Here is a 141962-nt window from a genome sequence, read left to right on the forward strand (position 1 = left end):
AATACTACAAGATTCATTCAGGAATAGTAAAGTCACCTTATGTATGCAACTTCATGACAAATGACAGTGAGGGTATGTCAATGACAAGAATGGCGAATGACTTGAAGGGAACTTAAGATGACCATTTCCCCAGGGACACACCCTTCTCAGCGGCAGTAAAAGCAACTGAAACTAAAATTCCGATGAATGATTGCATCGCAACCCGTTAATTTAACATGCTTATACAACCACCATGACAACCACTTAACACAGATGATAATTAGTCTGGTATGCATAATGAATCAAATGTCAAAACTCATTAATTGAAAAGAAAAATCTGCCCCCGAAACATGCTGCTCTTTCCTGTCAACGAGGACAGAAAATCATGTGGAAAAAAACTACTCTCATTTCCTAAACATCAAAACTTCCACTCAAAAATATTGTGACAAAAAGCATCATCAATGTTTTGTCATCCCTACCGTTCAAAAACAAACTAAAGCCCTTCAGCTGCTAGGCAAGCCTGCCCGAGTCAATCCTTAATCTCTCTGTTGGGGTGGCCACAAGATACCCTTGAAGATGCCTGGTCTTGCGTTAACAGTACAAACGTGGGATTGGGCAGAGGTACCATCCCACGTGGTGCAGGTGCACTCACAGTACTGTTAACAGGGGGAGTTCCAGGAGCTTGACCCAGCCGCAGTGAAGGAATGGCAACATGTTTCCAACTGGTTTCAAGAGGGAGATATGCATAGTTGGGATAAAAAAGGGGAAATGGGGAACAGATGGGAAGGTGGATTTGACATCGGGGAAAGATCATCCATGATCTGATTGAATGGCGGAGTAGGATCGAAGGGCTGAATTTGCCTGCCTTTGTTCCTCATTCCTCTGTTCCCAAGTCAAGATGGCGAGTGGCATGGAGGGAAGCAATTCTCCATTTTCCTTTCATAGGATCATAGAAATCCTACAGTGCGGAAAGAGGCAAGTCTGCACCGATCACAATCCCACCCAGGCTCTATCCCCATATCCCCACACATTTTAGCCGCTAATGCCTCTAATCTATGCATCTCAGGACACTAACGGGCAATTTTAGCATGGCCAACTTGACCCGCACATCTTTGGACTGTGGGAGGAAACCGGAGCACCCGGAGGAAATCCATGCAGACACGAGGAGAATGTGCAAACTCCGCACAGTTTGTGTCAACTATTTTCATGACAGCTCACTGGTATCCTACACGCAGCTAAAAGATACTAAAGTTGTCCAGACTCCAGACCTACTTTCCATAAAAGGGGCAGATTAATAATTCTAAGTCATCCGAATATGCCCACACAAAAACATCTTGCTTTTTTACCAGCAATCTCCCATATCAAAAAATCAAATGCCTCTCATTCTCTCAATCCACAACACATTCCGCATCACTATAAATAAGAAAATATGTTCAGGGAAACTGCGTGAGCAGCCTTCCCTGTCATTAATGGTAACTCACCTCATGCTATGAGTAAGCAGATAATGTGAGAACTCTCAACCACCAGAATGTAGAACACGCAGAAGGAAGAGAGGTGATAGTCTCTTGTCCCACATAGCTAATTTTCGCTTTGCAGCCCTTGAGAAACCCAGGTGTTAAAGTTGGACTCTGGCACACTGTCAATGTATGAACACTTACATTCAACCCTTATTTTTGAACTGAGAGTCTGATTCCCCAAGGAAGGATTGCACGGGCAATATTAAATTTGAACCACTTAATTACATCTCTTATTGTCAGCAACCAGTCCACACCTACGCCCCCTAACTAAAATATTAAGCAAGTGTCCAATGGTATCAGGACGGCAATGGTTAGCACTGCTGCCTCACAGTGCCAGGTTTAATTCCGGCCTCAGGTGATGGTGTGGAGTTTGGACATTTTCCTTATGTCTACATAGGTTTCATAGAATCAAAGGAGGCCATTCGGCCCATCGAGACTGCACCGACAAAATTTCGTCCCAAGCCCTATTCCTGTAACCCCACATATTTATCCTGCTAATCCCCCTGACACTAAGGGACAATGTAGCATGGCCAATCAACCTAACCTGCACATTTTGGGCTGTGGGAGGAAGCCAAAGCACTTGGAGGAAACCCACGCAGAGAGGGGGAAGAACGTGCAAACTCCACACAGGCAGTCACCCAAGGCCGGAATGGGTGCACCAGTTTCCTCCCACACTCCAAAGATGTGAGGGTTAGATAGATTGGCCATGCTAAATTGCCCAAAGTGTGTGGGTTCATGGGAATGAATGGGGTAAACATGCGGTGTTACAAGGCTAGGGCCTAGATAAAGTGATCTATCAGAGAGTCAGGGCACATTTGATGGGCTGAATGGCCTCCTACTGCACTGTACGATTCTATGATGTGTGTCCACACTACGTCATGGTCTTCTGAGTGTGACGCTCGCCCTCACAGCTGTTGTGAAATTCTACCCTTAAACCAACAAGAGAAATGAAGCAATAAATGTAGAAGGAAATGTACAAGGAAACTCAGAGAAAAAAAATCTGCCTTCAAAATTCTTCAAGATTTCACGATTTTTGAGATGCCCTGAATTGCCTTAGAGTATAGCGAAGATGGGGTGTGCATTCGTACTGTGGTCACTCTGTGCATAGCAGAAATCCCAAACAGATAACTCGATGAAGAGCCATTTAATCCATGGGTTTTGGTTAAGAGAATATTGTAGGTCGCTGCATCAGGAAAACTCCAGAATATTTCTGGATTTTTGCCACCAAACCTTCAATGGCCATTTCCACAATCAGACAGGCCTTAGTTCCGCGCCTCATCTGAAAGCCAGAATAATTTTCACCACGTTCACACCACATTCAACGGCAAGCTTGAACTATGTACTCAAGTACACATAGAACATAGAACACTACAGCACAAACAGGCCCACAAGTTGCACCGATCATATCCATACCTACTAGGCCTATCTATAACTCTCAATCCCATTAAATCCCATGTACATTTTCCAAAGCAGCAAGATCTGGCAATATCCAGGTTTGGGCCGACACGTGGCAATTAATATTCGCGGCACACAACTGCCAGACAATGACCATCACACACTGGGCGGGATTTTACAGCCTTGTTTGTTGCGAAATCGTAAAATCCCGCTTGAGGTCAACAAACTTTTCCATGGTCCGATCCATTCCTGCTCCAATTCCCATGGCATGGCCAGCCTCTAAGTTTAAGTTTAGGATTATTTATTAGTGTCACATTTAGGTTTATATTAACACCGCAATGAAGTTACTGTGAAAATCGCCGAGTCACCACGCTCTGGCATTTGTTCGGGTACAGCGAGGGAGACTTTAGCATGGCCGATGCGCCTAGCTAGCACGTCTTTCAGACTGTGGGAGGAAACCTGAGTACCTGGAGGAAACCCACAGAGACAGGGGAGGACGTGAAGGCTCCACATAGACAGTGACCCAAGCTGAAAATTGAAACCAGGTCCCTGGTGCTGTGAGGCAGCAGTGCTAACCACCCTGCCACTATGCCATAACCACCTTTGACAACCAATGATGTAACCTTCACTGAATCCCCTACTATCAACATCCTTGTGGTTACCATTGACCAGAAACTCAACTGGACTTGCCACATAAACACAGTGGCTACAGGAACACGCCCGAGGCTAGGAATACTGTGGCAACTAACTCATCCAGACTCCCCAAAGCCTGTCCTCCATGTACAAGGCACAAATCAGGAGTGTGATGGAATACTCCCCTCTACCTGGATGAGAGCAGCTCCAAAAACACTCAAGAAGCTTGACACCAGCCAAGATAAAGCAGCCCGCTTGATTGGCACCACATCTACAAACATTCAATCCTTCCACCATCAACACTCAGTAGCAGCAGTGTGAACTATCTACAAGACACACTGCAGCAATTCACCAAAGATCCTTAGACAGCACTTTCCAAACCCACAACCACTTCCATCTAGAAGGACAAGAGCAGCAGATAAATGAGAACCTCACTACCTGCAAGTTCCTCTCCAAGCCACCCACCATCCTGACTTGTAAATATATCACTGATCCTTCACAGTCACTGGGTCAAAATCTTGAAACTCCCTCCCTAACGGCATTGTGGGTCAACCCACAGTACGTGGACTGCAGCGATTCAAGAAGGCAGCTCACCACCACCTTCTCAAGGACAACTAGAGATGGGCAATAAATACTGGCCAGCCAGCGACACCCATGTCCCACAAATGAATAAAGAAAATGTAAATGTTCCTTCTAATTTATGACCAATTTCTCTCGTACATCTTGTTTTTATACAGTGCACAATGTTTTTATATCCTGCTTTGGACAACATGAGTCCATTTTTGTCAGGACAGCAGGAAATTCTGGATAAATTCTGGCAGCACTTGTAGTGAGAGAAACAAAGTTAACAGTTCAAGTCCATAAGTGTCTTCTTCAGAGCTAAAGAGAGGGCAAAATGTGATGGATTATATCGAGGGAAGGAACAAGTGAAGCAAAATAGGATGTCAGGGATGGGTGGCAGCTCAGAAGAGATTTGACAAAGATTCCATGAGCGCCGAATAAGGAGACTGTTAATTGTAGTGTTAAAGGCTAAAAAAGGGACTAATAGTGCCAAATGCTAAGACAGAAGAATGTGTTAACAGCAGCACCATCATGGGTGGCACAGTGGTACAGTGGTTAGCACTGCTGCCTCACAGCACCAGGGACCCGGATTCAATTTCGGCCACGGGTGACTGTCTGCTTGGAGTTTGCATGTTCTCCCCGTGTCTGCGTGGGTGCTCCGGTTTCCTCCCCCACTGCAAAGATATGCAGGTTAGGCTGATTGGCCATGATAAATTGCTCCTTATTGTCAGGGTGGGACTGTGGTTGGTGCAGATACGATGGGCTGAATGGCCTTCTTCAGCACTGTAGTGGTTCTGTGATTCAGCGGGGATTGTATGAGAACAGTAAAATCAAAACTGAAGATTACTGCATGCGGATAAAAACAGGTTTTAAAAAAGATTGAAATGGAGGAGTGAGTTCACAGTCTGTAGTTGTTGGACTCACTAAGTCCAGAAGGATGTAAAGTGCTGAATCAGAAGGTGAGGTGCTGCTCCTTCAGTTTATGTTGGACTTCTCTGGAGCATCCTAGCAGGTTCAAGATGGACATGCGGGGATGAGAGCAAGATGTTGACCTGACATGGGTAGCAACAGGAAGGTCAGGGCCCTGGACTCTGCAAGGATGTTCCACAAAGTGGTCAATCAATCTGCACTTAGTATTTCCAGTGTAGAGGATATTGTATTGTGAACAGCGAATACAGCAGGCCAAATTGACAGAGGTGCAAGTGAAACACTGCTTCACCTGAAAGGAGTGTTTGGAACCTTGGATGGTGAGGAGAGAGAGGAAAAAATGGCTGATGTTAGACTGACAGCGATTGCACGGGAAAGTGTTATGGGAATGGGATAAAAGGTTAGGCGTGATGGAGGAGTGGACCAGGATGTCACAAAGGGAACAGTTTCTGCAAAATGTTGATGGGGATGTGAGGGAAGTTGTGTTCAGTGGTGGTATCTTACTGGAGTTGGCAGAAATAGTGGAGGAGGATCCGTTGAATGTGAAAGCTGGTGTGGTTAAAGAGAGAGGGCAAGATAGACCCTGTCATGGTTCTGGGACAGAGGGGAAGGGATGAGGGCAGAGATGTAGGAGATGGATCAGACACATTGAGGGCCCTGTCAACCACAGTATCCTGGGAGTGGGGAGTTAGTGGTGGGAACTTGGCTTTGGAAGGATAGTGGTGGGAACTTGGCTTCGGAAAAAGGAAGACAAAGCAGAAGCTTTGTTTTGGAATGTAGCATCATTAGAAGAGATGAGATGGAGCTGGAGTGAGCTGGGAGAATGGAAAGCAACCCTTACAGAAAGTAGGGTCTGAGGGGCTGCAGATGAAGTAGCTATGGGAATCGGTAATTGTAATTTTTGTAATTTTACAGAGCTTTACATGCTGTTGCACATTTTGTCAGGCCCATGTTGGTTCAGCACTCACACATTCTTCAGGATCAAGCAGGGGTGGTGAGGGAGGGTGATGAGAGGTCAGTTGGATATGGATGGGCAGGGATTCTGCCTATCTTGCCCAGCGATTTCAGTGGGTTGAATCACACTCCCAGTGTCGGAATAGGTCTTTGTTGCATTCCTATTTTGAACAAGAGGTCTTGTAATGTAGACTTCCACGGGAGGAATGTTTGATATTTGTCTTAATGCTAGGTGACGGCTGCACAATCACTTCACTTGGCAAATACCCCAGCTATGTGGAACCCATCCTTTACTGGGAGGTGAGGATGTAGTGCGTTATGGCCAGGTTATTGTTGACACACATCGGCCTTTTCTATGTCTAATATGCTCAACCGTTTCTTGACAGAATGTGATGCAAGTTAATTTGGCTCAAGAACATAGAAGCACAGGAACAGGCTCTGCAACCCACAATGTTGTACTGAACATGATGTCTAAGCCCTTCTGCCTGCCCCTGGTCCATACCCCTCTGTTTCTTGCATATTTATGTGCTATTCTAAAAGCCCCTTAAACACCCTTATCGCATCTGCCTACACCACCACCCCTAGCAGCACGTTCCAGACACCTACCTCTCCCTGTGTAAAAAACCTGCCCTTCACTCTTCCTTTGAACTTTCCCGCTCTCAACTTAAGTGTATGTCCCCTAGGATTTGACACTTCAACTCTGGGAAAAAGATTCTCGGTGGGATTTTCCAGCGGCAGTCACCCCAAAACCGGAAATTCCCACCCGAGGTCAACATGTCCACCCCTCGCCCGCAATAATTCCCATAATGGGCATGTTAGGAAAACTTCTCCCTCTGACTTTCAACCCTATCTATGCCTCCCCTAATATTATAGACTTCTATCAGGTCTCCCCTCAGCCTTTACCACTCAAGAGACAACAACCCTAGTCTGTCCAGCATCTCCTTATAGCTTGTTGTGGGGCAATGGCAGGGATCATATCTTTTATATTTTAATTTACATACCTATTCACATTTTATTTAATTTCAGTATAACATATGCAGGGCTACATAGAGCAAGCCCAGAGAGTCAGATCTCACCAGAGGGAAGGAAAGGGTTAATGCGGGCAACTGGAGGCCCGTTCTGCCGACAGATAATGTTTAAAGCATGCTATCAACTTCTGATGTGCAGGAGATCGTTCGGAATTATCACAACAATAGGAGAAGCGGCATTAAGATAGCCAGGGCCCAGATACTGTGGGGAGGGCATAGTATTCAGTAAAATATGATCATCTAGCAGCGAGGGATAACTATTAACACATCAGTGTAAATCGGTCAGGTAAGTGCAACGCTTTCACATTATAATCAGGTGAACAGAATTGTCCAAGAAACTGATTAACAAAGTTGTACTGAACAATGCATAACGAGATTAGAAGAGCCATCTTGTATCTAACTCGAGGAATTAATATGTTAATGTAAACGTTTGTGACTCAAAAAAGGATAATACCCTGAACCAATCTAACAGAGGCAGAGACAGCTGGCAGGCAACCTGAGATTTCAGGCCAGAGTCCAGCTGCACATGGAATAAAAACTTTTCTTGAAGTTGGATGTGGTCTCCAAGGCTTGACTCATTTTATTTCCCTCCTACATAGCTCATACCCTCTAATCCAGGCAGCATCCTGGTAAACATCTTCTGTACCCTCTCTAAAGCCTCCACATCCTTCCTGTAATATGGCAACCAGAATTCAACGCTAGCCAAAGTTTTATAAAGCTGCAACATGACGTTCTGACTCTTGCAATGGAATTCGACCGCTTTACCCGACACGGCATTGGAGTGGGCGAGAGGCAGACAACGAAAATGTCTATCGACCTCAGGCGGGAATTTCTGGTCTTGCTCAAGTAAGGCCATAAAGTACCACCCTTGTACTCAATACCCCGACTGAATAAAGGCAAACATGCCATATATGTCTTCTTTACCACGCTACCTACTTGACTGGCTTCGGTGATGGTAGGGACCAGAGAAGAAGCTGAAATGGATCCTTTGCTCGGCACTTCTGACTGAAGACGGTGATAAACAACTCAGCCTTCGCCATTCATATTCACATACTGGGAGACTGACATTACTGAGAATGAGGATGTTCCAATTTGCAATTATTTAGTCATCAGTGACCATCCCCATTTCTGACCTTATGCTGGACAGCTGAAAATGGTTGGGTCTGGGGTACTATCATAGAATCCCTACAGTGCAGGAAGATGCCATTCACTCCGTTGATTTTGATTTGATTTGATTTGATTTATAGTTGTCACATGTATAACCATATAGTAAAAATTATTGTTTCTTGTGGACTTTGCAGAAAAAGCATACCGTTCATAGAGAAGGAAACCAGCAAATGGAGACTGTAGTGTTACAGTCATAGCCAAGGTGTAGAAAAAGATCAACTTAATTCAAGGTAGGTCCATTCAAAAATCTGACAGCATTCAGCTTGCACCGACAGCGATCCCACCCAGGCCCTATCTCCCGAACCCTCTGTATTTACCCTGCTAATCCTCCTGACACTAAGGAACAATTTAGCATGGCCAATCAATCTAACCTCCACATCTTTGGAGTGTAGGAGAAACATAAGAACATAAGAACTAGGAGCAGGAGTAGGCCATCTGGCCCCTCAAGCCTGCTCCGCCATTCAATAAGATCATGACTGATCTTTTCATGGAGTCAGCTCTGCTTACCTGCCTGCTCACCATAACCCTTAATTCCTTTACTGTTCAAAATTTATCTATCCTTGCCTTAAAAACAGGAAACCGAAGCACCCGAAGGAAACCAACGCCGACTAGAGAAGAACATGCAAATCTAGGATGATGCCGGAGTTGAGGGGGTTGAGCTATGAGGAGAGGCTGAATAAACTAGGCTTGTACTCGTTAGAGTTTAGAAGAATGAGGGGAGATCTCATTGAGACGTATAAGATGATGAATGGGATGGATAGGATAGAGGTGGAGAGACTCTTCCCGCTCAGAAAGGACAGTAGGACTAGGGGGCACAGCCTCAAGATAAAGGGGAGGCGGTTTAGAACGGAGTTGAGGAGGAACTTCTTCACTCAAAGGGTGGTGAATCTCTGGAATTCTCTGCCCTTTGAAGTGGTGGAGGCTGCCTCGCTAAATATTTTTAAGACGCGGGTTGATGGGTTTTTGATAAGAGAGGGGATTAAGGGTTATGGGGAGAGGGCGGGAATGTGGAACTGAGCCACGACAGATCAACCATGATCTTATTGAATGGCGGGGCAGGCTCGAAGGGCCAGATGGCCTACTCCTGCTCCTATTTCTTATGTTCTAGACAGTCACTCAAGGCTGGAATTGAACCCAAGTCCCTGACTCTGTGAGGCAGCAGTGCCACTGGGCTGTTCCTGAGGCTTAATGGTAAAAACTGGTGGCATGGACTAGTTGGACCAAAGGGCCTGTTTCCATGCTGTAAACCTCTATGACTCTATGACATGGGTGTTGCCGGCTGGCCAGCATTTAGTGCCAATCTCTAGTTGCCCTTGAGAAGGTGGTGGTGAGCTGCCTTTTTGAATTGCTGCAGTCCACGTACTGTGGGTTCACCCACAATGCCGTGAGGGAGGGAATTCCAGGATATTGATCTGTGACAGTGAAGGAACAGTGATATATTTCCAAGTCAGGACAGTGGATGGCTTGGGGGGGAACTTGCAGGTGGTGGTGTTCCCAGCTATCTGCTGCCCTTGTTCTTCTAGGTGGAAGTGGTGGTGGGTTTGGAAGGTGCTGTCTAAGGATCTTTAGTGAATTGCTGCAGTGCATCTTGTAGATGGTACACACTGCTGCTACTGAGCGTCTGTGGTGGAGGGAGTGGATGTTTGTGGATGTGGCGGAAAAATAAACCCCGATGTGCTAAAAATCTTGGTCTAGGTCTCAGCGATATTTCAGCTATCCTGGCCATCTGGTTACCACAGTAAAAAGTCTGACAACACCAGGTTTTAGTCCAACCTATTTATTTGATAATATACTCACAAGCTTTCGGGGTTAGTCCCTTCGTCAGGTGAATGGAGAGTTCTGGCCTCAGACAGAGCATATAAAGCACAGACAGTTTAGAGATTACTGATTAGAATGCGAGGCCAGAACTCTCCATTCACCTGACGAAGGGACTAACCCCGAAAGCTTGTGAGTATATTATCAAATAAATAGGTTGGACTAAAACCTGGTGTTGTCAGACTTTTTACTGTGTTTACGCCAGTCCAACGCCGGCATACCCACATCATGACTACCATCTGGTTACCAACATTTTATCAATGAAACATACCAGAATAACTGCTCTGATCCCATTCCCAATGTTCCACTGTAATCTTACTTGTTTTCTATTTTTAAATACTTCATTTAGTCCTGTGCGTTCTGCCCACAGGCTGATCCTTGGATCTTTGTGAGCTGATGTTTCATCCTAAGCTGTTTTCCTTGCCGGTTCTTACTGTCAGTGGTGGTTTGCCATTGTTTGCCACCCTTATGGGAAGGGCAAGGAGTCAGGCCCTAAGTCTACCTCTGCCCTGGAATTGAACCTACGCTACTGGTACAACCCATCTCTAATTATCCTTGAACTGAGTGGCTTGTTTAGCTATTTCAGTGGGCTCTCAAGTATCAACCACATTGCTATGGCTCTGGAGTCACATATAGGCCAGACTAGGTAAGGACAGCAGATTTCCTCCCCTAAAGGACATTAGTGAACCAGATGGGTTTTTGCAACAACTAACCCATAATTTCATGGTCACCATTACTGAGACTTGCTTTCAATTCCAGACATTTTTTTTATTGAATTTAAATTCCATGAGCAGTTTTCAAGAATAAGAAATTTTACAGAGCAGGCAACACTCAATGAATCAAGTTATGCAATGTAAGAACCAATTTCAGAACCATTGGTATGTGCACAACATTGGGCAAGATCTAAGACTGGAGATGATTGGATTTTTTTCACAGTTGGTTGGGCATGTGGAATGCTGAGAGAAACTGGTTTGCTCCCTAATGTTGCATAACGTGCCCTCTGCTGAAGCTAAACACTGTGAAAAATCAGAAGTTAATGGGTGTCAGGGGGATTAGCTAGGGTAAATGCATGGGGTTGTGGGGACAGTGCTTGGGTGGGATTGTGGTCAGTGCAGACTCAATGGGCCAAATGGCCTCCCTCTGCACTGTAGGGATTCTATGGGATTCAATGAGTTGAATTTTACCCTCTCCTGAGGTGGGTAAAACTGAGCATAACGTCAGACACTCCAGTTTTTGTTTCAGCAATGACAAAGGCTACACTCCAGGGATCACCTGCACCCCCATTTTATGCACCTGAGGATGTGTTACTCAGCCCGCAGGCCGATAAGCTAATTGTAGCCCTTAAGTGGCCAGTTAGTGGCCACACAGGGCCTCCACCTGCTCTCAGTGCAATTTCTTCCTGCAGCAGCTGGACACCCGTGCCAGTTGTGAAGCTGGGTAACTTCCACAGCTCAGCCTGATGGCAATGGGTAAAGTGAGGGCTTTTCCACCCCCCAAGATTCATTGGTGCCCCTCCATAAGATCTGTGACCCCTCTGTTTCTCTTACTCCCCTCCCGCCCTATCCCACAATCTTCCACCCCTAGCCTCCATCCCCCTCACCGGGCATTCCCAGCTTGCCCAACCCATCATTAACCCCCATTTACTTCGGTGTTCAGCTCTCAGGTTGATCTGCATTGGGTCTGAATGCATTCCGGACACCGGCCACTGCTCCTGGAAACACCACTTGCTCTTTCACCAGGGAGCTGCCGGTTATTTGGTTCCCTGGCAGATCTCCAAGGCTCTCACCACAAGAGACTTAACTTCCTACTGAATGTGAAATGGCGACAAGGGAACATTTTGCTCCTGGTGGACTCGCCTGTCATCTTTACACTGGAGAATGGGGACCGGGGGTGCAGGTGGTGGCCTTTGGTGAGTTAATGCAGTACATTTTGTAGATGGTACGCATTGCTGCCACTATAGAGCGGGAGTGGAGGGATGGAGGGATTGATTATTTGTGGAAGGGATGCCAATCCAATGGGCTGCTTTGTTTTGGATGGTGTCAAGGCACTTGAGTATTTTTGAAGCTTCATCCATTCAGACAGAGGGAGAATATTCCATCATGTTCATGGCTTAGTTCTTGCAGGTAGTGGACAGGCCCTGGGGAGCTAGTGTTTATTGCCCATCCCTAGTTGCCCGAGGGCATTTGAGAGTCAACCACATTGCTGTGGCTCTGGAATCACATGTAGGCCAGACCAGGTAAGGATGGCAGATTTCCTTCCCTAAAGGACATTAGTGAACTAGATGTGTTTTTCTGACAATTGACAATGGCTTCATGGTCATCTGTAGATTCTTAATTCCACATAGTTCCTTTTTTATTGAGTTCAAAGTCCACTATCTGCTGTGGTGAGATTTGAACCTGAGTCCCCAGAACATGAGCTGACTTTCTGGATTAATAGTCTAGCAATAATCCCAAGAGGCCTTCGCCTCTCCTTCTAGCCTCGGACCTGCTCTTCTAGTTACAAGTCCAGCTGAGTTTCTGGTCAATGGTAACTCCTTGGATATTGGTAACCAACAATATAATAACCAATATAAGAGAATTAGTCAAGTTTCATTTATGTTTTACTAGAAACATCACAAATTCATAGAATGAATCATAGAAACCCTACAGCACAGAAAGAGGCCACTTGGCCCATTGAGTCTGCAACGATCACAATCCTATGCAGGCCCTACCCCTGTATCCCTACATATTTTACTGCTAATCCCTCTAACCTATGCATCTCAGGACACTAAGGGGTAATTTTAGCATGGCCAATCAACCTAACCCACGCATCTTTGGGCTTAAATTAATTGGACTTAAATTAATATGCAAGAATCCATTCCCTTCAAACCAAAGGGATATTATAAACCCTTGCACATTTTTAATAAAGTATCCAGGGTTTAAGGTGCCTCCAGTTCCCCATTGCTTTCTCCAGAGAAAGATATTGGTTAGTCAGGGTTGACTTGCTACCCAGTCAGCACCTTTTTCCCTGTAGTATAAAGTGTTGTGATTGTTTGAAACTTGACATTCTTGCATTTGTCTCTGATGAGTGCAAGATGAAAAGTTTCAGCAACATGTCTCCCTTTTCAACAATCACCAATCATTTTGTTATTTCAACCCCATTCCCAAACAACATTACGAGATCTAAGGTGTTAAAAATTGTACGCACGCACGCTCGCACATACACGCTCACGCACACATGCTGGTAAGGTGCATTGGCCATGCTAAATTCTCCCTCAGTGTACCTGAACAGCCACTGGAGTGTGGCGACTAGGGGGCTTCCACAATAACTTCATTGCAGTGTTAATGTAAGCCTACTTGTGACATTAATAAAATTTAAACCTTTAAACGTTAAACACACACACCTCTCCTCCACCCCCCTTCCCCATCCTCATGTTGTTCTTTTGACTTTTGCAAAGAATTTCTCAAAAGCAAGTTTCAAATTTTACAAGAAAAATATATGTATTTATTGACTACAATGATGCAATAATTTAGAAAATGCCCAGAAAAATAAGAAATATACAATTTCTTTCAACATCAGAAGACTTAATCAAAGTATAAAGAATAATCATGCAATCACCTGTCCATAAAGTCCTGCTACAACGGATTTGTGGCCATTGATATGTTCACCCTTTGTGTCGTCCTTTCCTTGCATTTTTTTTCCACTGTTCTCCAGAGTTTATGGGGCATCATCCAAATGGCCATCCTTCACAAACATAGGGGCAGCATGGTGGCACAGTGGTTAACACTGCTGCCTCACAGTGCCAGGGACCTGGGTTTGATTCCAGCCTCAGGTGACTGTCCGTCTGTGTGGAGTTTGCACATTCTCTCCGTGTTTCCTCCAGGTGCTCCGATTTTCTCTCACAGTCCGAGAGGTGTGCAGGTTAGGTGGATTGGCCTTGTTAAATTGCCCTTTAGTGTCCCAAGATGTGAAGGTTAGGAGGATTAGAAGGGGAAATGCGTGGGGTGGCAGAGATAGCGGCCTGGCTAAGACGCTCTGTCAGAGAGTGCAGACAAGATGGGCCGAATGGCCTTCTTCTGCACTGTCGGGATTCCATGATTTTATAGAGTCAGTGGTACATTAAGCAGGGATACCAGGCTAATCCATAATAAGATGCATCAGTAAAGCCCAATCCTGCCTCACCCTCCCAAGCCCAGGAGAAAAGTGCTGCTGTTGACACCATGCCAAATGAGATCAGTGAGCTCACTGCACATCAGGATCAAGCCTGGATTCTGGCTAAGGTTTGCTGCTTCAGGGCTAAATGAGGCAATGTGCCCACTGACTACAACTTCGAGGGGAGGCAATGCTTATACCTTATGCATCAGTTTCTGCACATTGTAAGTCACAAATTCCATTTGGAAACAAGACAACTGAGAACCATACACACGCAGGGCTATGAGGTACTATTAATGATTAGTTAACTCAACATCATTCGATACATTCTGCGACCATTTACAGATTATACACAATAAAGTGGAAGCAATGAGCGCTGTTAAACACCCTTTGACTTTTTTTACATTAATATAAGTGCAATTTTTGCAGCATTACTTATTCTGCAACAGATTAGAGTTTTCCAGAAGGTTATGATATATTATAAATATTGCATCCAACTCTTGAGATAACTGGTAAAGTTGTCTACATTTCTACATTGAGGTTTATCAAAAGTATACAAACATATAAACAAGGAACAAGAGTAAGCCATGGATATATATGTATAAATAGCTATCCGGTTACAGATTTGAATAGCTGATTTGTTTTACAATGTCAGATGTATCTATGCTGTACTTCCTGGATTTTTTCTTTGTATGAATCATTGCCACAATTACTACCAGGGTTGTTAGCAGTGTCACACCTATTATAACACCCAAAACAATCACAGCCACTCTCCAGCCAGAGTTCTCGGTTACAAGGTTAGACTGCATGGTGGGAGCAGTCTGTGGGTGGATCGTCGCAAGCTGTGTTGTACCTGAAACAGATCGTGTGACACTATTAAAACAAAATCTATCATAATTTTAGACAGCGCAGTGAAAGAGTTGGCGTTACAAAGAATAAAGGAAAAACTATTATTTGTGGTTGGTTTCCAAGCAACGTAACCCGATATAAGTCAAAATTCATAGAATCCCTACAATATAGGAGGCCATTCAGCCAATTGAGCCAACATCGACAGCAATCCCACCCAGGCCCGATTCCCATAACCCCACAGATTTACCCTGCTAATTGTCCAGACTCCAAGGCAATTCAGCATGGCCAACCAACCTTTGGAGTGTGGGAGGAAACAGGAGCACCCAGAGGAAACCCACGCAGATACAGGGAGAATGTGATCTATGATCATGGGTTACAGAAAATGCTTCACCATTCATATGTTTCACTGTTTGAAAAAGGAGGTAGACAAAAGGCAGGTAACTATAGGCCGGTTAGCTTAACTTCTATAGTAGGGAAAATGCTTGAATCTATCGTCAAGGAAGAAATAGAGAGACATCTCGATATAAGTTGTCCCATTGGTAAGATGCAGCATGGGTTTATGAAGGGCAAGTCACTTGGTGGAATTCTTTGAGAACATTGTGCAGTGGACAATGGGGAAACATGTGGATGTGGTGTATTTGGATTTCCAGAAGGCATCTGACTAGGTGCTGCACCAAGGACTGCTACATAAGATAAAGGTGCACAGTGTTACGGATAATGTATTAGCATAGATAGAGGATTGGTTAACTAACAGAAAACAAAGAGCGGGGGTAAATGAGGGATTTTCTGGTTGACGATCAGTGACTAGTGGTGTGCCTCAGGGATCAGTGTTAGGACCACAATTGTTTACGATTTACATGAATGATTTGGAATAGGGGACCAAATTGGCAGATGACACTAAGATAGTGGCAGAGCAAAGTGTGCAGAGCATGCTGAAAATCTGCAAAGGGATATAAATAGTCTAAGAGAGTGGGCGAGGGTCTGGCAGATGGTGTACAATTTTGGTAAATGTGAGGTCATCCATTTTGGTAGGAATATTAGCAAAATGGACAATTATTTAAATGGTAAAAAAATTGCAGCATGCTGCTGTGCAGAGGGACCTGGGTGTCCTTGTGCAGGAATCACAAGGACTTGGTTTGTAGGTGCAGCAGGTAATTAAGAAGGCAAATGAAATTTTGTCCTTCACTGCTACAAGAGTGGAGTTTAAAAATAGTGAGGTTATGTTGCAGCTGTATGAGGCCACGCCTGGAGTACTAGATACAGTTTTAGAACATAAGAACATAAGAAATAGGAGCAGGAGTAGGCCATCTAGCCCTTCGAGCCTGCCCCGCCATTCAATAAGATCATGGCTGATCTGTTGTGGCTCAGTTCCACTTTCCCGCCCTCTCCCCATAACCCTTAATCCCCTCTCTTATCAAGAACCCATCAACCCGCTTCTTAAAAATATTTAGCGCGGCAGCCTCCACCACTTCAACGGGCAGAGAATTCCAGAGATTCACCACCCTTTGAGTGAAGAAGTTCCTCCTCAACTCCGTTCTAAACCGCCTCCCCTTTATCTTGAGGCTGTGCCCCCTAGTCCTACTGTCTTTTTTGAGCGGGAAGAGTCTCTCCACCTCTATCCTATCCATCCCATTCATCATCTTATACGTCTCAATGAGATCTCCCCTCATTCTTCTAAACTCTAACGAGTACAAGCCTAGTTTATTCAGCCTCTCCTCATAGCTCAATCCCCTCAACTCCGGTATCAGCCTAGTAAACCTCCTCTGCACTCCCTCCAGGGCCAAAATATCCTTGCGCAGGTGCGGCGCCCAAAACTGCACACAGTACTCCAGCTGCGGCCTCACCAATGCCCTATACAGCTGCAGCAAGACCTCCCTACTTTTGCTCTCCTTACTTGAGAAAGGATATACTGGCACTGGAGGGGGTGCAGAGGAGATTCACTAGGTTGATTCCGGACTTGAGGGGGTTGGCTTATGAGGAGAAACTGAGTAGGCTGGAGCTACACTCATTGGAATTCAGAAGAATAAGGGGAGATCTTATAGAAGCATATAAGACTATGAAGGGAATAGATAAGGTAGAAGCAGGGAAGTTGTTTCCACTGGCGGGTGAAACTAAAACTACAGGCATGTCCCAAAATAAAGGGAAGCAGATATAGGACTGAGTTGAGGAGGAACTTTTTCACACAAAGGGTTGTGAATCTGTGGAATTCCCTGCCCAGTGGAGCAGTTGAGGCTACCTTATTGAACATTTTTAAGGCAAGGATAGATAAATTTTTGAACAGCGAAGGAAATAAGGGTTATGGTGAGCGGGCAGATAAGTGGAGCTGAGTCCATGAAAAGATCAGCCATGATCTTTTTAATGGCGGAGCAGGCTCGAGAGACCAGATGGCCTACTCCTGCTCCTAGTTCTTATATATCAGTACAACTGATTTGATTAAAAAATAAGTGGCATGGTGGCTCAGTGGTTTAGCACCGGTGCCTCACTGCTCCAAGGATCTGGATTCAATTCCCGGCTTGGATCTGTGTGTGGGTTTTTCATATTCTCCCTGTGTCTGCATGGGTTTCCTCTGGGTGCTCAGGTTTCCTCCCACAGTCCAAAGATGTGCAAGTTAGGTTGATTAGCCATGCTAAATTGCCCCTTAGTGTCCAAGGATGCACAGGGGAGAGGGATTAGCGGGGTAAATATGTGGGGTTACGGTGATAGGGCCTGGGTGGGATTGTTGTTGGTGCAGACTCGATGGGCCGAGTGGCCTCCTTCTGCACTGTAGGGATTCTATGATTCATATTCTTCTATGAATGTGTAATCTCCACGCAGACAGTCACCTAAGGCTGGATTTGAACCCGGGTCCCTGGCACTGAGAAGCAGCAATGCCAACCGCTGTGCCACCATGCTGCCCTCTACTAGATTGTCTACTAGAAGATCAACAAAGACTAGCCAGGATGATACTCCACCCTCCCATCCTGCCTCCTCTCCAGCTGACCAGGCTGGGATCTGACAAACAATGCTTAACAGAAAAATAATACCCACTCCACCATGTGCCACCATCACAACTAGCTCAGGTCTCACCAAGTAAAGTCGTTAAGAAGGTCGATTTCTTCAGATTGCTCTATCCTGCCTATGACGGCGCCCACTATTGGTGGGGCTGGAAAATCCCACCCATGGTCTCAATGTTCTGGCGAGGAATGGGTCACGGAGGGGGGGGGGATTGGATCGTGATTTCAACACATATTCAACGTGGATGAGAAATGAATGGAACAATTTTAGCTCATAAAGAAGAAATAAAGGAGGCAGTCCGTGGAAGCTTGACCACAGAAGGTTTACCAGGCTGATTCCGAGCATGGGGGGACTGATGTATAAGGAGAGATTGACTAGATTAGGATTGTTTTCGTGGAATTCAGACGAATGAGGGAGGGGGGATCTCGTAGAGATTTATAAAATTCTACCAGGACTAGAACAGGGTAGATGCAGGGAGAATATCCCCGATATTCTGGGGGAGTCCAGAACCAGGGGTCACAGTCTGAGGATTCGGGGTAGACAATTTAGGATGGAGGTGAGGAGACATTTCTTCACCCAAAGAGTGGTGAGTGGAATTCATTACCACAGGACGTAGCTCAAGCCAAAACATTGAATGTATTCAAGAGACAGCTAGATACAGCACTTGGGGTGAATGGGATCAAAGATTATGGGGGGGAAAGCAGGATTAGGCTGTTCAGTCGGATAATTAGCCATGATCGCAATGAATGGTGGAGCAGGCTCGAAGGGCCAACTGGCCTCCTCCTGCTCCTATCTTCTATGTTTCTATAAGTAAATTCTTATAATACTTGCCTGTTACGAAGACGGAGCTGTTCCTATCAAGTGTTTTTATTGCAGCAACAACAGCTTTTAGCAGGCTGCTGCTGCTGACATTTGAGGTGCTGTTCAAGAAAGCCAGGAAATGCACCACCACACTTCCATTTTGAAAACCGACGATGGAGATATTGAAACTATTATCGTTGAGATTGGTTTGTGTAGTTGGTACAACCTGAAAGCAGAAAGCAAACATTATGTATTTGACACCAAGGCACACTTCCAAGTTCCATTCATCGCATCCTTCACCCATCCTCTCAGCCCTCCAGTTAGGATTCCATCTATCTATCCACCTACTCATCCATCTATCTACCGACCATCCATCCACCCATTTCTCATCAACCATCTATCAACCAAAGCATCCAATACTCATCCAATTCAACCAGAAACCCATTCATCAATCTATCTATTCACAAGTCTATTCTTCCAAATGATCCCTCAATCAACCTACCCTTCCACTCAGCCATCCAAACACCTGCACATAGGATAAGTTGGAAAGGCAGGACACAGAGTATCTGGTGAGTCAGTGCAATCTGTATTGAGTGTGAGAACATGTTTAATGCTCCTTAACTTGTAGAAGGATTGGCCTGCTAACTCATTGGGTATAACAATGGGGATTGTTGCTTTTTTTTAACGAAAGGAAGCAAAGAAATGTGAGATTATCCAATCTGGCAGCAACAGTGGGAAGGCACATTTCTATCTGAATGGCCATAATTAAGGAGGTCTGAAAGTGCAACGAGATCTGGGTGTCATCGTACACCAGTCACTGAAGGCAAACATGCAAGTGCAGCAGACGGGGAAAAAGGCGAATGGTATGTTGCCCTTCATAGTGAGAGGATTCAAGTACAGGAGCAGAAATCTGTTGATGCAATTATACAGGGCCTTGGTGAGGCCACACCAGGAGTATTATGTGCAGTTTCGCTCTCTTTATTTGATGAAGAATGTTCTTGCTATGGAGGGAGTGCAGTGGAGGTTTACCAGACTGATTCGTGGGATGGCAGGACTGACGGATGAGGAGGGATTAAGGTTTTCACCGGTGTTCAGAAGAATAAAGTAAAGTTTATTTATTCATGTCACAAGTAAGGCTTACATTAGCACTGCAATAAAGTTATTTTGAAATTCCCCAGTCGACACACTCCAGTGCCTGTTCAGGTCAATGCACCTAACCAGCAAGTCTTTGAAGAGCGATGGGGAATGATGGTCATAGAAACCTAAAAAATTCGAACAGGAATATATGCAGGAAGGATGTTCTTGATGATGGGGGTACCCAGAACCAGGGGTCACAGTCTGGGGATACAGGGTAGACCACTTAGGACAGAGATGAGGAGAAATTTCCTCACCCAGACAGTGGTCAGCCTGTGGAATTCTCTACCACAGAAAGTAGCACAAGCCTAAACATTGAATGTTTTCAAGAAAAAGTTAGATATAGCTCTTGAGGCAAAGGGGTCAAGAGATATGGGGGGGAAAGCAGGGTCAGGCTATTGAGTTGAATGATCAGCCATGATCAGAATGAATGGCGGAGCAGGTCAAAGGGCCGAATGGCCTCCTTCTGCTCTGATTTTCTATGTTTTCTATTTTTATTATGAAATGCAATGTAACTTACTGTGTTTCTAAAATTGTCAGATAAGTTCCTGTAGGCTTCACTTGCCGGATTTTTCAGATCACTGGAGAACTGTGTGGATCTCAATGTCGCTTCCATTCGGAATGCGGTTTTGCCTGTACAAACAGTGACAAACCATTAGCTATTTCAGGGCAATGTATGTTGGATCTGCATTGGAATCAGATTGTCAAACAACAGAGCAAATCATCCTAACTTTACAAGGCATAAATAACTCCACAGCACAGTGAGATGCTATTCACATGCCAAAGGTTCCAGTACACCGAGGATAACATTGTCTTAAAATCGTTCCAATTACAATTCTCTTCCCAAATTATCCTAAATTGTGCCAGTGTCTTAATCTGTTTGTGCTTAAATTTCACTTATTCAAATGAAAGGGCTAGTTGGTGCAGCTAGAGGAACGTTCTATGTTAGACCAGACGTATAACAAATAAGTAATGATGCTGAAACTCTTTAACAATGGGGCTGAAAATGAAGTGCCGATCGAGAAAAGGCATTGGGTTAGCAAGCTCAAACTAGGGACAGCACAGTGGTTAGCACTACTGCCTCACAGTGCCAGGGACCCCAGTTCAATTCCCAGCTGGTGATCAATGAGTAAATGACAGTTCTTTCTTCCACATTGGTGTCATCAGTGTTTGTTAAATTCTTTGGCGAAAGCAAAATACTGTGGATGCTGGAATCTGGAACAAAAAGGGAAAATCTCAGCAGATCTGACAGCATCTGTGGAGAGAGAATAGAGCCAACATTTTGAGTATGGGTGACACTTCGTCAAAGCTGTTTTTTTTCTAGCAAAGTGTCATCCAGTCTCAAAACATTGGCTCTATTCTCTCTCCACAAATGCTGTCAGACCTGCTGAGATTTTCCAGCATTTTCTGTTTTTGTTGCTTTCTTAAATTCTTTACTACTGAGGGGTATCAACAAGAACTCACTCCACAGACAGGCTCCAGGGAACATAGGGATCTATTGCAGCTCTTACCCACTCCACATTCCAAACAACAGCTGTCCTCTCGGGGCGGTGCCCGAGCAGATCACCCCACACCCTGGGTCACCTGACCCATTCCCTTAAAGGAGCTATGCCCCAACAAACGTAACACACTTGGGCAGACGGTGACATAGTGGTTAGCACTGCTGCCTCACAGTGCCGGAGACCCAGGTTCAATTCTAGCCTTGGGTCACTGTCTTTGTGGAGTTTGCACGTTCTCTCTGCATTTGTGTGGGTTTCCTCTGGGGGTCAGTTTCCCCCCACAGTCCAAAGGTGTACGAGTTAGGTTGATTGGCCATGCTGAATTGACCATAGTGTCAGGTGGATTAGCAGGATAAATATGTGGAGTTACGGGAATAGGGCCAGGGCAGGGTTGAGTTCGGTGCAGACTCGATGGGCCGAATGGCCTCCTTCAGCACTGTAGGGATTCTAAGAGCAGTTGTAATCAACAGTCTGAGGGTCCACATTAACCGATGGTCCACTTCCCCTGATTAGAGCACCCCCTGGTCTGTAATAATATTGAAACCTCTCATGGAGGAGCGAGTTTTAATTGCCACTGTTGCTTAAGTGATTGTGTAATGGTCACGTGAAACATTTAGCATTGTAGAGACAATGAGAGTGGAAGCTGAAAAGCACCTGGATTGCATAACATATCAGCAAAGATAAAATCCACTTACTGTTGCAACTACTGACTGTCGATATCATGCAGTCAGACAAACCACAAATATTCCCAGTATTGCTGAAACAAGTAACAGGATCTGCAGGTAAATAAAAACAAGCATTTTAGTCAATACTGAACAAGAATTCTGCCCAAGAATCAGTTGATTACAGAATATTAACACTTCTGCACAAAAAACACATATTATATAGTCATAGAAATTTACAGCATGGAAACAGGTCCCTTGGCACATGCCGCCCTTTTATTAATTAATATATATTAATTAATAGTTTAATATATATTTCTGTGCTGAAGGATTGAGTGAAGAGAACAGAATCATAGAATCCCGATAGTGTAGAAAAAGGCCCATCGAGAATACACTGACGACAATCCTACCCAACCCCTATCCCCGTAACCCCACGTATTTATCCAACTAATTGCCCTGACACTAAGGGGCAATTTAGTATGACCAATCCACCTAACCCACACATATTTGGGCTGCGGGAAGAAACCAGAGCACCCAGAGGAAACCCATGCAGACACAGGTAGAATGTGCAAACTCCCACAGACAGTCATCCGAGACCAGAATTGAACTCAGGTCCCTGACGTTGTGAAGCAGCAGTGCTAACCACTGTGCCACCGTGCTGTTCCAGAGCAAATCTTGACTTAGCACTTGAGAAGAATTGAACAATGGAAGACTATATTAGATACGTTAAAAGCAGAAAAAGGAATTGCTGGTCACTGTTTCACACTCAGCTTTCATTGGATGATGCAGGAATATAGGTTTACACAGAGAAATGTCAAGTTGCAGGCTGGTCTCAGAACGTACTCTCTCACACTGGGAGGCTGATTAACACTCAGAATGAGAGTCCAGGGAGCAAGGTGGTGGAAAAAATTAAACCTGAGGCAGTTTGGTGCCATGACTGCAGATTATTATGACAAGGTGAACTTGACGGACTTTCTGAATTCCCTCCTCCGCAAACTCTCCCATCAAAATGTAAACTCGTGGCTCAGTCAGAATGTATTGGTTTCGCTCCCATGCCAGGAATTCATGGCCATGGAAGGACTGTGCACAATGCAGCTCAACAAGTTGACAATCAGTTGCCTAACACCTCCTGCACCTGTTACCCAAGGGTAAAGGGAGCATGTGTGTGTGTGTGTGTGTGTGTGTGTGTGTGTGTGTGTGTGAAGCTATGAGGCAAATGACCCTTATGGTAATTTGAAGTTAATCAGTTGGTCAGTGTTTCATTCTAAGGCATTAATTATCTCACGCATGTGTGGTAATTACTATCCATGCACATTGCATCACTGGGCCACTTTGATAAACAGGGGATGAAGCCGAGCCCAGCAGCTTGAGGAGATTCTCAGGCCCCTTTGTACACAGAACAGCCAGTCACTCAGGCAAACTCACTGGTAGCAGTGTGTACACTCCACTCATCTCAGCCTTTTAGCACTTCATTATTGCTTTAAATTTCTCTCGTGTGCTGGTCTAAATTTATTTTGAAAGCATCCAATTCGTTTGCCTCAACTACTGGCTGTGGTAGCTAATTCCACACTTTAACTCTCTCTGAGAAAACAAATTGCTCCTTATTTGGCTCCTGGATTTATTAAACAAATTTTTGTGCCCCCGCCCATGCCCCCCCTCCCCCCCCCCCCCCCCCCCCCCACCATTCCCTTGTAATTTTATATCAAACTTATATTTTAGAATTCCAGTCTTAGGTATAAAGGGAACCCAATAAACTCCTAAAAGCTTGTTACTTTTTTTTTAATTAATTCGTGGGACATGGGCATCACTGGCTGGCCAGCATTTATTGTAAGAAGGTGAACTTCACCTGACGAAGGGGCAAACCCCGAAAGCTTGTGAGTTTACTATCAAATAAATTGGTTGGACTTAAACCTGGTGTTGTCAGACTTCTTACTGTGTTTACCCCAGTCCAACGCCGGCATCTCCACATCAGCATTTATTGCCCATTCCTAGTTGCCTCAGGGTAGTTCAGAGTCAATTTCCTTGGCTGGGATTTTTAAATTCGTTTCTGGGACATGGGCGTCGCTGGTTGGCCAGCATTTATTGCCCATCAGTAGTCGCCTTTGAAACTGAGTGGTTTGCTAGGCCATTTCAGAGGGCAGTTGAGAGTCAACTACATTGCTGTGGCTCGAGAGTCATGTGTCGGCCAGACCCGATAAGGATGGCAGATTTCCTTCTCTAAAAGACATCAGTGAACCAGATGGGTTTTTAAGAACATAAGAACATAAGAAATAGGAGCAGGAGTAGGCCATCTAGCCCTTCGAGCCTGCCCCGCCATTCAATAAGATCATGGCTGATCTGTTGTGGCTCAGTTCCACTTTCCCGCCCTCTCCCCATAACCCTTAATCCCCTCTCTTATCAAGAACCCATCAACCCGCTTCTTAAAAATATTTAGCGAGGCAGCCTCCACCACTTCAACGGGCAGAGAATTCCAGAGATTCACCACCCTTTGAGTGAAGAAGTTCCTCCTCAACTCCGTTCTAAACCGCCTCCCCTTTATCTTGAGGCTGTGCCCCCTAGTCCTACTGTCTTTTTTGAGCGGGAAGAGTCTCTCCACCTCGTTCCTATCCATCCCATTCATCATCTTATACGTCTCAATGAGATCTCCCCTCATTCTTCTAAACTCTAACGAGTACAAGCCTAGTTTATTCAGCGACAATCAACAACAGTTTCATGGTCATCTGTAAATTCTTAATTCCAGATACTTTTTTATTGAATTCACCTGCCATAGGCGTATTCACACCCAGGTCCCCAGAACATTAGCTGAGTTCTGGATTAATAGTCTAGCAATAATAGCACTAGGGCATCGCCTTTCTTTGAGAGTGCAGAGTTCTCAGAATCCCCAATGAGGAAGCCGTCATGTACTCAGAATGAATCTGGTTATATGGGCAAAAACCAATATTTGACCACATGATTCCACTGGCACAATCAGATCAAACATCAACCTTCAAGTGGCCTACTGAGCTGAAAATAATGGAGCGAGTGCAAGCAAAGTTCGAAGACCTTGACCCCAGCTCTGTAACAGGTAGAGGAGCCAAGATTCTCCGATACCACTGCGGACAGTGAGAACGGAGACTTTGGCCAAAACTCCATTCGCTGCAGCAGGACTGGAGGATCCCAGACGCGGGTGAGTTCGAAGAATTCCGGCCAGGAAGAAAACTATCATAGTAAGCAAAGAAGTACTTGCAAGGCTCATTAAAAAATGAGGGTTAATCTTCTGACTAAATGTCAGGGAGATTTATGTGGGGGGCCGTTTGAGAAATTTGGGCGTATGCATGCAAGTAATTTTTAGACAATTATAAATCAAGAGTCAGAAAATCAGCTGTTTAATATGAACCCTTCATAGGCACATGAACAAAGTGATCCAAGTAGAATATTAGATTCATAGAATCCCTATAATGGAGAAGGCAAGTCAGCCCATTGAGCCTGCACTGACAACAACCCCACCCAGGCCCTATTCCTGTAACCCCACATATTTAATGCCCTGGAACTAAAGGACAACTTAGCATGGCCAATCAAACTAATCTGCACATCTTTGGTTGGAACGTTTTGTACTTCTGTGGGACAACGAACATTGGAAATCAAGGCTGAGAACCTCACTCCATAAATCTGGAGCGATGGGAGCTAGGGCACTCTGCCGCTGCCAGAAATAGGCCTTTAATTATCTCAAGTGGCTGTCCATCTCCTTTTGGTGGGCAGTTGACCTGCCTCCATCTCTGGGCAACTTCCCCAGCATCAGAGGCCATCCAACATATCTCCCCTCTATTATCCTAAACTGTGGCCTCCCAGATCCTCACCGTGGGACCGGGAAAATCCTGCCCTTTGAGTATTCCTGCACTAATATCCCAAGCCATCAATCCCTGCTAACCTTAGTGTAACCAGTAGCGGAATGCTAGACACATACCTATAGGAGAATATGGCTGATTTTACATTTACCCAAGCGTCATATGTTTGTGAAAATGATGAAGGAAGAAGGGAAGGCAGAACTCAGTCCACTAACATGCTTCGTTTGATAAATTTGGACATTAAACTTCAAACATTAACCTGGCAGGTTAAGCAAGTAATGGTTGAGGTAAAGAACAATAATCAGAATGCTGCATCAGGTTCTTTGTTTCTACAACATGCTAACGAATCCATGGTAAAGGAAGGACATGCTAAAACAATTAATCGAATTATTAAAGACAAGGCAGTTGAAAATGGGAAACAGCAGAATAGAACCTTATGCAGAGCTTATGGGAATTGAATGATAGAGCAATTGAGGGAGAATGTAGAACAGGCGAATCAGATGAAAATCCCATCTTGAATTAGTAATGTACAATTAGATTATCTACATCGTGGATAAAGACATCCTAATGTGTTTCAATGTCAGCTCTGATGATTGACTAAGGTTTGCTTTGAGAATAATTGTGGTGAAATGTAATATAAGGCTTTAGGATGAGCAGTAGGGATTCCAATGATTCCAATGGATGCAGTGGAATGGAAAGTATCAGAGGTTCAAGCCATTGGTATGGATGGTTAATGGATAGGATGTGATATTTTAACCAATGTTGTAGGAAGCGAGGAAAATTTGGTGGGGACTACTTTAAGGGAATGCCAACAATCAGAAAGGATAATTGTCTATATTCAATATATTCAAATAAACAGGCTTCTTGTGGTTTTAAAGTTGATGACAATTTAATGAAGAAGTTTAGTTAAGCTATAGTTAAGAAAGCCCACCAACACCTCTACTTCGTCAGGAGCTCATTTAGCATGTCCGCTACGATTCTCACCAATGTTAAAAAGATGCACCAAAGAAACCATTCTTTCTGGTTGTATCACAGCTTGGTATGGCTCCTGCTCTGTCCAAGAGCACAAAAAGCTATAGAGGGTTCATCACGCAAACCATACCGCTATCCATTGTCTTTCTTGATTTTCAGAAGGCGTTTGACAAAGTACCTCACAAGAGGTTATTGCAGAAGGTCAGGGGGCATGGAGTTGGGGGTAGGGTGTTAGCGTGGATAGAGGACTGATTGTCAAATAGGAGGCAGAGAGTGGGGGTCAATGGGTGCTATTCGGATTGGCGGATGGTGACTAGTGGAGTGCCTCAGGGGTCGGTGCTGGGGCCTCAGCTATTTACCATTTATATAGATGATCTGGAGGAGGGAACTGAGTGTATGGTGTCAAAATTTGCTGATGACACCAAGATTGGTGGAAAGGCAAATTGTGCGGAGGGTGTGGAGAGTCTGCAGAAGGATCTAGATAGGCTGGGCGAATGGGCCAGGAACTGGCAAATGGAATTTAATGTTGGCAAGTGTGAGGTGGTCCACTTTGGTAGGAATAATGGTAGGAAGGATTATTACTTACGCGGAGAAAAACTGCAGCAGGCGACGGTGCAGAGGGACCTCGGGGACCTTGTGCATGAGTCGCAAAAACCCAGCTTGCAGGTGCAGCAGGTGGTCAGGAAGGCGAATGGGATGCTGGCCTTCATAGCGAGGGGGATTGAATATAAAAGTAGGGAGGTCTTGCTGCGGCTGTATAGGGCATTGGTAAGGCTGCAGCTGGAGTACTGTGTGCAGTTTTGGGCGCCGTACTTACGCAAGGATATTTTGGCCTTGGAGGGAGTGCAAAGGAGGTTTACTAGGCTGATGCCGGAGTTGAGGGGGTTGAGCTATGAGGAGAGGCTGAATAAACTAGGCTTGTACTCGTTAGAGTTTAGAAGAATGAGGGGAGATCTCATTGAGACATATAAGATGATGAATGGGATGGATAGGATAGAGGTGGAGAGACTCTTCCCGCTCAGAAAGGACAGTAGGACTAGGGGGCACAGCCTCAAAATAAAGGGGGGGCGTTTTAGAACGGAGTTGAGGAGGAACTTCTTCACTCAAAGGGTGGTGAATCTCTGGAATTCTCTGCCCGTTGAGGTGGTGGAGGCTACGTTGCTAAATGTTTTTAAGATGCGGGTTGATGGGTTTTTGATAAGAGAGGGGATTAAGGGTTATGGGGAGAGGGCGGGAATGTGGAACTGAGACACGACAGATCAGCCATGATCTTATTGAATGGCGGGGCAGGCTCAAGGGGCCAGATGGCCTACTCCTGCTCCTATTTCTTATGTTCTTATGTTCTCTATCTACATTTCCCGCTGCCTCAGAAAAGCAGCCAGCATAATTAAGAAGCCCACGCACCCCAGACATACTGGGCCTGATAATACCACCAAGTTTCTCTGCGGGTGCGATCCATGCCTGCCTCCACTCCGGTTCCTCCTTCACCAACGCCCAAAAACGGCTGCGAACAGGACCATGCCCAAAACGGGCACGACTGCCAATCTGAAACACTCCCAGTTTCAAGTCCGCCTAGCACTTGGAATCAAAATGATGCAATAGGGCCCACTGTCTTCCGCCATCTTCCATTGGGAAAAAGATATAAAAATCTGAGGTCACGTACCAACCGACTCAAGAACGGCTTCTCTGCTGTCATCAGACTTTTGAATGGCCCTCCCTCGCATTAAGTTGATCTTTCTCTGCAAACTAGCTATGACTGTAACACTACATTATACACTGTCTCCTTTCCTTCTTTATGAACGGTGCACTTTGTTTGTATAGTGAGCAAGAAACAATACTTTTCACTTCAAAATGCTTCAAAACCATTCTTCTGACCCTCAGGGCAGATTTTCACAACAGCTAATTCACTTGCCATTCATTAATATTTTCCTTCACATGTTGGGGCCTTTCACAAGGCCCAGAGCAGGAGCTATCTGGTTGGTATTTCGAGAATGTCAAAATGGCATGGAAGATTTTCAGATTTGGGGTTGGTCTCAAGATGCAATCCAAAGAAAAAAACCCTCCCCCACCCAAATTCCCAAGACCCCACAGCCAGAAAACCCACTTCCTCTCATTTTCCATGCTGTACAATCATTCCTGCTTTGAACCACTTAGACCTTTACCTCTGCACTGTGTTCCTGGCTTTTCCGGTTTGGCATCTATAATTCCCTGGAAACATCTACACGAGAAAGCTCCTAGAGTGTTCGTACAGACGGATAAATCAGAGCACGTGTTGTTCCCAGTCTGACACTCGTCAATGTCTGAAACAAGAATTAGATCAGAATTGTCATTTGGAATAAAAGTTTTTGACCCAATAATTTTAAGTCCTGTTAAAAGTAAGCCATGTCCTATTTTCACAAATATCTCCAGGCAAGGCTTTAATCTCCGAACCTCGCATTATCCTGACAGGTGTATGTTTCATTCAACGCTATATTGGTTGCTTTGCCTAAATGACCCTGTGTCTGTTCATCACCACCCTGCTATAGTAAGCAATTTATTAACTAATATGTACACTTTTTTTAACATAAGTACACTGAGGAAACCATTGACAATCTTTCATAGGTTTAATATAGTGCAGTGAGAAGGGCTTCATTGATAATCTTGTTGTGTGCAATCTCATAGAATCATAGAATTCCTTCAGTGAAGAAGGAGGCCATTCTGCCCATCAAGTCTGCATGGCCTCTCTGAATGATTGTCTTACCCAGGCTCTTTCCCCCACCCTATCATCATAAATCCCACATTCACCATGGCAAATGTATCCAACCTACACATCTCAGGACACTAAGAGGCAATTTAGCATGGCCAATCCACCTAACCGGCACATCTTTGAACTGTGGGAAGAAACAGGAGCAACCCGGAGGAAACTCACGCAGACACTGTGAGGACAGGCAAACTCTACATGGAGAGTCACCCGAGGCCAGGATTGAACCTGGGTCCCTGGCGCTGTGAGGCAGTACTGCTAACCACTGTGCTACCGTGCCGTCCAAGCAGCTTTCCTTTTGTAATGAACATTCATCTTTGATTTTCAGAAAATCTCCTCATAATATACAAATTGCAAACCCATTCTGGCAACTGTTTTAAGTTTGCCTATGAGATTTGGGCAGCTCAAACTTTACTATCTGTTATGGTGTATCAATCAGCAAGATTCATTTTAGAACATTTTCACATTCCATTAACCACTCCTGGTTTAATCAGTTCAGATCTTTACCTGTGCACTGTGTTCCTGGCTTTCCAGGATTAACATCTGTAGTTCCTTCTAAACAACGACACGAGAAACTTCCTGGAGTGTTCATGCAGACAGCTAAATCAGAGCATGTGTTGTTTCTAGTTTGACACTCATCAATGTCTGAAAAAAGAATTAGATCTTGTTTTAGAATTAGGTAAAACTGTCACTTGGAATAAAAGTTACTTTACCCAATGATTAAAAATCATGTTCTGTAGAGGAGTGATTTCCAATTTGAGCAGAATTCTCCAGCTGTTCATGCCCTAAACTCAGCGAGTGAGAACAGAGAATGTGGTGCTCAGCGAAATCTCAATTCAATGCAGCAGGACTGGATAATCCCAGTAGCAGGCGAGATCGGAGCATCTGACCATTAGTTCTGGCCAGAATACTCCAAATTGGCCAGAATTCTCCAGAGCTGGAACTTTCTGGTCTCACTGCAGGGAATGAAGATTTGGCTGAGCGCCAAATTCCCTGTCCTCACTGACAGTGATAGCGGGGCATGCGAGATCAGAGAATTCCGGCCTCTGTTTCTCTTTCCACAGATGCTGCCAAACATATTGAGATTTTGTACATATTTCTATTTCAGACCTTCAGCATCTGCGGGATTTTGCTTTAATTTTAGAGTAATAGCAACTCGATGCTGCTCAAGCTCGACTCTATCAGGGGCAATCGAGACCTCACGACAGCTTTGGTCCAAACTTGGACATGTTAAGAAACATGAACATACTCAGTGCAACACCAAGGTTGAGAATTCCAAATTCAGCGACCCATAACTTCCTAGTTTCGCAGTGTCACTGGGGTGGGTGGGACACCAGTGATGGGCTGGGCATCACTTTAGGATGTTCCCATGTAAGGGTTTGCTCAGCAATTGTCCAGAAGTGCTAACCTCTTCTGGACAATTACACTGGGCTGGGAACCATCTGACCAGAGTGATATAAATTGCTAATTCTAGGTGGTTCTGCCAGTTTTACCCTGATCATTACTCTGAAAAAGTTAGAAGGAAAACTGTCAATTCCACCTATTTAAACACCCCAACCAATCTCACACAGGACACACTGCACACACACACACAAACCCCCTAGCGGACTCCCTCACCACCCCTTCCTACACACGGACCTCCCCCTCTGGTCCGGTCTGCCCGAACCCCCTTACTGCCCAAACTGACCTGGCACGCCCACCAATTTTCCTGACCCCATCCACTCACACTCCCGCCCACTCCTGATTCCCTCCTAGACTCCTCCTTCAGCTTACCCCCGCGCCCCCCCCCCCCACCCCACAACCGACTACAGGGAACAGTAAGCTCGGCAGAAGACCTGGAGGTCCAAGAAGGCAGCCGATGGTTGGCGATTCTGCAATGTGGGCTACTGGGGAATTGGTATCCCTTTGGAGCAGCAGTGCTCCGCTTGGCATGGCCAAAGGGCTGGAATTGTACTTGTCAAGATGATGTTTGAGTGTACCCTGGAATGAAATGGCAGGATGCGAGGCTCGAACCAGGAGCAAATTTTGGGGACAATTCCAAGGGGAGAATTCCAAGGTGAGATCTTTGAAAGTGAAGGTTGGAAACGCTTGTGAGTGAAACAGAGGGCCTTTAGGGGAGATGATGGACTAGTGGTATTATCGCTAGCTTATTAACCCAGAAACTCAGCTAGTGTTCTGGGAACCCGGCTTCGAATCCCGCCAGGGCAGCTGGTAGAATTTGAATTGAATGAAAGAAATCTGAAATTAAGAACCTACTGATGGCCATGAAACCATCGCTGATTGTCAGGAAAACCCATCTGGTTCACTAATGTCCTTTAGGGAAAGAAATCTGCCATCCTTACCTGGTCTGGCCTACATGTGACTTCAGAGCCATAGTAACGTGCTTGACTCTCAACTGCCCTCGGGCAACTAGGAATGGCCAGCCAGCGATGCCCATACGCCACAAATGAATTTTAAAAAATTCTCCGACCTCGCCTGCAGCCGGGATTCTACCATCTCACTGGAGATTTGGCTGAGCACCAAATTCTCCATTCTCACTGGCTCTGACTGGCAGCGGTGGCAGGCATGAGCAGCTGGGGAATTACAACCAGAGATGGAGGTACTCTGATTGACTCACAACGTGGCTAATGTCTATGTGGGTAGTTAAAACAATCCATGGAATCTGTGCTGGTCACATTTGTTATTTATTCTGAAGTATGATGTGTCCACCCACAGTTTTCCTGTTACCTCACATCTCATTGCTGTTTTACGAAGCGTTTCGAAGAATGAGGGGGAGTACTAATTGAGGTGCATAAGACGATAAAGGAGATTGACAGGAAGACATAGAGAGGATGTTTCCTCTTGTGGAACAATCAAGAACAAGAGCTCATAGTTTTAGGATAAGGAGTAGCAGATTTAAAATAGAGATGAAGAGAGATTACTTCTCTCAAAGGATTGTGAATCTGTGGAATTTGCTACATCAGAGCGTGGTGGATGACGGGAGATTGAATACATTTAAGGAGGGGGTGGACAGGTTTTTAATTAGTAATAGATTGAAGGGTTAAGGAGAACAGGCTTAAATTAAATCTTTGATGCTTCCGGCAGAGGGTGGATTGAATAACAACACGGAACCAGTCAGCCCTCCTCATTCGGGTCTGTGACAATTAGTATATCCCAAACAGATGTGACAAATCAAGGGATCTTGCCCAGATTGATAACTTTTGGGGAACCCCACCCAGGGCTGCTCATAATAGTTTGTAAAACCAGTTTTAATTGTGTGACGATAACCCTGTGTGCTTGAGCCTTCTTTCTTTCGTGTAGTAGCTTGGCTCTACCAGTTACGGACAAATTATAGACATTCATTAATGAATAGCAACTAAGTACAGGATGATGCAGATTCAATGCCTCCAAAAATGACTCTAGGGTCTAACTACTGGGCCAAGTCCAGACAAGTTGGAGTGAAGCCTCAACTCAGTTCCCAATTGCTCAGCATGGATCATGTCAAAGGGACCAGACACCGCATCAACATTTAATTATTAAAATCCCATGAGCTTTGCTGGACTTCTTGATGCTGAAATCAATACATTTTCCTCTCACTTTCAGAATACAAAGAAAAGGTCATGTCTTAAAAGTCAAGTTTCCCTGTAGCATTTAATTTGCTCAGCAATTAATGTCTGCTATGGACATGACAGCAGCAAGACCTGGACAATGTTTAGACTTGGGCTAGTAAATGGGAAATAACATTTATGCCACACGAGCACCAGGCAGTGACCAGCTCCAAGAAGGGAGAATTTAACCATCGCTGTGTGATGTTCAACTGCATTACCATGGCTGAATTCGCAATCAACAACATCCTGGGGGTCACCATTCACCAGACACCTCACTGGACCATGGAAACAAGAGCAGGTCAGAGGCTGGGAATTCTGCGACAGGCAACTGACCTCCTGAGTTTCTGAATCCTGCCCATCTTGTACAAGGCACAAGTCAGGAATGTAACGGAATATTGCACATTTGCCAATAAGTGCACCTCCAACACTGAAAAAGTTTGCCAGTATCCAAGAGAAAGCAGCCTAGTTGAATGACATCTCATCTATTTCATTATACAATCACTGACTCCACCATTGGGGAACAGTAATAGCAGTGTTCTCTACTAGATGCATTGCAGCAATATGCCAATATTCTTTCAACAGCCCCTGCCAAACCTGCAACCTCTACTACCTAGAAGGACAAGGGCAGCGGAGACAAAGAAATACAACCATTTGAAAGTTCCTACAAGTCATATGCCATCTTAGAAATCCTGCTGTGCAGAAGGAGGCCACTCGGCCAATCAAGTCTGACCACAATCCAATCCAGCTCCTATCCCCATGACCCCATTCATTTACCTTAGATAGTGCCCCTGACATTAAGAGGCAATTTAGCATGGCCAATCCACCTAAATTGCACTTCGGATAGTGGGAGGAAACCAGAGCACCTGGAGAAAACTCATGCAGACACAGGGAGAACGTGCAAACTCCACACAGGCAGTGACCCAAGGCTGGGAATCGACCTGGGTTCTTGGCTCTGTGAGGCAGCAGTGCTAACCACTGTGCCACCCTGATTTGACTTAGTACTATATCAATAATTCGTTCACAGACATTGGGCAGAATTTTCCCAAAATTTCTCTGAGTGTCAGATCCAAGCTGAAAACCATTGCGTCTCTTTCCAGAAACGCAGCCGAGTTTTCACTCCAAATTTCCTGGCATTTGGTGTGCAGAGAATCTGGGGGCATGGTTTGCGCCAAGGCCAGGTTGACAGAGATCAGGATGTTATCTTTAAAGGGCACTCCAATCTCTGCTGTAATTAATGCCTCTCCCACCCCCACCCCACCCCCCAAAACCCCACGGACATGGAAGAGCCCTTACCCCTCTCCACAAGCATTGTGGGGCAATGCCACATCCACCACCACCACGTAGGCATCAAGGCATTTTCCCCATCCCATGGAGCGAGCACTGAGAATTTCCCACGCAGGCATTACCCTACCCATCAAATCCCCCCACCCCCCACACCCCACCACCACCCCCACACCCCAACCCCCACCCCACCCCACCCCACACCCCAACCCCCCCAACACCCCCCCACCCCAAACCCCCCACACCCCCCCATCCCCAACCCCCACACCCCCCCACCCCAAACCCCCCACACCCCCCCATCCCCAACCCCCACACCCAACACCCCCACACCCCCCACCCCCACACCCCCACCCCCCCATCCACCCCCCCACCTTCCCACCCACCCCCCACCCCGTCCCCCACCCCCCCATCTCCCCCACCCCCCCGCACCCACCCCCACCTCCCCCCCAACCCCACTCCCCACCCCAACCCCCCGCCCCCTCCACCCCCCACCCACCCCCCACCTCCCCCCCAACCCCACCCACCCCACCCCCCCAGCCCCAACCCCCACCCCCTCCCACCCCCCCAACCCCACCCACCCCAACCCCCACCCCCTCAGCCCCCAACCCCCACCCCCTCCCACCCCCCCAACCCCCCACCCCCTCCCACCCCCCCCAACCCCCCACCCCCTCCCACCCCCCCCAACCCCCCACCCCCTCCCACCCCCCCAACCCCCCACCCCCTCCCACCCCCCCCCAACCCCCACCCCCTCCCACCCCCCCCAACCCCCCACCCCCTCCCACCCCCCCCAACCCCCACCCCCTCCCACCCCCCCCAACCCCCACCCCCTCCCACCCCCCCCAACCCCCCACCCCCTCCCACCCCCCCAACCCCCCACCCCCTCCCACCCCCCCACCCCCTCCCACCCCCCCAACCCCCCACCCCAACCCCCACTCCCTCCCACCCCCCCACCCCCCCACCCCCTCCCACCCACCCCCCCACCCCCCACTCCCTCCCACCCCCCACCCCCCCACCCCCCACCCCCACTCCCTCCCACCCCCACCCCCTCCACCCCCCACCCCCTCCCGCCCCCCCACCCCCTCCCACCCCCCAACTCCCACCCCCTCCCGCCCCCCAACCCCCACCCACCCCCCCCACCCAACCCCCCACCCCCACCTCTTACAACCCCACCCCACCTCCAAAAACACCCACCCCCCACCCCACCTCCAAAAACACCCACCCCCCACCCCCCCACAACCCCCACCCCACCACCCACCCAGAACCCCCACCCCTCCCCCACTCCCCCCAACCAACCCCCCCACCTCCCCACCCCCCCACCCACCCCACAGCCACCCCCCCCACAATGCGCCCACCCTCCACAAGCCCCCCCACCCCCCATAACCCCCCCACAACCACCCCTCCAGCCCCCCCCACAACCCCCCCACAACCCTCCCCACAAACCCCCCACCTCCCCATAACCCCCACCCATCCACCTATCCACAACCCCCACCCCCCAACTCCAACCTCCTCTTCATTTTCCCTCTTCCCTAAGGCATCACCACCCCCAAGTCTCACAGGTCTTGCCTTCCCCCTTCTTATGCATCAGCCCTCCCCTCTCCCACCAGCCCCACTACAAATGAGACTCCCCAAAGGGACCATCGCTGGCTTCGCGAACCTTGATTTGATTTGATTTGATTTATTGTTGTCACATGAATTCGTATACAGTGAAAAGTATTGCTTCTTGTACCGTTCATAGAGAAGAAAATGAGAGAGTGCAGAATGCAGTGTTACAGGGCATAGCTAGGGTGTAGAGAAAGATCAACTTAATGCGAGACAGACTCAACGGATGGGAGGCTGGTTTGAGGGATGGATTGGGTTACATTCATGACTTTTTGTAGTTCCTTGCAGTCTTGGGCAGAGCAGGAGCCATACCAAGCTGTGATATAATCAGAAAGAATGCTTTCTGTGATGCATCTATAAAAGTAGGTGAGAGTCATAGCAGACATGCCAAATTTCCTTAGTCTTCTGAGAACGTAGAGGCTTTCTTAACTATAGTGTTGGCATGGGGGGGAACCAGGACAGGTTGTTGGTGAACTGGACACCTAAAAACCTGAAGCTCTCGATCCTTTCTACTTCATCCCCGTCGATATAAACAGGGTCATGTTCTCCTTTAAGCTTCCTGAACTCGATGATATGTTCTTATGTTACAATCTCCTTCATTTTGTTGATTATTGTTGCCATACCAGTTCACCAGATTCTCTATCTCATTCCTGTGCTCTGTCCCGTCATTGATCGAGATCCGACCCAGCATGGTGGTATCATCAGCAAACTTGAAAATCGAATTGGAGGGGAATTTGGCCACACAGTCATAGGTGTATAAGGAGTAAAGTAAGAGGCTGAGAACACAGCCTTGTGGGGCACTGGCGTTGAGGATGATCGTGGAAGAGGTTTTGCTGCCTATCCTTACTGATTGTGGTCTGTGAGTCAGGAAGTTCAGGATCCAGTCACAGAGGGAGATGCTGAGGCCCAGGCCACGGAGTTTGGAGATGAGTTTCACAGGAATGTTGAAGTCCTGGCAGTGCCACCTAGGTTGCACACTTGCTAGTAAGTGCAGCACCAACAATTCCGAGAAAGCTCACCAGTATCAACAGAGGAAGGCTGATAGCTTGAACGATACCTCGGCCAGAATTTTACCATCCTGGCCATCACGGGAATCGGGGCTGGCGAGGGGCGGACAATGGAAAGGGCCTGTGACCTCAGGCAGGATTTTATGGTTTCAGGACAAGCGAGGCTCATTATACATCCAGGATGGCGGGGGCACTGCCCAGTCATGTCCCTCACCACCCAGGAGCTATACTTAGCAGTGCAATCATCACGACTAGTTTTCCGCGTTTGAAAACCAGTACTGATTCATGCTGACGTGACTCACACCGCTGTGTGGGACAATACGGTGAGGGTGAAGTAGCACCGTTAAGCCCTATAAATAAATGCAAATTTATTTGAAAATATGCTGATGAGGCTAGCATCCTTTCTGGATGTGAACCTGATAACATCATTGGAGGGAGGTGGGGAAGATACCAAACCCATAGTGTAGCCCAGCGTACCCCAATCCATCACACAAATCAGCCTGCCATCCATTGACTCTGTCTATACTTCCTGCTGCCTCGGCAAAGCAGCCAGCATAATTAAGGACCCCACGCATCCCGGACACTCTCTCTTCCATCTTCTTCCATCGGGAAAAAGATACAAAAGTCTGAGGTCACATTCTAACCGACTCAAGAACAGCTTCTTCCCTGTTGCTGTCAGACTTTTCAATGGACCTACCTCACATTAAGTTGATCTTTCTCTACACCCTAACTATGACTGTAATACTACTTTCTGCACTCTTTCATTTTCTTCTCTATGAATGGTATGCTTTATTTGTACAGCACGCAAGAAACAATACTTTTCACTGCATGTAAATACATGTGACAATAACAAATCAAATCAAATCAAGTCAAAAACCTAAATCACATCAATGCAAATCCTCTTTTGTTCGACTTCTCTAGATTTAAAGGCCATTACACGGGATTGGGGCTCTCTGCTAGCATGGCCACAAAATCACCTTTCCAGAACTCCATCCTGAGTAGCACTTTGGATGCACCTTCACCACGTTCACTGCAATGGTTCAGGAAAGCAACTCTCCACCACATTCACAGGGGCAATAAATGCTGGCCCAGCCAGTGATGTATCATCTCCTGAAAAAGTATTTTCAAAGCCAGAAAATAGCTTTATAATAGTGGGCGACACAGTGGCACAGTGGTTAGCACTGCTGCCTTCCAGCGCCAGAGACCTGGGTTTGATTCCCAGCTTGGCTCACTGTCTGTGTGGAGTTTGCACATTCTCCCCGTGTCTACATGGGTTTCCACTGGGCGCTCTGGTTTCTTCCCACAGTCCAAAGATGTGCAGATTGGGTGGATTGGCCATGTTAAATTGCCCCTTAGTGTCAGGGGGACTAGCTCGGGTAAATGCATGGGTTTGTAGGGATAGGACCTGGGTGGGATTGTGGTCGGTGCAGACTCGATGGGCTGAATGGCATCCTTCTGCACTGTAGAATCCTATGATTCTATAATCAAGCAGGAAAATATTTCAGGCTGTGGGAATAGGGACTGGCACTAATTCGAGAATCTTTCATAGAGCCATTTATGGTTGAATGGCCATGACTTTATAATATTCATCTTGATATTCCTCTGTTAGTTTTAGCAAAGCACTTAGCTGAAACAGGAGCTTTAAAATGGCGCTGAGATCAATCTAAGTTAAACACGTTTTTACACACCCACATCACCAATGCTCATGTCGAAACATTTCCACCTTCCTTACTTTCTCACCACACCTGCATTAAACAGTTCAGCTCTTTACCTGTGCACTGTGTTCCTGGCTTTGCCAGATTAATATCTGTAGTTCCTTCCAAACAACGACAGGAGAAACTTCCTGGAGTGTTTGTGCAGACAGCTAAATCAGGGCATGAGTTCCTAGCCTGACACTCATCAATGTCTGAAACAAGAATTAGATCACAGCTATCAGGGTAAATGTAAATTTAATCCAATAATTTAAAGCAATATCAAACTCAAACAATGTCCTACCTTCACATATCCTCCCAGGTACACTGGGGCTTGTGTCGTTGAACCCATCATTACACTTACAGGTGTACGTTGCGTTCAGTCTGATACAAGTTGCATTAACTGAACAGTCATTCTGCCCTGGCTGGCAGCTGTCTTTGTCTGTGATGAAAAGGAAAGATCTGTGTTAGAAAACAAATTCCTTTGGAAATAATTGACTTAAAATGATTTTAAAGATTAATGCATTTCAGTAAGGGGCACATGCCCCAGAATTAGCCCAGGCCACAACCGTGTTGTTCCAGTTCAGCTACAACACTGGCATCAACCTGACACTGTGCAACATTGCCGGATGGGCACTGTTTGCACAGTGTCAGCGACTGCTGCCTCACGGCTCCAGGGACGGGGTCTCAGTTCCCAGCTTCGGTCACTGTCTGTGTGGGGTTTGCACATTCTCCTCGTGGGTTTCCTCCCGGTGCTCCAGTTTCCTCCCACAGTCCAGAGATGTGCGGGTTAGGTGCATTGGCCATACTAAATTGCCCCGTTGTGTCCCAGGATGTGTAGGTTAGAGGGATTAGTGGAGTAAATACGTGGGGTTATGGGGATAGAGGCTGGATGTGATTGTTGTCAGTGCAGTCTCAATGGGACGAATGGCCTCCTTCTGCACTGTAAGGATTCTATGATCTTGTATGTAGGAATTCTATGAAGTCTGCCCAGTCTCAAACCAGTACAGACACGTAGCACCATCCTTATTCAGAATACAAGAGAAAGCATATCATCTGATTGTTCAATCATCTCCATCTTATCACTGGCTAGCTCTCTATTTATCTCGCTGTTGCAGTTTCCGATGATTGATCAACTAATTGCAGGAATAGTTGTCACAAAATATCCCAATTCTCAGGGGTGGTGGAACCTAGTAGCCAGAATTTTGCCATCCTGCCCGCAAGGGGAATTGGAGTGGGCAAGGGGCGGAGCATGGGAAGGCCCGTTGACCTCGGGCTGGATTTGGGACGAGCGAGGCTGAAAAATCCTGCCCAGCATGTCAGGACAAAAGACAAAGCTGAAACACTTGCAACCATCTTCAATCAAAAATAGCAAGTGGATAATCCATGTCAGCCTTCTCCTGAGATCCTGATTGTCGTAAATGCCAGACTTCAGTCAATTCCATCCACTCAAGAAAGAGTTGAAGGTACTGGATGCTGCAAAGGCTTTGGGCCTGACAATATTCCTGCAGTACATAATATTGAAGACTTATTGCCCCAGAACTAGCCCAGGCCACAGCCATTTTGTTCCGGTTCAGCTACAACACTGGCATCTACTTGATAACGTCCAACATTGCCCAGGGGTGGCACGGTGGTTAGCACTGCTGCCTCATAGCGCCAGGGACTCAGCTTCGATTCCCAGCTTGTGTTACTGTCTGTGCAGAGTCTGCAAACTCTCCCCTGTGTCTGCAGGGGTTTCCTCCAGGTGCTCCGGTTTTCTCCCACAGTCAAAAAGACATGCTGGTTAGGTGCACTGGCCATGCTAAATTCTCCCTCAGTGTACCCGTCGGAGTATGGCAGCTAGGGGATTTCCACAGTAATTTCACCGCAGTGTTAATGTAAGCCTACTTGTGACACTAATAATTACACTTGAAAGGTATGCCCTGTTCCAAAAAAAGCTGGACAAATTCAATCCAGGCAACGACCACCCAATCAGTCTGCTCTCAATCATCAGCAAAGTGATGGAGGGCACTGCGAACACTGCCATCTAGTGGCACCCACTCAGCAATATGTTCTCACTGACACTCAATTTGGGTTCCCCCAGGGACACTCAGCTTCAGAACAAACCTAGACATTGAACTGATTTCCAGAGCTGACATAAGATGATATCAAGGCAGCTTTTTGACTCAGTGTGCCATCGTGGAGACTTGGCAAAATTGGCTCACTCGGAATCGGGGAGTCATGCCTAACACAGAGGAGGATCATAGGATATAATCCATACAATACAGAAGGAGGCCATTTAGCCATCGAGCCTGAACCAACCACAATCCCACCAGGCCCTATTCCTGTAGCCTCATACATTTACCCTGCTAATGCCCCTGACAACGAGGTCAGTTTAGCATGGCCAACCCACCTAACCTGTACATCTTTGGACTGTGGGAGGAATCCGGAGCACCTGGAGGAAACCCACGCAGATGCAGGGAGAACGTGCAAACAAGCACAGACAGTGACCCGAGGCCGGAATTGAACATGGGTCCCTGGTGCTGCGAGGCAGCAGTGCTAACCTGTGCCATCGTGCTGCCCAGGATGGTTGTGCTTGTTGGACATCAATCATCTCAGTCACAGGGAGTCACTGCAGGAGTTCCTCAGGGTGGTATCTGGGGCCCAACCATCTTTGACTGCTTCATCAAAGACCTTACCTTCATTATGTGGTCAAAATTGCAGATGTTCAGTATCATTCACTAAGCTTCTGATTCTGAAGCAGTCCATGCTCAGACACAGCAAGACATGGACAACATTCAGGCTTGTGCTGATAAGGGACAAGTAAGTCTTTTAACCACACAAACGCCAGACAGTGACCATCTCTACCTGATGTTCAATGGCATTGCAGTTGATGAATTCCTCCTCATCAATAGCCATGGGGTTACGATTAATCAGAAATTTAACTGGGCCAGTCGTATAAATACTACAGCTTAGAAGCTTAAATGCTGCCAATTCTGTGTGAGTAACTTGTCTCCAGACTCCCTAAAGCCTGTCCATCTTCTACAAGGCACAAGCCAGGAATGTGGTGAAATGCTCTCCATTTTCTGAGATGAGTGCAGCTCCAAAAACTCTCAAGAAGTTCAGCTTCATCCAGGGCAAAGCTCAATCAGCACTTTCATCCACCTCCAAGGCATTTCATGGACATACAATCAGACAAGATTGGATACCAAGGCAAAGAGGGCAATGTTAAGTGGAGTGATAAAAATGCTGTCGGAGTTGGGTTTAATGGACAATGGTAAATAACATGAACAAGTGGATGGGATGGGGAAATTTAGGTGGAAATTCCAAAGTGGGACACTTGAATAGATGATGGTACAGCAACTAATGATGGGGACAACAGGAAGGGTTAGCCAAAAGGTAAAGACAGTAAGAAGTCTCACAACACCTGGTTATAGTCCAACAGGTTTATTTGATAGTAATCCCACAAGCTTTTGGAAACAGTGTTCCTTCAAGGAAGTCAAGGTTGAAGGAACACCATTTCCGAAAGCTTGCAGGATTACTGTCAAATAAACCTATTGGACTTTAACCTGGTGTTGTGAGACTTCTTACTGTGTTTACCCCAGTCCAATGCCGGCATCTCTATATCAAAAGGTAAAGAAGCAGAGAGACATGTTTTATTGTACCACTTGGATATACCTGCGAACATTTTACACTGGTTGAAAGATCTGTTGTCAAATACCTTACCTGTTATAGTAGTGTTTTCAAGATCAATGTCAAACTCTTCACTCTTGTTTAAGGAATCAGCAAATGCTTCTTTGGCTTCACTCAAAGTGACATTTTCCGCCGTTGACAACACAATGTCAAAATCTACACGCACACTCCCTGGCGTGATGCTATTTATGACAATTCTCAATCTTCCGTTGTTGAACAAATTTATGAGTCTTTGGGCTAATCTGCTTAGCAGCTGAAATGAAACACAATTATTCAGTGACTCGAGACTTTCCTCGGCTAATCTGCCCCTTCCCAATTGCCGTTGGTAATGCCTTTCCCCACCCATCATCTTTTTTCACGTGTTCATGAGATGCGAGCCGGGCCAGGCCAAGATTTGTTGCCCACCTCTGAGGGCATTCAAGAGTCAACCATATTGCTGTGAGTCTGGAGTCTCATGTCAGCCAGATTTCCTTCCTTATGGGGCATTAGTGAACCACGCTGGGACTTTATGATGATGATTTCATGATCATCATTAATTTGGACTTTTAATTCCAGGTTTTTATTGAATTCAAATTTCACCATCTGCAGCACTGGGTTTCGAACCCAGAGCAATACCCTGGCATCTATAGATTACTAGTCCAGCCACAATACCACTACGTCACTGCTTCCCCTCGTGAGGTGCATTGTAGATCCATGGACAGCATGGTGGCACAGTGGTTAGCATGCTGCTTCACAGCACCAGGGACCAAGGTTCAATTCCCTGCTTGGGTCACTGTCTGTGCAGAGTCAGCACATTCTCCCTGCCCCTGCATGGGTTTCCTCCGATAGTCTGAAAGACATGCTGGTTAGGTGCATTGGCCATGCTAAGTTCTCACTCAGTGTGCCCGAAGTGTGGCAACCAGGGGATTTTCACGGTTAGTTCATTGTAACCTTAATGTAAGCCTACTTGTGACACTAATAAATAAAAATAAAATAAGCCTTCAGTGCCCATTAACATGGGAGGAGAGAGCAACCAGTGTGTTTAAATAATCTGAGTATTCATCATAACTTCATCAGGACTGCGCAAACAATGGCTCTTTAACATCCACAAGAACAAATCAGATGCTTTGCTTTTATTAGCTAATCATTGCGCCATTTTTATTCCACATACAGGAGCTAATGATGACAAAAGACTTACATCTTTAATGAAATTTTCCACAAATGTTTTGTACGGTAGACTATCTTTGTCTCTGAAATCTGGTAAGAAAGTCTTGTTTCGAATCCTTGTTCTTGCTTTCAACACTTTGGCAACTTTGGACAGTGAAAAGAAAACATGTTGAGTAAAATGCAAAGTGTACATACACAATACTCCTGTTATCGATCAGCTGTGTGTGAACACGGCGATCGCGATAGTGCACCATGGCTTCCTAGGGTCGGAGTGAAGGAAAATGGAAAAATCCATTTTCGGGGGGGGTGCTTGATGAAAGGAAGGTGTTAATCCCAGTGAAGGCAGTCCTTTGAACCGGAGCTGTAAACTCTACTGTTGGAGATCAGATTTTGCAGTACTCAGGTGGCATGTGTTCTCCAGATATCTCAAGGGAAGGGAAAATGGATGCATTTTCCTGGATTTCCAAGGGCGTACTCCACCCATGTATGGAACAAGGAACAGAGAAAATTACAGCACAGGGACAGGTCCTTTGGTCGTCCAAGCCTGCACCGACCAAGCTGCCTGACTGAACTAAAACCCCCTACCCTTCCTGTGATCATATCCCTCCCTTCCTATGTCACCACGTCTTATCTGAGATTTGAACCGGGGCCTTCAAATTATGAGACTAATGCACAGCCTATTATGCTAAGAAAACATCTAACACATGAACAAAGAAAGTTAGCATGCTTTTGGCTTTTGTGCGCGAGTTCTCATCTTCTCTCCACACCTCTGACTGCCAACAAAGCACATAAGAGAGTCTGTTCCTGCCAGTCCACAACCTCGCCATCAGCGGCAAGGTAGCACGGTGGTTAGCAGTGCTGCCTCACAGTGCCAGGGACCCAAGTTCGATTCCCAGCTTGGGTCACTGTCTGTGTGGAGTCTGCACATTCTTCCCATGTCTGCGTGTTTTTCCTCCGGGTATTCTGGTTTCCTCCCACATTCCAAAGATGTGTAGATTAGGTGGATTGGGCTGCTAAATTGCCTCTTAGTGATCAAAGGTATGTGGGTTAGGGGGATTAGCGGGGTAAATGTGTGGGGGTTACAGGCATAGAACATGGGCAAGATGCCTTGTCAGAGAGTTGGTGCAGACTCAAAGGGCCGTATGGTCTTCTACACTGTAGGATTCTATGATCTATCAGCCAGTCCTCGGCTGCATATCCTCACAGCAACGCACAGAAATTGGTACACCAGGCTAAAGCTGCAGAGGAACTCAGAGGAGGTTCAGCCCCCAGGCAATGTGAGTTACTGGTAGATGGACACACCCTGGTACCCATAAACCAAACTCCCAGCTACGGGCGAATGGCTATTGTGGCTATCTCAGGAGGGATGAGGGCTAAGAGAGCAGATCTGGAGTGGAGGCCTGAGCTGGATCCAAGTCGAAATGTGTTCTCCTTCTATTAATCCCTGCAGCCAAGTCCATGCCAAACATGGTTCATTGCTAGGGGTGAGAGACCTGAGTCACACTAGGCAATGCTTAATGCAGTGTTGACTACCATGGTACAAACTATCAGCCCAGCTGCCACAACATACATGTGTTGGCAGCGTTGTGTCTGCACAACAGAATTTCAGTTTTGGTGGGATTGGAATTCTAGAAAGATCAGTTAACTTACTCTGATGCACCAAAATTGCTCTATGTTCTAAGGAACATGAAAACTACCATCTTCAACCCCACTACAAGCGGCTTACCTTTGCCACTGCTTACATATGAACATATAGAAACAGGCAAACTAGCCGCTGGAGTACGCCATTTGGCCTTCCGAGCTCGCTCTGCCTTTCAATAAGATCCTGACCAAACTGACTGTTACTTCAACTCCACATTCTGCCTACACTCCGATAGATTCTTGACTAACAAGGGAGTCAGAGATTATCAACCTCTACAATAAAAAATATTCAATAACCCTGCCTTCACCAGTCTCTGGAGAACAGCATTCCAAAGACTCAACACCCTCTGAGAGGAAACGCTTCTTCTCATCTCCATCTTCAATTGGCGACTCCTTATTTTTCAGCTGTGCTCCAGTCTCTCCCACAAGAGGAAACAACCTCACAGAATCTACCTTGTCAGGAGCTTCTGCTTTTCGATTGATGAGATCAAAGAACAAAGAATAAAAAACAAAGAAAATTACAGCACAGGAACAGGCCCTTCGGCCTGCAATCCTGCACTGACCATACTGCCCAACTGAACTGAAACCCACTACCCTTCCAGGGAACATATCCCCCATTCTCATTCTTTTCATGTATTTGTCAAGGCACCCCTTAAAAGTCACTATCGTATCTGCTTCCACGACATCTCCCACCAGCAAGTTCCAGGCCTGTTCCTGTGCTTTACCCTCTGTGTAAAAAAATTTGCCTCGTCCATCTCCTTTAAACCTTGCCCCTCGCACCTTAAACCTACGCCCTCTAGTAATTGACTCTTCCGCCCTGGAAAGAAACTTCTGACTATCCACTCAGTCCATCCCCATTATAATCTTGTAGACTTCTATCAGGTCGCCCCTCAATCTCTGTCGTTCCAGTGAGAACAAACCAAGTTTCTCCAACCTCTCTTCATAGCTAATGCTTTCCATACCAGACAACATCCTGGGTAAATCTTTTCTGTGCCCTCTCCAAAGCCCCCACCTCTCAATCTTTTAGATTCCAATGGATCCAGGCCCAACCTGTCCAACCTTCCCTCTTAAGGTAACGCCCTCACCCTCCCAGACATTGGCTGAGTTTTGACTTTGCATTTTCATTCTTGATTTCCATTCCTCTTAACCTTCCCTTCTTTCTGCATTGACCTTCGCCTCAAAAATCCCTTTCAAGTTCAAAGCTACAAATTTTGGTTCATAAAGTTTCCACAAGTGTTATAAACAGGACCAGTTGCAGACAGCAACCAGATCAGACAAGTATCTTCCTCTTGGAAGAGGGCCCAAACCAGTTTGTAACATCCCACTCTGCAGTCTGACTGGGGAGGTACTGTCACATTTCGTGGGATTGGAATGACTGCGATCCAACTTCTTATCCATTAAAGCTTCTTGACATTGTGGAGTTTTATATTATCTGGATCTCATAAGGGATGGAGTGCCCCTGTATTGTACAGTGTGATTGTATACCCCACCTTGTCCCTGGATATTCACTGTCCCACCCAGCAGAAAATGGCCTCAGCTATTTCTCAAAACACACACAAGAAGCAAAGTCTGAATGAATTTGAAAGGTTGATTCAAATGGCAGGGAATCAAGCCTCCTGATATGGACCATCAGCAATCGTTCAAACTACGAAGAGGCAAATGAAGAGGGAACACATGGGTGCCACTCAACTTGGGATATGAAAGCTTGAAAACTGTGGAGTGAAACATGGTCAATGTTATATATAGAAAGACCACATCATTGAAATTTTATAAAGGAATCTTAGGCCAAGGAAGGTCCCATCAGCATTATTTTACATAGGAACATGCCAACCTTGGATCCCCCGCTGGCACTCAGCTCTCACTCGTAGTTCCTCGTAGCTGTTTGCATGTGACAGCAGCCACACCTGGAGCAATGGCTTCGGCAAGCCAGCTAAATCAGGTGAGGGTAGCTGACAGGTCTCAACCCTCGGTGAGATAGGGAGACATCTATCCCAGCATGTGCAGACAGACTCCGGCGGATTGAGCGGACGAGGCCAATGGAAGGTCCAACGGTCAAGAAGGTGGTCTCTGCAAGCATGCGAAGAGCAGGACTAGACACAGAAGACGTCCTAGTCATCCACTATGCCTAGTCCCATCTCCAGCCGCCTCGATTTTTGTCTTGCCACTGGATCCAGATGGGAATTGGGAAGACAGAGTGAGGCTGACACTGTGCAATTCTCCCTCACTTTAATCCAAATCAAGCACTTCTCTCGATACCATATGATGTTGAGGTCCTCATCGACGACGATGGACGAACAACAACAACATAGGAGCATAGGAATTAGGAGTGAGAGTTGGCAATTCAACACTTTGAACTCGCTCTGCCTTTCTATAAGATCATGGCTGATTTTCATCTCATCCTGACCCCAATTCCCTGCCTTTTCTCCATAGCTCTTTATCCTGCTTTTGATCAAATATTTATCTATTTCTCTCTTGAATCCACTGATCAATTCTGCATCCACTGCATTCTGGGGCAGTGAGTTCCATAAATTAACAGACCTCTGTGAGATGGAGCTGCTCCTTATCTCTTGAACCTCCCCCCTCTTGATCTACAACCATGACCTCTTGTCCCAGACTGTTCTAGAAGGAGAAACATTTGGTTAACAGTTACTTTATCAATCCCATTGAATATTTTATATATCTCAATCAAGTGCCCCTTAATTTTTCTGTACTCCAGCGAGTACAAGCCCAAGCTACTCAACCATTCCTCAAACAACAGCCCCTTCAAACCTAGAATCAATCTAGTGAACAGCTTCTGAACTGCCTCCAGTGCCACCACATCCTTCCTCAAAGAAGGTGACCAAAATTGAACACAATATACTCCAAGTGTAGTTTCACCAATGCCTTATACAATTGTAACAGCACTTCTCTACTTTTATACACGAGACATTTTGCAATAAATGGCAAGATTCCATTTGCCTTCCTTACAACATTCTGCATCTGCATATCCACTTACTGAGACTCACGCACAATGACAGCCAGATCCCTCTGCACAAATGCCTTTTGAATCTGTTTCCCATTTAAATAGTAATTTGCCCTTTTGTTTTTCCAGTCAAAATGGATAACCTCTCAATTATCCACACTAAATGCCATCTGCCAGATTCTAGCCCATTCCCCTAGCCTGTCAATATCCATTTGTAAACATTTTATTTCCTCATCACAGCCTGCTTTCTCACCTGTTTCCATGTCATCAGCAAATTTCGCTATGTTATACTCTGTCCCTGCTTGCAGATCATTGATATCAATTGTAAATGGTTGAGGCTCGAGAACAAAATCCTGCGGGACACCACTAGTTACAGATTACCAACTGGAGAGGGACTCATTTATCCCAACTCTCTGCTTTCTATCAGTCAGCCTTCTCGATTAGTCTCTTCTGTGACACTTTATCAAATGCCTTCTGGAAGTCCACATAGATCACACCCAGAGGATCCCCATTATCTAACTTGCTGGTTACATCTTCAAAGAGCTCTACCAGGTTTGTCAAACAAGACTTGCCCTTCACAAAGCTGTGCTGACATTGGTAAATTGAGTTTTGCTTTTCCAGATACTCAGTCACCTCCTCTTCCTTAATGATTGACTCCAGCAACTTTCCCACCACAGAGGTCAAGCTGATTAATCTACAGTTTCTTACTTTTTGCCTTCCTCCTTTTTTGAATAAGGGTGTCACATTAGCGTATTTCCAGTCCATTGGTGTCTTCCCAGAATCCAAGGGGTTTTCGAATATCATAACTAATGCATCCACTGCTGTCACGTCCTTTAACACCCTAGGGTCGAGGCCAAGTCCCATGAACTTACCTGCATTTAAACCCTTCAGTTTACTGAGTACTTTCTCCCTTTCTCTTTGCCTCCTCTTTCCAATAGAATGAACCCCCAGAGGATGAACAGTTTGGAGAACCATTGGTTTGTAGGGTATGAGGTCAGTCAGAGGAAAGCTCAGATTACCATGACATCACTGACAAGAAACATCACAACATATAAGCAGGAGGAGGCCTTTTGGCCCTTCGAGCCTGCTCTGGCAATTATCTTAGAACCCGACAGTGCAGAAAGAGGGCCTTTGGCCCATTGAGTCTGCACCAGCCACAATCCCACCCAGGCCCTACTCCCATATCCCTACATATTGTTACCTGCTAATCCCTCTAACCTACGCATCTTAGGGCACTAAGGGGCAATTTTAACATGGCCAATCAACCTAACCCACACATCTTTGGACTGTGGGAGGAAACCAGAGCACCCAGAGGAAACCCACGCAGACACGAGGAGAATATGCAGACTCCACACAGACAGTGACCCGAGCCGGGAATTGAACCCAGGTCCCTGGAGCTGTGAAGCAGCAGTGCTAACCACTGTGCTACCCTGGAACCCATGGCCTGATCATGGCTGATTTTCAAATTCAGTATCCTGATCCCTCTTTCCCCTCATATCCCTTGATCCCTTTAGCCCCAAGAGCTATATCTAATTCCTTCTTGAAATCACACAATGTTTTGGCCTCAACTACTTTCTGTGGCAGTGAATCCCGAAGCCTTCACCGCTCTCTAGGTGAAGAATTTTCTCCTCAACTCAGCCCTAAAATGTTTATCCCCTTATCCTCAAACTACGATCCCTAATTCAGGGCTCCCCCACCAGTGGGAACATTCTTTCTGAACCTACCCTGCCTAACCCTGTTAGAATTTTATAAGTTTCTAAGAGATCCCATCTCACTCTTCCAAACTCCAGTGAACACAATCCTGCCCAATCTAGTCTCTCCTCATATGACAGACCTGCCATCCCAGCAATCAACCTTTGCTGAACTCCCTCCATAGCAAGGACATCCTTCCTCAGAAAAAAGGGGCAAAAACGGCTGGGATTAGCTGATGGAGTGAGTGGCAAATCCTTTTTTTTTCGCATTTTGTAAGGATAAGCCAGGTATAAATCAGGAAAGCGAGTCACGTTTTGTTATTCAGATCCTAATTCCGAAGACTTACTTGTCCGGATTTTTCTCACTATTGTCTGTTCTTGTTTGCAAGTTTTCACCGATACAACAACTCGATATTCGACATCAGGAAGAAGGTGCCTGAATACTGCCTTTTTTGCGACAGTTGTAAAGGTCATCTCTTTAACGTTAGCACGGAAGAGGGTGACTTCATAACGAGATAAGCTCAATTCCCCATTCACGTTCCAGGAAATTGAAATTTCTTCACTCCTCACACGAATCAAATTAATACGAACGAACCTGATTGGAACTGAGAAGCATAAACATTTATTTACGAATGAGCATTTGTTGACTTCTTACTTTGAAAAGAAAGATTTCGATTCACTTGTTAGCTTAAAACATTCCTGCAAATGATCTAAATTGCTTCACACGATTTTTCATTGTCGTGCCTAGAGCAATGGAGGTAAATCATAGCGACCCCACAGTGCAGAAGGAAGCCATCTGGCCCATCAAGTCTGCACCGACAGCTATCCCACCCAGGCCCTATCCTCGTAACCTCACACCTCTCCCCCAACCCCTCTAATCCCTCTTAACCCACCCATCCCAGGGCACAAAGGGTGTGTGAGCAGCACAGTGGTCAGCACTGCTGCCTCACAACGCCAGGGACCCAGGTTCGATTCCCGGCTTGGGTCATTGTCTGTGTGGAGTCTGCACATTCTCCCCATGTCTGGTTTCCTCTGGTTTCTTACCACAGTCCAAAGACGTGCTTGTTAGGTAAATTGGCCATGCTAAATTCTCCCTCAGTGTACCCAAACAGACACCAGAGTGTGGCGAGTTGGGGATTTTGCCAGTAATTTCATCGCAGTGTGTATGCAAGCCTACTTGCGACTAATAAATAAACTTTAAACTTTGCATGGCCAATGCATCTCACCTGCACTTCTTTGGACTGTGGAAGGAAACTAGAGCACCAGGAGGAAACCCACGCAGACATGGGGAGAATGTGCAAACTCCACGCAGACAGTGACCCAAGCTGGGCATCGAACCCAGGTCCCTGGAACTGTGAGGCAGCAGTGCTAACCATGGTGCCACTGTGATGGATGTATTGGGCAGAGCAAGATTCCATGTAAAGAATGGGAAATGAATATGATTTTCTCGTTGAGGAGAAAATACTGGCAAGGACATAGGGGAGCTTTAAGTTAAAGTTTATTTAGTAGTCACACACAGGCTCTCTTAAGACTTATATTAACTGGAGCACGCCCCCAGTCCAAAAGACATCTGGTTAGTTGAATTGGCCATGCTAAATTCTCCCTCAGTGTACCCGAACAGGCGCCGGAGTGTGGCGACTAGGGGATTTTTACAGTAAATTCATTGCAGTGTTAACGTAAGCCTACTTATGACATTAATAAATAAACTTCAACTTTAAACTTAACTTGGCTGGAATTTTCTGGCTGTTCATGCCTGCAGAATCCTTCAGTCCCGCTGCGGTGAACAGAGATATGGCTGAGCACCAAAAGTTCCATCCTCGCTGGCAGCTGTGGCAGTGCACGAACGGCCAGAAAAGTCCGAACTTTAATTCATATGAACGTCCTTAGAATATTGACGCTTCCCCCCCCCGCCACTGGGGCACAGGCATTAATATCACAGCGAGAAAACCTCTTCTTGCAAACAATGAAAAGAAATGATACATTGACTGTGCTAGCAGTTATGTCACTTACCACAGGCAGCCAAAGAAGTCGCGGTAGTTTTGGTCGTGGTAATAGTGGAAGATGCAGTTGTAGGCGGCATGGTGGTTAATGTTGTAGTTTCTGGTGTGGTGTTTAGTGTTGTAGCTTCTGGGATGGAAGTTAGTGTTGTAGTTCCTGGTGTGGTGGACAGTGTTGTAGATTTTGGTGCGGAGGTTAGTGCTGTAGTTTCTGGTGTGGAGGTTAGTGTTGTGGTTTCTGGTGCAGTAGTTAGTGCTGTAGTTTTTGGTGTGGATTTTAGTTTTGGAGTTTCTGGTGTGGAGGTTAGTGCTGTAGTTTTTGGTGTGGATTTTAGTTTTGGAGTTTCTGGTGTGGAGGTTAGTGTTGTAGTTTTTGGTGTGGATTTTAGTTTTGTAGTTTCTGGTGTGGAGGTTAGTGTTGTAGTTTTTGGTGTGGATTTTAGTTTTGTAGTTTCTGGTGTGGAGGTTAGTGCTGTAGTTTCTGGTGTGGATTTTAGTTTTGTAGTTTCTGGTGTGGAGGTTAGTGTTGTAGTTTTTGGTGTGGATTTTAGTTTTGTAGTTTCTGGTGTGGAGGTTAGTGTTGGAGTTTCAGGTGTCATGATTCGTGTGGTAATTTTTGGTGTGGTGTTTAGTGTTGTAGTTTCTGGTGTGGAGGTTAGTGTTGTAGCTTCCAGAGTAGAGGTTAGTGCTGTAGATTCTGGAGTGGTGGTTAGTGTTGTGGTTTCTGGTGCAGTAGTTAGAGCTGTAGTTTCTGGTGTGGATTTTAGTTTTGTAGTTTCTGGTGTGGAGGTTAGTGTTGTAGTTTTTGGTGTGGAGGTTAGTGTTGTAGTTTCTGGTGCAGTGGTTAGTGTTGTACTTTCTGTTGTGGTGTTTAGTGTTGTTATTTCTGGTGTGGAGGTTAGTGTTGTAGTTTCTGGTGTGGAGGTTAGTGTTGTAGTTTCTGGTGTGGAGGTTAGTGTTGTAGTTTCTGGTGTGGAGGTTAGTGTTGTAGTTTCTGGTGTGGAGGTTAGTGTTGCAGTGTCTGGTGTGGTGCTTAGTGTTGTAGTTTCTGTTGTGTTTTTTAGTGTTGTTATTTCTTGTGTGGAGGTTAGTGTTGTCGTGTCTGGTGCAGTGGTTAGTGTTGTAGTTTCTGTTGTGGTGTTCAGTGTTGTAGTTTCTAATGTGGAGGTTAGTGTTGTATTTTCTGGTGTGGACGTTAATGCTGTAGTTTCTGGTGTGGAAGTTAGTGTTGTAGTGTCTGGTGTGGAGGTTAGTGTTGTAGTGTCTGGTGTGGTGCTTCGTGTTGTAGTTTCTCCTGTGGAGATTAGTGTTGTAGTTTTTGGTGTGGAGGTTAGTGTTGTTGTTTCTCCTGTGGAGGTTAATGTTGTACTTTCTGTTGTGGTGTTTCGTGTTGTAGTTTCTGTTGTGGTGTTTAGTGTTGTTTTTTCCCGTGTGGAGGTTAGTGTTGTAGTTTCTGTTGTGGAGGTTAGTGTTGTAGTGTCTGGTGTGGAGGTTACTGTTGTAGTGTCTGGTGTGGTGCTTAGTGTTGTACTTTCTGTTGTGGTGTTTAGTGTTGTAGTTTCTCCTGTGGAGGTTAGTGTTGTAGTTTCTGGTGCAGTGGTTAGTGTTGTAGTTTCTGGTGAGGAGGTTAGTGTTGCAGTGTCTGGTGTGGTGCTTAGTGATGTACTATCTGTTGTGGTGTTTCGTGTTGTCGTTTCTCGTGTGGAGGTTAGTGTTTTCGTTTCTGGTGTGGAGGTTAGTGTTGTAGTTTCTGGTGCAGTGGTTAGTGTTGTAGTTTCTGTTGTGGTGTTTAGTGTTGTAGTTTCTTGTGTGGAGGTTAGTGTTGTAGTTTCTGGTGTGGAGGTTAGTGTTTTCGTTTCCGGTGTGGAGGTTAGTGTTATAGTTTCTGGTGCAGTGGTTAGTGTTGTAGTTTCTGTTGTGGTGTTTAGTGTTGTAGTTTCTTGTGTGGAGGTTAGTGTTGTAGTTTCTGGTGCAGTGGTTAGTGTTGTAGTTTCTGTTGTGGTGTTTAGTGTTGTAGTTTCTTGTGTGGAGGTTAGTGTTGTAGTTTCTGGTGCAGTGGTTAGTGTTGTAGTTTCTGTTGTGGTGTTTAGTGTTGTAGTGTCTGGTGTGGAGTTTATTGTTGTTTGTCGTGTGGAGGTTAGTGTTGTAGTTTCTGGTGTGGAGGTTAACGTTGTAGTTTCTGGTGTGGAGGTTAGTGTTGTAGTTTCTGGTGCAGTGGTTAGTGTTGTAGTTTCTGGTGCGGAGGTTAGTGTTGCAGTGTCTGGTGTGGTGCTTAGTGTTGTACTTTCTGTTGTGGTGTTTCGTGCTGTACTTTCACGTGTGGAGGTTAGTGTTGTAGTTTCTCGTGTGGAGGTTAGTGTTGTAGTTTTTGGTGTGGAGGTTAGTGTTGTAGTTTCTGGTGTGGAGGTTAGTGTTGTAGATTCTGGTGTGGAGGTTAGTGTCGTATTTTCTGGTGCGGAGGTTAGTGTTGTTGTTTCTCCTGTGAAGGTTAGTGTTGTATTTTCTGGTGTGGTGCTTAGTGTTGTATTTTCTGTTGTGGTGTTTAGTGTTGTATTTTCTGGTGTGGAGGTTAGTGTTGTAGTGTCTGGTGTGGTGGTTAGTGTTGTAGCTTCTGTTGTGGTGTTTAGTGTTGTTGTTTCCCGTGTGGAGGTTAGTATTGTAGTTTCTGTTGTGGTGTTTAGTGTTGTCGTTTCTGGTGTGGAGGTTAGTGTTGTCTTTTCTGGTGTGGAGGTTAGTGTTGTCTTTTCTGGTGTGGAGGTTAGTGTTGTCGTTTCTGGTGTGGAGGTTAGTGTTGTCGTTTCTGGTGTGGTGTTTAGTGTTGTAGTTTCTGGTGCAGTGGTTAGTGTTGTAGTTTCTGTTGTGGTGTTTAGTGTTGTCGTTTCTGGTGTGGAGGTTAGTGTTGTCGTTTCTGGTGTGGAGGTTCGTGTTGTAGTTTCTGGTGTGGAGGTTCGTGTTGTAGTTTCTGTTGTGGTGTTTAGTTGTGTAGTTTCTGGTGTGGAGGTTAGTGTTGCAGTTTCTGGTGTGGAGGTTAGTGTTGCAGTTTCTGGTGTGGAGGTTAGTGTTGTCGTGTCTGGTGTGGTGCTTAGTGTTGTAGTTTCTGTTGTGGTGTTTAGTGTTGTAGTTTCTGGTGCAGTGGTTAGTGTTGTAGTTTCTGTTGTGGTGTTTAGTGTTGTAGTTTCTGGTGCAGTGGTTAGTGTTGTAGTTTCTGGTGTGGAGGTTAGTGTTGTAGTGTCTGGTGTGGTGCTTAGTGTTGTAGTTTCTGGTGTGGAGGTTAGTGTTGCAGTTTCTGGTGTGGAGGTTAGTGTTGCAGTTTCTGGTGTGGAGGTTAGTGTTGTCGTTTCTGGTGTGGAGGTTAGTGTTGTAGTTTCTGGTGTGATGCTTAGTGTTGTACCTTCTGTTGTGGTGTTTAGTGTTGTTGTTTCTGGTGTGGAGGTTAGTGTTGTATTTTCTGGTGTGGTGCTTAGTGTTGTACTTTCTGGTGTGGAGGTTAGTGTTGTAGTTTCTGGTGTGGAGGTTAGTGTTGTAGTTTCTGGTGTGGAGGTTAGTGTTGGAGTTTCTGGTGTGGTGTTTAGTGTTGTCGTTTCTGGTGTGGAGGTTAGTGTTGTACTTTCTGTTGTGGAGGTTAGTGTTGTAGTGTCTGTTGTGGTGTTTAGTGTTGTTGTTTCTTTTGTGGAGGTTAGTGTTGTTGTTTCTGGTGTGGAGGTTAGTGTTGCAGTGTCTGGTGTGGTGCTTAGTGTTGTACTTTCTGTTGTGGTGTTTAGTGTTGTAGTTTCTGGTGCAGTGGTTAGTGTTGTGTTTTCTGGTGTGGAGGTTAGTGTTGTAGTTTCTGGTGTGGAGGTTAGTGTTGTAGTTTCTGTTGTGGTGTTTAGTGTTGTAGTTTCTGGTGCAGTGGTTAGTGTTGTAGTTTCTGTTGTGGTGTTCAGTGTTGTAGTTTCTGATGTGGAGGTTAGTGTTGTAGTGTCTGGTGTGGTGCTTAGTGTTGTACTTTCTGTTGTGGTGTTTCGTGTAGTACTTTCACGTGTGGAGGTTAGTGTTATAGTTTCTCGTGTGGATGTTAGTGTTGTAGTTTTTGGTGTGGATGTTAGTGTTGTTGTTTCTCCTGTGGAGGTTCGTGTTGTAGTGTCTGGTGTGGTGCTTAGTGTTGTAGTTTCTGTTGTGGTGTTTAGTGTTGTAGTTTCTGGTGCAGTGGTTAGTGTTGTAGTTTCTGGTGAGGAGGTTACTGTTGCAGTGTCTGGTGTGGTGCTTAGTGTTGTACTATCTGTTGTGGTGTTTCGTGTTGTCGTTTCTCGTGTGGAGGTTAGTGTTTTCGTTTCCGGTGTGGAGGTTAGTGTTGTAGTTTCTGGTGCAGTGTTTAGTGTTGTAGTGTCTGGTGCAGTGTTTAGTGTTGTAGTTTCTGGTGCAGTGGTTAGTGTTGTAGTTTCTGGTGCAGTGGTTAGTGTTGTAGTTTCTGGTGCAGTGGTTAGTGTTGTAGTTTCTGTTGTGGTGTTCAGTGTTGCAGTTTCTCCTGTGGAGGTTAGTGTTGTTTTTTCTGGTGTGGTGCGTAGTGTTGTAGTTTGTGTTGTGGTGTTTCGTGTTGTAGTTTCAGTTGTGGTGTTTAGTGTTGTTGTTTCCCGTGTGGAGGTTAGTGTTGCAGATTCTGGTGTGGAGGTTAGTATTGTAGTTTCTGTTGTGGAGTTTAGTGTTGTATTTTCTGGTGTGGAGGTTAGTGTTGTCGTGTCTGGTGTGGTGCTTAGTGTTGTAGTTTCTGTTGTGGTGTTTAGTGTTGTAGTTTCTGGTGCAGTGGTTAGTGTTGTAGTTTCTGGTGTGGAGGTTAGTGTTGTCGTGTCTGGTGTGGTGCTTAGTGTTGTAGTTTCTGTTGTGGTGTTTAGTGTTGTAGTTTCTGGTGCAGTGGTTAGTGTTGTAGTTTCTGGTGTGGTGCTTAGTGTTGTAGTTTCTGTTGTGGTGTTCAGTGTTGTAGTTTCTGATGTGGAGGTTAGTGTTGTAGTGTCTGGTGTGGTATTTAGTGTTGTTTTTTGTCGTGTGGAGGTTAGTGTTGTAGTTTCTGGTGTGGAGGTTAGTATTGTATTTTCTGGTGTGGACGTTAATGCTGTAGTGTCTGGTGTGGTGCTTCGTGTTGTAGTTTCTGGTGTGGAGGTTAGTGTTGTATTTTCTGGTGTGGAGGTTAGTGTTGTAGTTTCTGGTGCAGTGGTTAGTGTTGTAGTTTCTGGTGCGGAGGTTAGTGTTGCAGTGTCTGTTGTGGTGCTTACCGTTGTTGTTTCCCGTGTGGAGGTTAGTGTTGTAGTTTCTGGTGTGGAGGTTAGTGTTGTAGTTTCTGTTGTGGTGCTTAGTGTTGTAGTTTCTGGTGTGGAGGTTAGTGTTGTAGTTTCTGGTGTGGAGGTTAGTGTTGTAGTTTCTGGTGTGGAGGTTAGTGTTGTAGTTTCTGTTGTGGTGCTTAGTGTTGTAGTTTCTGGTGTGGAGGTTAGTGTTGTACTTTCTGGTGTGGAGGTTAGTGTTGTAGTTTCTGGTGTGGAGGTTAGTGTTGTAGTTTCTGGTGTGGAGGTTAGTGTTGTAGTTTCTGGTGTGGAGGTTAGTGTTGTAGTTTCTGGTGTGGAGGTTAGTGTTGTAGTTTCTGGTGTGGAGGTTAGTGTTGTAGTTTCTGGTGCAGTGGTTAGTGTTGTAGTTTCTGGTGCAGTGGTTAGTGTTGTAGTTTCTGGTGCAGTGGTTAGTGTTGTAGTTTCTGGTGCAGTGCTTCGAGTTGTAGTTTCTGGTGCAGTGGTTAGTGTTGTAGTTTCTGGTGCAGTGGTTAGTGTTGTAGTTTCTGGTGCAGTGGTTAGTGTTGTAGTTTCTGGTGCAGTGGTTAGTGTTGTAGTTTCTGGTGTGGTGCTTAGTGTTGTAGTGTCTGGTGTGGTGCTTAGTGTTGTAGTGTCTGGTGTGGAGTTTATTGTTGTTGTTTGTCGTGTGGAAGTTAGTGTTGTAGTTTCTGGTGTGGAGGTTATCGTTGTAGTTTCTGGTGTAGAGGTTAGTGTTGTAGTGTCAGGTGTGGTGCTTCGTGTTGTAGTTTGTCCTGTGGAGGTTAGTATTGTGTTTGCTGGTGTGGAGGTTAGTGTTGTAATTTCTGGTGCGGAGGTTAGTGTTGTAGTTTCTGTTGTGGTGTTTCGTGTTGTTCTTTCACGTGTGGAGGTTAGAGTTGTCGTTTCTGGCGTGGAGGTTAGTGTTGAAGTTTCTGGTGTGGAGGTTAGTGTTGTAGTTTCTGACGTGGAGGTTAGTGTTGTAGTTTCTGGTGTGGAGGTTAGTGTTGTAGTGTCTGGTGCAGTGTTTAGTGTTGTAGTTTCTGGTGTGGAGGTTAGTGTTGTAGTTTCTGGTGTGGAGGTTAGTGTTGTAGTGTCTGGTGCAGTGTTTAGTGTTGTAGTTTCTGGTGTGGAGGTTAGTGTTGTAGTTTCTGGTGTGGAGGTTAGTGTTGTAGTTTCTGGTGCAGTGGTGAGTGTTGTAATTTCTGTTGTGGTGTTTCGTGTTGTAGTTTCTGTTGTGGTGTTTATTGTTGTTGTTTCCCGTGTGGAGGTTAGTGTTGTAGTTTCTGGTGTGGAGGTTAGTGTTGTAGTTTCTGGTGTGGATATTCGTGTTGTAGTGTCTGGTGTGGTGCTTAGTGTTGTAGTTTCTAGTGCAGTGGTTACTGTTGTAGTTTCTGGTGCAGTGGTTAGTGTTGTAGTTTCTGGTGAAGTGGTTAGTGTTGTAGTTTCTGGTGCAGTGCTTAGCGTTGTAGTTTCTGGTGCAGTGGTTAGTGTTGTAGTTTCTGGTGTGGTGCTTAGTGTTGTAGTTTCTGTTGTGGTGTTTAGTGTTGTAGTTTCTGTTGTGGTGTTTAGTGTTGTAGTTTCTGTTGTGGTGTTTAGTGTTGTAGTTTCTGTTGTGGTGTTTAGTGTTGTAGTTTCTCCTGTGGAGGTTAGTGTTGTAGTTTCTGGTGCAGTGCTTAGTGTTGTAGTTTCTGGTGTGGAGGTTAGTGTTGTAGTTTCTGGTGCGGAGGTTAGTGTTGCAGTGTCTGGTGTGGTGCTTAGTGTTGTACTTTCTGTTCTGGTGTTTCGTGTTGTCGTTTCTCGTGTGGAGGTTAGTGTTTTCGTTTCCGGTGTGGAGGTTAGTGTTGTAGTTTCTGGTGCAGTGTTTAGTGTTGTAGTTTCTGGTGCAGTGGTTAGTGTTGTAGTTTCTGGTGCAGTGGTTAGTGTTGTAGTTTCTGTTGTGGTGTTCAGTGTTGCAGTTTCTCCTGTGGAGGTTAGTGTTGTTTTTTCTGGTGTGGTGCTTAGTGTTGTAGTTTGTGTTGTGGTGTTTCGTGTTGTAGTTTCTGTTGTGGTGTTTAGTGTTGTATTTTCTGGTGTGGAGGTTAGTGTTGTAGTGTCTGGTGTGGTGCTTAGTGTTGTAGTGTCTGGTGTGGTGCTTAGTGTTGTAGTGTCTGGTGTGGAGTTTATTGTTGTTGTTTGTCGTGTGGAAGTTAGTGTTGTAGTTTCTGGTGTAGAGGTTAGTGTTGTAGTGTCAGGTGTGGTGCTTCGTGTTGTAGTTTGTCCTGTGGAGGTTAGTATTGTGTTTGCTGGTGTGGAGGTTAGTGTTGTAATTTCTGGTGCGGAGGTTAGTGTTGTAGTTTCTGTTGTGGTGTTTCGTGTTGTTCTTTCACGTGTGGAGGTTAGAGTTGTCGTTTCTGGCGTGGAGGTTAGTGTTGTCGTTTCTGGTGCAGTGGTTAGTGTTGTAGTTTCTGGTGCAGTGGTTAGTGTTGTAGTTTCTGACGTGGAGGTTAGTGTTGTAGTTTCTGGTGTGGAGGTTAGTGTTGTAGTTTCTGGTGTGGAGGTTAGTGTTGTAGTGTCTGGTGCAGTGTTTAGTGTTGTAGTTTCTGGTGTGGAGGTTAGTGTTGTAGTTTCTGGTGCAGTGGTTAGTGTTGTAGTTTCTGGTGCAGTGGTTAGTGTTGTAATTTCTGTTGTGGTGTTTCGTGTTGTAGTTTCTGTTGTGGTGTTTATTGTTGTTGTTTCCCGTGTGGAGGTTAGTGTTGTAGTTTCTGGTGTGGAGGTTAGTGTTGTAGTTTCTGGTGTGGATATTCGTGTTGTAGTGTCTGGTGTGGTGCTTAGTGTTGTAGTTTCTAGTGCAGTGGTTACTGTTGTAGTTTCTGGTGCAGTGGTTAGTGTTGTAGTTTCTGGTGCAGTGGTTAGTGTTGTAGTTTCTGGTGCAGTGCTTAGCGTTGTAGTTTCTGGTGCGGTGGTTAGTGTTGTAGATTCTGGTGTGGTGCTTAGTGTTGTAGTTTCTGTTGTGGTGTTTAGCGTTGTAGTTTCTGTTGTGGTGTTTAGTGTTGTAGTTTCTGTTGTGGTGTTTAGTGTTGTAGTTTCTGTTGTGGTGTTTAGTGTTGTAGTTTCTCCTGTGGAGGTTAGTGTTGTAGTTTCTGGTGCAGTGCTTAGTGTTGTAGTTTCTGGTGTGGAGGTTAGTGTTGTAGTTTCTGGTGCGGAGGTTAGTGTTGCAGTGTCTGGTGTGGTGCTTAGTGTTGTACTATCTGTTGTGGTGTTTCGTGTTGTCGTTTCTCGTGTGGAGGTTAGTGTTTTCGTTTCCGGTGTGGAGGTTAGTGTTGTAGTTTCTGGTGCAGTGTTTAGTGTTGTAGTTTCTGGTGCAGTGGTTAGAGTTGTAGTTTCTGTAGTGGTGTTCAGTGTTGCAGTTTCTCCTGTGGAGGTTAGTGTTGTTTTTTCTGGTGTGGTGCGTTGTGTTGTAGTTTCTGTTGTGGAGGTTAGTGTTGTAGTTTCTGGTGTGGTGCTTAGTGTTGTAGTTTGTGTTGTGGTGTTTCGTGTTGTAGTGTTTCGTGTTGTAGTTTCTGTTGTGGTGTTTAGTGTTGTATTTTCTGGTGTGGAGGTTAGTGTTGTAGTGTCTGGTGTGGAGGTTAGTGTTGCAGTTTCTGGTGCAGTGGTTAGTGTTGTAGTTTCTGGTGTGGTGCTTCGTGTTGTAGTTTCCGGTGTGGAGGTTAGTGTTGTAGTTTCTGGTGTGGAGGTTAGTGTTGCAGTTTCTGGTGCAGTGGTTAGTGTTGTAGTTTCTGGTGTGGAGGTTAGTGTTGTCGTGTCTGGTGTGGTGCTTAGTGTTGTAGTTTCTGTTGTGGTGTTTAGTGTTGTAGTTTCTGGTGCAGTGGTTAGTGTTGTAGTTTCTGGTGTGGTGCTTAGTGTTGTAGTTTCTGTTGTGGTGTTCAGTGTTGTAGTTTCTGATGTGGAGGTTAGTGTTGTAGTTTCTGGTGTGGAGGTTAGTATTGTATTTTCTGGTGTGGACGTTAATGCTGTAGTTTCTGGTGCGGAGGTTAGTGTTGCAGTGTCTGGTGTGGTGCTTAGTGTTGTAGTTTCTGGTGTGGAGGTTAGTGTTGTAGTTTCTGGTGTGGCGGTTAGTGTTGTAGTTTCTGGTGCAGTGGTTAGTGTTGTAGTTTCTGGTGCGGAGGTTAGTGTTGTAGTTTCTGGTGCAGTGGTTAGTGTTGTAGTTTCTGGTGCGGAGGTTAGTGTTGCAGTGTCTGGTGTGGTGCTTAGTGTTGTACTATCTTTTGTGGTGTTTCGTGGTGTCGTTTCTCGTGTGGAGGTTAGTGTTTTCGTTTCCGGTGTGGAGGTTAGTGTTGTAGTTTCTGGTGCAGTGGTTAGTGTTGTAGCTTCTGTTGTGGTGTTTACCGTTGTTGTTTCCCGTGTGGAGGTTAGTGTTGTAGTTTCTGGTGCGGAGGTTAGTGTTGTAGTTTCTGGTGCAGTGGTTATTGTTGTAGTTTCTGGTGCAGTGGTTAGTGTTGTAGTTTCTGGTGTGGAGGTTAGTGTTGTAGTTTCTGGTGCAGTGGTTAGTATTGTGGTTTCTGGTGTGGAGGTTAGTGTTGTCGTGTCTGGTGTGGTGCTTAGCGTTGTAGTTTCTGTTGTGGTGTTTAGTGTTGTAGTTTCTGGTGCAGTGGTTAGTGTTGTAGTTTCTGGTGTGGTGTTTAGTGTTGTAGTTTCTGATGTGGAGGTTAGTGTTGTAGTGTCTGGTGTGGTATTTAGTGTTGTTTTTTGTCGTGTGGAGGTTAGTGTTGTAGTTTCTGGTGCAGTGGTTAGTGTTGTAGCTTCTGTTGTGGTGTTTACCGTTGTTGTTTCCCGTGTGGAGGTTAGTGTTGTATTTTCTGGTGTGGTGGTTAGTGTTGTAGTTTCTGGTGCGGTGCTTAGTGTTGTAGTTTCTGGTGCAGTGCTTAGTGTTGTAGTTTCTGGTGCAGTGCTTAGTGTTGTAGTTTCTGGTGCAGTGCTTAGTGTTGTAGTTTCTGGTGCAGTGCTTAGTGTTGTAGTTTCTGGTGCAGTGGTTAGTGTTGTAGTTTCTGGTGCAGTGGTTAGTGTTGTAGTTTCTGGTGCAGTGGTTAGTGTTGTAGTTTCTGGTGCAGTGCTTAGTGTTGTAGTTTCTGGTGCAGTGGTTAGTGTTGTAGTTTCTGGTGCAGTGCTTAGTGTTGTAGTTTCTGGTGCAGTGCTTAGTGTTGTAGTTTCTGGTGCAGTGCTTAGTGTTGTAGTTTCTGGTGCAGTGGTTAGTGTTGTAGTTTCTGGTGCAGTGGTTAGTGTTGTAGTTTCTGGTGCAGTGGTTAGTGTTGTAGTTTCTGGTGCAGTGCTTAGTGTTGTAGTTTCTGGTGCAGTGGTTAGTGTTGTAGTTTCTGGTGCAGTGGTTAGTGTTGTAGTTTCTGGTGCAGTGCTTAGTGTTGTAGTTTCTGGTGCAGTGGTTAGTGTTGTAGTTTCTGGTGCAGTGGTTAGTGTTGTAGTTTCTGGTGCAGTGCTTAGTGTTGTAGTTTCTGGTGCAGTGCTTAGTGTTGTAGTTTCTGGTGCAGTGCTTAGTGTTGTAGTTTCTGGTGCAGTGCTTAGTGTTGTAGTTTCTGGTGCAGTGCTTAGTGTTGTAGTTTCTGGTGCAGTGCTTAGTGTTGTAGTTTCTGGTGCAGTGCTTAGTGTTGTAGTTTCTGGTGCAGTGCTTAGTGTTGTAGTTTCTGTTGCAGTGTTTAGTGTTGTAGTTTCTGTTGCAGTGGTTAGTGTTGTAGTTTCTGGTGCAGTGCTTAGTGTTGTAGTTTCTGGTGCAGTGCTTAGTGTTGTAGTTTCTGGTGCAGTGCTTAGTGTTGTAGTTTCTGGGGCAGTGCTTAGTGTTGTAGTTTCTGGTGCAGTGCTTAGTGTTGTAGTTTCTGTTGCAGTGTTTAGTGTTGTAGTTTCTGTTGCAGTGGTTAGTGTTGTAGTTTCTGGTGCAGTGGTTAGTGCTGTAGTTTCTGGTGCAGTGGTTAGTGTTGTAGTTTCTGGTGCAGTGGTTAGTGTTGTAGTTTCTGGTGCAGTGGTTAGTGCTGTAGTTTCTGGTGCAGTGGTTAGTGTTGTAGTTTCTGGTGCAGTGCTTAGTGTTGTAGTTTCTGGTGCAGTGGTTAGTGTTGTAGTTTCTGGTGCAGTGGTTAGTGTTGTAGTTTCTGGTGCAGTGGTTAGTGTTGTAGTTTCTGGTGTGGAGGTTAGTGTTGTCGTGTCTGGTGTGGTGCTTAGCGTTGTAGTTTCTGTTGTGGTGTTTAGTGTTGTAGTTTCTGGTGTGGAGGTTAGTGTTGTAGTTTCTGGTGCAGTGGTTAGTGTTGTGGTTTCTGGTGTGGAGGTTAGTGTTGTCGTGTCTGGTGTGGTGCTTAGCGTTGTAGTTTCTGTTGTGGTGTTTAGTGTTGTAGTTTCTGGTGCAGTGGTTAGTGTTGTAGTTTCTGGTGCAGTGGTGAGTGTTGTACTTTCTGTTGTGGTGTTTAGTGTTGTAGTTTCTGGTGTGGAGGTTAGTGTTGTAGTTTCTGATGTGGAGGTTAGTGTTGTAGTGTCTGGTGTGGTATTTAGTTTTGTTTTTTGTCGTGGGGAGGTTAGTGTTGTAGTGTCTGGTGCAGTGGTTAGTGTTGTAGTTTCTGGTGCAGTGCTTAGTGTTGCAGTTTCTGTTGTGGTGTTTAGTGTTGTAGTTTCTGGTGTGGAGGTTAGTGTTGTAGTTTCTGTTGTGGTGTTTAGTGTTGTAGTTTCTGGTGCAGTGGTTAGTGTTGTAGTTACTGGTGTGGTGCTTAGTGTTGTAGTTTCTGGTGTGGAGGTTAGTGTTGTTGTTCCTGGTGTGGTGTTTCGTGTTGTAGTTTCTGTTGTGGTGTTTATTGTTGTTGTTTCCCGTGTGGAGGTTAGTGTTGTAGTTTCTGGTGTGGAGGTTAGTGTTGTAGTTTCTGGTGTGGATATTCGTGTTGTAGTGTCTGGTGCGGTGCTTAGTGTTGTAGTTTCTGGTGCAGTGCTTAGCGTTGTAGTTTCTGGTGCAGTGCTTAGTGTTGTAGTTTCTGGTGCAGTGCTTAGTGTTGTAGTTTCTGGTGCAGTGCTTAGTGTTGTAGTTTCTGGTGCAGTGCTTAGTGTTGTAGTTTCTGGTGCAGTGGTTAGTGTTGTAGTTTCTGGTGCAGTGCTTAGTGTTGTAGTTTCTGGTGCAGTGCTTAGCGTTGTAGTTTCTGGTGCAGTGGTTAGTGTTGTAGTTTCTGGTGCAGTGCTTAGTGTTGTAGTTTCTGGTGCAGTGCTTAGCGTTGTAGTTTCTGGTGCAGTGGTTAGTGTTGTAGTTTCTGGTGCAGTGCTTAGTGTTGTAGTTTCTGGTGCAGTGGTTAGTGTTGTAGTTTCTGGTGCAGTGGTTAGTGTTGTAGTTTCTGGTGCAGTGGTTAGTGTTGTAGTTTCTGGTGCAGTGCTTAGTGTTGTAGTTTCTGGTACAGTGGTTAGTGTTGTAGTTTCTGGTGCAGTGGTTAGTGTTGTAGTGTCTGGTGTGGTGCTTAGTGTTGTAGTGTCTGGTGTGGAGTTTATTGTTGTTGTTTGTCGTGTGGAGGTTAGTGTTGTAGTTTCTGGTGTGGAGGTTAACGTTGTAGTTTCTGGTGTGGAGGTTCGTGTTGTAGTGTCTGGTGTGGTGCTTCGTGTTGTAGTTTCTCCTGTGGAGGTTAGTGTTGTAGTTTCTGGTGTGGAGGTTAGTGTTGCAGTGTCTGGTGTGGTGCTTAGTGTTGTACTTTCTGTTGTGGTGTTTCGTGCTGTACTTTCACGTGTGGAGGTTAGTGTTGTAGTTTTTGGTCTGGAGGTTAGTGTTGTAGTTTTTGGTGTGGAGGTTAGTGTCGTATTTTCTGGTGCGGAGGTTAGTGTTGTAGTTTCTGGTGTGGAAGTTAGTGTTGTAGTTTCTGGTGCAGTGGTTAGTGTTCTGGTTTCTGGTGTGGAGGTTAGTGTTGTAGTTTCTGGTGCAGTGGTTAGTGTTGTGGTTTCTGGTGTGGAGGTTAGTGTTGTCGTGTCTGGTGTGGTGCTTAGCGTTGTATTTTCTGTTGTGGTGTTTAGTGTTGTAGTTTCTGGTGTGGTGCTTCGTGTTGTATTTTCTGTTGTGGTGTTTAGTGTTGTAGTTTCTGGTGCAGTGGTTAGTGTTGTAGTTTCTGGTGTGGAGGTTATTGTTGTAGTTTCTGGTGCAGTGGTTAGTGTTGTAGTTTCTGTTGTGGTGTTCAGTGTTGTAGTTTCTCCTGTGGAGGTTAGTGTTGTAGTTTCTGCTGTGGTGTTTATTGTTGTAGTTTCTGGTGTGGAGGTTAGTGTTGTAGTTTCTGGTGCAGTGGTTAGTGTTGTAGTTTCTGGTGTGGAGATTAGTGTTGCAGTGTCTGGTGTGGTGCTTAGTGTTGTAGTTTGTGTTGTGGTGTTTCGTGTTGTAGTGTTTCGTGTTGTAGTTTCTGTTGTGGTGTTTAGTGTTGTATTTTCTGGTGTGGGGGTTAGTGTTGTAGTGTCTGGTGTGGTGCTTCGTGTTGTAGTTTCTGGTGTGGAGGTTAGTGTTGCAGTTTCTGGTGTGGAGGTTAGTGTTATTGTTTCTGGTGCAGTGGTTAGTGTTGTAGTTTCTGGTGTGGAGGTTAGTGTTGTAGTGTCTGGTGTGGTGCTTATTGTTGTAGTATCCGTTGTGGTGTTTAGTGTTGTTGTTTCTCGTGTGGATGTTAGTGTTGTAGTTTCTGGTGTGGAGGTTAGTGTTGTAGTTTCTGGTGCAGTGGTTAGTGTTGTAGTTTCTGGTGTGGAGATTAGTATTGTAGTGTCTGGTGTGGTGCTTAGTGTTGTAGTTTGTGTTGTGGTGTTTCGTGTTGTAGTGTTTCGTGTTGTAGTGTTTCGTGTTGTAGTGTTTCGTGTTGTAGTGTTTCGTGTTGTAGTGTTTCGTGTTGTAGTGTTTCGTGTTGTAGTGTTTCGTGTTGTAGTGTTTCGTGTTGTAGTGTTTCGTGTTGTAGTGTTTCGTGTTGTAGTGTTTCGTGTTGTAGTGTTTCGTGTTGTAGTTTCTGTTGTGGTGTTTAGTGTTGCAGTTTCTGGTGTGGAGGTTAGTGTTGTGGTGTCTGGTGTGGAGGTTAGTGTTGTAGTTTCTGGTGTGGAGGTTAGTGTTCTAGTTTCTGGTGCAGTGGTTAGTATTGTAGTTTCTGGTGTGGAGTTTAGTGTTGTCGTGTCTAGTGTGGTGCTTAGTGTTGTCGTGTCTGGTGTGGTGTTTAGTGTTGTACTTTCTCCTGTGGAGGTTAGTCTTGTAGTTTCAGGTGTGGAGGTGAGTGTTGTCGTGTCTGGTGTGGTGCTTAGTGTTGTAGTGTCTGGTGCAGTGGTTAGTGTTGTAGTTACTGGTGCAGTGGTTAGTGTTGTAGTTTCTGGTGTGGTGTTTAGTGTTGTAGTTTCTGGTGCAGTGGTTAGTGTTGTAGTTTCTGTTGTGGTGTTTATTGTTGTTGTTTCCCGTGTGGAGGTTAGTGTTGTAGTTTCTGGTGTGGAGGTTAGTGTTGTAGTTTCTGGTGCAGTGCTTAGTGTTGTAGCTTCTGATGTGGTGCTTAGTGTTGTAGTTTCTGGTGTGGAGGTTAGTGTTGTAGTTTCTGGTGCAGTGCTTAGTGTTGTAGCTTCTGATGTGGTGCTTAGTGTTGTAGTTTCTGGTGCAGTGGTTAGTGTTGTAGTTTCTGGTGCAGTGCTTAGTGTTGTAGTTTCTGGTGCAGTGCTTAGTGTTGTAGTTTCTGGTGCAGTGCTTAGTGTTGTAGTTTCTGGTGCAGTGGTTAGTGTTGTAGTTTCTGGTGCAGTGGTTAGTGTTGTAGTTTCTGGTGAAGTGCTTAGTGTTGTAGTTTCTGGTGCAGTGCTTAGTGTTGTAGTTTCTGGTGCAGTGGTTAGTGTTGTAGTTTCTGGTGCAGTGGTTAGTGTTGTAGTTTCTGGTGCAGTGGTTAGTGTTGTAGTTTCTGGTGCAGTGGTTAGTGTTGTAGAGTCTGGTGTGGTACTTGGTGTTGTAGTTTCTGGTACAGTGGTTAGTGTTGTAGAGTCTGGTGTGGTACTTGGTGTTGTAGTTACTGGTGCAGTGGTTAGTGTTGTAGAGTCTGGTGTGGTACTTGGTGTTGTAGTTTCTGGTGCAGTGGTTAGTGTTGTAGTTTCTGGTGTGGAGGTTACTGTTGTCGTGTCTGGTGTGGTGCTTAGTGTTGTAGTGTCTGGTGCAGTGGTTAGTGTTGTAGTTACTGGTGCAGTGGTTAGTGTTGTAGTTTCTGTTGCGGTGTTTAGTGTTGTAGTTTCTGGTGCAGTGGTTAGTGTTGTAGTTTCTGTTGTGGTGTTTATTGTTGTTGTTTCCCGTGTGGAGGTTAGTGTTGTAGTTTCTGGTGCAGTGCTTAGTGTTGTAGCTTCTGGTGTGGTGCTTAGCGTTGTAGTTTCTCGTGTGGAGGTTAGTGTTGTATTTTCTGGTGTGGTGTTTACTGTTGTTGTTTCCCGTGTGGAGGTTAGTGTTGTAGTTTCTGGTGTGGAGGTTAGTGTTGTATTTTCTGGTGTGGAGGTTAGTGTTGTAGAGTCTGGTGTGGTACTTGGTGTTGTAGTGTCTGGTGTGGTGCTTAGTGTTGTAGTTTCTGGTGTGGTGGTTAGTGTTGTAGTTTCTGGTGCAGTGCTTAGTGTTGTAGTTTCTGTTGTGGTGTTTACTGTTGTAGTTTCTGGTGTGGAGGTTAGTGTTGTAGTTTCTGGTGTGGAGGTTAGTGTTGTATTTTCTGGTGTGGAGGTTAGTGTTGTAGTGTCTGGTGTGGTGCTTAGTGTTGTAGTTTCTGGTGTGGTGCTTAGTGTTGGAGTTTCTTTTGTGGTGTTTAGTGTTGTAGTTTCTGGTGCTGTGGTTAGTGTTGTAGTTTCTGGTTTGGAGGTTAGTGTTGTAGTGTCTGGTGTGGTGCTTAGTGTTGGAGTTTCTTTTGTGGTGTTTAGTGTTGTAGTTTCTCGTGTGGAGGGTAGTGTTGTATTTTCTGGTGTGGAGGTTAGTGTTGTAGTGTCTGGTGTGGTGCTTAGTGTTGTAGTTTCTGTTGTGGTGTTTAGTCTTGTAGTTTCTGGTGTGGAGGTTAGTGTTGTACTTTCTGGTGTGGAGGTTAGTGTTGTAGTTTCTGGTGTGGAGGTTAGTGTTGTCGTTTCTGGTGTGGAGGTTAGTGTTGCAGTTTGTGGTGTGGAGGTTAGCGTTGCAGTTTCTGGTGTGGAGGTTAGTGTTGTCGTTTCTGGTGTGGAGGTTAGTGTTGTAGTTTCTGGTGTTGTGGAGGTTAGTGTTGTAGTTTCTGGTGTGGAGGTTAGTGTTGTAGTTTCTGGTGTGGTGTTTAGTGTTGTAGTTTCTGGTGTGGTGTTTAGTGTTGTAGTTTCTGTTGTGGTGTTCAGTGTTGTAGTTTCTCCTGTGGAGGTTAGTGTTGTATTTTCTGGTGTGGAGGTTAGTGTTGTAGTTTCTGGTGTGGAGGTTAGTGTTGTAGTTTCTGTTGTGGTGTTTAGTGTTGTAGTTTCTGGTGTGGAGGTTAGTGTTGTAGTTTCTGTTGTGGTGTTTAGTGTTGTAGTTTCTGGTGTGGAGGTTAGTGTTGTAGTTTCTGGTGTGGTGTTTAGTGTTGTAGTTTCTGTTGTGGTGTTTAGTGTTGTAGTTTCTGGTGTGGTGTATAGTGTTGTAGTTTCTGTTGTGGTGTTCAGTGTTGTAGTTTCTCCTGTGGAGGTTAGTGTTGTATTTTCTGGTGTGGTGCTTAGTGTTGTAGTTTCTGTTGTGGTGTTCAGTTCTGTAGTTTCTCCTGTGGAGGTTAGTGTTGTATTTTCTGGTATGGTGCGTAGTGTTGTAGTTTCTGTTGTGGTGTTTAGTGTTGTAGTTTCTGTTGTGGTGTTTAGTGTTGTAGTTTCTGTTGTGGTGTTCAGTGTTGTAGTTTCTCCTGTGGAGGTTAGTGTTGTATTTTCTGGTATGGTGCGTAGTGTTGTAGTTTCTGTTGTGGTGTTTAGTGTTGTAGTTTCTGGTGCAGTGGTTAGTGTTGTAGTTTCTGGTGCAGTGGTTAGTGTTGTAGTTTCTGGTGCAGTGGTTAGTGTTGTAGTTTCTGGTGCAGTGGTTAGTGTTGTAGTTTCTGGTGCAGTGGTTAGTGTTGTAGTTTCTGGTGTGGAGGTTAGTGTTGTAGTTTCTGGTGTGGAGGTTAGTGTTGTAGTTTCTGGTGTGGAGGTTAGTGTTGTAGTTTCTGGCGTGGAGGTTAGTGTTGCAGTTTCAGGTGTGGAGGTTAGTGTTATTGTTTCTGGTGCAGTGGTTAGTGTTGTAGTTTCTGGTGCAGTGGTTAGTGTTGTAGTTTCTGGTGTGGTGTTTCGTGTTGTAGTTTCTGTTGTGGTACTTATTGTTGTTGTTTCCCGTGTGGAGGTTAGTGTTGTAGTTTCTGGTGTGGAGGTTACTGTTGTAGTTTCTGGTGTGGAGATTCGTGTTGTAGTGTCTGGTGCGGTGCTTAGTGTTGTAGTTTCTGGTGCAGTGCTTAGTGTTGTAGTTTCTGGTGCAGTGGTTAGTGTTGTAGTTTCTGGTGCAGTGGTTAGTGTTGTACTTTCTGGTGCAGTGGTTAGTGTTGTAGTTTCTGGTGCAGTGGTTAGTGTTGCAGTGTCTGGTGTGGTGCTTAGTGTTGTACTTTCTGTTGTGGTGTTTCGTGTTGTACTTTCACATGTGAAGGTTAGTGTTGTAGTTTTTGGTGTGGAGGTTAGTGTTGTAGTTTTTGGTGTGGAGGTTAGTGTTGTATTTTCTGGTGTGGTGCTTAGTGTTGTATTATCTGTTGTGGTGTTTAGTGTTGTAGTTTCTGGTGCAGTGGTTAGTGTTGTAGTTTCTGGTGCAGTGGTTAGTGTTGTAGTTTCTGGTGCAGTGGTTAGTGTTGTAGTTTCTGGTGTGGTGTTTAGTGTTGTAGTTTCTGGTGCAGTGGTTAGTGTTGTAGTTTCTGTTGTGGTGTTTATTGTTGTTGTTTCCCGTGTGGAGGTTAGTGTTGTAGTTTCTGGCGTGGAGGTTACTGTTGTAGTTTCTGGTGTGGAGATTCGTGTTGTAGTGTCTGGTGCAGTGCTTAGTGTTGTAGTTTCTGGTGCGGTGGTTAGTGTTGTAGTTTCTGGTGCAGTGCTTAGTGTTGTAGTTTCTGGCGCAGTGGTTAGTGTTGTAGTTTCTGGTGCAGTGCTTAGTGTTGTAGTTTCTGGTGCAGTGGTTAGTGTTGTAGTTTCTGGTGCAGTGGTTAGTGTTGTAGTTTCTGGTGCCGTGGTTAGTGTTGTAGTTTCTGGTGCAGTGCTTAGTGTTGTAGTTTCTGGTGCAGTGGTTAGTGTTGCAGTGTCTGGTGTGGTGCTTAGTGTTGTACTTTCTGTTGTGGTGTTTTGTGTTGTACTTTCACGTGTGGAGGTTAGTGTTGTAGTTTCTCGTGTGGAGGTTAGTGTTGTAGTTTTTGGTGTGGAGGTTAGTGCTGTAGTTTCTGGTGTGGAGGTTAGTGTTGTAGTTTCTGGTGTGGAGGTTAGTGTCGTATTTTCTGGTGCGGAGGTTAGTGTTGTTGTTTCTCCTGTGAAGGTTAGTGTTGTAATGTCTGGTGTGCTGCTTATTGTTGTAGTTTCTGTTGTGGTGTTTCGTGTTGTAGTTTCTGTTGTGGTGTTTAGTGTTGTTGTTTCCCGTGTGGAGGTTAGTGTTGTAGTGTCTGGTGTGGTGCTTCGTGTTGTAGTTTCTCCTGTGGAGGTTAGTGTTGTAGTTTCTGGTGTGGAGGTTAGTGTTGTCGTTTCTGGTGTGGAGGTTAGTGTTGTCGTTTCTGGTGTGGAGGTTAGTGTTGTAGTTTCTGTTGTGGTGTTTAGTTTTGTAGTTTCTGTTGTGGTGTTTAGTGTTGTAGTTTCTGGTGCAGTGGTTAGTGTTGTAGTTTCTGGTGTGGAGGTTAGTGTTGTAGTTTCTGGTGTGGAGGTTAGTGTTGTAGTTTCTGGTGTGGAGGTTAGTGTTGTAGTTTCTGGTGTGGAGGTTAGTGTTGTAGTTTCCGGTGTGGAGGTTAGTGTTGTAGTGTCTGGTGCAGTGGTTAGTGTTGTAGTTTCTGGCGCAGTGGTTAGTGTTGTAGTTTCTGGTGCAGTGGTTAGTGTTGTAGTTTCTGGTGCAGTGGTTAGTGTTGTAGTTTCTGGTGCAGTGGTTAGTGTTGTAGTTTCTGGTGCAGTGGTTAGTGTTGTACTTTCTGGTCCAGTGCTTAGTGTTGTAGTTTCTGGTGCAGTGGTTAGTGTTGCAGTGTCTGGTGTGGTGCTTAGTGTTGTACTTTCTGTTGTGGTGTTTTGTGTTGTACTTTCACGTGTGGAGGTTAGTGTTGTAGTTTCTCGTGTGGAGGTTAGTGTTGTAGTTTTTGGTGTGGAGCTTAGTGTTGTAGTTTCTGGTGTGGAGGTTAGTGTCGTATTTTCTGGTGCGGAGGTTAGTGTTGTTGTTTCTCCTGTGAAGGTTAGTGTTGTATTTTCTGTTGTGGTGTTTAGTGTTGTAGTTTCTGGTGTGGAGGTTAGTGTTGTAGTTTCTGGTGTGGAGGTTATTGTTGTAATGTCTGGTGTGCTGCTTATTGTTGTAGTTTCTGTTGTGGTGTTTCGTCTTGTAGTTTCTGTTGTGGTGTTTAGTGTTGTTGTTTCCCGTGTGGAGGTTAGTGTTGTAGTGTCTGGTGTGGTGCTTCGTGTTGTAGTTTCTCCTGTGGAGGTTAGTGTTGTAGTTTCTGGTGTGGAGGTTAGTGTTGTACTTTCTGGTGTGGAGGTTAGTGTTGTAGTTTCTGGTGTGGAGGTTAGTGTTGTAGTTTCTGGTGTGGAGGTTAGTGTTGTAGTTTCTGGTGTGGAGGTTAGTGTTGTCGTTTCTGGTGTGGAGGTTAGTGTTGTCGTTTCTGGTGTGGAGGTTAGTGTTGTAGTTTCTGTTGTGGTGTTTAGTTTTGTAGTTTCTGGTGTGGAGGTTAGTGTTGTAGTTTCCGGTGTGGAGGTTAGTGTTGTAGTTTCCGGTGTGGAGGTTAGTGTTGTAGTGTCTGGTGCAGTGGTTAGTGTTGTAGTTTCTGGCGCAGTGGTTAGTGTTGTAGTTTCTGGTGCAGTGGTTAGTGTTGTAGTTTCTGGTGCAGTGGTTAGTGTTGTAGTTTCTGGTGCAGTGGTTAGTGTTGTAGTTTCTGGTGCAGTGGTTAGTGTTGTAGTTTCTGGTGCAGTGGTTAGTGTTGTACTTTCTGGTCCAGTGCTTAGTGTTGTAGTTTCTGGTGCAGTGGTTAGTGTTGCAGTGTCTGGTGTGGTGCTTAGTGTTGTACTTTCTGTTGTGGTGTTTTGTGTTGTACTTTCACGTGTGGAGGTTAGTGTTGTAGTTTCTCGTGTGGAGGTTAGTGTTGTAGTTTTTGGTGTGGAGCTTAGTGTTGTAGTTTCTGGTGTGGAGGTTAGTGTCGTATTTTCTGGTGCGGAGGTTAGTGTTGTTGTTTCTCCTGTGAAGGTTAGTGTTGTATTTTCTGTTGTGGTGTTTAGTGTTGTAGTTTCTGGTGTGGAGGTTAGTGTTGTAGTTTCTGGTGTGGAGGTTAGTGTTGTAGTTTCTGGTGTGGAGGTTAGTGTCGTATTTTCTGGTGCGGAGGTTAGTGTTGTTGTTTCTCCTGTGAAGGTTAGTGTTGTATTTTCTGTTGTGGTGTTTAGTGTTGTAGTTTCTGGTGTGGAGGTTAGTGTTGTAGTTTCTGGTGTGGAGGTTATTGTTGTAATGTGTGGTGTGCTGCTTATTGTTGTTGTTTCTGTTGTGGTGTTTCGTCTTGTAGTTTCTGTTGTGGTGTTTAGTGTTGTTGTTTCCCGTGTGGAGGTTAGTGTTGTAGTGTCTGGTGTGGTGCTTCGTGTTGTAGTTTCTCCTGTGGAGGTTAGTGTTGTAGTTTCTGGTGTGGAGGTTAGTGTTGTACTTTCTGGTGTGGAGGTTAGTGTTGTAGTTTCTGGTGTGGAGGTTAGTGTTGTAGTTTCTGGTGTGGAGGTTAGTGTTGTAGTTTCTGGTGTGGAGGTTAGTGTTGTCGTTTCTGGTGTGGAGGTTAGTGTTGTAGTTTCTGTTGTGGTGTTTAGTGTTGTATTTTCTGGTGCAGTGGTTAGTGTTGTAGTTTCTGGTGCAGTGGTTAGTGTTGTAGTTTCTGGTGCGGTGGTTAGTGTTGTAGTTTCTGGTGCAGTGCTTAGTGTTGTAGTTTCTGGTGCAGTGCTTAGTGTTGTAGTTTCTGGTGCAGTGCTTAGTGTTGTAGTTTCTGGTGCGGTGGTTAGTGTTGTAGTTTCTGGTGCAGTGCTTAGTGTTGTAGTTTCTGGTGCAGTGGTTAGTGTTGTAGGTTCTGGTGCGGTGCTTAGTGTTGTAGTTTCTGGTGCAGTGGTTAGTGTTGTAGTTTCTGGTGCGGTGCTTAGTGTTGTAGTTTCTGGTGCGGTGGTTAGTGTTGTAGGTTCTGGTGCGGTGGTTAGTGTTGTAGGTTCTGGTGCAGTGGTTAGTGTTGTAGTTTCTGGTGCAGTGCTTAGCGTTGTAGTTTCTGGTGCAGTGGTTAGTGTTGTAGTTTCTGGTGCAGTGGTTAGTGTTGTAGGTTCTGGTGCAGTGCTTAGTGTTGTAGTTTCTGGTGCAGTGCTTAGTGTTGTAGTTTCTGGTGCAGTGGTTAGTGTTGTAGGTTCTGGTGCAGTGCTTAGTGTTGTAGTTTCTGGTGCAGTGCTTAGTGTTGTAGTTTCTGGTGCAGTGCTTAGTGTTGTAGTTTCTGGTGCAGTGCTTAGTGTTGCAGTGTCTGGTGTGGTGCTTAGTGTTGTACTTTCTGTTGTGGTGTTTTGTGTTGTACTTTCACGTGTGGAGGTTAGTGTTGTAGTTTCTCGTGTGGAGGTTAGTGTTGTAGTTTTTGGTGTGGAGCTTAGTGCTGTAGTTTCTGGTGTGGAGGTTAGTGTTGTAGTTTCTGGTGTGGAGGTTAGTGTCGTATTTTCTGGTGCGGAGGTTAGTGTTGTTGTTTCTCCTGTGAAGGTTAGTGTTGTATTTTCTGTTGTGGTGTTTAGTGTTGTAGTTTCTGGTGTGGAGGTTAGTGTTGTAGTTTCTGGTGTGGAGGTTAGTGTTGTCGTGTCTGGTGTGGTGCTTAGTGTTGTAGTGTCTGGTGCAGTGGTTAGTGTTGTAGTTACTGGTGCAGTGGTTAGTGTTGTAGTTTCTGTTGTGGTGTTTAGTGTTGTTGTTTCCCGTGTGGAGGTTAGTGTTGTAGTGTCTGGTGTGGTGCTTCGTGTTGTAGTTTCTCCTGTGGAGGTTAGTGTTGTAGTTTCTGGTGTGGAGGTTAGTGTTGTAGTTTCTGGTGTGGAGGTTAGTGTTGTAGTTTCTAGTGTGGAGGTTAGTGTTGTAGTTTCTGGTGTGGAGGTTAGTGTTGTCGTTTCTGGTGTGGAGGTTAGTGTTGTAGTTTCTAGTGTGGAGGTTAGTGTTGTAGTTTCTGGTGTGGAGGTTAGTGTTGTAGTTTCTGGTGTGGAGGTTAGTGTTGTAGTTTCTGGTGTGGAGGTTATTGTTGTAATGTCTGGTGTGCTGCTTATTGTTGTAGTTTCTGTTGTGGTGTTTCGTCTTGTAGTTTCTGTTGTGGTGTTTAGTGTTGTTGTTTCCCGTGTGGAGGTTAGTGTTGTAGTGTCTGGTGTGGTGCTTCGTGTTGTAGTTTCTCCTGTGGAGGTTAGTGTTGTAGTTTCTGGTGTGGAGGTTAGTGTTGTAGTTTCTGGTGTGGAGGTTAGTGTTGTAGTTTCTGGTGTGGAGGTTAGTGTTGTAGTTTCTGGTGTGGAGGTTAGTGTTGTCGTTTCTGGTGTGGAGGTTAGTGTTGTAGTTTCTGTTGTGGTGTTTAGTGTTGTATTTTCTGGTGCAGTGGTTAGTGTTGTAGTTTCTGGTGCAGTGGTTAGTGTTGTAGTTTCTGGTGCAGTGGTTAGTGTTGTAGTTTCTGGTGCAGTGGTTAGTGTTGTAGTTTCTGGTGCAGTGGTTAGTGTTGTAGTTTCTGGTGTGGAGGTTAGTGTTGTCGTTTCTGGTGTGGAGGTTAGTGTTGTCGTTTCTGTTCTGGAGGTTACTGTTGTAGTTTCTGGTGTGGAGGTTTGTGTTGTAGTTTCTGGTGTGGAGGTTAGTGTTGTAGTTTCTGGTGTGGAGGTTAGTGTTGTAGTTTCTGGTGTGGAGGTTAGTGTTGTAGTTTCTGGTGTGGAGGTTAGTGTTGTAGTTTCTGGTGTGGAGGTTAGTGTTGTAGTTTCTGGTGTGGAGGTTAGTGTTGTAGTTTCTGGTGCAGTGGTTAGTGTTGTAGTTTCTGGCGCAGTGGTTAGTGTTGTAGTTTCTGGTGCAGTGGTTAGTGTTGTAGTTTCTGGTGCAGTGGTTAGTGTTGTAGTTTCTGGTGCAGTGGTTAGTGTTGTAGTTTCTGGTGTGGTGTTTATTGTTGTTGTTTCCCGTGTGGAGGTTAGTGTTGTAGTTTCTGGTGTGGAGGTTACTGTTGTAGTTTCTGGTGTGGAGATTCGTGTTGTAGTGTCTGGTGCGGTGCTTAGTGTTGTAGTTTCTGGTGCAGTGCTTAGTGTTGTAGTTTCTGGTGCAGTGCTTAGTGTTGTAGTTTCTGGTGCAGTGCTTAGTGTTGTAGTTTCTGGTGCAGTGCTTAGTGTTGTAGCTTCTGGTGCAGTGCTTAGTGTTGTAGTTTCTGGTGTGGAGGTTAGTGTTGTACTGTCTGGTGTGGTGCTTAGTGTTGTAGTGTCTGGTGTGGAGTTTAGTGTTGTTGTTTGTCGTGAGGAGGTTAGTGTTGCAGTTTCTGGTGTGGAGGTTAGTGTTGTAGTATCTGGTGCAGTGGTTAGTGTTGTCGTTTCTGGTCTGGAGGTTAGTGTTGTAGTTTCTGGTGTGGAGGTTTGTGTTGTATTTTCTGGTGTGGTGCTTAGTGTTGTATTATCTGTTGTGGTGTTTAGTGTTGTACTTTCTGGTGTGGAGGTTAGTGTTGTAGTATCTGGTGCAGTGCTTAGTGTTGTACTTTCTGTTGTGGTGTTTCGTGTTGTAGTTTCACGTGTGAAGGTTAGTGTTGTAGTTTTTGGTGTGGAGGTTAGTGTTGTAGTTTTTGGTGTGGAGGTTAGTGTTGTATTTTCTGGTGTGGTGTTTAGTGTTGTACTTTCTGGTGTGGAGGTTAGTGTTGTAGTTTCTGGTGTGGAGGTTAGTGTTGTAGTTTCTGGTGTGGAGGTTAGTGTTGTAGTTTCTGGTGTGGAGGTTAGTGTTGTAGTTTCTGGTGTGGAGGTTATTGTTGTAATGTCTGGTGTGCTGCTTATTGCTGTAGTTTCTGTTGTGGTGTTTCGTGTTGTAGTTTCTGTTGTGGTGTTTAGTGTTGTTGTTTCCCGTGTGGAGGTTAGTACTGCAGTTTCTGTTGTGGAGGTTAGTGTTGTAGTGTCTGGTGTGGTGCTTCGTGTTGTAGTTTCTCCTGTGGAGGTTAGTGTTGTAGTTTCTGGTGTGGAGGTTAGTGTTATTGTTTCTGGTGTGGAGGTTAGTGTTGTAGTTTCTGGTGTGGAGGTTAGTGTTGTAGTTTCTGTTGTGGTGTTTAGTTTTGTAGTTTCTGTTGTGGTGTTTAGTGTTGTAGTTTCTGGTGTGGAGGTTAGTGTTGTAGTTTCTGGTGTGGAGGTTAGTTTTGCAGTTTCTGTTGTGGTGTTTAGTGTTGTAGTTTCTGGTGCAGTGGTTAGTGTTGTAGTTTCTGTTGTGGTGTTCAGTGTTGTAGTTTCTCCTGTGGAGGTTAGTGTTGTATTTTCTGGTGTGGTGCTTAGTGTTGTAGTTTCTGTTGTGGTGTTCAGTGTTGTAGTTTCTCCTGTGGAGGTTAGTGTTGTATTTTCTGGTATGGTGCGTAGTGTTGTAGTTTCTGTTGTGGTGTTTAGTGTTGTAGTTTCTGGTGTGGAGGTTAGTGTTGTAGTTTCTGGTGTGGAGGTTAGTGTTGTAGTTTCTGGTGTGGAGGTTAGTGTTGTAGTTTCTGTTGTGGTGTTTAGTGTTGTTGTTTCTCGTGTGGAGGTTAGTGTTGTAGTTTCTGGTGTGGAGGTTAGTTTTGTAGTGTCTGGTGTGGTGCTTCGTGTTGTAGTATCTGTTCTGGTGTTTAGTGTTGTTGTTTCTGGTGTGGAGGTTATTGTTATTGTTTCTGGTGTGGTGCTTAGTGTTGTAGTTTGTGGTGTGGTGCTTAGTGCTGTAGTTTCTCGTGTGGAGGTTAGTGTTGTCGTTTCTGGTGTGGAGGTTAGTGTTGTTGTTTCTGGCGCAGTGGTTAGTGTTGCAGTTTCTGGTGCAGTGCTTAGTGTTGTAGTTTCTGGTGCAGTGCTTAGTGTTGTAAGTTCTGGTGTGGAGGTTAGTGTTGTAGTGTCTGGTGTGGTACTTAGTGTTGTTGTTTGTCGTGTGGAGGTTAGTGTTGTAGTTTCTGGTGTGGAGGTTAGTCTTGTAGTGTCTGGTGTGGTGCTTCGTGTTGTAGTTTCTCCTGTGGAGGTTAGTGTTGTGTTTGCTGGTGTGGAGGTTAGTGTTGTAGTGTCTGGTGCGGTGTTTAGTGTTGTAGTTTCTGGTGCGGTGTTTAGTGTTGTAGTTTCTGGTGTGGAGGTTAGTGTTGTAGTGTCTGGCGCAGTGGTTAGTGTTGTAGTTTCTGGTGCAGTGGTTAGTGTTGTAGTTTCTGGTGCAGTGGTTAGTGTTGTAGTTTCTGGTGCAGTGGTTAGTGTTGTAGTTTCTGGTGTGGAGGTTAGTGTTGTCGTTTCTGGTGTGGAGGTTAGTGTTGTCGTTTCTGTTCTGGAGGTTACTGTTGTAGTTTCTGGTGTGGAGGTTTGTGTTGTAGTTTCTGGTGTGGAGGTTAGTGTTGTAGTTTCTGGTGTGGAGGTTAGTGTTGTAGTTTCTGGTGTGGAGGTTAGTGTTGTAGTTTCTGGTGTGGAGGTTAGTGTTGTCGTTTCTGTTCTGGAGGTTACTGTTGTAGTTTCTGGTGTGGAGGTTTGTGTTGTAGTTTCTGGTGTGGAGGTTAGTGTTGTAGTTTCTGGTGTGGAGGTTAGTGTTGTAGTTTCTGGTGTGGAGGTTAGTGTTGTAGTTTCTGGTGTGGAGGTTAGTGTTGTAGTTTCTGGTCTGGAGGTTAGTGTTGTAGTTTCTGGTGCAGTGGTTAGTGTTGTAGTTTCTGGTGTGGTGTTTCGTGTTGTAGTTTCTGTTGTGTTACTTATTGTTGTTGTTTCCCGTGTGGAGGTTAGTGTTGTAGTTTCTGGTGTGGAGATTCGTGTTGTAGTGTCTGGTGCGGTGCTTAGTGTTGTAGTTTCTGGTGCAGTGCTTAGTGTTGTAGTTTCTGGTGCAGTGGTTAGTGTTGTAGTTTCTGGTGTGGTGTTTATTGTTGTTGTTTCCCGTGTGGAGGTTAGTGTTGTAGTTTCTGGTGTGGAGGTTACTGTTGTAGTTTCTGGTGTGGAGATTCGTGTTGTAGTGTCTGGTGCGGTGCTTAGTGTTGTAGTTTCTGGTGCGGTGCTTAGTGTTGTAGTTTCTGGTGCAGTGCTTAGTGTTGTAGTTTCTGGTGCAGTGCTTAGTGTTGTAGCTTCTGGTGCAGTGCTTAGTGTTGTAGTTTCTGGTGTGGAGGTTAGTGTTGTAGTGTCTGGTGTGGTGCTTAGTGTTGTAGTGTCTGGTGTGGAGTTTAGTGTTGTTGTTTGTCGTGAGGAGGTTAGTGTTGCAGTTTCTGGTGTGGAGGTTAGTGTTGTAGTTTCTGGTGTGGAGGTTTGTGTTGTATTTTCTGGTGTGGTGCTTAGTGTTGTATTATCTGTTGTGGTGTTTAGTGTTGTACTTTCTGGTGTGGAGGTTAGTGTTGTAGTATCTGGTGCAGTGCTTAGTGTTGTACTTTCTGTTGTGGTGTTTCGTGTTGTACTTTCACGTGTGAAGGTTAGTGTTGTAGTTTTTGGTGTGGAGGTTAGTGTTGTAGTTTTTGGTGTGGAGGTTAGTGTTGTATTTTCTGGTGTGGTGTTTAGTGTTGTACTTTCTGGTGTGGAGGTTAGTGTTGTAGTTTCTGGTGTGGAGGTTAGTGTTGTAGTTTCTGGTGTGGAGGTTAGTGTTGTAGTTTCTGGTGTGGAGGTTAGTGTTGTAGTTTCTGGTGTGGAGGTTATTGTTGTAATGTCTGGTGTGCTGCTTATTGCTGTAGTTTCTGTTGTGGTGTTTCGTGTTGTAGTTTCTGTTGTGGTGTTTAGTGTTGTTGTTTCCCGTGTGGAGGTTAGTACTGCAGTTTCTGTTGTGGAGGTTAGTGTTGTAGTGTCTGGTGTGGTGCTTCGTGTTGTAGTTTCTCCTGTGGAGGTTAGTGTTGTAGTTTCTGGTGTGGAGGTTAGTGTTATTGTTTCTGGTGTGGAGGTTAGTGTTGTAGTTTCTGGTGTGGAGGTTAGTTTTGCAGTTTCTGTTGTGGTGTTTAGTGTTGTAGTTTCTGGTGCAGTGGTTAGTGTTGTAGTTTCTGTTGTGGTGTTCAGTGTTGTAGTTTCTCCTGTGGAGGTTAGTGTTGTATTTTCTGGTGTGGTGCTTAGTGTTGTAGTTTCTGTTGTGGTGTTCAGTGTTGTAGTTTCTCCTGTGGAGGTTAGTGTTGTATTTTCTGGTATGGTGCGTAGTGTTGTAGTTTCTGTTGTGGTGTTTAGTGTTGTAGTTTCTGGTGTGGAGGTTAGTGTTGTAGTTTCTGGTGTGGAGGTTAGTGTTGTAGTTTCTGTTGTGGTGTTTAGTGTTGTTGTTTCTCGTGTGGAGGTTAGTGTTGTAGTTTCTGGTGTGGAGGTTAGTTTTGTAGTGTCTGGTGTGGTGCTTCGTGTTGTAGTATCTGTTCTGGTGTTTAGTGTTGTTGTTTCTGGTGTGGAGGTTATTGTTATTGTTTCTGGTGTGGTGCTTAGTGTTGTTGTTTGTCGTGTGGAGGTTAGTGTTGTAGTTTCTGGTGTGGAGGTTAGTGTTGTAGTTTCTGGCGCAGTGGTTAGTGTTGTAGTTTCTGGTGCAGTGCTTAGTGTTGTAGTTTCTGGTGCAGTGCTTAGTGTTGTAAGTTCTGGTGTGGAGGTTAGTGTTGTAGTGTCTGGTGTGGTGCTTAGTGTTGTTGTTTGTCGTGTGGAGGTTAGTGTTGTAGTTTCTGGTGTGGAGGTTAGTCTTGTAGTGTCTGGTGTGGTGCTTCGTGTTGTAGTTTCTCCTGTGGAGGTTAGTGTTGTGTTTGCTGGTGTGGAGGTTAGTGTTGTAGTGTCTGGTGCGGTGTTTAGTGTTGTAGTTACTGGTGTGGAGGTTAGTGTTGTAGTGTCTGGCGCAGTGGTTAGTGTTGTAGTTTCTGGTGCGGAGGTTAGTGTTGTAGTTTCTGGTGCAGTGGTTAGTGTTGTAGTTTCTGGTGCAGTGTTTAGTGTTGTAGTTTCTGGTGCAGTGGTTAGTGTTGTAGTTTCTGGTGCAGTGGTTAGTGTTGTAGTTTCTGGTGCAGTGGTTAGTGTTGTAGTTTCTGGTGCAGTGGTTAGTGTTGTAGTTTCTGGTGCTGTGGTTAGTGTTGTAGTTTCTGGTGCAGTGGTTAGTGTTGTAGTTTCTGGTGCGGTGTTTAGTGTTGTAGTTTCTGGTGCAGTGGTTAGTGTTGTAGTTTCTGGTGCAGTGGTTAGTGTTGTAGTTTCTGGTGTGGAGGTTAGTGTTGTCGTTTCTGGTGTGGAGGTTAGTGTTGTCGTTTCTGTTCTGGAGGTTACTGTTGTAGTTTCTGGTGTGGAGGTTTGTGTTGTAGTTTCTGGTGTGGAGGTTAGTGTTGTAGTTTCTGGTGTGGAGGTTAGTGTTGTAGTTTCTGGTGTGGAGGTTAGTGTTGTAGTTTCTGGTGTGGAGGTTAGTGTTGTAGTTTCTGGTGTGGAGGTTAGTGTTGTAGTTTCTGGTGTGGAGGTTAGTGTTGTAGTTTCTGGCGCAGTGGTTAGTGTTGTAGTTTCTGGTGCAGTGTTTAGTGTTGTAGTTTCTGGTGTGGTGTTTCGTGTTGTAGTTTCTGTTGTGTTACTTATTGTTGTTGTTTCCCGTGTGGAGGTTAGTGTTGTAGTTTCTGGTGTGGAGGTTAGTGTTGTAGTTTCTGGTGTGGAGGTTAGTGTTGTAGTTTCTGGTGTGGAGGTTAGTGTTGTAGTTTCTGGTGCAGTGGTTAGTGTTGTAGTTTCTGGTGCAGTGTTTAGTGTTGTAGTTTCTGGTGCAGTGGTTAGTGTTGTAGTTTCTGGTGTGGAGGTTAGTGTTGTAGTGTCTGGTGTGGTGCTTAGTGTTGTAGTGTCTGGTGTGGAGTTTAGTGTTGTTGTTTGTCGTGAGGAGGTTAGTGTTGCAGTTTCTGGTGTGGAGGTTAGTGTTGTAGTATCTGGTGCAGTGGTTAGTGTTGTAGTTTCTGGTGTGGAGGTTTGTGTTGTATTTTCTGGTGTGGTGCTTAGTGTTGTATTATCTGTTGTGGTGTTTAGTGTTGTACTTTCTGGTGTGGAGGTTAGTGTTGTAGTATCTGGTGCAGTGCTTAGTGTTGTACTTTCTGTTGTGGTGTTTCGTGTTGTACTTTCACGTGTGAAGGTTAGTGTTGTAGTTTTTGGTGTGGAGGTTAGTGTTGTAGTTTTTGGTGTGGAGGTTAGTGTTGTATTTTCTGGTGTGGTGTTTAGTGTTGTAGTTTCTGGTGCAGTGCTTAGTGTTGTAGTTTCTGGTGCAGTGCTTAGTGTTGTAGCTTCTGGTGCAGTGCTTAGTGTTGTAGTTTCTGGTGTGGAGGTTAGTGTTGTACTGTCTGGTGTGGTGCTTAGTGTTGTAGTGTCTGGTGTGGAGTTTAGTGTTGTTGTTTGTCGTGAGGAGGTTAGTGTTGCAGTTTCTGGTGTGGAGGTTAGTGTTGTAGTATCTGGTGCAGTGGTTAGTGTTGTCGTTTCTGGTCTGGAGGTTAGTGTTGTAGTTTCTGGTGTGGAGGTTTGTGTTGTATTTTCTGGTGTGGTGCTTAGTGTTGTATTATCTGTTGTGGTGTTTAGTGTTGTACTTTCTGGTGTGGAGGTTAGTGTTGTAGTATCTGGTGCAGTGCTTAGTGTTGTACTTTCTGTTGTGGTGTTTCGTGTTGTAGTTTCACGTGTGAAGGTTAGTGTTGTAGTTTTTGGTGTGGAGGTTAGTGTTGTAGTTTTTGGTGTGGAGGTTAGTGTTGTATTTTCTGGTGTGGTGTTTAGTGTTGTACTTTCTGGTGTGGAGGTTAGTGTTGTAGTTTCTGGTGTGGAGGTTAGTGTTGTAGTTTCTGGTGTGGAGGTTAGTGTTGTAGTTTCTGGTGTGGAGGTTAGTGTTGTAGTTTCTGGTGTGGAGGTTATTGTTGTAATGTCTGGTGTGCTGCTTATTGCTGTAGTTTCTGTTGTGGTGTTTCGTGTTGTAGTTTCTGTTGTGGTGTTTAGTGTTGTTGTTTCCCGTGTGGAGGTTAGTACTGCAGTTTCTGTTGTGGAGGTTAGTGTTGTAGTGTCTGGTGTGGTGCTTCGTGTTGTAGTTTCTCCTGTGGAGGTTAGTGTTGTAGTTTCTGGTGTGGAGGTTAGTGTTATTGTTTCTGGTGTGGAGGTTAGTGTTGTAGTTTCTGGTGTGGAGGTTAGTGTTGTAGTTTCTGTTGTGGTGTTTAGTTTTGTAGTTTCTGTTGTGGTGTTTAGTGTTGTAGTTTCTGGTGTGGAGGTTAGTGTTGTAGTTTCTGGTGTGGAGGTTAGTTTTGCAGTTTCTGTTGTGGTGTTTAGTGTTGTAGTTTCTGGTGCAGTGGTTAGTGTTGTAGTTTCTGTTGTGGTGTTCAGTGTTGTAGTTTCTCCTGTGGAGGTTAGTGTTGTATTTTCTGGTGTGGTGCTTAGTGTTGTAGTTTCTGTTGTGGTGTTCAGTGTTGTAGTTTCTCCTGTGGAGGTTAGTGTTGTATTTTCTGGTATGGTGCGTAGTGTTGTAGTTTCTGTTGTGGTGTTTAGTGTTGTAGTTTCTGGTGTGGAGGTTAGTGTTGTAGTTTCTGGTGTGGAGGTTAGTGTTGTAGTTTCTGGTGTGGAGGTTAGTGTTGTAGTTTCTGTTGTGGTGTTTAGTGTTGTTGTTTCTCGTGTGGAGGTTAGTGTTGTAGTTTCTGGTGTGGAGGTTAGTTTTGTAGTGTCTGGTGTGGTGCTTCGTGTTGTAGTATCTGTTCTGGTGTTTAGTGTTGTTGTTTCTGGTGTGGAGGTTATTGTTATTGTTTCTGGTGTGGTGCTTAGTGTTGTAGTTTGTGGTGTGGTGCTTAGTGCTGTAGTTTCTCGTGTGGAGGTTAGTGTTGTCGTTTCTGGTGTGGAGGTTAGTGTTGTTGTTTCTGGCGCAGTGGTTAGTGTTGCAGTTTCTGGTGCAGTGCTTAGTGTTGTAGTTTCTGGTGCAGTGCTTAGTGTTGTAAGTTCTGGTGTGGAGGTTAGTGTTGTAGTGTCTGGTGTGGTACTTAGTGTTGTTGTTTGTCGTGTGGAGGTTAGTGTTGTAGTTTCTGGTGTGGAGGTTAGTCTTGTAGTGTCTGGTGTGGTGCTTCGTGTTGTAGTTTCTCCTGTGGAGGTTAGTGTTGTGTTTGCTGGTGTGGAGGTTAGTGTTGTAGTGTCTGGTGCGGTGTTTAGTGTTGTAGTTTCTGGTGCGGTGTTTAGTGTTGTAGTTTCTGGTGTGGAGGTTAGTGTTGTAGTGTCTGGCGCAGTGGTTAGTGTTGTAGTTTCTGGTGCAGTGGTTAGTGTTGTAGTTTCTGGTGCAGTGGTTAGTGTTGTAGTTTCTGGTGCAGTGGTTAGTGTTGTAGTTTCTGGTGTGGAGGTTAGTGTTGTCGTTTCTGGTGTGGAGGTTAGTGTTGTCGTTTCTGTTCTGGAGGTTACTGTTGTAGTTTCTGGTGTGGAGGTTTGTGTTGTAGTTTCTGGTGTGGAGGTTAGTGTTGTAGTTTCTGGTGTGGAGGTTAGTGTTGTAGTTTCTGGTGTGGAGGTTAGTGTTGTAGTTTCTGGTGTGGAGGTTAGTGTTGTCGTTTCTGTTCTGGAGGTTACTGTTGTAGTTTCTGGTGTGGAGGTTTGTGTTGTAGTTTCTGGTGTGGAGGTTAGTGTTGTAGTTTCTGGTGTGGAGGTTAGTGTTGTAGTTTCTGGTGTGGAGGTTAGTGTTGTAGTTTCTGGTGTGGAGGTTAGTGTTGTAGTTTCTGGTCTGGAGGTTAGTGTTGTAGTTTCTGGTGCAGTGGTTAGTGTTGTAGTTTCTGGTGTGGTGTTTCGTGTTGTAGTTTCTGTTGTGTTACTTATTGTTGTTGTTTCCCGTGTGGAGGTTAGTGTTGTAGTTTCTGGTGTGGAGATTCGTGTTGTAGTGTCTGGTGCGGTGCTTAGTGTTGTAGTTTCTGGTGCAGTGCTTAGTGTTGTAGTTTCTGGTGCAGTGGTTAGTGTTGTAGTTTCTGGTGTGGTGTTTATTGTTGTTGTTTCCCGTGTGGAGGTTAGTGTTGTAGTTTCTGGTGTGGAGGTTACTGTTGTAGTTTCTGGTGTGGAGATTCGTGTTGTAGTGTCTGGTGCGGTGCTTAGTGTTGTAGTTTCTGGTGCGGTGCTTAGTGTTGTAGTTTCTGGTGCAGTGCTTAGTGTTGTAGTTTCTGGTGCAGTGCTTAGTGTTGTAGCTTCTGGTGCAGTGCTTAGTGTTGTAGTTTCTGGTGTGGAGGTTAGTGTTGTAGTGTCTGGTGTGGTGCTTAGTGTTGTAGTGTCTGGTGTGGAGTTTAGTGTTGTTGTTTGTCGTGAGGAGGTTAGTGTTGCAGTTTCTGGTGTGGAGGTTAGTGTTGTAGTTTCTGGTGTGGAGGTTTGTGTTGTATTTTCTGGTGTGGTGCTTAGTGTTGTATTATCTGTTGTGGTGTTTAGTGTTGTACTTTCTGGTGTGGAGGTTAGTGTTGTAGTATCTGGTGCAGTGCTTAGTGTTGTACTTTCTGTTGTGGTGTTTCGTGTTGTACTTTCACGTGTGAAGGTTAGTGTTGTAGTTTTTGGTGTGGAGGTTAGTGTTGTAGTTTTTGGTGTGGAGGTTAGTGTTGTATTTTCTGGTGTGGTGTTTAGTGTTGTACTTTCTGGTGTGGAGGTTAGTGTTGTAGTTTCTGGTGTGGAGGTTAGTGTTGTAGTTTCTGGTGTGGAGGTTAGTGTTGTAGTTTCTGGTGTGGAGGTTAGTGTTGTAGTTTCTGGTGTGGAGGTTATTGTTGTAATGTCTGGTGTGCTGCTTATTGCTGTAGTTTCTGTTGTGGTGTTTCGTGTTGTAGTTTCTGTTGTGGTGTTTAGTGTTGTTGTTTCCCGTGTGGAGGTTAGTACTGCAGTTTCTGTTGTGGAGGTTAGTGTTGTAGTGTCTGGTGTGGTGCTTCGTGTTGTAGTTTCTCCTGTGGAGGTTAGTGTTGTAGTTTCTGGTGTGGAGGTTAGTGTTATTGTTTCTGGTGTGGAGGTTAGTGTTGTAGTTTCTGGTGTGGAGGTTAGTTTTGCAGTTTCTGTTGTGGTGTTTAGTGTTGTAGTTTCTGGTGCAGTGGTTAGTGTTGTAGTTTCTGTTGTGGTGTTCAGTGTTGTAGTTTCTCCTGTGGAGGTTAGTGTTGTATTTTCTGGTGTGGTGCTTAGTGTTGTAGTTTCTGTTGTGGTGTTCAGTGTTGTAGTTTCTCCTGTGGAGGTTAGTGTTGTATTTTCTGGTATGGTGCGTAGTGTTGTAGTTTCTGTTGTGGTGTTTAGTGTTGTAGTTTCTGGTGTGGAGGTTAGTGTTGTAGTTTCTGGTGTGGAGGTTAGTGTTGTAGTTTCTGGTGTGGAGGTTAGTGTTGTAGTTTCTGTTGTGGTGTTTAGTGTTGTTGTTTCTCGTGTGGAGGTTAGTGTTGTAGTTTCTGGTGTGGAGGTTAGTTTTGTAGTGTCTGGTGTGGTGCTTCGTGTTGTAGTATCTGTTCTGGTGTTTAGTGTTGTTGTTTCTGGTGTGGAGGTTATTGTTATTGTTTCTGGTGTGGTGCTTAGTGTTGTTGTTTGTCGTGTGGAGGTTAGTGTTGTAGTTTCTGGTGTGGAGGTTAGTGTTGTAGTTTCTGGCGCAGTGGTTAGTGTTGTAGTTTCTGGTGCAGTGCTTAGTGTTGTAGTTTCTGGTGCAGTGCTTAGTGTTGTAAGTTCTGGTGTGGAGGTTAGTGTTGTAGTGTCTGGTGTGGTGCTTAGTGTTGTTGTTTGTCGTGTGGAGGTTAGTGTTGTAGTTTCTGGTGTGGAGGTTAGTCTTGTAGTGTCTGGTGTGGTGCTTCGTGTTGTAGTTTCTCCTGTGGAGGTTAGTGTTGTGTTTGCTGGTGTGGAGGTTAGTGTTGTAGTGTCTGGTGCGGTGTTTAGTGTTGTAGTTACTGGTGTGGAGGTTAGTGTTGTAGTGTCTGGCGCAGTGGTTAGTGTTGTAGTTTCTGGTGCGGAGGTTAGTGTTGTAGTTTCTGGTGCAGTGGTTAGTGTTGTAGTTTCTGGTGCAGTGTTTAGTGTTGTAGTTTCTGGTGCAGTGGTTAGTGTTGTAGTTTCTGGTGCAGTGGTTAGTGTTGTAGTTTCTGGTGCAGTGGTTAGTGTTGTAGTTTCTGGTGCAGTGGTTAGTGTTGTAGTTTCTGGTGCTGTGGTTAGTGTTGTAGTTTCTGGTGCAGTGGTTAGTGTTGTAGTTTCTGGTGCGGTGTTTAGTGTTGTAGTTTCTGGTGCAGTGGTTAGTGTTGTAGTTTCTGGTGCAGTGGTTAGTGTTGTAGTTTCTGGTGTGGAGGTTAGTGTTGTCGTTTCTGGTGTGGAGGTTAGTGTTGTCGTTTCTGTTCTGGAGGTTACTGTTGTAGTTTCTGGTGTGGAGGTTTGTGTTGTAGTTTCTGGTGTGGAGGTTAGTGTTGTAGTTTCTGGCGCAGTGGTTAGTGTTGTAGTTTCTGGTGCAGTGTTTAGTGTTGTAGTTTCTGGTGTGGTGTTTCGTGTTGTAGTTTCTGTTGTGTTACTTATTGTTGTTGTTTCCCGTGTGGAGGTTAGTGTTGTAGTTTCTGGTGTGGAGGTTAGTGTTGTAGTTTCTGGTGTGGAGGTTAGTGTTGTAGTTTCTGGTGTGGAGGTTAGTGTTGTAGTTTCTGGTGCAGTGGTTAGTGTTGTAGTTTCTGGTGCAGTGTTTAGTGTTGTAGTTTCTGGTGCAGTGGTTAGTGTTGTAGTTTCTGGTGTGGAGGTTAGTGTTGTAGTGTCTGGTGTGGTGCTTAGTGTTGTAGTGTCTGGTGTGGAGTTTAGTGTTGTTGTTTGTCGTGAGGAGGTTAGTGTTGCAGTTTCTGGTGTGGAGGTTAGTGTTGTAGTATCTGGTGCAGTGGTTAGTGTTGTAGTTTCTGGTGTGGAGGTTTGTGTTGTATTTTCTGGTGTGGTGCTTAGTGTTGTATTATCTGTTGTGGTGTTTAGTGTTGTACTTTCTGGTGTGGAGGTTAGTGTTGTAGTATCTGGTGCAGTGCTTAGTGTTGTACTTTCTGTTGTGGTGTTTCGTGTTGTACTTTCACGTGTGAAGGTTAGTGTTGTAGTTTTTGGTGTGGAGGTTAGTGTTGTAGTTTTTGGTGTGGAGGTTAGTGTTGTATTTTCTGGTGTGGTGTTTAGTGTTGTAGTTTCTGGTGTGGAGGTTAGTGTTGTAGTTTCTGGTGTGGAGGTTAGTGTTGTAGTTTCTGGTGTGGAGGTTAGTGTTGTAGTTTCTGGTGTGGAGGTTATTGTTGTAATGTCTGGTGTGCTGCTTATTGCTGTAGTTTCTGTTGTGGTGTTTCGTGTTGTAGTTTCTGTTGTGGTGTTTAGTGTTGTTGTTTCCCGTGTGGAGGTTAGTACTGCAGTTTCTGTTGTGGAGGTTAGTGTTGTAGTGTCTGGTGTGGTGCTTCGTGTTGTAGTTTCTCCTGTGGAGGTTAGTGTTGTAGTTTCTGGTGTGGAGGTTAGTGTTATTGTTTCTGGTGTGGAGGTTAGTGTTGTAGTTTCTGGTGTGGAGGTTAGTGTTGTAGTTTCTGTTGTGGTGTTTAGTTTTGTAGTTTCTGTTGTGGTGTTTAGTGTTGTAGTTTCTGGTGTGGAGGTTAGTGTTGTAGTTTCTGGTGTGGAGGTTAGTTTTGCAGTTTCTGTTGTGGTGTTTAGTGTTGTAGTTTCTGGTGCAGTGGTTAGTGTTGTAGTTTCTGTTGTGGTGTTCAGTGTTGTAGTTTCTCCTGTGGAGGTTAGTGTTGTATTTTCTGGTATGGTGCGTAGTGTTGTAGTTTCTGTTGTGGTGTTTAGTGTTGTAGTTTCTGGTGTGGAGGTTAGTGTTGTAGTTTCTGGTGTGGAGGTTAGTGTTGTAGTTTCTGTTGTGGTGTTTAGTGTTGTTGTTTCTCGTGTGGAGGTTAGTGTTGTAGTTTCTGGTGTGGAGGTTAGTTTTGTAGTGTCTGGTGTGGTGCTTCGTGTTGTAGTATCTGTTCTGGTGTTTAGTGTTGTTGTTTCTGGTGTGGAGGTTATTGTTATTGTTTCTGGTGTGGTGCTTAGTGTTGTAGTTTGTGGTGTGGTGCTTAGTGCTGTAGTTTCTCGTGTGGAGGTTAGTGTTGTCGTTTCTGGTGTGGAGGTTAGTGTTGTTGTTTCTGGCGCAGTGGTTAGTGTTGCAGTTTCTGGTGCAGTGCTTAGTGTTGTAGTTTCTGGTGCAGTGCTTAGTGTTGCAGTTTCTGGTGCAGTGCTTAGTGTTGTAGTTTCTGGTGCAGTGCTTAGTGTTGCAGTTTCTGGTGCAGTGCTTAGTGTTGTAGTTTCTGGTGCAGTGGTTAGTGTTGTAGTTTCTGGTGCAGTGCTTAGTGTTGTAAGTTCTGGTGTGGAGGTTAGTGTTGTAGTGTCTGGTGTGGAGGTTAGTCTTGTAGTGTCTGGTGTGGTGCTTCGTGTTGTAGTTTCTCCTGTGGAGGTTAGTGTTGTGTTTGCTGGTGTGGAGGTTAGTGTTGTAGTGTCTGGTGCGGTGTTTAGTGTTGTAGTTTCTGGTGCGGTGTTTAGTGTTGTAGTTTCTGGTGTGGAGGTTAGTGTTGTAGTGTCTGGTGCGGTGTTTAGTGTTGTAGTTTCTGGTGCGGTGTTTAGTGTTGTAGTTTCTGGTGTGGAGGTTAGTGTTGTAGTGTCTGGTGCGGTGTTTAGTGTTGTAGTTTCTGGTGCGGTGTTTAGTGTTGTAGTTTCTGGTGTGGAGGTTAGTGTTGTAGTTTCTGGTGTGGAGGTTAGTGTTGTAGTGTCTGGTGCGGTGTTTAGTGTTGTAGTGTCTGGTGCGGTGTTTAGTGTTGTAGTGTCTGGTGCGGTGTTTAGTGTTGTAGTGTCTGGTGCGGTGTTTAGTGTTGTAGTTTCTGGTGTGGAGGTTAGTGTTGTCGTGTCTGGTGCGGTGTTTAGTGTTGTAGTTTCTGGTGTGGAGGTTAGTGTTGTAGTGTCTGGTGCGGTGTTTAGTGTAGTAGTTTCTGGTGTGGAGGTTAGTGTTGTAGTGTCTGGTGCGGTGTTTAGTGTTGTAGTGTCTGGTGCGGTGTTTAGTGTTGTAGTTTCTCCTGTGGAGGTTAGTGTAGTAGTTTCTGGTGTGGAGGTTAGTGTTGTAGTGTCTGGTGCGGTGTTTAGTGTTGTAGTTTCTGGTGCGGTGTTTAGTGTTGTAGTGTCTGGTGCGGTGTTTAGTGTTGTAGTGTCTGGTGCGGTGTTTAGTGTTGTAGTTTCTCCTGTGGAGGTTAGTGTTGTAGTTTCTGGTGTGGAGGTTAGTGTTGTAGTGTCTGGTGCGGTGTTTAGTGTTGTAGTTTCTGGTGTGGAGGTTAGTGTTGTAGTTTCTGGTGTGGAGGTTAGTGTTGTAGTGTCTGGTGCGGTGTTTAGTGTTGTACTTTCTGGTGTGGAGGTTAGTGTTGTAGTGTCTGGTGCGGTGTTTAGTGTTGTAGTGTCTGGTGCGGTGTTTAGTGTTGTAGTTTCTGGTGTGGTGGTTAGTGTTGTAGTTTCTGGTGTGGAGGTTAGTGTTGTAGTTTCTGGTGTGGAGGTTAGTGTTGTAGTTTCTGGTGTGGAGGTTAGTGTTGTAGTTTCTGGTGTGGAGGTTAGTGTTGTAGTGTCTGGTGCGGTGTTTAGTGTTGTACTTTCTGGTGTGGAGGTTAGTGTTGTAGTGTCTGGTGCGGTGTTTAGTGTTGTACTTTCTGGTGTGGAGGTTAGTGTTGTAGTTTCTGGTGCGGTGTTTAGTGTAGTAGTTTCTGGTGTGGAGGTTAGTGTTGTAGTGTCTGGTGCGGTGTTTAGTGTTGTAGTTTCTGGTGTGGAGGTTAGTGTTGTAGTGTCTGGTGCGGTGTTTAGTGTTGTAGTTTCTGGTGTGGAGGTTAGTGTTGTAGTTTCTGGTGTGGAGGTTAGTGTTGTCGTTTCTGGTGTGGAGGTTAGTGTTGTAGTGTCTGGTGTGGAGGTTAGTGTTGTAGTTTCTGGTGTGGAGGTTAGTGTTGTAGTGTCTGGTGCGGTGTTTAGTGTTGTAGTTTCTGGTGTGGAGGTTAGTGTTGTAGTTTCTGGTGTGGAGGTTAGTGTTGTCGTTTCTGGTGTGGAGGTTAGTGTTGTAGTGTCTGGTGTGGAGGTTAGTGTTGTAGTTTCTGGTGTGGAGGTTAGTGTTGTAGTGTCTGGTGCGGTGTTTAGTGTTGTACTTTCTGGTGTGGAGGTTAGTGTTGTAGTGTCTGGTGCGGTGTTTAGTGTTGTAGTTTCTGGTGTGGAGGTTAGTGTTGTAGTTTCTGGTGTGGAGGTTAGTGTTGTAGTTTCTGGTGTGGAGGTTAGTGTTGTAGTTTCTGGTGTGGAGGTTAGTGTTGTAGTTTCTGGTGTGGAGGTTAGTGTTGTTTTTTCTGGTGTGGAGGTTAGTGTTGTCGTTTCTGGTGTGGAGGTTAGTGTTGTTTTTTCTGGTGTGGAGGTTAGTGTTGTCGTTTCTGGTGTGATGTTTAGTGTCGTAGTTTGTGTTGTGTTTTGCGGAATGGTTGTTAACATTACAGTTTCTACTTCGGTAGTTGGTGCTGTTTTTTCTGGTGTTGTGATGTGTGTACTTTCCAGTGTACTGTTTGCGGATTTCATTTCTCCTCTTGCAGTTTCTGGTGTGGTTGTATTATTAGTGACTTCTGCTGGGCTAGTTACTGATGTGTTTATGTTGATTGGTGTCACAGTTGTCCTTGATGTCACTGCTGTTGTGGAACTTCCATTTGAGCTGACCAGATCTGTCATGAACATAAAAGTTGATATCTTGTAAATTTCCACCTGAATGGATTTAACCCATATTATTTTGCTTTATCATTTGTTGTGGCTGTTTTGCCACACCACGTAGAGTCATAGAGATTTGCAGCATGGAAACAGGCCCTTCGGCCCAACTTGTCCATGCTGCCCCTTTTTTTAAACCCCTAAGCTAATCCCAATTGCCTGCATTTGGTCCCTATCCCTCTGTATCCATCTTACCTATGTAACTGTCATCATGCTTTTTAAAAAACAAAATTGTATCCGCCTCTAGTACAACCTCTGGCAACTTGTTCCAGACACTCACCGCCCTCTGTGTGAAATAATTGCCCCTCTGGGCACTTCTGTATCTCTGCCCTCTCACCTTAAATCTACGCCCTCTAGTTTTAGACTCCCCTACCTTTTGGAAAAGATATTGATTCTCTAACTGATCTGTGCACCACATTATTTTACTGACCTCTATAAGATCACCCCTCAGCCTTCTACACTCCAGAGAAAAAAGTCCCAGTCTATCCAGCCTCTCCTTACAACTCAATCCATCAAGTCCCGGTAGCATTCTAGTAAATCTTTTCTGCACTCTTTCTAATTTAATAATATCCTTTCTATAATAGGGTGACCAGAACTGTACACAGTGTGGCCTGGCAAATAGTGGCAAACTTTGCTGTACGTTTCACCATGAATATTGTCTCCTCTTTGCTGCTTTATCGGGAAGAGTGCTGAGTTTGGGCTGTCTCTTTCCCACTTGCAAAATGTTGGGGAAGCTAATGAATTCATTTCCTCAGCTTTCTCTCACACATTTCCAGATAGTGTGGTTTGAAGCTTGCCTTCTTCCCCAGTGCATCTATTTGAGAAAGGCTGCGTGATAAGTAAGCCCTTGAACCGAGACATATATATTCCATGTCGAGCAGCGAGGTTCGAGAAATCTCATTCCTCTACCAGAGATTGGGGTTAAATTTTATCACTGAAACCTAAGCTATTCCAGGTGGTCCAACCTTATCCTAATCCCAACTCAATTTCCTGAACTGCTGTCAATAATGGACTGGGTTCTTGGTAGCGACTCTGGGTGGTAACAGGTTGGCACATAGAATCATAGGAAAAAAGAGTAGAAGGAGGCCATTCAGCCCTTGGAACAGGCTCCACCATTCAATATGTGCCTGGCTGATCATCCAACTCAATATCCTGATCCCACTCCCACCCCCCATATCACTTTAACACCTCCAAGGGTTGTATCTATCTCTTTCCTGAGAACATACAGGGCGGGATTTCACAGCCTCACTCATCCCAAAATCCCCACCCGAGGTCAACGGACTTTCCCATTGTCCACCCCTCACCCGTTCCAATTCCTGGTGGGATGGTACAATTCCGGCCACAATGTTTTAGCCTCAACTGCTTTCCATGGGAGAGAATTCTGCAGGCTCAGTGGTAGCTTGTGGGAATCACGGGGTTTACTGTGAAAATTGGTTGGTGGTTTAACATCAGAAACGGAGACCACGGGGCCCGGTTTTCATTCTAAGTGCTGAATCTGGACGTGACGCAGGTCCGACTTAGAAATCTGCTTTCAGGCGCCCCCATACACACACAGCCCGAAAAAAATCGCGGGTCCCATTCGCGCTGTGGACAGGGCTTCACGCGGCCAAAACGATCGGAGCTCTGAACCACGCGTGCGCAGTTAGAAAAAAAAATTTGAAAGCGCGTCCGTGTCAGATCACTCCCGGACAGCAGAAGGTGGAGTGAAAAGCAGGAGCGATGGCCCCTACTGAAATCACTTATCCACCTCCCCCACTACCCCACACATCACTGTCCCCCTTATCTAACCTCCATCTATCCACACATCACTGTCCCCCTTATCTACCCCCCATCTACCCACACACATCACTGTCCCCCTTATCTACCCCCCATCTATCCACACACATCACTGTCCCCCTTATCTACCCCCCATCTATCCACACACATCACTGTCCCCCTTATCTACCCCCCATCTATCCACACACATCACTGTCCCCCTTATCTACCCCCCATCTATCCACACACATCACTATCCCCCTTATCTACCCCCCATCTATCCACACATCACTGTCCCCCTTATCTACCCCCCATCTACCCACACACATCACTGTCCCCCTTATCTACCCCCCATCTATCCACACACATCACTGTCCCCCTTATCTACCCCCCATCTATCCACACATCACTGTCCCCCTTATCTACCCCCCATCTACCCACACACATCACTGTCCCCCTTATCTACCCCCCATCTACCCACACACATCACTGTCCCCCTAATGAACCCCCCATCTATCCACACACATCACTGACCCCCTTATCCACCCCCACACTACCCACACACATCATTGCCTCACTTATCCAAAACTCCACTACCCACACACATCGCTGTCCCCCTTGTCCACCGCCCCCCCACTACCCACATACATGACAGTCCCTCTTATCCACCCTCCACCACTCTGCAGAGTGGAGCGGGCCTCCCTGCCCCCCACCCCCCAACCAGACATCCACCTGCAGTTCCCCCACCCCCACCCCCACCACCACCAGTGAGCAATCGGGCCTCCTTCCTCCCCACCCCACACAACGATCTGGCCTCACTCACTAACCCCCCCCCTCCCCCCAGAGGAATATCTGACCCGCCCCCCCACCACCAACAGACAATGATCAGCCTCCCCCCCCGCCTCCCCAACTCCCCGACAACGATCGGTCCTCCCCACCCAACAACGATCGGCCATCTCCACCACCCCCCCCGACCCCGCCAGAGATACATCTGACCCGCCTCCTTCTCCTCCTCCCTCCCACAACCAGACCATGATCTGGCCTCACTCCCCTCCTCCTCCCCTCCCCCTCCAACCAGAGAATGATCTGACCCACCTCCCTCCTCCAGCTAGAGAATGATCTGACCCACCTCCCTCCTCCCCCCTCCTCCAGCTAGAGAATGATCTGACCCACCTCCCTCCTCCCCCAACCAGAGAATGATCTGACCCACCTCCCTCCTCCCCACCACCCCCTCCAGCTAGAGAATGATCTGACCCACCTCCCCCCTCCTCCAACCAGAGAATGATCTGACCCACCTCCCCCCTCCTCCAACCAGAGAATGATCTGACCCACCTCCCTCCTCCCCCAACCAGAGAATGATCTGACCCACCTCCCTCCTCCCCCACCTCCTCCAACCAAAGAATGATCTGACCCACCTCCCTCCTCCCCCCGGCTCCAACCAGAGAATGATCTGACCCACCTCCCTCCTCCCCCACCTCCTCCAACCAGTGAATGATCTGACCCACCTCCCTCCTCCCCCCTCCTCCAACCAGAGAATGATCTGACCCACCTCCCTCCTCCCCCACCTCCTCCAACCAAAGAATGATCTGACCCACCTCCCTCCTCCCCCCAGCTCCAACCAGAGAATGATCTGACCCACCTCCCTCCTCCCCCACCTCCTCCAACCAGAGAATGATCTGACCCACCTCCCTCCTCCCCCCTCCTCCAACCAGAGAATGATCTGACCCACCTCCCTCCTCCCCCCTCCTCCAACCAGAGAATGATCTGACCCACCTCCCTCCTCCCCCCTCCTCCAACCAGAGAATGATCTGACCCACCTCCCTCCTCCCTCCCCCCTCCAACCAGAGAATGATTTGACCCACCTCCCTCCCCCCTCCAACCAGAGAATGATCTGACCCACCTCCCTCCTCCCTCCCCCCTCCAACCAGAGAATGATCTGACCCACCTCCCTCCTCCCCCCCTCCTCCAACCAGAGAACGATCTGACCCACCTCCCTCCTCCCCCCCTCCTCCAACCAGAGAATGATCTGACCCACCTCCCTCCTCCCCCCCTCCTCCAACCAGAGAATGATCTGACCCACCTCCCTCCTCCCCCCCTCCTCCAACCAGAGAATGATCTGACCCACCTCCCTCCTCCCCCCCTCCTCCAACCAGAGAATGATCTGACCCACCTCCCTCCTCCTCCTCCCCCTCACCCCTCACCACCACCGATCTGAGCCAGGGGGCCGTTGGAAGCTCGGAACGCGCTCGTCAGCAGCTGGAGCGCCCGATTCAGACTTTTATTTAACAGGTCCGTTACGGCACGATTCTGGACCGGCGAACGCGGTCCTAGAGGGGGATAATGCTGTTAAAGTTGGGTGGGTAGTTCATTAAATGCACGCAAATGCGTTTAAACCGCCGTGGCGCCCGTTCTGGGCACGCAGTGGATCGCCGTCGTTCCCGGGTTTCGGTAAATCTGCGCGGACACGGGTGCGGATCGCGCTGACGGCCTCACACCCGACTTTACCTCGTTTTCTCGCCAGTGGTAAAAATCGGGCCCCCGAGTGTTTCAGATCCCACTTCTGGACCCGTTCTCAGGCGCCTCTGCCTGAAAAACTATCAGCAATTCCAAATCGCGCTGCCCAAGCCCGCGGGCGAGGCAGAACACACACAAAACCCTGCAGCTCCAACCAGTGCCACCAACCGCGCGGGAAAAAATAGAGAAGATAGGTTACGGCTCCCCTGCCACATCGTTCCCATGCTGGACGATGCCTCCCCCTGGCCCTCACGGGCATTGCCCCACCCCCACAACATTACTGACCCCCTTTTTCTCCCCACCCCCCCTTCCCCCCTCACTGATCTCGGGCAGAGTGGCAGCGGATCCCCCCTTCCCCCTCACTGATCACAGGCAGAGTGGCAGCGGATCCCCCCTCTCCCCCCTCACTGATCTCGGGCAGAGTGGCAGCGGATCCCCCCTTCCCCCTCACTGATCACAGGCAGAGTGGCAGCAGATCTCCCCCCTTCCCCCCTCACTGATCTCGGGCAGAGTGGCAGCGGAGAGTTGTCAGACACTTGGCACTTACCTCCTCACCAACTGGAGTGCCCGAATCGGACGTTAGTGGAACGTGCCTGTTTCACGCCAATTCTGGATGGGCGAACGTGGTGGCAAAGGGGGGGGGGAAGTGGGGGTAGGGTTGGGCAGGCAACCCATTAAAGTCAATTTAAATACATGCGAACACATTTAAATGGCCGTCGCGCTCGTTTCGAGCATGGTCCGATCACTGCCATTTCCGGAGCGGACGCACGCGCGGATCGCACAACTCACCTCTTCCCAACTCTACCAAGTTATCGCGCCCAAAAACGGGCACAACTTGATGGTAAAATCGGGCCCAGGGATGTCAAGGGAGAGGGTCAGAGATGAACCTGCTGAAGGCAAGAGAAGATTGGAAATTGGAAGCAAAGTTAATTAAATTTTCCATTTCTGGACGAGAGCAGGAAACAGCAGTGACCCAGTCATCATTGGATGGAGGGCAATGGGAAGGAAGGACGTTCCAAATAAAAGCTGATAAGCAGCAGGAACCCAGAGAACACCTTTCACTTGGAGCAAGCGAGTGGAGATGAAGGGAAAGATGTTCAGTGTGAGAGAAAGGAGGTTGATTGAGTGAGGCTTCACTCAAGGAAGAAGAGGCATGGTCTCTGCCAACGCCTCGGTTCAGCTCTGACTGAAAGCCTCATCTTAAACCTGACTATCTTGGTGCACTCATGGACAATCCCCTCACACACTGCTCTCCATAAATCTGAGATCATTCGAAGCCCTGTTCCCCAAGTCCTAGCTCACACTAAATGCCATTCAGTTAATGTTTATTTATTAGTCACCAGTAAGGCTTATATTAACACTACAGTGAAGTTACTGTGAAATTCCCCTAGTCAGAGTCATACATTCATAGAGGGTGACAGCATGGAAACAGGCCCTTCGGCCCGACTTGCCCATGCCGCCCTTTTTTTAAAACCCCTAAGCTGGTCCCAATTGCCCGCATTTGGCCCATATCCCTCTATACCCATCTTGCCCATGTAACACTTTTTAAAAGACAAAATTGTACCCACCTCTACTACTGCCTCTGGCAGCTTGTTCCAGACACTCATCATCCTCTGTGTGAAAAAATTGCCCCTCTGGACACTTTTATACCTTTCCCCTCTCACTTAAATTTATGCCCTCTAGTTTTGAGTCCCCTACCTTTGGGAAAAGATATTGACTATCTCGCCGATCTCTGCCTCTCATTAGTCGCCACACTTTGACATCTATTCGGGTCAAGACACCTAACCAGCACATCTTTCAGAATGTGGCAAGAAACCAGAGCACCCGGAGGAAACCCACGCAGACAATGAGTAGACAGTGACCAAACCAGGAACTGAACCCGGGTCCCTGGCGCTGTGAGGCAGCAGCAGCTAACCACTGTGCTATTATGCCATCCAAATATCCCTATGCTCCCTAATCCACTTTGTTTAACGATTTGAAAATTCTTATCCTCATTTTCAAATCCTTCCATTCCCCATCCCTCCCTACCTCAGAGCCTCCTCCAGCCCAACAGCACTCAGAGATATCTGCACCCTTCGACCTTTCCTGATTTTAATCCATGTACCGTTGGCTGTCATTCAGCTCCCCAGGGTCTAAGCTCTGGAATCCTTTTCCTAAAACTCTTCGCCTCTTTACCATTGTTCACTCCTTTAAAACACTTTTTAAAACCTACCTCTCTAACCTGATCAGCTGCTCTCCTATCTCCGCCCCCCCCCATACCATTCAGTGTTAACATTTGCTTGCTAATTGGGTGGCATGGTGGCACAGTGGTTAGCACTGCTGCCTCACAGCGCCAGGGAGCCAGGTTCGATTCCCGGCTTGGGTCACTGTGTCTGCGGAGTCTACACATTCTCCCCGTGTCTGTGTGGGTTTCCTCCCACAGTCCAAAGGATTTTTAAGAAGTTTATTTATTAGTCACAAGTAAGGCTGACATCAACACCACAAGGAAGTTGCTGTGAAATTCCCCTAATCGCCACAGTCCGGCGCCTGTTTGGGTTAATGTACCTAGTAAGCAGGCTCACAACACCAAGTTAAAGTCCAACACCACATCTGGCATTTACTACCAAATAAACCTGTTGGACTTTAACCTGGTGTTGTGAGACTTCTTACGGTGTTTACCCCAGTCCAGCGCCGGCATCTCCACATCATTAATGCACCTAACCAGCACATCTCTTAGAGTGTGGGAGGAAACCGGAGCACCCAGAGGAAACCCACGCAGACACAGGGAGAACACGCAAACTCCACATTGACAGTGGCCCAAGCCATGAATCGAACCTGGGTCCCCGGTGCTGTGAAGCAGCAGTGCTAACCACCGTGCCACCCCAGTGTGTGGATTAGGTGGACTGGCCATTCTATATTGCCCCTTAGTGACAGGGGGACGGGCTAGGGTAGATGCGTGGGACTATGGAGTTAAGACCTGGGTGGGACTGTGGTCAGCGCAGACTCGATGGGCCGAATGGCCTCCTTCTGCACTGTAGGGATTCTATGAATTGTTATGTGTTTAAAATGGTTGTGTGTCTGCTGGTAAAACATCACGTGGCCTGTCGTGACGTAAGCAGAGGAATTTGCAGGATTTTGAGGCTCTTCCATCTTCAGTCTGGAAGAAGCAACATCTCCTTAAAACCACACCGCATGTTCCACTTAAACCCACAGGTGTGGCACCTCCTTAACTTTTCTCTCCACTTCTCAAATCATAGAACCCGACAGTGCAGAAAGAGGCCCTTCAGCCCATCGAGTCTGCACCGACCACAGGCCCTACCCCCACATCCCTACATATTATTACCTGCTAATCCCTCTGGCCTACACATCTTAGGACACTAAGGGGCAATTTTAGCGAGGCCAATCAACCTCACCCACACATCTTTGGACTGTGGGAGGAAACCGGAGCACCCGGAGGAAACCCACGCAGGCACGAGGAGAATGTGCAAACTCCGCACAGACAGTGACCCGAGCCGGGAATCGAACGCAGGTCCCTGGAGCTGTGAAGCAGCAATGCTGACCACTGTGCTACCGTGCTGCCCATCCTTAATGTAATTCCCTGTCGATACGCAACAATAATTCTTCAGTGAAAAATGCCTTTTTGCGTTAACAGTTCTTAATAAATGCAAGACCTTGGGTGGGATTATCCAGCCGCGCTCGCCCCAAGATCGGAAAATCCCACCTGAGGTCAACGGGACACTTGCATGGTCCGTGTCCCGAACCCGCGATGATTCCCGTGGGCGAGAGGGATGGGAAAATTCTGCCTATTGTTGTTGTTGAAATTATTCTGCAACCATGTTTTCATTCTTGAGTTTGCGAAACACTGAAAATCCACAGAAATGGCAGAGTTGTAAATAACAGGAAGAAGAGAGAAACAGCTGAAAACCTCCACTATTGTCAGTTAAGATTCAGGACTTTCCTCAAGAGGGAAAGAAATAGTGACCTGCGTTAGTGCTCTGCAATCTTGCACTGCCATCTGGTGGAGAAAAAAAAACCACCCTGCCCCATCTTCAGCTGGGCGCGTTCAAATTCTAATGCAGCGTTTAAAACCAAAATCTCCTAATTCAGAGTAACTAATAATACCAGCGACGGTATCCTGACATTAAAAACTTGGACTGATATCTAAAGGTGAGGATTAACCGGTGCCTTCCAAGGCATGATAAATTATAAAGGAGGAAAAATATGCCAACATGAAGAGATGGCCAAGTGCTGCTTAATGAGATACGTCTCCGTCTCAGCATCAGTCATGTTCAACACAGGTTTAGCTCTCTTTACCTCCTCCCCCGCTTTCCGAACAATCACACCAGCAGCACAAAAGGAGACCATTTAGCCCATCGAACACACGCTGGCTCTCTGCAGAGCAATCCAGTTGTTCCTAATCCCCTATTCCATCCTATTCCATTGGGGTGCCATGGTGGCACAGTGGTTAGCACTGCTGCCTCACAGTGCCGGGGACCCGGATTCGATTCCCAACTTGGTGTCACTGCCTGTGTGAAGTTTGCACGTTCTCCCCATGTCTGCACGGGTTTCCTCCGGATGCTCCGGTTTCCTCCCATATTCTAAAGATGTGCGGGTTAGGTGGATTGGCCATGCTAAACAGTCCCTTAGTGTCGGGGGGTTAGCTAGGCTAAAAGCATGGGGGGGGTTATAGGGATAGGACTTGGGTGGGATTGTGGTGGATGCAGACTCAATGGGCCAAATGGCCTCCTTCCGCAATGTAGAGTTCTATAAAAAACGTGGGCGTGTCAGGTGGAAAGAGGTCACGTTTCGTGCTGTCAGTCTTCTCTCACAAATCTGCCCTCTGCCAGCTGGCACACCCAGCCACCCTGTGGTTTTTCCAATTAAGAATAAATTTAGCAACAGTCCCCCTTAGAAGCCTTCAGTTTTAATCTATTATCCATGGATTTTCTTGGGCTTGGGTTGCAGGGGGTCAGTAATGGCAGAAGCCCATCCTTCACGTGAGTCGAGTCAGGAGAACGTATTAGAGTCGCGATGGAGTTGCATTAATGACTGGGGCCAAACTCCCTGCACTGTCAATGAAACTGCTCCAGCAGAATATTCCCCCATGAGTCACCATGTCGGACGGGCACATTCCTTCATAATGATTGCTTTAAAGGTTACAGCAATTATCGAGCGTGCATTGTTTCAGAAAAGGTTTGTTTGCCAGTGGACACATTTTATTCTTTTGCAACTCATTGAGAAACGAAATTACCAACGGCCACTGACTGAATAAATGTCACTGAACGAATTTTAACTAATGCTTCTGAAACATCTTTCCAGTGATTAGGACATCTGGTAGTATTTTAAAGAGAGCCTGACAGAAAGTCATTAGCGGCAGTGACCAAAGTCCAAATGGTAGCTTTAGAAAGACACGGGAGCAGAGGTAGGCCATTCGGCCCATTGAACCTGCTGAACACAGGGAGAAAGATGGTCACTTTGGGAAACTAGATTCCAGAATGTAAGGATGCAGTGACTGAGCAGAGTGAGAGCAGCGCATTGTACCATGGACAACCAATCTCCCAGCAACTGCAAATCATGAAAGGGCCATTTGCAAACTCCTCCCAATATTCGCTCATAAATTTGGAAGCAGAATTCCAATCGTTGAATGATTAACTTTATTTAATGCCACCATGATGGTGAATGTCACAGGGTAAAGTCTATGTTGGAACATAGAGCGCGCCAAACTGAACAAGCTACTTAGCAATTTGTTTTAATGACCCCTCAGGGGACCAAGAAATTCTAGAACATTCATTATTCTTCCCAAGGTTTCAAGACAGCATAGTGTGACGTATTGTGGCCAAGCAGGTCTAGGTTTTGATATTGATAGGGATTACAAAATTCACCTCATACAAATTCCTTTTAGACCAGGCTGATGGAATAGTTAAATAAGAACATAAGAACATAAGAAATAGGAGCAGGCATTGGATATTGAACAATCAACTGTGTACAATGTTTGGATTATAAACATAGGACATGCTTGCTGTGAGCTGCACTCAGTAAATCTCTCTCAATCATAGTCATCCAGGTAACCATTCTGGTTTTACAACTTCGTGAAAGTTACTCTTCATTTGACTAAAAACCTCTCGAATATGTAAGTTCTTACACGCCCCGAGGTGTTCAAAGCACCCCTTCTCTCAGAGAATGCTTTCACTACATCTCAGTTCATTGGCTCCTGCCTCGAATGTGCTTTGTTTTACTCTGCCCTTAAGATGCTACGGTTGACGATGGTGCTGCTTCTGCTCTTATCTCTCATCAGAAGCGGAGTCTCCCCAGCAGCACAGCTTACCAGGATGTTGCCTGGTATGGAGGGCATTAGCTATGAGGAGAGATTGAATAGACTGGGATTGTTCTCCCTGGAAAGGCAGAGGCTGATAGAAGTTTATGACATTATGAGGGGGCATAGATATAAAGAACAAAGAATAACACAGCACAGGAAACAGGCCCCTCGGCCCTACAAGTCCACGCCGCCCGTTTCAACACTCAAGTGAGTGCCTCATTCCAATCCTTCTTCTACCTACGACTTTTGTCTACGCCTCTTGGACTCCACAATAAAGGGCTGCAAATTTAGAGAATTACATGTGCGGGGGGTCTAATTTAGGGACAACTTGTTAACACCAAATTTGGAAGTCTTTTCCCTGGGCAGAAATGACAATCCCAAGGGGGCACAGGTTCAAGGTAAAGCAGTGGTGGGGAGGGGGTAGGTTCTGTGGAGATGTGTGGAGGATTTTTTTTACACAGAGGATAGTGGGGGCCTGGAATGCACTGCCAAGTGAGGCACATAAATTAGCAACATATAAAACTTACCTGGAAGGACACATGAACGGGCAGGGAATAGAGGGATATCTTTATTCACCACGATGAAGGCTGGCAGCAGGCAAATGTCGCTGAAGGTGAGTGAAGAGCTGGACAGGTGAATGCCCTCCAAAGAGTTGGGAATCACCTTTCCAGGAGTGAGAGAGTGCGATTGAGAGAAGCAGCGTCTCTCACCTGGCCATGGCTGCAGCTCTTCAACGAAACTGGTCAAAGCTTTTCCAGTTTGATCGCTTCGCTGAAGATATTCTTCTCACTGTGCACTCAGCTCGGTGACCCCAACGAGCTGATGACAGGTGAGACAATAGGTGGCCAGGCCGGGGAACCCAGAATCTAGATTTAATGAAGCAGTTGACTGATCTTTAAATCGCTTTGCTTAGTTATCCATGAAATTCAAGGCAGAACACCATTCGCCTCAGAAGGTTTTTGTTTCTTCATTTGACAGGACGTGGGCATCAATGGCTAGGCCAGGATTTATTGTGCGTCCCTAGTTGCCCTTCAGCAGGTAAAACATGTAAGAGGGTTCGGATGAGGTGCCACTTTGTTTTGGGGGAGGTGGAGAATTATTGGGGGTCATACTACCCATTAGGCCACTCACGGATTGTTGGTGTTGACAGCTGGAGTCATGGAGTTCAGAAGCATTCTTATCTTTGTCCTGTATATAGTTGTTACCTCAAATAAAGCAGGTTAAACCTCTTGGTACTGAGATGTCTCCTCAAGAACTACTCCACAGCCAGGCAGCAGGGAACACAGATCTTTATTCAGTCTACTCACCCCACACTCCAAATATTGACTGCCCAGTCAGGGCGGTTCCTGATGAGCTCACCCCACACCCTAGGTCACATGCCCCTTTCCCTTAAAGGGGCTACACCCCAACATTTGGTTTGATTTATTATTGTCACATGTATTGGAATACAGTGAGAAGTATTGTTTCTTGCGTGCTGTACAGACAGAACATACCGTTCATAGAGAAAGAAATGAGACGGTGCAGAATGAAGTCATTGTTAGGGTGCAGAGAAAGATTAACTCAATACAAGGTAGGTTCATTCAGAAGTCTGATGGCAGCAGGGAAGAAGCTGTTCTTGAGTTGGTTGGTACATGACCTGAGGCTTTTGTATCTTTGTTCCGACAGAAGAAGGTGGAAGAGAGGATGTCTGGGGTGAGTGCGATCCTTAATTATGCATACATACAAACCCTTTATTAGTTTATCTGCCAAGTTAGTCTTTACCTTTCAGTTATTAAGTGTAGGGGCCCTGACTTGTGGTCAATTTCATGGGTTTTAACATCCCACACATTAACAAACTCACTGTCCCTTACCTGGGAAAAATCTCCCCTTCAGTACAATACTGAGGCAATCCTGAATTTATCAGAGAAACACTCTCTCATCATTGTTGCATTGCTATATGTGGCACCTTGCTGTGTACAAGTTGGTTGTTACATTTCCTGCATTGCAATAATGCCTACACAAACAAAAAAGTTGATTATAAAATGTTTCGTGATGCCCTGAGATCATGAAAGTTTTTTTATAAATTCAAGACTTTCCTTTTGTCTGTATCTTCCTGCTATTTTTTTTCCAATCTTCCTCCAAAGTTTTCCCTAACCTACTATCATCATTAAACTTCAAAACTATTCCACTTCTACCTTTTCCCAAATCCCCTTAGAATACTGATGTGCCCCAGGACCATTTGCAATTCTGATCTCTCCTATTCACAATTGAAATATTGATTAGAATCGTAGATTTGCTAATGTGCAGCAAGCAGCTATTTGGCCCACCCAAATAAAGCAGGTTAAATCTCTTGGTACTGAGATGTCTCCTCAAGAACTACTCCACAGCCGAACTTCAGGGAACACATTTTTATTCAGTCTACTCACCCCACACTCCAAATATTGACTGCCCACTCAGGGCGGTTCCTGATGAGCTCACCCCATACCCTAGGTCACATGACCCATTCCCTTAAAGGGGCTACACCCCAACATTTGATTTGATTTATTATTGTCACATGTATTGGAAAACAGTGAAAAGTATTGTTTCTTGCACGCTTGTTTCTTGCACCCACCACAATCCCACCCAGGCCCTATCTCCGTCATCCCATGTATTGCTAGTCCCCCTGAGTCTAAAAGCCAATTCAACATGGCCAATCAACCTAACCAGCGTGCAAGAAACAATACTTTTCACTGTGTGTTAATATATGTGACACTAATAAATCAAATCAAAAAAATTCTTTTAATACACTCAATTAGATTATCCCCCTGTCTTTTATATACAAGGGAATACATGTCACGTTGATGCAACCTGTCCTCATGATTTAATCCTCTACACCTTTGTATCATTCTATGATATAGCATTGCTGTACTTTAATTGGAGGAAGTCAAGGCTCAGTCAGGGCAATGTTGAATGGGCATGTGGAGATGATGGGTTCAATGGGAGTAGCAAAGGAAGGAGCTGAGTGAGCTGGACTGTGGGAGGCAACCAGAGCATCTGGAGAAAACCCACACCAACATGGGGAGAACATGCAGACTCCACACAGACAGTGACCCAAGGCCAGAATTGAACCCAGGTCCCTTGCATTGCGAGGCAGTCGTGCTAACCACTGTGCCACCCACTTGTCCATTGTCATTTAGAAGTGTGGGGTTAGAATCCATACACATGTCAATGTCACTCAGCTCCTTCCTGGATTAACAGTCTAGCAATAATACCACTAGACCATCTCCTGGACTTGACAATCAACCCATAAATCATCCATGAACCATCCCATAATTTTTTTATCTGATGAAGATACAGTACATCCTCAAAGGGAATGTCTCCAGTGCTTGTCTATAATTAGTTACTGTTTGTAATGCTTGTGATATTCTGTGACATTTCCTTTGTCGCAAAAGGTGACACATCCACCAATTAGTGGGATGTTCCATTCAATTAGCATTTTGGCACTACTCCACGCTATGTGTGACTGTAAGAACCCAGTAAAGGCATTGACATAATACTTTTACCCCAACATGGGTGATGAGACAATGAACATTGTCAGAATATCTACCGTTAATAGTCACCACAGTGAGGTCAATCTTGCCCCATCTGTCATTTACACGTAGACACTTGGCAGTAAAATACCTGCATAGTGTTTGAGGGAATTGGCAGCATGTAACTTGTGCTGGGGCCTCAACTATTTACTGTACTTGCTAATAACTTAGCTGATGGATAAAGAGAGAGACATTGCCAAATTTGATAATTGGAATTGAGATCAGAGCAAGTGGAAACATAACATTACAAAGAGATATTGAAAGGTTAAATGAATGGTCGAAGCTAAAGCAAATGGATTGCAAAGTAGGTAAATGAGAGGTGGTACACTTTGGGCCTCAGAAAAGGTAGAACTTTCTGAATGGTATATAAAGTTCGAAGCAGTGGAGGTTCAAAGAGATTTTGTGGGTCCAGTTTCATGGATCATTTAAAATGTTAGAAACAGGTGAAGAAATTAATCCGAAAGATCTAATGCCACAGTCCAAGGATGTGCAGGTTGATTAGATTGATTTGCTGTGCTAAATAGCCCCTTGGTGTCAGGGAGATTAACAGGGTAAACATATGGGGTTACGAGGATGGGACCATGTTGGGATTGTAGTCAGTGCAGGCACAAAGGGCCGAACGGCCTCCTTCTGTGCTGCAGGGATACGATTCTATTCTATTCAATGAATGCTGGCCTTTATATCTCGAGGAATAGAATACAAGTTGGGTGAAAGTCATGCTGCAATTATATAAAGCACTGCGAGCAGTTCTGGGCACAAGGACATACCGGCCTTGGAACAAGTGCAGAATATGTTTACCAGAATAAAACCTGGACTCCAAGAGTTAAAATGTGAGGAGTGATTTCATAATCTGGGGTTGTAATTAATAGAATTTAGAAAGTGCTCAGTTGATTGAAGTTTAAGGATAATCAGTCGGATTGGAGTTCAGGACCAGCAGGTTTTAGTCTAAACAATTAGAACCAGATTTTTCAGGAGTTAAATCAGGAAACATTTCTGCATGCTTTGGTATTGGGGGTTGGAACTCTTTTCCATCCATGACAATTGATTCTAGGCCAATTCTTAATTTTAAACTTGAAATTGAGAGATTTTTGTTAGCCGAAAAGATAAAGGGATTTGGAGCAAAGGCAGGCCAAATCATAGAATTATAGAATCCCTACAATGCTGAAGAGGCCATTTGGCCGATTGAGTCTGCACTGACTTTCTGACAGAGTATCTTACCCAGGCCCTCTCCCCCACCCAATGGTAAACCCATACATTTATTATGGCTAATCCATTCTCATCTACACATCTTTGGACACTAAGGGCCTGATTTTACCACTGCGTTGTGGTGGGTGCGTAAACGTGGTAAAATCGGGCGTGAGACCATTAACATGATCTGCGCCCCCGTTCACGTGGATGCCCACTTAACCAAAGCCCAAGAATGGCCGTGATCCGATTCACTCCCAAAACAGGCGCAATGGCGATTTAACTGCATTTGCGTGTACTTAAATTGAACTAATGAACTGCCCGCCCAACTTTATCAGCATTTACCACTGCGTTCACGCGTCCAGATTTGGCACGAAACGGACACGCTTGGGAAAGGTCTGTTTCGGGCACTCCAGCTTCTGAAGGGGTAAGTTCAGAGCTTCCATGGTTCTCTGACTCAGATCGGTGGTGGGGGTGGTGTGGGGTTGGGGGGGCGTGGTGGTGTGATGGTGGTGGAGGCAGGCCAGATCATTCTCTGGTGTGGGGATAGGAGGAGGCAGGTCAGATGTATCTCTAGTGGTGGGGAGTGGAGGGGGCGGGGGAGGAAGGAAGGAGGCCTTATGACTCTCCAATGTTGGCAGTGAGGGAGGGTGGGGGTCGGGGAGGAGGGGGAGGTGGTGGAAGCCAGATCATTGTCTGGGGGGGGGGGGGGGGGGGGGGGGAAGGGGGTGGTGGTGGGGTGGGGGAGGCAGGCCAGGTCATTTTCTGGTGTGGGGAGGGTGGGTCAGATGTATCTCAGGTGGGGAGGGAGAGAGGCCAAGATCACTCTCTGCTGCAGGAGGGGTGGCGGAGGGAAGCCAGACTGTTGCCTGTTAGGGGTAAGGGGAGGTTGCTGGGGAGTACAGCTGCCACTCGATCAGTGGGGTGGAAGGGGGTAGAGGTTCCTGATTGGTCTGGGTAGTGGATGGGTGGGTGGATAAAGGGGACAGTTATGTTATGAGAGTGGGTCGATATCTTTGGGGGCCATCGCCCCCAGGCCATTTTATCCCCTATTTGCGGGCCAGGGGCAGTGTGACAGGGGCGTGCTTTTCAAATTCTTTTCTTACTGCGCACGTGCAGTTCAGAGCTCCGATCATTTCGGGTGTGATAAGGGCGCCTGAGAACAGGTTTCCAAGTCGGATCTGAATTGCGCCATTCTAAGTGATTCAGCACTTAGAATGAAAATGGTAAAATCGGGCCCTAAGGGGCAATTTAGCATGGCCAAGCCACCTAACCCGCACATCTTCGGACTGTATATGGAGTTAGGTTGTAAATCAGTCATTATTGAACAGTACAGAACGAGCACGAGAGGCCCTCTTCTTGTGCTCCTATGGGATTTCACCTCCATTCTAAGACTTAGGTACTCAAACTAGAGTGACATTCGATTGCAATACTTTAAAAATAATTGGTTGCAAGATGTTTCAAGATGCCCTGAGGTTGGATAAGGCACAAAAAAAACAAGATGCAGCAAATCCATCATTTGGATGGACTCCATCGGATACACGGACATATCAAACCTGATACAACATGGCCAATTTCAAGTGGAACAATGGACATTTTAAAGACAGTATTATTTTAAAAAGTTACATTCAAGCAAGATGGCTGCAAGCCAGACATCAGAATATACAACACCACCAGACCATCCAAGGAGTGAACAAAGAGGGCCATGAGTCATGGTGAAGCTAGCTGACAAGATTATGCAGAGGGGTGTCGATAGACCTGTTCAACTACAGGAGAGACAATAGAAATGTTATCGAGTTTTACCCCAGCTGTATAGAATAGTGTCTCCACTAATGGGAAAACATTTAGCAGATCCAGGAAACCACCTTGAGATACTTAGCAGCCCATCAGATACCTCCTAAAACAGTTTGGGCTCTTTGTCATTGAAACTGTTCAAATCAGTTTCATCCCGTAAGCACTTTACACCCCATTGTTCTGAAACTGACCGATGGAAGGAGTCAGCCAGTTTAATTAAGGAACTGTCTTTTACAATAATGTCAAACTCTGGCCAAGCGGACACACAAGGAGGAGAGGTGGTTGACCTTTCAGCAGGTAACTCGGAAAGGAGTTCTGTGAAGTTCAGTGCAGGAGAGTTATAAAGTCAGGAAGGAGTGAGTCCAGGTGTCCAGGCAGCCAACTACTTAGTGGCAGAGGAAAGAACAAGGGAAGATTCGGCAGCAAGGAAAGACATCAACTATTTTCTCAGCACCACTTGGGGTCCAGATCCATAGGACTCCTAAGTCGGCCTCTCAGGTGGAGGATGTGGTCAAGAAGGCATATGGTGTACTGGCCTTCATTAATCGAGGGATTGAGTTTAGGAGTCGGGAGGTAATGCTGCAACTTTATAAGGCCCTTGTCAGATCCCACTTGGAGTACTGTGCGCAGTTCTGGTCGCCTCACTATAGGAAGGATGTGGAAGCTATTGAGAGGGTGCAGAGGAGATTTACAAGGATGTTGCCTGGATTGGGAGGCATGCCTTATGAAGATAGGTTGAGGGAGCTGGGGCTCTTCTCCCTGGAGAGACGAAGGTTGAGAGGCGACCTGATAGAGGGTTATAAAATGTTGAGAGGAATAGATAGGGTGGATTCTCGGAGGCTATTTCCCAGGGCTGAAATGGTCGCTACGAGAGGACACAGGTTTAAGGTGCTGGGAAACAAGTACAGAGGAGATGTTAGGGGTAAGTTTTTCACTCAGAGGGTGGTGAGTGAGTGGAATTGGCTACCATCGGTGGTGGTAGAGGCAAACTCGCTGGGGTCTTTTAAAAGACTTCTGGATGAGCATATGGGATCTAATGGGATTGGGAGTTACAGATAGTTCTATGGCTTGGTAGGTATAGATGTGATCGGCGCAACTTGTGGGCTGAAGGGCCTGTTTGTGCTGTAGTGTTCTATGTTCTATGATCACCAACAAGGACCTTTTGCTTTTAAAATGATCTGAGGAGTGGTGAATATACTCTCTCAGCCTTCAGAAAACCTTCAATTAGGTAAAGGTTGAGGAGGCATCTAGGATTCTTCTCGCTTTTGTGTAAATTGTATAGTGCTAAGAGCTTACATTGTGCAGTTAGTTTTCGTTCCATAGCATAGTATTGTAACATCTGTGTTTTATTGACTGAGTTTAGTTTGAGTTATTCTTGAATAAATTATTTTTAAATTAACTTTGACTAGTCTCTCTCCCTCATCATCCATCTTGGTGAGTCACTAAAAAGCCAGAACATAATTCCGGAGTATAGAATCGTAAAGGGGCAGAGCATTTCGAAACTGCTCAGTCAAGCAGTTCCACTGGTCAGGAAGAAGCAGTGGTCTCTGTCTCTCAGTCTAGCACTTCTGGGTTGTATTTTACTACCTACAAGAAAGAGAGACACACAGTCATAGGGGGCAGCCAGGGCAACTCGTGTGGCATAAGGGTGAGCTCACTGGTCAGGAATGAACAGTGAGTCTTTCCCCCTTCTTGAGAAGCTGTCCTGGTGTGACACTTGCAGGCTGCGGGTTGAACACCGGCAGGAGAGAGAGACACCCAAAGTTATCAGTGGCATCCAAGACAGTTTAGAACGGAGTTGAGGAGGAACTTCTTCACTCAAAGGGTGGTGAATCTCTGGAATTCTCTGCCCGTTGAAGTGTTGGAGGCTATCTCACTAAATATACTTAAGTCACGAGTAGATAGGTTTTTGGTAGGCAAGGGGATTAAGGGTTAAGGGGAGAAAGCGGGAAAGTGGAACTGAGCCACTTCAGATCAGCCATGGTCTTATTGAATGGCGGGGCAGGCTTGAGGGGCTAGATGGCCTACTCCTGCTCCTATTTCTTATGTTCTTATGTTCTTAGTCTGTGTGGAGAGTAAAAGGACCTTTTAGGTTATCCACCTCATCCCTAGCCTAAGGGTACTGTTACTTTGAATATATGGGAGAAAATATAGTGCTGTTAGAAGACTGATTGAATTTACTACTGACGAAATACGTCATGAACTATAAGCAAAATTTTTGACAATCATTTCATAGCACAATAACTTGATCCTCTTTCAAATCTGTGCCTCAGCAGCTGTTGTGTGGTGACAGTAAGGTTCAGCTGGTAGCTCCCTTTGTCCTGAATTCAAAGATTGTTGGCCTAAACTCCATTCCAAGAATTGGGTACTTAGGCGAGGCCAACATTCTACTGAGATACTTCAAAAACAAATGGTTGGAAAATGTCTTGAGATGTCCTGAGGATGTGATGGGGCACAATTTAACTGTGATTTCTTTTTATTTAGTGCTTCACAAACACTTGTGTTACATTAGAAACATGAGGAATTTTAGATAACTACTTCCATTTCTTATTAGCAAGAGAGAAAATTTCTCAGCCCTTTCTAAGCTGCACCTGCTTATCAAACAAAATATAATGTGGGGATGTCAGCATTAGACTGGGGTGGGCACAGTAAGAAGTCTCACAACACCAGGTTAAAGCCCAACAGGTTTATTTGGAATCATGAGCTTTCAGAGCCCTGCTGTTCCCCAGGTGAGGCTGACATTCTGAAAGCTCGTGAAAACAAAATACCTTAGGCAAAAACTTTTCTTCATAGACCTTCATCTTTCAGTTATTTCTTATTTATATATCAATGACCTGCCACACACATGGCAAACCATTGACAAACTATTAAAAAACTGTCCATGTCAGATTGTACACTTCAGAAAGGATCTCTGAAGGGAATGTTTCACTATTGATCAGTATACTCTTGGAAATGATTTGAAAACGCGACCTTTACTGTCAGATTAATGAACCTTTATCTTACTCCATCCTATGAACTGCTCTAAAACTCCTCACCGCTAATGGTGGGTTTATCAATCCCATTGGCACCATTGAGAGGACGAGGAAGGTTTGTCACCCTAATCGCCTCTGTCTGGTGACGGTCATCTGGCATGGTGAAGCCAGAGGGAGAGCTATCTCTTGGCTGCTGTCACACACTACCCCACAGCCAGCTGAAGAGAAACAGTGTCAGCGGGGTGAGAACAGAACATTCACCCAACGTCCCACACACGAGAGGCTGGTGACTCAGGAAAAGGAAAATGGACAAAATACAGAGCATTTTATACATGAGAAACAACGAACCAAAGCAGAATTTGAAATGTATCTTATAATATTCTCACCCCGACACAACACTAAACAATAAAATTACCTAATCATTAATAATTAATCAGGCAAAACACTCGAGCATCAATATGATAAGCTGAGCCAAGTATATTTCCGCAGTCAAAGCGTCTTCCTTCCCACTAAAAGAATAATCCCGAGTTTAATATATTGAAGGTTTATGGCTTTTGAAATAAAACAAACAACAGAAAACTTACAGAAAAGTGCAGCTACTAAAATGAAGCAGGGAAACAGGCTGGGTTCCATAATGAGACAGGCAGAACCTATCATAGACTTGGAATCCTCACTGTAACTGAACACTCACTGATTCAACTCTTATTTAAAGAGCCTTGTGAATTGTTTTATCAAGTCTTTGTTTAAAAATGACTGTTTATGAGGAGGTACTCAAAGATGAAGTGAGAAAACCTGTTCCCAAAGCTTTGTGGAACAACTGGACTGGTGCAGCATTCTTTAGACATTGTACGCAGACATTGCACCAGGTTTAATTGGAATCTTGAAATGCAAAGACTTTTTCAGATTTATTACCATTCAGGTGGCTCGGAGGTGAGGAGTGCATGTTTCCTGAAAATGCACGTCCTTCGTGACAAACTCAATTTATTAATGAAACTTAAATGCACAGGAAACATTGGTTGGGGTTTTTCACATCCTGCCCCCATCCCCCCCCCCAACACCCACATCGCAAGGAAGGCATTTCACCAGAGGGCGCCAGCAGGCTCTTGCAGTCCTGCCGGATCGTGGCATCTTGCGTAGCTCACCCAGCCCGCCACCAGGGATCCTGCTGCAGGGGCCACCTTCGCTGGGGCCGGAAGATCCTGCCAAGAGGAAGGGTCGCACAACCCATAGAAAATAGGGACAAGATCAGGCCATTCAGCCCATCAAGCCTGCTCCACTATGCAATGTGATCATGGCTGATCCCCCACCTCAAGAGTTCCAGCCCCCTTCCCATATCCTTCGATATCTTTATTGCCAAGAAATCTCTCTATTTCCCCCTCAAGTATACTCAATGACTTGGGCTCCACAGCCTTCTGTGGAGGAAATTTCCACAGATTCACCACCCCCTGAGTGAAGAAAGGCCTCCTCATCTCAGTGCTAACTGGCCTACCCCATATCCTGAGACAGAGACCCCTTGTTTTAGATCCCCAGTGAGAGGAAGCAACATCCTTTCATCTGTTAACCAGTAGCTCCCAGTATCTTCCACAGAATCCAACCAACTATCATCCCACCCCATTGCAGCAGTGACATTGGGTTCCATCTGCCTTCTTTACAGCCCGTCCCTCAATTTATCAACATTCCTTCACAATTTCCTTTGGGATACTACAGGAACCACTTCTTCATGTCACCTGCACATGAAAGTCTTGGAAAGGAATGTAGACAACAGATTCGAGAACAAACTTCACAAACTCGAGACAAGATTAGAAAGCCTCCTCTGAAAGTGCGAAGTTTAGAAAAAGCAGGGACACAGAAACATAGAAACAAGGAGCAGGAGGAGGACATTCAGGCCTTCGAGGCTGCTCCACTATTCATTATGATCATGGCCGATCATCCAACTCAGTAGCCTGATCCTACCTTCCCCCTCCCCCAACATCCTTTGATCTCCTTCACCTCAAGAGCTACATCTAACTCCTTCTTGAAAACATTGTTTCTGTTGGAGCAGAGGAGACTGAGGGTGGCCTAATTGAGGTTTTCAAGATTATGAGGGACATGGACAGGGTGGATAGGGAGCAGCTGTTCCCCTTAGTTGAATGATCAGTTAGAAGGGGACACAAGTTAAAAGTGAGGGGTGGGAGGATTAGGAGGGATGTGAGGAAAAACTTTTTTACCCAGAAGGTGGTGACAGCCTGGAATGCACTGCCTGGGGAGGGGTGGGGTGGGAGAGGGAGGGGGAGCGGTTGGTGGTGGTGGTGGTGGGAGGGGGGTTGGTGGAGATGTGGGGGGAGGTGTTGGTGGTGGAAGTCAGGGGGCGGTGTTGTTGGTGGTGAAGGTGGGTTGCCTCACATCCTTTAAAAAGTACTTGGATGAGTACTTGGCACATCATAACATCCAAGGCTATGGGCCTAGTGCTGGCAAGTGGGATTTTGTGGACAAGTCAGGGCATTTCAGCAAAGGGCTTCTTCTCCACTATAGTATTCTGTGATTCTGTGATTCAATGTTTTGGCCTCAACCACTTTCTGTGGTAGCGAATTCCATAGGCTGACCACTCTCTGAGAAGGAAATCCCTCCTCATCTCTGTCCTAAGCAGTCTACGCTGTATCCTCAGACTGTGACCCCTGGTTCTGGACACCCCCACCAACGGGAAAATCCTTCCTGCGTCTAACTTGTCTAGTCCTCTTTGAATTTTATAGGTTTCTATGAAATCCCCCCTCATTCCTCTGACAGTTACATGGGTAAGATGGGTATAGAAGGAAATAGGCCAAACATGGGCAATTGAGACTAGCTTAGTGGTTTAAAAAAAAGGCGGCATAAACAATTTGGGCCGAAGGGCCTGTTTCCATGCTGTAAATGTCATTAACCTCCACACAGCAACATCTCACAAACGCCAATTTGATAATGGCAGGAGAATTGAGGTTCTTGATGAGATAATAGAATGATGGGTAATGTGGTTAATGTGATGTTCATGCAATTGGATAAGATATTTGATTAACTGCCATATAACAGCCTTGTCCAGAAAGTTAAAGCCCAGAGTAAAAGGAGTAGCAGCGGCATGGGTGTGCAGTTGGCTGAGTGACAGTGTGGCTGAATATTTAGACTGTAGGACCATGCAGAATGGGGTTCACTAAGGAGTTGGTATTTGGACCCCTGATCTTCTTGATCTATAGTAATGACCTAGATTTGGAGGGTCCATCATTTCAAAAGTTGCAGATGACACAAAGCTTAGAAATATTGTGAACTGTGAAGAGGATAATGATAGACTTCAAGAGTGCTGGTGGAATAGAGCCACGCACTGGAATTCTATCGCCCTGTCTGCCATGGATTTGGAGTGAGTGAAGAGTGGACAATGGAAATGTCCGCTGATTTGGGCGGGATTTTCTGGTCTCAAGCTGAGCAAGGTCATAAAATCCTGCCCATAGAGTCATAGAGGTTAATGGAAACAGGCCCTTTGGCCCAACTTGTCCATGCTGCCCTTTTTTTTTGTAACCACTAAGCTAGTCCCAATTGCCTGCATTTGACCCATTTCCCTTGATACCCATCTTATCCATGTAACTGATGTAGATGTCTGAGCAGATACCTGGCAGATAAAACGTAATGTAGAGAAGCAAGAAGCAATGCATCTATAAGAAAAATGCGGAGAGGCGACATATAATAAAGGATGCTATTTTGAGGGGGTTGTCACAGCAGACGGACCCAGGGGGGAAGGTGGGGAGGGTGCAAATGTGCACAAATGGTGAAAATGGCAGAGCAGGGTGAGGAAAGGGTTAAGCTGGCATACTGAATGCTGGGCTTCAGAGGCACAAGAGTGAAAAAGCAGGACAATTTTGATGAACTTTTATAAAATACTGCTTCATCCTCATCTGGAGTGTTATTCCCTGAAGTATTGAAATGCTATAGGTGCAGAAATTCATAAAATTACATAAAAGGATATACTACTATTCCTTAGCTGTTCAATCAAATTTTTTTTTTGATTAGTTGAAAAGGTTATGACCTTGTGAATCAGCCATTTCTCAAGGTCCGGGAGGTATAGAACACAGGAGTTGGGATGTCTTGTTGAAGTTGTACAAGACATTGATAAGGCCACACTTCGAATACTGTGTACAGTTCTGATCACCCTATTATAGAAAGGATGTTATTATCAGGCTATTGTTATTATTACTAGAAAGGGTGCAGAAGAAATTTACAAGGATACTACCAGGATATGATGGTTTGAGTTATAAGGAGAGGTTGGATAGACTGGGACTTTTTTCTCTGGAATGTAGGAGGCTGAGGGGTGATCTTATAGAGGTCTATAAAATAATGAGGGGCACAGATCAGTGAGATAGTCAATATCTTTTCCCAAAGGTAGGGGAGTCTAAAACTAGAGGACATATATTTAAGATGAGAGAGGAGAGATACAAAAATGTCCAGAAGGGCAATTTTTTCACATAGAGGGTGGTGAGTGTCTGGAACAAGCTGCCAGAGGTAGTAGTAGAGGCAAGTACAATTCTGATTTTTACAAAGCATTTAGACAGTTACATGAGTAAGATGTGTACAGAGGGATATTGGCCAAATGCAGACAACTGGGATTAGTTTAGGGTTTAAAGAAAAGGACGGCCTGGAGAAGTTGGGCCGAGGGGCCTGTTTTCATGCTGTGACTCTAAGTGGGTATAAAGTGGATCTAGTATTGGTTTGGAATTGACGGTGGGATAGCAGGTTACCTCAGAATGATAGGTCAGTTACTCAACAGTATCACTGTGGGAAGAGTGTAAGTGAATCTGCAAATCTCCTTTGGTTTTCCCTCTTGACTATGAACTTGTGCATCAAGAGACATCACTATTAGCCGGACATTCAATCTAATACCAAAGCAGCTTGCTGAGCCACAATGACACTACCAGCCAAACCATGGTAATGTGTCAGCAACCTGTCTTTCTCGAATCATAGAATTCCTACGGTGCAGAAGGAGACCATTCAGCCTATTGAGTCTGCACCAACTTTCTGAAAAAGAATCTTACCCAATCCCACCCCCTCCCAATTTCCATAACCCCATGCATTTACCCATTAATTCCCCTAGCCTACATATCTTGGGAAACTAAGTGTCAATTTAGCATGGCCAATCCACCAAACATACACATCTTTGGACTGTGGAAGGATACCAGAACTCCTGAGATAAATGCATGCAAACACAGGGAGAATGTGCAAACTCCATACAGGCAGTGACCCAAGGCTGGAATCGAATCCAGATCTCACAGTGCCACAGACCCAGGTTCGATTCTCAGCTTGGGTTACTGCCTGTGTGGAATCTGCACGTTCTCCTTGGATCTGCGTGGATTTCCTCTGAGTGCTTCGGTTTCCTTCCACAGTCCAAAGGTGTGCGGGTTATGTTGGTTGGCTATGCTAAATTGGCACTTAGTGTCAGGGAGATTAGCAGGGTGAATATATGGGGTTAAAGGATTCGATGGGCTGAATGGCCCCCTTCTGCACTGTTGCGATTCTATGATTCTATTCTGTACCAAGATGCCAGCGTTGCTACCTAAGCCAACCTTTATTTCCCATGCTAAATCTCCTTGTTGAATTGCTGCAGCCTGTGTGGTGGAGGTACACCCACCGTGCTGTTCAGAAGGGAGTTCCAGGATTTTGACCCAGTGACAGTGAAGGAATGGCAATACGTTTCCACATTAAGATGGTGTATGTCTTGGGGCGGATATGAAGGCTTAGATCAAACATCAGATCAAGCCCAAGATGAGTGCAATGTTTCTTTTCAGCTTAGACCTTGTTTGTCTCTTCTGTGGGGACCTTGAATTGGATCCAATTTCAATTTGAATTTGGTTTTTGAAGCAAGGTGGGGATGGATTTGGGTTTTGCTGAGTCCATTCTGAGCATTAGCTTTCTAACTTTAAGAATGGAGTAAAATTTCAAAAAAAATTGAAAGTGGTGGTCTTCTCATACCTCTGCTGCCCTTGTCCTTCTAGGTGGCAGAGATCAGAAGGAGTAGCAGGAAAAGTAATGGGATTAAGGGGATATGGCCTGGGTGGGATTGTGGTTGGTGCAGACACAATGGGCCGAATGGCCTCCTTTTGTACTGCAGGGATTCTATGATTCTAAAAGAACCTTTCAATTTTGATTTGTTTATTTGCAGAATGTTTCACCCATTCAAAAGTAGAATGAAAGGTGTTTGCTCATATTTTCACTTCCGTGTTTGCTTTCTCATTTTGTCAGAAGAGATATTGAGAAGAGCTGTTCTCATTGTTACTGCAAACTCTTTATCTTGTCAGAGAGAAATGGAGACTAAATTCTTTAAACCCTGACAGCAAAATGGGTGTGTGCCTTTTGTGAAATGTAGCATGATCCAGTTTTCAGTCTAAGCTGCATTGTTTTGTTTGTTGACTTAGGGGATGTGGACATACACTGGTTAGATCAGCATCTATTGCCCATTCCCTAATTGCACTTGAGACGGTGGTGGTGAGCTGCCTTCTTGAACCCGCTGCATCCATATGGTGTAGGTATACCCACAGTGCTGTTGGGGAGGGAATTCCAGGTTTTTGACCCAGCAGCAGTGAAGGAACTGCGATATATTTCCAAGTCAGAATGGTGACTTGGAGGGGAATTTGCAAGTGGTGGTGTTCCTACTTGTCTGCTCCCCTTGTCCATCGAGAGGTCGGGGTGGTAGATTTGGAAGGTATTGTCTAAGGAACCTTTCTGAGTTGCTGCAGTGCATTCTGAAGATAGTATACATTCCTGTTATTATTCATTGGTGATTCAGGGATTAAATGTTTGTGGATGGGGTGCCAATCAAGTGGGCTGCTTTCTCCTGGATAGCATCAAGCTTTTTGAGTACTGTCAGCGCTGCACTCATCCAGGCAAGTGGAGAGTATTCCATCACACTCCTGACTTGTGCCTTGGAGATGGTGGACAGGTTTTGGGGAGTCAAAGAACATAGAACAAAACAGCCCGGGAAACAGGCCCTTCGGCCCAACGAGCCCACGCCGCCTTTTTAACATTATGAGCCCCCCCTCCACCCATGACCTTTGTCTATGCTTATAGCATTCCACATAGAGGGAAGACTAATTTAAGGTCAGGTGGTGAGTTACTCGCCATTGTTTCGTACATACGAACACATGAATTAGGAGCCTTTTGAGCCTGCTCTGCCATTAAATAAGTTCATAGCTGATCTGATTGTAACTTCAACCCCACGTTCCTGCTCCCCTTTCACCTTCTGGTTAATCAAGAATCTATCTAGCTCTGCCTAAATCGTATTCAAAGACTTCCGTTGCCTTTTGAGGAAGAGACTCATGGTCCTGTGAGAAAAAGAATTTTTCCCCATCTCTGTCTTAAATGAGTCACCCTTGATTTTTAAACAGTGACTCCAATTCTCCATCAAGAGGAAACATCCTTTCCACATCCACTCTGTCAAGACCCCAATTGTACTTGTTTTAAACTCACATAGCAGTGAGGTGCAATTCTTACCACCACCCGTGTAAATCTCAGAATTTCTCCCTGTGTCACACATTCAGGAAAATGAGGAATGAGGTTAAGCACAGGAAGATTTGAAAGGCCAATGCTTGGTTGTCAGGTTTATACAAGAGGGATTTTTGAGGCAGTCCTTATTTCAATTTGATTTATTATTGTTACATGTATTGGGATACAGTGACAAGTATTGTTTCTTGTGTGCTACACAGACAGAACATACTATTCATAGAGTGCATAGGGGAGAAGAAAAAGAGAGGGTGCAGAAGGTAGTGTTGCAGTCATAGCCAGGGTGTAGAGAAACATCAACTTAATATAAAGTAGGCCCATTCAAACGTTAGCCTAACCCTAACCCTAATGCAGCAGGGGAGAAACTGTTCTTGAGTCGGTTGGTACGTGACCTCAGACCCTTTTATCTCTTTCCCGATGGGAGAAGTGGAAGAGAGAATGTTTGGGTTGTGTGAGGATTTTTGGAACAAAATGAAGAGTTGGAAGGATTGAAATAAAGCTTTTTTTTTATGAAATGTGGCCACTGCTGTCAAGGCCAGCATTTGGCACCCATCCCTAATGACCCTTGAACTGAATGGCTCACTAGGCCATTTCAGAGAGAAGAGTCAACCACATTGCTGTGGATCTGAAATCACATGTAGGCCAGACCAGGTGACGACAGCAGATTTGATCACCCGGCAGTAGGAATACTCTAGCTTCAAGCAATAGTATTTCAGAAAGTAAATCAAAGAAAAAGGTTTATTAATAAAGAAACTCCATTATTCCAACCCTTGGGGCCATGCCTTGGGCCATTCAAGCCCCCACAATTCCCATCTGCTTTTTATTTATACTGGGCCAACTGGTCAGCTAATCACCACAACATTTTTGCCGTTGGTTACATTATAATAGATCCAATGCTATAATTGATTACATTATAACGGATCCATCGCTTTAATTGGTTACATTATAATGGATCCAATGCTATAATTGGTTACAATTTAACAGATCCATCGCTATAATTGGTTACATTATAACAGATCCAACGCTATAATTGGTTACATTATAACAGATCCAACGCTATAATTGGTTACATTATAACAGATCCAACGCTATAATTGGTTACATTATAACAGATCCATCGCTATAATTGGTTACATTATAACGGCTCCAACGCTATTACTGATTTCCTTCCCCAAAGGACATTAGTGAACTAGATGGGTTTGTATGACAATCAAGGGCACTTTCACAGTTACCATTTACTGGGAATAGTTTTTGGTTCCAATTTTTATTAACTGAATATAAGTTCCACTAGCTGCCATGGTGGGATTTAAACCCATGTCTCCCAAGTGTTAGTCTGGATCACTAGATTACTGAAATAAAAGCAAAATACTTTGACAGTGGGAAATAAAAACCAAAAGCGCTGAACAAAACTCAACAAATCTGGCAGTTTCTGTGAAGAATGAACCTGAGTTAATGGGTGTAATTTTCCTGTTCCGATAGCATTGGATCTGTTATAATGTAACCAATGGCAAAATAATGTGGGATTAGCTGACCAGCTGGCCCGGTATAAATAAGAAGCAGAATTGTGGGGGCTTGTGTGGCCCAAGGCATGGTCCCAAGGGTTGGAGTAATGGAGTTTCTTTATTAATAAATCTTTTTCTTTGATTTAATTGTAGCAGATGGCACACAGACGATGCAAAGGTTCACAGACTTCAGGACGGACTCTTGGATCTTGGGACGAGTGCAGCCGAAAAATCCCACCCAATTGTAAAATATATAAAGAGGAGGAGGCTGGCTAGGGTGAATGTTGGACCCTTAGGGGATGAAAGGGGGGATTTAGTGGTGGGGGTGAGGGAATGGCTGAGGCCTTAAATAACTTTTTTGCTTCGGTCTTCACGGAGGAGGAGGCAAATAGTTTGCCGGGTATTAAAGATAGAAGGATGGTAGGAGTTGAGGGCCTGAATGCGATCACTGTCACAAGAGAGGTAGTGCTCGACAGACTAGCGAGACTGATGGTGGACAAGTCCCCAGGACCGGATGGAATGCATCCCAGGGTTCTGAAGGAAATGGCAGAGGTGATAGTGAATGCCTTAGTGATTATTTTCCAAACCTCGCTGGATTCCGGGGAAGTGCCGGAAGATTGGAAAACGGCTAATGTTACGCCGCTGTTTAAAAAGGGTAGCAGGCAAAAGGCAGGGAATTATAGGCGGTTAGTTTAACGTCTATTGTAGGAAAAATGCTTGAATCCGTCATCAAAGAAGAAATAGCGAGGCATCTTGAGAAGAATTGTTTGATAGAGCAAACGCAGCACGGATTCGTTAAGGGGAAGTCGTGTCTGACAAATTTATTGGAATTCTATGAGAATGTGTCTAGTGCAGTGGACGGAGGGGAGCCGATGGATGTGATGCTTCTCGATTTTCAGAAGGCGTTTGATAAGGTGCTGCACAAAAGGTTGTTACAGAAGCTTAGGGGGCATGGAGTTGGGGGTAAGGTGTTAGCGTGGATAGAGGATTGGCTGTCAAATAGGAGGCAGAGAGTAGGTGTCAATGGGTGCTATTCGGATTGGCGGTTGGTGACTCATGGAGTGCCCCAGGGATCGTTGCTGGGGCCTCAGCTATTTACCATTTATATAGATGATCTGGAGGAGGGAGCTGAGTGTAGGGTGTCGAAATTTGCTGATGACACAAAGATAAGTAGAAAATCAAATTGTGCGGAGGGTGTAGAAAGTCTGCAGAGGGATCTAGATAGGCTAAGCGAGTGGGCGAGGACCTGGCAGATGGAATACAATGTTGGCAAGTGTAAGGTTATCCACTTTGGCAGGAATAATACTAGGAGGGACTACTATTTAAAGGGCGAAAAGCTGCAGCATGCTACGGTGCAGAGGGACCTGGGGGTCCTTGTGCATGAGTCGCAAAAAACAGCCTACAGGTGCAGCAGGTGATCAGGAAGGCAAATGGGATGCTGGCCTTCATAGCGAGGGGGATTGAATATAAAAGCAGGGAGGTCTTGCTGCAACTGTACAGGGCACTGGTGAGGCCGCAGCTGGAGTACTGTGTGCAGTTTTGGTCACCGCACTTGCGCAAGGATATTTTGGCCTTGGAGGGAGTGCAGAGTAGGTTCACTAGGCTGATACCGGAGTTGAGGGGGTTGAACTATGAAGAGAGGCTGAATAAACTAGGCTTGTACTCGTTAGAGTTTAGAAGGATGAGGGGGGATCTTATTGAGACGTATAAGATGATGAAGGGGATGGATAGGGTAGAGGTGGAGAGGTTCTTCCTGCTCAGAAAGGACAGCAGGACTAGAGGGCACAGCCTCAAGATAAGGGGAGGGCAGTTTAGAACGGAGTTGAGGAGGAACTTCTTCACTCAAAGGGTGGTGAATCTCTGGAATTCTCTGCCCGTTGAAGTGGTGGAGGCTGCCTCGCTAAATATATTTAAGATGCGGGTTGATAGGTTTTTGATAGGCAAGGGGATTAAGGGTTATGGGGAGAGGGCGGGAAAGTGGAACTGTGCCACTTCAGATCAGCCATGATCTTATTGAATGGCGGGGCAGGCTCGAAGGGCTAGATGGCCTACTCCTGCTCCTATTTCTTATGTTCTTATGTTATGTTCTTATTGTTGCAACTCCTAACGTGACAACTTCAGAACTGAAGGAGAGTCAGACAGGCTCAGGGCATTAATTCTGTTTCACTCTCCACAGATGCTGTTGAGTTTTATTTTTAGCTCTTTCTGTTTTCATTGAAAGATTAAATACGTGGGGTCACGGTGCTAGGATGGGGGGTGGGGGTGGACCTGGGTAAGATGTTCAGTTAGAGAGTTGGGGCAGATGTCGGAGAGTTGAGCAAACTCGAATGGCTGAATGGCTTCCTTCTGCACTCAAAAAATTCTATGATTAGTAATTTGGGCAGTACAGTGGCACATTGATTAACATTGCTGCCTCACAGCGCTGGGGATCAGAGTTCAATTCCTGGCATAGGTCACTGTCTGTGCAAAGTTTGCACATTCTCCCCGTGTCTGCATGGATTTCCTCCAGGTGCTCCGGTTTCCTCCCAAAGATGAGCAGGTTAGGTGGATTGTCCATGAGAAATTGCCGATTGATGTTGGGGGACTGGCTAGGGTAAATGCATGGGGTTATGGGAATAGGACCTGGGTGGGATTGTAGTCAGTGCAGACATGATGGGCTGAATGGCCTCTTTCTGCATTATAGGGATTCTATGAAATGCGTGGGGGTATGGGATAGGGCCTGGGTAGGGTTGTGGTCAGTGCAGACTCAAAGGGCCAACTGGCTTCCTTCTGCACTGTCTGATTTCATGAATTAGAACTTTTTTTCATAAAATTCCCTTTTTGGGAAAATTCCGTCCGTTATATTTCCTTTAACTGATGTTGTGAGGGTGATGCAATGTCACCCTTCCTGCTGTTTAATTCATGTTCAGCTCTGAAAGTTTACAGGAGGGCATTAGTTTGGGCGCTCTTACTGGAAGTGGCACAACTGGCATCAAATCAGCATCGTACACTCTGACAGACATCACAGACCAACTCTGCACACTTTCAATCCCTGCTCCCAGCACCAGAGTTATGCAGCATGTCTCGTGCACCCAAAGCATCAAATAAAGAGAAGGTTACACAACCAAGTGTTGTGACTGGAAGCTTTTAATAAGGTGTTTCAAACAAAGAAGGCATCATAAGCCTGAGGCAAGTAAGCATAACCATCAATTGAGTGGGGCGGCAAATTTAGCACTGGTTAGCACTACTGCCTCAAAGCTCCAGGAATCTCGATCTAATTCTCAGCGTGGGTCACTGTCTGTGTGGAGTTTGGATGTGGAGATGCCAGCATTGGACCGGGGTAACACTCCAAAGGAGCAGCGCTCCAAAGGCTAGTGGCTTTTAAGAACATAAGAACATAAGAAATAGGAGCAGGAGTAGGCCATCCAGCCCTTCGAGCCTGCCCCGCCATTCAATAAGATCATGGCTGATCTGTCGCTGCTCAGTTCCACTTTTTGCTACGAAATAAACCTGTTGGACATTAACCTGGTGTTGTGAGACGTCTTACTGTGTGGAGTTTGCACATTCTCCCCGTGTCTGCATGGGTTTCCTCCAGGAGCTCCAGTTTGTTCCTACAATCTGAAAGACGTGCTGGTTAGGGTGCATTAGTCATGCTAAATTCTCCCTCAGTGTATCCAAACAGGCGCCAGAGTGTGGCGACTAGGGGATTTAAAAGTAACTTCATTGCAGTGTTAATTTAAGCCTACTTTATAGTAAACTTTGAAGCAAGCAGCGCTGAGGTTGAGTCATTTTTTGGGTCTCAAAAACAATGTTCCTGAACTGGATTCCACCAGGTTCTTCAATTAACTAACCAGTTACACCTGAGAGTGAGTCAGCTCATTCCTGTTTTAAAAATACAAAACAAGAAACTACACCAAACAGGCACCAGGGTGGCAAGTAGGAGATTTTCACAGTAACTGCATTGCGGTGTGAATGTTGTGACATTAATAAATAAATAGATGGTGGCACAGTGGTTAGCACTGCTGCCTCATAGTGCCAGCAACGCTGGTTCGATTCTGGCCTCGGGTCACTGCCTGTGTGGAGTTTGCACATTGTTCCCGTCTCTGCGTGGGTTTCCTCCCACAGCCCGGATTTGGTGGATTGGCCATGGTAAATTCCCTCTTAGTGTCCCAAGATATGTCAGTTTGTTAGATTAGCCATGGTAAATGCGTGATGTTACAGGGATAGGGTGGCGGATAGGACCTGGGTAAGATGCTCTGTCAGAGAGTCGGCACAGACTCGACGGGCCAAATGGTCTCCTTCTGCACTTCAGGGATTCTAAGAATGAAAATGTTGACCAACGAGCAGTAACTGCAAGGTTGTAACTGTAGAAAATTAAATGAGATTGCCGGGTTAATGGCTTTGCACCACAGACCCACTGCAGAAATAGGAAAGAGGAAACCTGTTGACAAATTGGTGTAGGAATAAAATTGGTCTATTCATCAGAGGTTTTAATTACTCATTGTGACAGGAAGGAAATGAATTGGTGAAAAAGAAATGAAAAGCACGTGAAGGATTGTCTTCATCAAGGCAGGAGACATTGCAAAGGTCTAATTATGAGCAACAACATAGATATTTGACATAAATCTGAGGATAAAAGCAAATTACTGAGGATGCTGGAACCTGAAATCAAAAGAGAAAATGCTGGAAAATCTCTGCAGGTCTGGCAGCATCTTGAAGGAGAGAAAAGAGCTGACGTTTCAAGTCCAAATGACCCTTTGTCAAAACATCACCTGGACTCAATGTCAGCTCATTTCCCCCCTTACATAAGTCTGAGGAGTCATGTTGAGAGTAGTGACCACATTGTAAGGACATTTTTAAAAAGATCACAAAATTGCACAGCAGACATACACCAATTTAGAAAAAGAATTACTTGGAGGTTTAGGATGTGGTGGATAAGTAAAGAGCTTAGAAATGGACTGAGTTTGAATAAGGTGACACAAGATAAAAAAAAGGTAGGACAGAACAAGAGAAAATAAAGAGAGAGGTTCCAAAAGGGAGAAGAGAGATGGAGAAAATGTCACAGCTCTACAAATGTATCAGTAAAGATAAGACTAAAATTTGATCCTTGAAATAAGAGATTTGTGTGTTTGTGAAGGACAAGAAGAAATGGTTGTATCCACTATCGTTATTTGGGTGGCACAATGACACAATGGTTAACACTGCTGCCTCACAGCACCAGGGACCCGGGTTCAATTCCTGGCTTGGGTCACTTTCTGTGCAGAGTTTGCATGTTCTCCCCGGGTCTGAGTAGGTTTCTTCCAGGTGCTCCGGTTTCCTTCCACAGTCCGAAAGACATGCTGGTTAGGTGGATTGGCCATGCTAATTTGCCCCTTAGTTTGTCCGTATGACTGTGGTTATGCTTGAGGTGGTGTGATGCCTCTTAATCTGGAAGCCCCTAGTGACAGACTAGCAACCCTGTTCCAGCAATAATTAGCTACAGTCTGACCCATGCACCTTCAGGGGTTGTGGAAAGTTGAGAGAGAGAGAGACTACATAATACTCAAGATGTGGTCTAAACAAGCCTTTGTATGGCTGTAGTTAAATTTCCTTCCTGTCATATTTGATTTCCTGTTTGATACAAAAACGAACATTCCATTAGACATTCTATTGGGCAGCACGGTAGCGCAGTGGTTAGCCCTGCTGCTTCACAGCTCCAGGGTCCTGAGTTCGATTCCTAGCTCGGGTCACTGTCTGTGCGGAGTTTGCACATTCTCCTCGTGTCTGCGTGGGTTTCCTCCAGGTACTCTGGTTTCTTCCCACAGTCCAAAGATATGCGGGTTAGGTTGATTGGCCATGCTAAGAAATTGCCCCTTAGTGTCCAGGGATGTGTAGGTTAGAGGGATTAGTGGGTATAATATGTAGGGATATGGGGGTGGTGCCTGGGTGGGATTGTGTTCGGTGCAGACTCGATGGGCCGAAGAGCCCCTCTCTACACTGTAGGGTTCTGTGATTCTATTATTTCTTGTGCCTAACCCTCTACGATATAGTGATCTTTGTACAGCTAAACATCTAAATCACTCGCACCTTCACTAGTTTGAGTCTTTTATCATGACATTGGAGGTTGCCTCTCTCTCATCTGAAACTGTAGGATGCAGACATTGCAGCTTTGAGAGCAAGGCTGCAGACCTTAATCACAAAGTGAGTTACACCATCGGGTCACATTGGCTGGTTTAATGGAAAGTACCTGCCAACAGACTGTCCCTCACACATCGCGAGGTCAGGGCCCCCATCTGACCCCGTCATCAGGGTCATGATCCATAACCCCAAATCCTGCCTCATGTCAGTTGAAGAATGCACAAGATAGGTGGTTAAAATAAAGGAGGTGGGATGAAGCTGGGTACATGGGATTCAAATGAAAACCAACAGAGATTGCAAGGGCCTGTATTTGTATCTTAAATCCAACACAATCCAGACAATTAAGCCATCAAAAAAATCAACCAACCCCAACCTAATCAGGCAAAAAAATTGTAATAAGCCTCACTCCTTCCCCTCACAATGGCATCTCTCTATTCTACAAGTAATATTTGGGTTTTTATCGAGCCTGAAATCCATTCTGAATATTGTTCACAAGTCTTGTGTTTTTTTTCCCCCATCCTCTACTCTTTCGCCCTATTTTGTCCCCCCTTTTCTTACCTTTTTTCCCTCTTTGCCTCCTCTTTCCCTCTTTTTCTCAATTTTACCTCTCTCCTTTTACCTACCCATCTCCGCACCCCCCCAACACCTTCATCTGTCACAGCTTACCCTCTGGCTTCAGCTTCTCTGCCATTCACACCTCTTTTCTTCCTATGGGCTATGACTCATCTTTCATTCCCTCACCCTGCGGCATAAATATCTCCCACGTTCTATGCCTTTTAGCTTTGACAAAGGGTCACCTGGACTCAAAACGTCAGTTCTTTTCTCTTCTTACAGATGCCTTACATATAAAGCACTGACTGTGCTTTATATGCTCTGTCTGAGGCCAGAACTCTCCATTCACCTGACGAAGGGGCTAACCCGAAAGCTAGTGAACTTACTATCAAATAAATCGGTTGGGCTGAAACCTGGTGTTGTCAGACTTTTTACTGTACTTACAAATGCTGCCAGACCTGCTGAGATTTTCCAGCATTTTCCCTCTTGTGTTTTACTAGTTTGTTGTTGTTAAGTTGATCTATCTCTGCACCCTAGCCATGAACGTAACACTGCATTCTGCACCCTCCCCTTTCCATCTCCCCTATGTACTCTATGAACGTATGTTTTGTCTGTATAGCATGCAAGAGAAACACTTTTCACTGTACACTAATACATGTGGCAATAAATCAAAGCAAATCAAACCAAAGTTATCTTGAGTTGTGAAATAATGTGCTGGATTTATCTTTTCTATTTTGTAGACAGAAAAAAGCTCTCAATCATCTGAAAGGAGTAAATTTAGCTAAAATCTTTCACCACTTAAGTTGGACACTATTGCCACGGGCAATAATCTCCTGTTACTTTCTGAACATACGGGTACACATCAATGAATTTCCATATGGCACTGTTCTACGACGGTGCCTGTTCTAGACCATTATTTGTTACTCATCCCTAATTGCCCTTAAAGTAGTGGTGGTTCAGCTACCTTCTGGGATCTCTGCAGTCCATGTGGTGTAGGTACACTCACAGTGCTGTTCAGGAGGAATTTCGACCTACTGACACTGAAGGAACGGCGATATATTTCCAAGTGGGCACGGTGAATAGTTGGGTGGTGATGTTCCTACAGCTGCTGTCCTAGAGGTTGCTGGTTTGGATGATGTTGAGGGAGAATTTAGCACGGCCAATCCACCTAACCAGTACGCCTTTCAGACTGTAGGAGGAAACCAGAGCACCCGGAGGAAACCCATGCAGACATGGGGAGAACATGCAGACTCCACACAGACAGCGACCCAAGCAGGGAATCAAACCCAGGTCCCCGGCGCTGTGAGGCAGCAGTGCCAACCACTGTGATGGTGAGGGGATTTTCACAGTAACTTCATTGCAGTGTTAATGTAAGCATACCTGTGACACTAATGAATAAACTAAACTTTTTGTTTTTGGTTATTTTTAATAGCCTTCACAATTTATACTGCCACCTTAATGATTTGTGTAAGACCCCAGGTCTCCCTATTCCTGCTACCACTCTGAGGATGAAATTTTCCCTTTGCACCTGCCATGGGAATCGTAGCAGGCAGGACAGGACCATGCAAAAGCCCATTGCCCTTGGGTGGGATTTTCCAGTCTTGGGGCAAGCGTGGCTGGAAAATCCCTCCCTGAAATCCTCCTAGTTTGTATTGTCGCTCCTCATCCTTCTACCCAAAGAAAAATCAACCACACTGCTCTGGGTTAAACATCATCTGTCCATTTCACTAATCTATCTGTGACTTCCAGAACACTCTGCCGCATTATTCAGCATATTTTTAAGTTTCATGGCCTACAGAACCAAATCTAGTTCATTAACTTATATCCAAACCAGCAGTGGTCCCAACACCAACGTCTGAGGAACACCACAGTGTCCTCCAGGGGGAGGTAGGAGGAAGTATCTGAGAGTTGGCGCTCAGCCTCTGTGAGGTAGCGGTCAGTATGCCTGGTGACAACAGTACCCCCTTTGTTGGTGGACTTGATGACAAAGACAGGATTGTACTTAAGGGAGCAAAGAGTGGAAAGTTCAGAAGGAGAGAGGCTAGAATGGGTGAAAGGGGCAGAAAAATTAAAAAGGCCAATGTCCCATCGACAGTTCTCAATGAAAAGATCAAGGGCAGGCAGGTAGCTAAATGGATTAAAAATTGGCTTGATGACAGAATGTGGATGTGCCGGCGTTGGACTGGGGTAAACACAGTAAAAAGTCTGACAACACCAGGTTTCAGTCCAACTGATTTATTTGATAGTAAACTCATTAGCTTTCGGGTTAGCCCCTTTGTCAGGTGAATGGAGAGTTCTGGCCTCAGACAGAGCATATAAAGCACAGACAGTTTAGAGATTACTGATTAGAATGCAAATCTTTACACCTAACCTGCTGTTCAAGTCTGAAAGTGGCCGACAATGTGAGTGGAAGGAGTACTGATCACAGGTTAAAGAGATGTGTATTGTCTCCAGACAGCACAGTGAGTGAGGTTTTGCAAACCCAGGCAAGTCACGGGGGTTACAGATAGTGCGACATGAACCCAAGATCCCTGTTGAGACCGTCTTCATGTGTGCGGAACTTGGCTATCAGTCTCTGCTCAGCGACTCTGCGCTGTCGTGTGTTGTGAAGGCCGCCTTGGAGAATGCTTACCCGAAGGTCAGAGGCTGAATGCCCGTGACCACTGAAGTGTTCGCCAACAGGAAGGGAACAGTCTTGCCTGGTGATTGTCGAGCGATGTTCCCGAAAGCTAGTGAGTGTACTATCAAATAAATCGGTTGGACTTAAACCTGGTGTTGTCAGACTTGATGACAGAAGCCAGAGGGTGGTTACAGAGGGTTGTTTTTCAAACTGGAGGCCTGTGACCAGCAGTGTGCTTCAGTGATCAGTGCTGGGTCTACTGCTATTTGTCATTTATATTAATGATTTGGATGAGAATATAGGAGGCATGGTTAGTATGTTTGCAGATGACAGCAAGATTGGCGGCACAGTGGACAGTGAAGGAGGTTATCTCGGATTGCAGTGGGATCTTGATCAATTGGGCCAGTGGGCTGACGAATGGCAGATGGAGTTTAATTTAGATAAATGCGAGGTGATGCATTTTGGTAGATTGAACCAGGGCAGGACTTACTCAGTGAATGGTAGAGCAGTAGGGAGAGTTACAGAACAAAGAAATCTAGAGGCACAGGCTCATAGCTCCTTGAAAGTTGAGTCACAGATGGACAGAGTGGTGAAGAAGACATTCGGCATGCTTGGTTTCATTGGTCAGAACATTGAATACAGGAATGGGACATCTTGTTAAAGCTGTACAAGACATTGGTAAACCCACACTTGGAATACTGTGTGCAGTTGTGAGGCAAAGCTAACCACTTCGCCGCTCCTGGATGCTGTAGTGGGTGATGTTAAGTTTCTTGAGTGTCTTTGATCTGCAATCATCCAAACAAGTGTGGTTTGTTCCGTCATCACACTCCTTGTAGTTGGTGGGACGGTTTTGGGTGGTCAGGGGGTGAGTTACTTTTCACAGAATTTGGGCCCATTACATTTTTGACCTATAGTGAGCCCCGTGCCAACAATGGTGATGCTGTTGAATGCCAAAGGGATGTGGCTAGACTGTCTGGGCGGAATTTTTCCAGAATGGCACAGCGGGTGGCAAAAAAACAGCCTGGAAGTCATTGGCCCCAATGGCAGTTTCTCTGCTGTGTCATTCGGCTCATAGCCAAAAAAATATTGAAGGGGTGCGCGGCACGATTCAGCACTGATTCAGCCTGCCCTGCCAGCAACTTGATTTTTAAAAGATCAGGGCACCTTTTTCAAGGTCAACCTATTATAGTAAAATTAAAATAAATGCCTCCCCCCCTCCAAACAGAGCTCCCAAACGCTTCCCCCACACAATACCCCTCCCACGCAAACCCTCCACTACAAAACATGGCACCGCCCAACCCCCCCCCACACACACACTCCCAGCCACAATGGAACACTTCCTCATACAACAGTTGTGAAGTTTTGCACATTCTCCCCATGTCTGCGTGGGTTTCCTCCGGGTGCTCTGGATTCCTCCCACAATTCAAAGATGTGCAGGTTTGGTAGATTCGCCGTGTTAAATTGTCCCTTAGTGTCAGTAGATTAGCAGGGTAGTTGTATGGGGTTGCGGGAATAGGGCCTGGATGGGGTTGTGACCAGTGAAGGTTTGAATGGCCTCCTTCTGCACTGTAGGGATTCAATGTTCTATCAGCTCCCCCCCCCCCCCCCCTCCACCAACCATGCAACACCCTTCTGGCACTGCCCTAGCACTGCCAGCAGATACTAAATGCACACTGCACCCGAGCAGTCAGTGTCAGGGGCAGTGCCGGGGTGGGGCAGCACCAGGGGGCAGCAGCTGGACATGACCCTCTTCAGGCTGAGGCAGTCACCTAAACTCCTCTGATGGTCTCTGCTTGCCGTAGGAGACACATCATCATTCACAGCAGCGCTTCCTCACACCAAGGTGAATGGATGGTGTAACAGGGGGACATTATCAGGTGCAAAGGCCTAATAATTAAGTGTAAATTTATTGCAATGGGGTTACTAACTTTGAACATTGGGGTTCCCGTTAGATCATTGGTGGGGTGGGGTGTGGGTGAGGGGAGGGTAACAGGGGCAATTGCAAAGGGAAATCCCGCCGCTGTAAAATGTGATTTGGGCCTCTTGTGATATTGTGTGTTCCTAACACCATTCACCCCCACTGCAAATGAGAGCACAAAATCCCAGCCTCTCCCACTGGAGATGGTAAGGACAAAGAACAATACAGAACAATATGCCCTCCAAGCCTGTGCTGCTCATGCGTCCAACTAGACCATTCATTTGTATCCCTCCATTCCCAGTCTTTTCATGTGGCTATCTAGATAAGTCTTAATAAGAAGTGTCACAATACCAGGTTAAACTCCAACAGGTTTCTTTTGGAATCACGAGCTTTCGGAGCACTGCTCCTTAATCACAAACACAGCAGATATAGACAAAGACACAATTGCATGGTAATGGTTAATCCATATAATCTGGCACCTCCACACTTGTTGGAGATAGTCAATGCCTAGCCCTTGGGTTGGGGGGGGTGGGGGGGTGGGGGGGCGTTACATGTCACAACCACAGAATGTCTAAGGTATCTTACAGCCAAGAAAATACTTCTTGAAATGTGATCACTGTTGTGCTGTAGGAACAATGACTGCACACCCTAAAATACTTAATTCGCTGAGGAGTACTTTTGGGTGTTGTGACTCAGAAGATCACGAGATAAATGTAAATCGTTACTTTTACCCAGAAGGGAAAAGCTTTAAAGTTGCTTGGCTGTCAACAGGAGATGGGAGAGTAGGAAGCTAGCAGCCAAGCTCAGAATTGCATGTAAAATTCAGAATTTAATCACCTCTTATTTCGAGGTGACTAAATTCAGCCTGCTTTTAATTCTTATAGCAATTGTTATGAGAGAGGCTTCTGGGGTTCGATCTTCCCTCACAACTACTTTTGGCATTGAATATGGATCAATCTTTCCATTGTAAGGTTCAAAATAAGCCACTTGCTACATTGACCTTCACTGAGACATTTGAACCCATTGCCATGAGACATTATTCTCACTCATTGTACAGCAATAAGACCTCCACTGATTCAAGGATGCTTATCCTTTCAGGGATCCTGGCTAACATTTCAATCATTTTTCTGCAGTGCATGGAGTGATGGAGATTAGACAATAGTCAACTTATTCCACAAATTCTGTAAGACCCTATCCCACAGCTTCCTTTCTCAGATGCAGAGGGGCTGGTATTTCTTTGCACTTTATGCGGTGATTGTTTCTTTATGGGCAACACAGCACAGTAAGCGCCAGCTGGCCCATCGGGACTCAATTGCCCCTGTTACCCGCTCCTCTCCCACACCCCACCCCACCAATGATATAACACATAGGGGGCCCTATCCTGTAACCCCACATATTTCCCCCACCAATCCCCCCTGACGCTAAGGGTCAATTTAGCATGGCCAATCAACCTGACCTGCACATCTTTGGAGGAAACCAGAGCAGACACAGGGAGAAAGTGCAGACAGACAGTTACCCAAACTGAAATTGAACCTGGGCCCTTGGCGCTGTGAGGCAGCAGTGCTAACCACTATTGTGAGAATGTGTCCCATGAGCAACGGTTTCGGTTGAGCAACAGTAAAGAAACATTGATGTAGACTCCAAATCAGAATGGTGTGTCACTTGGAGGAGAATTTGCAGATGGTGCTATTCCCATCCTCCTGCTGTCCTCCTGCCGATATGTTTTGCAGCTTTGCCAGCAGCTTTGGGCAAATTGTTTTGGTATATAGAACATAGAACATAGAAAAACTGCAGCACAAATAGGCCCTTCAGCTCACAAGTTGCACCGAACATGTCCCTGCCTACTAGGCTTACCTATAACCCTCTATCTTACTAAGTCCCATGTACTTATCCAAAAGTCTCTTTAAAGACCCTATCGAATCTGCCTCCACCACCGACGGCAGCTGATTCCACGCACCCACCACCCTCTGAGTGAAAAACTTACCCCTGACATCTCCTCTGTACCTACTCCCCAGCACCCTAAACCTGTGTCCTCTCGTAGCGACCATTTCAGCTCTGGGAAATAGCCTCTGAGAATCCACTCGATCAATACCTCTCAACATCTTATACACCTCTATCAGGTCAGCTCTCATCCTTCGTCTCTCTAAGGAGAAAAGACTGAGCTCTCTCAACCTATCCTCAAAAGGCATGCCACTTAATCCAAGCAACCTCCTGGTAAATCTCTTCTGCACCTGTTCTATGGCTTCCACATCCTTCCTGTAATGAGGTGACCAGAACTGAGCACAGCACTCCAAGTGGGGTCTGGCCAGGGTCTTATATAGCTGCAGTGTCATCTCCTGACTCCTAAACTCAATTCCGCGATTGATGAAGGCCAGTATACCATACGCCTTCTTAACCACATCCTCTACTTGCAATGCTGATTTGAGCATCCTATGAACCCAGACCCCAAGATCCTTCTGATCTTCCACGCTGCTAAGAGTCTTACCCTTAATATTATATTCCGTCATCCCATTTGACCTGCCAAAATGAACCACTACACACTTATCTGCGTTGAAGTCCATCTGCCACTTCTCCACCCAGTCTTGCATCTTATTTATGTCTCGTTGCAACTTCTGACATCCCTCCAAACACTTATCCACATCACCTCCAACTTTTGTTTCATCGGCAAACTTACCAACCCATCCCTCCACTTATAGAACATAGAACATTACAGCACAGTACAGGGCCTTCAGCCCTCAATGTTGTGCCGAGCTATGTCCAATCCCAAGATCACACTATCCCACTCCCTATAATTCTGCAGTGCTCCATGTGCCTATCCAATAACCGCTTGAAAGTTCCTAAAGTGTCTGACTCCACAATCACAGCAGCCAGTCTATTTCACACCCCAGCCACTCTCTGGGTAAAGAATCTACCTCGGAGATCCCTCCTATATCTCCCACCATGAACCTTATAGTTGTGTCCCCGAGTAACAGCTACATCCACTCGAGGAAATAGTCTCTGCACATCCACTCTGTCAATCCCTCTCATCATCTTATAAACCTCTATTAAGTCGCCTCTCACCCTCCTCCGCTCCAAAGAGAAAAGCTCCAGCTCCCTCAACCTTTCCTCATAAGACCTACCCTCCAAACCAGGCAGCACCCTGGTAAATCTCCTCTGCGGTCTCTCCAATGCTTCCACATCCTTCTTATAGTGAGGTGACCAGAACTGAACACAATATTCCAATGTGGTCTCACCAACATCTGGTATAGTTGCAGCATAACCCCATGGCTCTTAAACTCAAACCCCCTGTTAATAAACTCTAATCTTTATTTTTTGGCCATGTTCTTTGGGAATTTCCGCATCCAGGTCATTTATAAAAATCACAAAGATCAAGGGTCCCAGAACAGATCCCTGGGGCACTCCACTGGTGACCAACCTCCATGCAGAAAAAGACCCATCTACAACCACTCTTGTAGATGTTACGCACTGCCACCACTGTGCTCAGTGGTGAAGGGAATGAATACTCAAAATGGTGGATGGGATGCCAATCAAATGGGCAGTTGTATGCTGGGTGGTCACAAGCTTCTGGAATGTCGTTGGAGCTTCAATCACCCAGGTTAGGGGAGGGTATCCCATCACACTCCTGACCTGTGTCTTGTGCACATTGATGATGCGAGGATTCTCAGGAGGGTTAACCAGTTGGATGCTGAGAGGTTGTTTCCACTTGTGGGAGAGTCTAGGACCAGAGGACATAATCTCAGCATAAGGGGTCACCCCATTGAAGACAGAGATGAGGAGGAACTTCTCCACTCAGAGAGTAGTGAATCTCTGGAATTCTCTACCACAGCAGGCCTGTGGAGGCTGGGTCATTATGTATGCTCAAGGCTGAGATAGACAAATTCTTAATCAGTAAGGGAATCGAGGGTTATTGGGGTTAAGAAGCGAAAGTGGAGTTGAGGATTATCACATCAGATCAGCCACGAGCTCATTGAATGGCAGAGTAGACTCAATGGGCCTAATGACCTACTCCTAAGAGTAGGATTTTCCCACTCTTCCTGCCGATGGGATCCTCTTATCCTGCCAGCAGTGCACCTCCCATAGCCTTCCCAGCAGTGGAGTGGTGAGGGTGGGGGGTTGGGCGGGGGGGTGGCAGTGTGGGGGTTTCAATGGGAAATCCCATGGACAGCAGCGGGACTGGGAGATCCCGTCTCCAGCCAATGGCCAGCCACTTCCCGCTGCTGAAAAGTCCACAGCAAAAGGGGCCAAAGAAATCTGCTCAACGTCTTACCGTTTCTGGTCTTTTGGAAGCGTTCTCGCAGCGGAATACCCACCTTTCACCTTATTCAGCAACAATAATACCACTGAATATCACTGAGAGGTGGTTACGCGCTCACTTCCTTGAGGCTGTCATTGCCTGGCGTGACCAGCATGGCATGAACGTTGCTCTTGTAACCCTGCGTGTTAACGTTCTTTTAATCCCACAGGCTTTAATTTTATTTATTGGCCGGAATTTTCCGGCCAGGCATACCGGCGGAATTCTCTGGTCCCGCTGCAGTGAAGGGAGATTTGTCTGAGCGCCAAATTCTCCGTCCTTGCTCACAGTGGCGGTGGAGCACGAACGCTCGGAGAATTCCAGCCAGTATGTGCCATATACTTTACCAAACTCTTTAGAAAGTGCATTTACACAACATCAACCTCATTAGCATCAAACCCTCTGCATCACTTCCTTACACAAGCTCAGGCAGGTTCGTCAAACATAGTTTGCCTACAACATGCCAGGAATGACTTTCTTTCAGTTGTTTGTACATTTCAAATGGCAATAAAGTTTGATGAGATAATCTATTTTTTACAATGTTGGCATAGTGATAAATGCTGACTCAGGCTCTTCCCCTTCTACAAACAGCAACATCGAGTCACTTGAGCTAACAGCCTAGAGGTGTTATCATTCAACTATTAAACCTAGAAACTCAGCTAATGTTCAGGGGACCCAGGCTCGAATCCTGCGATGGCAGGTATTGGAATTTAAATTCAATTAAAAAAATCAGGAATCAGCAATTCCCCCAAAACTGTTGAATTGGTGGGAGAATTGATCTAAATCCTGACTGTTTTGTCAGTTCAGCTTCTTACCTGAATCTCCGCATTTTACGCACTGCAGAGGTCCCAGTTGTGAATCTCACTAAAACCCGAGGGGGAGGTACCTATTCACGCTGGGGTTTGACAATTCTGGAACTCAGTGGTCCGATCTGTCAGTCTCCCCATTTGCTGGCCAGCCCGGGACCCCCGCAGTGCTGCCCCTCCAAACCCCCCTTGGCCCAATCGCGGCCCCCACAACAACTCACGGGCCAGTTCTGACTCCCCCGCCCACCATCCTGGAGCACCCTGATGCCCAGGTCCCATCCCCCAGCAGTAGCAACCCCACCGCCCCCCCAACCCCCTCATCCCAGCTGACACCCTGCTGGGGTCAGACCGCCCCACCTCCCTCGGAAGTAGGCCCCCCTGGCAAACCACTCCCCACCGCCCCCCCCCCCCCCCCCCCCCACCACCCACCCAATCACTGCCCTCCTTCCATTCCAGACCAATCCCAATGCAGAGTGGCAGCGGGACTGCCACCAATCACACCTAGACCCCGTTTGCAATAGGCCCTGCCCCCTTGGCACTGCCTGATGCCCAATGGACAGTGCCAGAGGGCACAGGCTGGCATTGCCAGGGTGTCCATGTCCAGGGGGCACTACACCCCACCACCCAACCCTATGGGGGGCCCCAGTGCCCCCCTTCATTCCAGCAGGGTCTCCCGCCAGCTCCTCAAATGTGGAGAGCTAGTCTGAACCCTGGCAGAATGAAGTACCCCTGGCAGGGGGGGTGCGGGGATTCGATCAGGACCTTTCAGGCCCCAATAATTAAACAAACATGCATATTTACAATAGATTAAAACCAGATTTAAATGACTTACCTGCCTTCCAGCCAGTTTCCAGCACGGTCTGACTGGCGACTGTTCACCGGCTCTGGGAGATGCGCGTGCAATCCCAGTCCACGTGCAAATCCCTGTTCAAGGCCGCAGATCCGTCTCCCGGTCGGACCCTCCAGAAAAGTGGCGGGCCGCAATGGGAGAATCGCGGCCTAAGAATCTACCATGAAACCACTGTCGATTGCCGGAAAAACCCACCTGGTTCCTTTAGGAATGGAAATCTGCAATCCTTAACTGGCCTGGCCTATCTGTGACTCCAGATTCACAGCAATGTGGTTGACCCTCAACTGCCCTCTATGGACAACTTGGAATGGGCAATAAGTGCTGGTCAACCAGCGAAGGCCATATCCTCTGAATGAATAAAAACATCCGCCAATGAGGCTACACAATAGGAGCAGGAGCAGACCCCGCGGCCTGTTGTGTTTGCTCCTACATTCAATACGCTTACTTTCCTGCCCATTCTCCTTGAAAGAGCAAATATCTGCCTATCCCACTCTTAAATGCATTCAGTGAAGCATCATCCACAACCCTCTGGGGTAAAGAATCCCAGAGAATCACAGCCCTTTGAGTGAAGTGATTTCTCTTTCTCAGCGAAGCTATTTCTCAACCCCAGGTAATCAGGCCTTTACCCTGAGAGTGAACGCCTGCGTTTTAGACTGCCCAATCAGTGGAAACAAATCTCTCAGTGTCTGTCCTGTCAGGCCGCTTCAGAATCTTGTTTGTTTCAATGAGGTCTATCCACTACGTAAAGTCAAAACACATGGGATGGCAGGTAATTTCTTGAGACGGACAGGAAGCTGGTTAGCAGATATGAAACAAAGATTTGTGGCATAAATGGATCCTTTTCTGATTGGCAGTCAGTGACCAGTGGGATTCTGCGGAGACCTGTGCAAGGACCCCAACTGCTCACGTTATGCATCAATGATTTGGAATAGGGAACTAAATGTATTATCTCCAAATTTGCAGATGTTGGGTGGGAGGGTGAGCTGTGAGGAGGATGCAGAGATGCTTCAATGCAATTTGGGAAGACTGAGTGTGTGGCAATGCAGGGTAATGTGGATAACTGTGAGGTTATCCACTTTGGTAGCAATAATAGGAAGACAGATTATTACTTGAATGGATGTAAGTTGAGAGAGGTGGATACTCAGCGAGACCTTGATATCCTCATACATCAGTTGCTGAAAGTAAGTCCACGGGTACAGCAAGCAGTAAAGAAGGCAAATGGTAGGTTGGTCTTCATAGCAAAGGGACTTGAGTACAGGGATAGGGATGTTTTGCTACAATTATAGATGTGCATTGGTAAGGCCACATCTGGAGTATTGTGTATAGTTTTGGTCTCCTTATCTGAGTTGATATCCTTGCTATAGAGGGAGCACAGAAAAGGTTTACCAGGCTGATTCTTGGGATGGCAGGTCTGCCATATAATGGAGAGACTAAGTCGGTTAGGATTATATTCACTGGAGTTTAGAACAGTGAGAGGGACCTCATAGAAACTTATAAAATTCTAACAGGGTTAGACAGCGTAGATTCAGAAAGAATGTTCCAAATGATCAGAGAGTCCAGGTCATAGTTTGACGATAAGGGGGTAAACCTTGTAGAACTGAGGTGAGGAGAAATTTCTTCACCCAGAGGGTGGTGAATGTGTGGAATTCACTAGCACAGAAGGTGGTTGAAAACATTGTGTGATTTCGAGAAGAAATTAGATTTAGCTCTTGGGGCTAAAGGAATCAGGGGATATGGGAAGAAGGGGGGTATCAGGATATTGAATTTGATGATCAGCCATGATTAAAATGAATGGTGGAGCAGGCTTGGAGGACCAAATGGCCTACTTCTAGTTTCTATCTTTCTATGAGGTCGTCTCTCAATCGTCTAAAGTTTATAGAATATTGGCCCAGTTTATAGACATAGCAGGTTGAGCTGGGTGGATCTGGTTGGGTGGGGGTGCAAATCAAACGATAGCAGCAACAACTGTGTAGAGATTCTTCATTACTTCACTGACCTGCCAGTCTAGAATTACGGACAAGATTTGTGTGGCCTCTTCCAGTCCGGAATCAGGGTGTTTGTGGTGTGTATTTTCTCAGCCTGTGGAGATGCCGGCGTTGGACTGGGGTAAACACAGTAAGAATTCTGACAACGCCAGGTTTAAGTCCAACCGATTTATTATCTATCAAATAAATTGGTTGGACTTAAACCTGGTGTGGTCAGACTTCTTACTGTGTTTTCTCAGCCTCAGAGTGACTCTTTCTCATTAAAAATACAGCTTTATAATGATGTTTTAAAAAAAATCTTATTTATCATCAGACACTTGGCCAACTGTTTGAAAGCCCTGTTTCAAACTTAGTCTCACTCACACCCTCACCTTTCACAGTTTAACCTCCCACTTATCCGCCCTAGGATGATGTTGGAGTTCATATTGCACCCCTAGCATTCACTTCTTTAATAAATGCACAAAAATATTTTTTACTGACTTTTCTAGTTATCGTACTTTTGTTTTCCTCACTTGCTAAATATAGGAATTAGAAAGTTTGTCAGCAGTATTTGTTTAACTAGCGGCATCTTTTCGTTTGAAGTGTGGTGGTATTTGAAAGGTAAGGTCATATGACCAAGGTGTCTTCGTGTAAGAGTATTATTATGAGAGTTTTATGCTTGCTTCACAATATTGTTGCTCTCTCAAATTTGGGCCCTTTCGATGGAAATTAAGGAAAAATTATCCACTGTCTGGAGTCATACCTAGCACAGAGGAAGATGACTGTGGCTTTTGGGGCACCTTCCTAGGCTCAACTTCATTCACTTGCTTTAAAAATGGCCTGACTTCAAATGTAAGGTTCGAAGCAGGGACGTTCCTGATGATTGCACAATATAGAAAACATAGGAGTAAGGAACAGGAGGAGGCCATTTGGCCCTTCGAGCAGGCTCTGCCATCTGGCTGATCATCCAACTCAATAGCCTAATCCCTGCTATTTCCCCATAACCTTTGATCCCATTCGCCCCAAGTGCTATATCCAGCCGCCTCTCAAACACATCCAATGTTTTGGCATCAACTACTTCCTGTGGTAATGAATTCCACCGGCTCATCACTCTTTGAAAGAAGAAATGTCTCCTCACCTCCGTCCTAAATTGTCACGAATCCTCAGACTGTGATGCCTGGACGCCCCCACCATTGAGAACATTCTCCCTCCATCTACCCTGTCTAGTCCTGTTAGAATTTTATAAGTTAGAATTTTATAATTCTATGAGATCCCCCCCCTCATTTGTCTGAACTCCAGTGAAAACAATCCTAACCTAGTCAATTTCTCCTTATACTTCAGACCTGCCATCTCCTGAATCAGCCTGGTAAACCTTCGCTGCACTCTCTCGAGAGCAAGAACATCCTCCCTCAGAAAAGGAGACCAAAACTGCACACGATACTCTAGGTGTGGCCTCACCAAGGCCCTGTATAATTGCAGCACTCAAAACCTCTCACAACGAAGGCCAACATGCCATTTGCCTTCTTTGCCGCCTGCTGCACGCTTATTTTAGCACCATTAGGCTCCTCAGATACTTGTGGACAATATTCAGGCTTGGGCTGAGAATGGCAGGTAATGTTCACACCTGCAAAGGCCAGGCAACGACCATTTCTAACCACCACCCATGGTATTAATAACACTGAAACTCTTCCATGAACATCTGGGCGGTTCCCATTGACCAGGTCAGAAACTGGGAATACTGCAGTGAGTAAGTCACCTCCTGATTCCCTAAATCCTGCCCACTGTCTAGAATCCGTAGAATCCCTACAGCACAGAAGGAGGTCATTTTGGCCCATCGAGTCTGTACCGACCCTATGCCCGTAACTCCACGCATTTACCCTGCTAATCCCTCTGACACCAAGGAGCAATTTAACATGGCCAATCCCCCTAGCTCCCACAACTTTGGACTGTGGGAGGAAACCAGAGCACCTGGAGGAAACCCACACAGGCACAGGGAGAACGTGCCAACTCCAAACAGACAGCAACCCGAGGCTGGAATTGAGCCCGGGTCCCCGGTGCTAGGAGGCAGCAGTGCTAACCGTTGTGCCACCATGCTGCCCCAAAGCCAGGAGCGTCCATTTGCTTGGACGAGGGCAGCTCCAACAGCACACAAGAGATCCCATTCAATTCAGAGCAAAGCAACCAACTTTGTGAGCACCCCTTAAACATCCACTCCCTCCACCACATATGCACAGTGGCAGCAGTGCGTCCCACTTACACGATGCACAACAGCAACTCACCAAGGCTGCTTCAACAGGACTTTTCAAGCGCACGACCGCTACTGCATAGGACTAAAGGCAGCTGATATACGGGAACACCACAGGCTGGAAGTTCTCCTCCAAGTCGCACACCATCCTGATTTGGAAATATATTGCCTTTCCTTCACTGTAACTGGGTCAGAATCCTGGAAGTCCTTCCCTAACAGCACTGCGCATGGAATCAAGGGCAACTGAGGATGGACAATGAAAACTGACCTTACCAGTAACACCCAAATCTGGTGAAAGAGCAATAAATATAACACCTTTAGTAAACCTTTCAAATGTTGACACTCCCAGAAACTTTGCCAATGTTGACACAGTTTCTAAGAAGCCACTTATCCCACTTCTGAAAACAGTTTTATTTACACAAAGAACACAATACCATCAACTGCAGAAAATAAGCTTCTATTAACACACAACAAAGATTATGCTGGTAAGACAACACACGGAGAGAACAAATATTGA

At 45.7% G+C, this 141962-nt stretch overlaps 1 protein-coding gene across 1 annotated transcript; it reads right to left on the reverse strand.

Moving 5' to 3' along the window:
- Positions 1-13470: 13470 nt before the first annotated feature.
- LOC145353510 (uncharacterized) lies at positions 13471-111270 on the reverse strand. Its single transcript, XM_080204319.1, has 14 exons — positions 111174-111270; positions 95004-95129; positions 57141-57437; positions 51870-51965; positions 50207-50464; positions 43597-43709; positions 42453-42672; positions 39052-39189; positions 30090-30227; positions 29005-29142; positions 22080-22160; positions 20406-20518; positions 18782-18977; positions 13471-14960 (listed from the first exon to the last, which is right to left on the reverse strand). The coding sequence occupies exons 1-14, from the start codon at positions 111268-111270 to the stop codon at positions 14725-14727; spliced, it is 2247 nt and encodes a 748-aa protein (XP_080060445.1). The 3' UTR covers positions 13471-14724.
- Between the last annotated feature and the right edge of the window lie 30692 nt (positions 111271-141962).

The sequence above is a fragment of the Carcharhinus amblyrhynchos genome, chromosome 15 (genome assembly GCF_965287045.1).
Source record: "Carcharhinus amblyrhynchos chromosome 15, sCarAmb.v2.hapA, whole genome shotgun sequence".
Classification (NCBI taxonomy): Eukaryota; Metazoa; Chordata; class Chondrichthyes; order Carcharhiniformes; family Carcharhinidae; genus Carcharhinus; species Carcharhinus amblyrhynchos.

Excerpts from the sequence above, each read along its gene's own strand:
- LOC145353510 (XM_080204319.1), bottom strand. The coding sequence starts at position 111,270 with ATGCCAGATGACCGTCACCAGACAGAGGCGATTAGGGTGACAAACCTT. Across the intron at positions 22,161-29,004 it reads GCCAGGAACACAGTGCAGAG|ATCCTGTTACTTGTTTCAGC; the intron begins GTAAAGGTCTAA and ends ATTTACCTGCAG. Across the intron at positions 20,519-22,079 it reads GACAGTCAGTAGTTGCAACA|GCAAAACCGCATTCCGAATG; the intron begins GTAAGTGGATTT and ends CTGTTTGTACAG.